Source organism: Erpetoichthys calabaricus, chromosome 14 (genome assembly GCF_900747795.2).
Source record: "Erpetoichthys calabaricus chromosome 14, fErpCal1.3, whole genome shotgun sequence".
Taxonomy (NCBI): domain Eukaryota; kingdom Metazoa; phylum Chordata; class Cladistia; order Polypteriformes; family Polypteridae; genus Erpetoichthys; species Erpetoichthys calabaricus.
The window spans coordinates 109,487,550-109,631,303 of NC_041407.2; the positions used below are offsets into that span (position 1 = coordinate 109,487,550).

Consider the following 143,754-nt stretch of genomic DNA (forward strand, 5'->3'; position numbering starts at 1 on the left):
CGGCCCCAGCACTGCTCCCTGCTGGTCACCACTCTTAACATCGGCCAGTTCTGATGAGGTTCCTCACACCATCACCCTCTGCTTCCTGTGTCTGAGCCAATTCTGCACCCATCTACACCCCTCACATTCAGAATTTCTGCTGTGTCCTCATATTAGGAACCTATTTTTTTAAAAGCCCAAAGAGCCCATCCAAGAATAACATGATTATTCGGTAAGCAAGGGTCCTCCGAGGAGCCATATAACCCAGTGAAGTGGCATTGCGGGACCATTGTAGGGGAACCATTGTGGGAAGGTTGCTAGAAAGAAATCCATAGGAGATGCTGCCAGTCTGAGAAATAGCTTAGCAATTTAGAGGTCCTCGACTTGGGACAATCACGATAGCATAAGGGCGGTGCTCACACACTTGAGGTCCTTCAGAACGGTGCCATAGGGAGTCCCAAAAGGACCATCACCATGAAGGATCCAGAAAGAACCTTCTATTATTTAGATTTAATCACACAGAGTAGGTTCAGGTTTTCTTGATCTGCTCTTATCCTGGTGGGTCTCTGACTACATATTAAAGATTTAGATAGATAGATAGATAGATAGATAGATAGATAGATAGATAGATAGATAGATAGATAGATAGATAGATAGATAGATAGATAGATAGATAGATAGATAGATAGATAGATAGATAGATAGATAGATAGATAGATAGATAGATAGATAGATAGATAGATAGATAGATAGATACTTTATTAATCCCAAGGGGAAATTCCAATTGAAGATTTCCAATTTGTCTTCATATCAGGAACCTTTTCAAGGCCCAAAGGAGCAATTTCACATGCAAGAAAAGACCCCTACCCAGATTCAAATGGTGCTTTGTCAAGCAATGGTGGAGCCATACAACCCAGAAGAGTGTGGGATCAGCAGAACTTCCAGCAGGATGGTCAGAAAAGACCTGGAACTCACTCACAGACCACAATCTGACTGGACATCCATGGGATTGGCTGGAATGTGCAGTTGTGGTCTATAGACTGAAGCACTGACCAATCACATGAGGTCAAGGGACTGTAGGGGGACAGTATGAGATGATTGACAATGAAGTCCCTAGAAAGATCTCATCTGCTTTCTACAGAACACCATCCAAGGGCTTTGGCATCCTGAGGTGCAGGTCACTTCAACAGGGGCACCGCAGAGGTCTCAATGTCTGGGGTTTCCATCAGCAGGAGTTGATGATGAGGAGCGGCCTGGGTGAGGATGACTGCAGTGTGGAGCCAGCATGCAACAAGGCAGGAGTCAGACCTCGTGGGACGATGATGGGATGGGATGATGATTTGATCGATTTTGATTCGATTGGACGATGACGGGATGATCGTGGAATGATGATTTTCAAAAAGATATCTTGAAGAGGTGGCTAGAAGTAGACAACTGAGGAAATGCCAAGCGGTTGTCCCACGAGGGCACGCAGAGGGGACAACATGAGGTGAGACCAGACTTGTCCTGGTTGTTCAGTGGCATGTCTGTTGTTGTGGGCGGAAATCCCAGTGGATCTTAACAGCAGAGAGGTTTCCATGGGTGTGATGGGCTTTAGTGACCGATGTGGTGATGTGAAACAACAGATACACTGGTCCTGTCGTTGCACTTTACTGGGTTGTGTGGTGACAAAGAGCCATTGATTTACATAGGCGATGGTTCTTTGGGCTTTGGCAAGGTGCCTAATATGTGCCGTGGACACCAGCGGGCACACCAGCCGCCCAACCCCGACACACACAGACTCTAGGCACAAGTCTTTGCAATGCACATATTTTACTTTTCCAGAGGAAACACTTGTCTTTCATTCCCTCTTCATCACAGTACCCTGAACAGCACTTTCTTTTCGTTTCTCGCTCTTCTTCCTCTCCTTTCTGCCTCCACTCTTCCACTGACAAGCTTTGTCCCTCTTCCTCTGGCTCTCCGTTTAGGCAGCTCCTGGGACTGCTCTGGGTGGCTTGTCACCATTCCCTGGGATCATCCAATATAGGGCCCTGCAGATCCCCCAAGGAACTCAACAGGGCTGTCCCGAACTCCAATTCCCATGAAGCAGTGCGGGAATCCGTGGAACCACATCAACCCGGTGCTGCCCTCTAGTGATCCTGAGGAAGGCAACATTCTGTGCACAGTCTACTCCTTCCAATATATAGGCCTCCTGGCCGGACAAGGTCCACAGCCATCCGTCACAGTGGACAAAACAAAAATGTGTCATGTCGAGTGGTCAACCAGCAAGGTATGAAAACCTGAACGTGGGCCGTGTTATCACGTGACGTGAGAGTCCTTTTCAAATCAGGAACCCATTGGGATCTCACAGATCTCATGTCATCTCTTCTTGGTTATGTATGGAGCCGATTCAAGGTCTTCATGTGGATGGTCCTTTTGGCATCCCAATAAGGATTCCCCGCTGCCATCTCCCTGAAGAACCACGTTGGCACCTTTTAGTTGTAAGAATCCACAGCCGGCTGTCTGAGAGCCCAAAGCCGCACGTCCTCCATCGTCTCCACTGTCCCCTCTTCTTTACAATGCAGTTTGGAGTGAAGAGCAACACACTGGAGTCCATGGACTGAAAATTTCATGGACGTTTATTAAGCGTTAAACCACAACAAGCAAATAAGTCCAGCATTTCAGAACGTTGTTGTACCTCAAAACCACAGGGAACCCATTGCTGCTATGGTGACAACTCACCAAGGCGCTCAACAGATTGTCATTGTGTGTGTCCGTGTTCTCCATGGGAACATCAAGGAGGAAGATGGTGGCAAAATCTCAGCCTGTGCTCTTTGCCATCTTCCATCCATTATCCAACCCGCTATATCCTAACAAGGGTCACGGGGGTCTGCTGGAGCTAATCCCAGCCAACACAGGGCACAAGACAGGGAACAAACCCTGGGCAGGGCACACACACCCACACACTAGGGACAATTTAGGATCGCCAATGCACCCAACCTGCATGTCTTTGGACTGTGGGAGGAAACTCTTTGCCATCTTATTTTGTAAAATTGCGTCCATCATTTTACAAGCACGCATGAGGACTGAAGTATGGACTACGTGAATCAAGTTCCAAGCTACTCCACAGGAACAATCTAATTGGTTCATAGAGTGGCACTCCTTGGTCCAGACCTGAAAGGGACACACTTTTCACGTAGCTGTGGACCACCTGAGGGGAGAAGCCAGCTGTAAAAGTAGTCCCATCAGAAGTGTTTGGGGGGGGGGGGCGCAGTGGGGGTCAAAAAAAAAAAAGGGGTCAATATAAGACAATACACAGAACAGAACATAAGTCATCCTCAATACAACAGAACAGTGTGATAGGAATATTACAAGTACGGAGCAGAAGAATTCAACAGGAGATGAGATCCCATAATAGGATTTGGATTTGTTCAGAGAGTCCTGGAGACCTCGGTTGGCGCTGGGCCAGCCAATCCGATGAAAGGACCCCTGGTGTGACACTAAGGCTGCTGGACCCCTTGACCACCTTCAGCAAAAGATCACCTCAGGCTATGCAGATCAGATAGCCTCACATCCCTGACATTTCTGTTACCCTCAAGGATGTGGGTCCTGAGAGGAGGGCAGTCTATCACCCCTGGGTCCGTATCCAAAAGAGACATAATCTTCAGTTGACCACCAACTGTGAGGGGGGGGGGGGTGCAGATACCTGGAGAAGCCAACTACAAAGCACCTCTTGGGGGCCACAGCACTTGGAGAGCACTTCGGGTTGTGTCCCCTGACTCTGATGCGTAGCTGCCAGTGAATCTCAGATTTGGACCCTGACCATGCGCTGGATCAAGGAGACGGGGGAAAGAAAGTTCAGCACACGAGTTGCCTCTGGAGGACCCGGACGGCATGTTTGAGCAGACAAAGGGGACATCTTAGCTATTAGCTGCACAAACAGGCTTGACGGACTGAGTGGTCGCCTCTCATTTGTTCTTTTACTTACCTTCTAAGGGACAAGCCTGCCTGTTGAAGACCTGAGTGGTGTGGTGGAAGCAGCTGCTAAAGAAGATGACGGTCCATTTTAGGTTCACGGACCACCAGTCTGTCATTAGAGGATAATCCCATTACTCCCTCTCTTGCAGCCTCCGTTGGGGGGGGGGGGGGGGGGGCGGCACTATAGATCTATAAAGTGGGTTGCTGAGGGTCACACAGAGAATCCATGTTGGAGACTGAACCCTTGAGTTCCTGCCTTACACACCACCACCCCCTGAATCATCAGGGTGCCACTCGTATGACTGCGCTCCATTGATTGGGCTCTGGAGTGTGTGAGCACACAATATTAATAAAGCAGACCATAATTACATCCCCCCCGAATCACATGCTGTACACTTGACCGCTAAAACAGCCCCATCCTAACTAAGCAGGCAGCAGCCTTCTCGTCATGAGCTGCAGGGGGACATTTTGGGGTGAAGCTCGTGTCCCGCTGGGCACTGCCCAGTGTCCCCTGGGAAATGCGAGCGAAACACAAAGAGAACAGTCGCAGCATCTCCATGTCGTTGTGAGAGTGGGAGGCTGGCTGGAGACCACCGCCACTCTCTTTGACGATCCCTTTTTTAGGGGGCTGGTCCATGAAATCTTGCGCCTCCTCTCTTCTTCCATATGACTCTCCTTCGCCTATAGTAAATGTGATTAAGCGGGGGGCCTGCGAGAGCGTCTGCTGGCTGAGTGGCACGGCGCGAGGGGGGTCGAGGGGGGCTCGTGCTGGCGATAGACGGCGAATTGCTTTGCATGTGGCACATCCCAGTCGCAGGCTCGCGCTCTCCGCTTCAACACGTTACCAAATTGTTCAGTCGGAGCCCGCCGAGGATTCTGGAGGATTGTGGAGGCTGGGCGTCGCAACAGCTGCGGACCGGAGGTAAGAAACGACGCCTTTCTGCGGCTACTGACGGCGGGGAGAGACAAAGGGGCTGTAGGTGCACCCGCATCAGCAGCAGGGCGAAAGCACACCGGGGATCGACGTGCGTGACATCCGCGCTCATTATTTGATATCGTTGCGGGCGGCTGTGCGCGCTGCCCCGGGCCGGGGGACCTCCCGCTGTAAGGCTGTCTCGTGAGGCGCCTTGCCTGCTGCCTGGTTCGGCGTGTCCACCATGCGGAGATGGAGGATATAAAGGCAGGGTGTGCGCCTGAGCTGAGGTGTAGGAGAATGACGTGTGTGGGGGTGCTCGTGAGTGTGCAAATGTACCCGGGCACGCGTGTGTGTGTGTGCGCGCCGACGGGGGTAGTGCGCATGCAATAGGACAGCGCTTGTGCACACGGAGGACGAGGAGTACGCGGTGCGTTTTAGCCAGCCGTGCGACACCCACATCCCGAAGACATGTGAATTATGAGGAGTCTAAATTAGCCAGGTAAGCGTGAATCGGGAAGGGATTCCTCCGAGATGGAATGGCGACCCGTCCAGGGTTGGATCCATGGCATCCTATCATTATCATGTAGAGTCGAGCCGTGTGCGGGTGCCCGAATCCGTGATGATTTTTTCTACTTATTTACGTGCACGAGTACTTTGCACCACACGAGCGAGTTAACGAAGAGCACGCGAGTGTGAGGATGTGTGTGTGTGTGTGTGCGTGTGTGCGCGTGCGCGCGATTCACCGCGGTATCGTTTCTGAGTGAATGAGGAGTGGATTCGGGAGTTTGTACGTGGATCTGTCATGACGCGAAAACGCGATTGCACAGGAAACTGAGTGTCCGTGTGTAGTTGTGCACCACATGAGAGCATGGTCCTCTCAAGAGTCCTTCAAAACCTAAAAAGACCCCCGCAGCGGTTGTTTATCCTCTGCGAATTTCACAAATGAAAGACCCCGCGCCGAGTACAGCGGGAAGGTCTTTAGAGTGACGGCGGTGGCACTGAAGGAGTTAAAAGTGATGGTCACAAGTTCACGTCTCACCTTTCCTCCTGTACCCCTGGCTAAATGTTCCATCCATCCATTATCCAGCCCGCTATATCCTTATTACAGGGTCACGGGGGTCTGCTGGAGCCAATCCCAGCCAGCACAGGGCGCAAGGCAGGAAACAAACCCCGGGCAGGGCGCCAGCCCACCGCAGTGGCTAAATGTTGTACTGTTTTTATTGGTTATGGTAGATGTGCTTATACACGCGGACCCGTGTGAGCTCCTGGCGCCTGTCTGCAGTGAAAGGCACTATATACACCTTTTAACAGAAGGGTGAAATGATGTGGCGCCACGTTTGTCACCCGTCGCATAGTGTCAGTCTTGTGCTGTTTCAGGTGTGGTGGAAGTAGCCTCGTTTTGGATTAACTGGCGTCCCGTCCAGCCCATTCCTGCCTAGGGGGTTGGCTGCGATCCCGAGACCATGAATTGAATTTAGCGCGTTTGAGAAGGCTCTGCATTGTAGACCCCCCTAATGCTAGTCAGCCCGTAATGAATCCAATAAGCCCCACGTCTCTCACTGGTCATGCACTCTTAGGTTCCTTAATGGCACTTTACTTTGTTGTGAACCCGTGCCCTTTGCCATCTTGGAGCTTGTATGAAGAACGGCAACCGAAAGCGCTTCACAGGTTGAGTCAAATTATCCTCTTTTTTTTAACAGCGGGGTCAGCTTTAACGGGGGGGGGGGGGGGGGGGGGTACGTTGAGACGATGATTTGTATATGGTAATGTAATGGCAATGTCATGAGCTATGTGTGGTTCCCCGCTTGACAAAGAACCATTTCATTCTGGGAAGCCTTCCTCGAACATGAAGTTGGGTCTTTGGGCTTTCAGAAGCTTCCTAAAACAGAAATATGTGCAGTAGGCGACCTATAAGACAATATGCCATGCAGACCAAGAAAATCTGAACTGAGCCTGTGCGAGTGCAAGCTGCCTGCAGGAAAATCGGGACCCCTTTGCTCTTTCACAAATCTATTCATGGTTATTATGCGTCTTCGGATTTGAATAAATCAATCAACAATAAATAAAGGTTTTTTTTCTGGAATCTTCATGCGGATGGTTCTTCTGCATGGGAACCCAAAATGGTTTCCCGTTTTGGCATCGCTCTGAAGGACCACCTGGGCACCTCCATTTTAAGAGCAGGAGTACCGCCTGCACGCTGCCACGCATGACTCACGTCGAGGACTTCCACATTTTGCCAAGTCATTTTCTCAGACTGGCATCGTAGACGCTGCTGGACTTCACATCGATCTGCAGACTCGGGACTTTTAGTTTAATTGCTGCTCGTGGTTCGCTTTCGTTTTTACATTGAATGAAATCTGCGAATCCTTACGCTTTGTCGAAACATGCCGAATAATTAAAAGTAGTCTGCTTATGAGGTACTTTGTTTATTTGCTTGTTTGTTTCCCCAAAGTTGTGCCCCCCTTATCTCTCTCTCTCTCTCTCTCTCTCTCTCTCTCTCTCTCTCTCTCTCTCTCTCTCTCTCTCTCTCTTTATATCTTAAACGAGCGCCACTTGTCTTCTTCCATTCCGCGCACAGTGCCAACCACCGCGGACTCATCGATGTTTTTATTTAACGAAGGAAGTTCGGAGCCCAAATCCTGCCAATCCACTCAAAGTCCTCCTGGAAGTGAAAGGCCTATCAGACTGTAAGATGAGGAGTTATCACTTTATTAGAAATTACATCTCAGAAATACACGGATCACTGGTCTCCTTGTCCCCGCTAGCGCTTGTCCCGCATTGTCATTCCACAAGCGAACCCACTCTGCGCCTCCCCGAATTCAAAATTCACCTGTTGGCCACATCTTCCTGTCTGTCTGCTCCTGCCGCCAGCCCACCTTATCATCTTTGCGTTTCAGAGGGGCTTAAGTGCGTATGCTTGTCTGCTTCTCTTTTCACGTACATACTCGCTTTTATTATTATTATTATTATTATTATTATTATTATTTATTATCCACCCATCCATCCATTATCCAACCCGCTGAATCCGAACACAGGGTCACGGGGGTCTGCCGGAGCCAATCCCAGCCAACACAGGGCACAAGGCAGGAACCAATCCCGGGCAGGGTGCCAACCCACCGCAGGACACACACAAACACCAAGCACACACTAGGGCCAATTTAGAATCGCCAATCCACCTAACCTGCATGTCTTTGGACTGTGGGAGGAAACCGGAGCGCCCGGTGGAAACCCACGCAGACACGGGGAGAACATGCAAACTCCACGCAGGGAGGACCCGAGAAGCGAACCCAGGTCCCCAGGTCTCCCAACTGCGAGGCAGCAGCGCTACCCACTGCGCCACCGTGCCACCTATTATTATTATTATTAGCCAGTCATTATCCAACCCGCTACTGTATATCCTAACACAGGGTCACGGGGGTCTGCTGGAGCCAATCCCAGCCAACAAGGCAGGAACAAGTCCAGCGCCAGCCCACCGCAGAGCACACACACACACACACACCAACACACCAAGCACACACTAGGGACAATTTAGAATCGCCAATGCACCAAACCAGCATGTCTTTGGACTGTGGGAGGAAACCAGAGCACCCGGTGGAGATCCATGCAGACACGGGGAGAACATGCAAACTCCACGCAGGGAGGACCCGGGAAGCGAACCCAGGCGCTACCACTGCGCCACCGTGCCGCCCATTATTATTATTATTATTATTATTTGTTAATTTATGTATTTATTTCTGCGGTGGGTTGGCACCCTGCCCGGGATTGGTTCCTGCCTTGTGCCCTGTGTTGGCTAGGCTTGGCTCCAGCAGACCCCCGTGACCCTGTGTTCGGATTCAGCGGGTTGGAAAATGGATGGATGGATGGATGGATGTATTTATTTTAACTTTATTCCAGTTATAGACTCCGTTCAGGTGTAAAGGATTATTTCTTCCATCTGGCCTTGGGATCCCACGGTAGGAGATGGCAGGTGTGAGTTGGGAGAGGGGGCATGTGGACCTCACTGCTCAGACTGTTGCCCCCACGACCACTTCTCGGATATGCGGTGGAAAATGAAATGAATAAATGAACGAATGAATGAGTTTTAGAGATTTCCTAATGTTCATTTTTATTTTCATGTGTTTAAACGATTTTGTACTGCACGTTGATGTCTTCTAGCTTTGTATCATTTGGATCTCCGAATGCATCAACAGTCGTGTAAATTAAAGCAGCTGAGCTGAACCCAAAGCAGATTATTGTTGTGTACATTATATTGTTAGTCTGGTGTCCTATAAATACACATAATCATTGATATGAATAACGCACTTGTATTTTGATTTCGTCTGACAGCAGCGGGGCTCCCGTTTTTTATTTTGTCAGGCTCCATGGACTCGCGTGTGTACTTTCATTGTCGGAGGCGGTTTTAAACCTTAGATTCATTGATTTCCTCCATCCTCACACTGTATCTTGTTTTTATATATTCGTAATACATTTTACAGAATTCATCGTTGGACTGCATAAAGCTCATAGAAAATAATAATAATAATAATAATACACGGACAAATTCAAATGACAGTCCACATTACGGCAATCTCTCAGCAGCTTGTCAGAGGCGGTGCTGAGCTTGCTGGCCGTTGTCTTGGCAACACGAACCCCACCGTCGCGCTCCCGCGTTGCCCCTCCCACTCCACATGTTCTGCCTCGCCTCCCTCAGGCGCCCCCGACAAGCGGGAGCGCGCTGGCCGGGCTTCTGTCCAATAGGCGCTCACCAGTTAACTGCTGCGTGGCTGACTTGGCCGCATAGTGTCGTCGACCTTGAACTGGCCAGGACACCCAGTTTGGGTTGGCGTTTGGGGGTCTGCTCTGTGCTTGAATTTGCTCCTTCGGACTCCATAGAGTTTACCTGCCTTGCAGTCCATTACGCTTAATATTATAGCGCGTCTGCGCATGCATTTGTGCGGCTCCCACGATGCTTTCCTTATAATGAACGTATGGCAGGCGGGGAAGTCGCCATGTCGCCAGCGTCCCCATTATTTTGAAATGTCAGTCGCAACAAACGACAGGAAGAAGCACCGAACCGAGCAAACTGCGAGAGCCCCGGGACCCCGCGGACACGCCGTTATTTAAGGAACGAAGCCTTTCGGGAATTTCGCTCCCTTTTATTCACCATCAGAGGGAGACCCCCAACTGGCCTTCATCTGAGTAACAAGAAGCTTCGCCCTACCGGAGGGTTGAAATGCTCACCAATTCCGACATTTATTTAAGTAATTGTTTGTTAATCCGCTGTAATTATATGCGCGCTCTTCCGATTGTTTATTCCACACTCGCTTTAATTACAGGATAATGGAGCTCTTCAGAATAATTACAGAAGAAGCAAAAAAGCTGTTATTATAATAATCACGCATACCCATCTCAATTCTGAGCCCCCTTATTCATTTTCAGGGTCACAGAGCTCATTCCAGCAGCAAGCAGAAGCGGACCCTGGACAGGAGGCTCGTCCATCAGCCAGCTAACCAAACTGTAGGTTTTCAGACTTTATGAATAAACAACATGAACACGGGGACGAGGTGGAAACCCACCCTGGGTGGCAGGCTAGTCCATCACTGACCACATGTATCAAAGCAGTTAACCGTGCGTCTTTGGGCCTCATGAGTAAGCCACATGAGTTTGGGGACACAGGAGACAGTCTGTCATCTTCTTGTGCTCCCTCTGGCCCTTCCAGGGTACGCACAGCTCATCCGTCTCTCCATATCACCTCATCCAATGTTGTCCTCCTCATCCCTGCCTTGCTTTTGTTATCCTTCATTCCCAAGTCCATCATGTTGTCCCTATAGCTGGACCCTTTTAACCGAGTCTCAAATGAAGTTCAGCTGCCATAATGAGGCCACCACATGCCAATTTGCAGTCCAGCATTATTAGGATTTCAGCTCAGATGTCCCTTCAACTTGGTGGACTCAACCTGAATTCTCAGGGCTGTTTTATCATATTAATTATCTGATGACCAGGACATTTCCTCTCTGGTCACTTGACCGGCTCTGGTCAATTGGGGTGTTGTGCTGTTGAACATTCAGCCACTTGTCAGCCACACTTGCCAGTTATGTGCCAGCATTTGGGTCCACTCAGAAATGTCATCCATCCACTTTTTTCTTTGTCAGCTTCTCCTCCTTTTTCCCAGTCCTTACAAGATTGGTCCTCAGATCTTGTGACCATCGCACTTTAGCTTGCTCCTCTTTACTATCATGAGGGGGTCTTCATAGTTACCTGCTTGTTCCTTATTGATGTAATGGATCTCAACATTGGGGACACGGATGAAGTACAAAATCCCCAGAACAGTTCTGTAGCATCTCCTGTCCAACGCTTGAACTTTCTGCTGCAGTTCTGTACTATCAAGGTCCAGGATCCACATGCATATAAAAAGACTGTAAGGATGAGGACACGCCACAGTCTCATGCTGGCATTGAGACTCGTCCATCTGTCACTCCAGATTGGCTTCAGTTTGGCCAGGGCTGCTGTTGTCTACACCTCTCTTGGTATGACTTCAGTTTTTGAGGGCTAAAGAACTCAGGTTCTTGGTTTGGCTTAACCATGAGCTGTGACCTTCATTGTGATTGGTTGTCCACTTTTGGTACATTTTAAAGGCGCTATATATTTTCAAAATTGGACTTACCTTGCATGGTCTGTAACACCAGGAGTCGTGCAGGGGGGCTTTGGCATCTCGTTAGGCTGCAGCCTGATGACTCGACACAATTCATTTTTTCCTTCTTCAATGATTTTTATATTTAAAAGGTCAAAATGCCACACTGGTAGACCTCAAAACAAATGTGAGTCACGCAGTAAATAAGGGACAAGTGCCACCCACAGCCAGTGTAACGTTGCCACCAGCAGTTCTCAGCCTTTTTTTTTTTTTTAATTGGCACTTACACTTAAAGGGCTGGTTGAGCCACTGCCTACTTAGGGGGATTTGGGCATGAGGCGACAATCTGCCCTGTAGGGGGCACCACTGTGCCACAGAGACACTTATTTGCACCAAGACAGGTTTACAATTCCATCCATCCATCCATTATCCAACCTGTTATATCCTAACTACAGGGTCACGGGGGTCTGCTGGAGCCAATCCCAGATAACACAGGATGCAAGGCAGGAAACAAACCCCAGGCAGGGTGCCAGCCCACAGCAGGGCGCACACACACACACACACACCAAGCACACACTAGGGACAACCTAGAATCACCAATGCACCTAACCTGCATGTCTTTGGACTGCGTGAGGAAACCCACGCAGACACAGGGAGAACATGCAAACTCCTCGCAGGGAGGACCCGGGAAGTGAACCCATGTCTCCTAACTGCGAGGCAGCAACGCTACCCACTGCACCACTGTGCCACCCCAATTCCATTTAGCAGAAATGAATTTCTTTACACTGTGTTATAAAGCCCCAGGAACACTGGGAGAACATGACAACTCCACTGAGACCACACCACAATCTGGAGTCGAATCAGTCATTGGGAGGGCAGCAGTGCACCTCATGTGTCCCTCCATTTTATAAACATGATTGTCCAGTTGTAACGTAGAGGACAGACATAAAACTGCCCTGTAGGAGTCACAGCTCTGCCACAAGACACACCGTGCCAGTTTAGAGTCCCCAATTAACATAAATGTAGGCCTTTGGAAATCGTAGTCTTTGGAGGGAACCTCACAGGAACACAAGGAGAACATGAAGACCCCAAACAATGGGACTAAACCCAAGTGTGAGAGCTATGAGGTGGCAATGCCACCTGGTGTGCCACCATGCCAACCTGCCCATTTATCCAAAATATAAATTACTAACTGACTGACTATCCATCCATCCATTTTCCAACCCGCTGAATCCGAACACAGGGTCACGGGGGTCTGCTGGAGCCAATCCCAGCCAACACAGGGCACAAGGCAGGAACCAATCCCAGGCAGGGTGCCAACCCACCGCAGGACACACACCCACACACCAAGCACACACTAGGGCCAATTTAGAATTGCCAATCCACCTAACCTGCATGTCTTTGGACTGTGGGAGGAAACCCACGCAGACACGGGGAGAACACTGACTGACTAACTAACTACTAAACTTCTTGCACCATTATATGTCAGGATGCCCGACAGCCCTGTGCCACACAGCCAGGGCACTGATGGCGATTGGTGCCCACAGTGATGACCCAGGTGGCACTGCACTTTGTCCCTTATATGGTCAATTGAGTGAGTGCCCATCAGCACCTGGACCTGGGGTGGGTTTGGGGGAGTGGATGGGGGGGATAACGGGCACCCAAAGCCCAAACACGAAACACTGGACTTTGTTATGATGGACACATTTCACCAGCTGCACATCAATGGCTGCCACTGCACTTCTGCCTTCAGAACAAAAGAAATACAAATTACAATTAATAGTAATTACAAAAAGCCCCCTGAAAAAAAGTGCTGACGTTCTGGGGGGGGGGATGGTCGCACTTTCTGTACAACCTCTGTTAACACCAAATAAGATAATGAAAGCGGGCAGGCGTCAGCTCAGGGTGGGCGCACGCCATGTGATTATCTCCCGTGTTGTGACACCAGTAGTTTGTGTGCCCCCCTCGCTCTTAATCCCTCCTTTGAAATGATGGCTGGTCAGAAGCCATCGCAAGTCCTGAGATTCAACGCGTGTCACTTTTGAAAATCTTTTGTGACTGTGTGGCAAAGTCATTGGCCGAGACCTCACCGTACCCACGGAATCTGGCACCGTGAAGACTGCTGGGATGTGTCACGGTCTCTGTGTTTTTACGGGGTGGGGGGCTACGTGTGGACCGGCTTGATTAGCTCCTGTCCCCATTGGACTGGGACCGATTTATAAGAATGTGCAGAGGAGAGATGCTGGGTATATTGGGAGAAGGGTGCTAAGGATAGGGCTGCCAGGGAAGAGGAGAAGAGGAAGGCCTGAGAGAAGGTTTATGGATGTGGTGAGAGAGGACATGCAGGTGATGGGGTGACAGAGGAAGATGACGAGAACAGGAAGATATGGACAAAGATGATCTGCTGTGACGACCCCTAATGGGAGCAGCCGAAAGAAGAAGAAGAAATATACTTTGTTATTAACTCTGCTGTTGCTTTTGCTCTCCTCATGAGATGTCCACCTTAGTTCTCCTAAGCTAAAGTAGACGCTGAGTGCATTTCTGCACAGTTACCTTTGCACACCGAAACTGCTGATCAGAGCGGCTGTTTATTTCACGCCATCAATGGACGACTCTATCCAGTGACCTGAGATGAAGACTGGACTCCTTCTGTGTCTCTTCTTGGGTCCTGCTGGTTTGACTTGGTGCTGTTCATGGAGTGCAGAATGAGGCCCATTACCTGCATTGTGAGGGGGCGTCAGTTATGGTACTACGGCCATGTGGCGCGATTACCCGAGGGTGATCCGGCTCAATGTTGAGGACCCGAGCATCTGGAATAGGCCAAGGGGTCGCCCACATAACACCTGGCTGTGGCAGATAGAGGGCCAATTCTGGAGGGTGGGACTGGACCACGTGTCTGCCTTCGTGTGGTGGGTCCAGAAACCTACTCCCCAACCTGTCCTGACTTGGCCTGACCTGTGAATACATTATTGTGTATGGCGTATGGACGCTCTTGTTTACGATATGCAGCTCCCATTTTGGACGATGCCACGTGTTATGTCATCGGCGCAATCCCTCAGATATCGGTGTGACGATTCATGCATGTCACGCGTGACTTGGGTGAGAAACTCAAACAAACGTCGTTCAGATCTCTCTCTGTGAACCTTTTTTGCTTTACCCTCTGACTTTGATAGGCTTTGGCGTAATACGTTTCGTCTTCTCGATGTCGACTTGTTTCAGCTTCTGGTCCTCTTCCAGGGTTCAGACAGAACAATGCTTTGTTTATTCATTACTTTTCAGTTTTGTTTCCAATGTATGGATTTATCTTAGGGTGGCACAGTGGGTAGCGCTGCTGCCTCGCAGTTTGGGGACCTGGGTTCGCTTCCTGGGTCCTCCCTGCGTGGAGTTTGCATGTTCTCCCCGTTTCTGCGTGGGTTTCCTCCGGGGGCTCCGGTTTCCTCCCACAGTCCAAAGACATGCAGGTTAGGTGGATTGGCAATTCTAAATTGGCCCTAGTGTGGGTGTGTGTGTCCTGTGGTGGGTTGGCACCCTGCCCGGGATTGGTTCCTGCCTTGTGCCCTGTGTTGGCTGGGATTGGCTCCAGCAGACCCCTATGACCCTGTGTTCGGATTCAGCGGGTTGGAAAATGGATGGATGGATGGATTCATCTTATTTGTCTTCTGCCCTGTCCACTTTATATTTCACCCAAAGGGCCGGGGCCACCTGCTGATGCACTCCTGTCGTGTTTCTTGTTGTCTTTGTTCATTTTTGTGCCGGTTATGTTTCTGTTTTATTTCTGTTTTGTTGCTAATGCCTGGGTTGATGTTCCTTGTGAGTTGTGGGGGCTTCTTCTAGAGACAGGACAACCTGCCATTCACTGCCCTATAAATATGGAGGTTCTCCCACAGGTCCTGGCGGGGTGGCCGAGTCACTCTCTCCAGCTGTGCCTTCTGCCTTTTTGAACCTGTGCTCTGTTTTAGATTTCCTGTTTTTTTAGATTCTGGATTGTTTGCCTTGGTCCTCCTTGTCTTCTCAGACAATTCCCTTTTGTGCTCCACGGAGCTTCTCATTCTGCAGAGCAAGTTTGTCCTAAACAGATGATATCGAGCCGAGGTTTCCCCCTCTAGTGGTCATTATTGAAACTGTTTGGGAATTCCGCGCTTTGGAAGTCCTAGTTCACGACAACGCCAGTGAGGGGTCCGGGAGAGAACTGTATTAATGAGCCCCTTCTCTGCCTCGGCATTACCACATATTACTGACAGGAGATTACCGGCGTGTAGCGGGTCGGTGTCTTTTTTACGTTTCAAGGTGCTAAAGCTTATCCGCTTGAGTTGTTCTCTCAGCACACTGACAGATAAACTTTTTGAACGCGACCAGAAGACGCATGTAGGAAAGCCGAAAGGGGTTTGGAGAGCAGAAGGAAACCGAAGCCAAAACGAGAGAACAACCAGAAGGTCAACACCAAAGGTAGCGAGCGAGACGTTTCCAACGAGGCTTTTTTCAGGAATTTTGGAAGGCGCAGATCGGGTAAGGAACTGACTTCCCAGCCATCATGTCGATTAAGCACAGGTCATGACCCTGGAGGCCACACCCCTAAAAACCATAGGGAAGTGGACCTAATGATGGGATTACAAAATGGCGGCAACGGAGGACCTAAAATGGCCTCCAACACAAAACACAACCTCTGAAACGTTACGAAATCCAAGGAAGTGATGACAAGTGCAGAATCTGTGACCTCAGTAACCCTCAGCACAACAACAACAGCAGCGTACTAAATAATCGGCGTCAAACCCGGTCGTGATACAAGTTTTGCAAACCACATTGAACAAGAGGCTTGGGGCAGCCACCCATACACTTGAATGGAGCTTTGGTAACACAGAAGTGTACGAGGTGAGTCCCAAACAGAAACTGAACAACAGTGGGAGGTGACTGGCTTTTTAAAGTGACATTCTTGGAGCCGGAAGTGACGTCATCGGGCCGGGACTGGAAGTGACGTCATCAGAATCGGGCAGAATTTCCCGTGTCTGGTCTGCAGAGATAGAAGAGAGAGGTTTACTGCACCCTGCCACCCCCTGGCCTGGCACGGAATTACCTTCTCTCGGTCCTTCTAGCTGCCTGCCATGCGCACAGTGTGTGACAATGTCCCTATGACAAGTGGAGTAAATGAGATGGGCCTCCCTTACCGCACTCATTTCTCCAGAATTCACCTCCAAGCTCTGGCGGCTGCAGCCCTTAAGGACATCTGGAATATCCGTTTGGACAATTTGGCTCACTCACTCTTTTCTCGGTGGCGCGCGACTGTGTCATTTCTCGAGAATTTCAGGCTCCCATCTTTAAAATGGACCACTCGGTCAGCCTTGGTGGAATAAATGAAATGTGGTCGAGGTGGGTTTGGGGGGCGGAGGGGCAAATTTTTGTCCTTGTGGTGGGAATGTGGACGCTAATGCAGAGAGCTGATTATAATGGGGTGACCGCCCACCTCGGTTCAGTAGCCCCACGGAGTCGTCACCACCGCTCCTGCTGATATTGTTACTGAAGTCATTGTGAATTTTTGCACTGAATGTCGTGGGTCCTCCACAAGCCCAGGGGCTCAGGACAAGTCAAATCGGGGCGCCCCCCCCCCCCCCCACCAAGCTTTATAAGAGGAGAAGCAGCAGTTTACATTTCAGCTTTTTCAACTCCTGATTTTGATTTTGTGACTCTCCTTCTGGCGGCACGGTGGCGCAGTGGGTAGCGCTGCTACCACACAGTAAGGAGACCTGAGGTTCGCTTCCCGGGTCCTCCCTGCATGGAGTTTGCATGTTCTCCCCGTGTCTGAGTGGATTTCCTCCCAAAGACGTACAGGTTAGGTGCATTGGTGATCCTAAATTGTGTGTGGGCTGGCGCCCTGCCTGTGGTTTTGTTTCCTGCCTTGTGCCTTGTGTTGGCTGGGATTGGCACCAGCAGACCCCTGTGACCCTGTAGTTAGGATACAGCGGGTTGGATAATGGATGGATGGACTCTCGATACCCCGGTTTTAGCCGCTGCTTTGAGTAGCGTTCAGTTTTTGGTTGGTGCGGATTTTTCCTGTTAGGCCAGCGGTTCAGCGGAAGTAACAAAAAAGGGGACGCGAATGTTGCCATATGTGGCGTAATTTTGCTATTCGTCGGGAAATTTTAAACTTGTAACGGTGTATCGGCAGCAAAAAATATAGGAATAAATTTTATTAGGGTTTCAAAAAATGTTAGGGGGGCGCAATTAAAACTTATGAAAACTCGGGTCGCAAATACTTCAAGGTTGAGAAATGCTGCTTTAGGCTAAACTTGTTTTTCCCTTTTAATTCTGCTTTGGCTTCACTTCTTTTTAGTAAATACTTTCAATTATTAAAGAAACTTTGCTTTGTTGTCCTGAGACCAGAGGTTTACGGTTTCCTCCCTCTTTCTGCACATTTTGAGTTATTGTTGTTTCTTTTTTTTGTTTTTGGGCCTATGGAGGAAGAAAGCCTGCCCTTTGAGTTTGGGGCTTGGCTGCTGAGGGTGAGCCCAATGTAGAGAGGTCAGACTTGTAGAGGAGGCTCGTCTCGCCTTTATTGAGGTCTGCTCTCATCTTTTGTGCTTTGCTTTAACAGTAATGGCTTTAAGGTTTCACAGTAGAAAGGAAAATGTTATGTTATACAATGACTTTAACGTCAGTCTGTCTCAGATTTTAAGTTACAGAGGTCTTGATTTCTCAAAGGCTATGTTATAATGTGTCTTTTAATCCATCACATGATATCTACTTACCTGCCATTATGTCTGTTATAGTGGGCTTTCATAATAGGTGCTGATGATAAATGGCTTACAAAACTGTGCGTCTAAGCATTTTTCACACAAGCTGTTATTGATTCACTCTGATGAGCATAAATGTGAAGAGGGCTGTGGGCCTAAATGCAAAGTGAAGTCTTTACTTGTAATTAGGGGCTGCCATGTTTAGGAGTTACCGACATGACAATGTGTGTGTGGGGGGGGGGGGGGGGTGTGGGAGGGAGTTTTGGGGGGGAAGCCTCCAAACAGACCATACAGGGTGGCCAACCAGTCAGCCGACCACCAACAGCAGGCTTCAGCCTTACTAGGCCCAAAAGTGGAGCTGCTGGGTGATGAAAGTTACATGTTCCAAAGTGCATCACAAGAGGGAGAACCCATGGAAAACCCTGGCAGCAGGAATCCTTTATTAAAAAAGAAGAAGAAGAAGAAATAATAAAAAGGTGCTAAAACGATCAGAAATCAGTTGGCAAAGGGCAGGCTTAAGATGAACAAATCCCAATAAACACAGAATCCAAAGACAGAAGCAAATGGATGACAGAGACCAGCAAAAGCAACAAAACAAAAGCAACACTTACTGTTTTGTCATGTTAGGGTCCCATTCTCCACCTTTACAGTCTTTATTAGACCTGAACACAACGTCCCCTTACTTCACTGTCAGGGCTCCCTGTTCTTGTGCTTCAGTGTGTCCTCCTTCTTCTCTGTCTGAGACTCCAGAGAATTAAATACCAGAGCAGCAGAACAGGCAGAAGACAAAGTTACATATCATACGCTGATTAACTTTGGATTTCAAAAATGTGAGCGGGACAATAACACCAACACGGCCGACCTGGCGAGACGCTTGTGACCAGCAGGCCCGCCGTCTGATGTTCTGGTCCAGCGGCTTCATCCAGCATGGCCTCTACATGGAGTGAATCAGGATACCTCGCCGTTCTCTCAGCCCTTAATTTAACTCCAGTCTTGTCATCCTTGAAACATCTCTGGGTCAGGCAGACTCGCCACCCATTGCAGTCCAGTTGTGGTCTCGTCATGTCCTGGCAATCGTATCCTTTCTGCCATTTGAAAATTAGATAGTTAGACAATAACAGTGATGCCTGTTTAAAAATGTATGGTACACTCACCCCAAGAATTTAACATAGATAGATAGATAGATAGAAAGTGAAAGGCACTATATAATAGATAGATCTATCTATCATATAGTGCCTTTCACTCTATCATATAGTGCCTTTCACTCTATCTATCTAATAGTGCCTTTCACTCTATCTATCTATCTATCTATCATATAGTGCCTTTCACTCTATTATATAGTGCCTTTCACTCTCTATCTATCTATCTATCTATCTATCTATCTATCTATCTATCTATTATTTAGTGCCTTTCTCTATCTATCTATCTATCTATCTATCTATCTATCTATCTATCTATCTATCTATCTATCTATCTATCTATTATTTAGTGCCTTTCACTCTCTATCTATCTATTATATAGTGCCTTTCACTCTCTATCTATCTATCTATTATATAGTGCCTTTCACTCTCTATCTATCTGTCTCTATCTATCTACCTATTATATAGTGCCTTTCACTCTCTATCTATCTGTCTATCTATCTATTATATAGTGCCTTTCACTCTCTATCTATCTATCTATTATATAGTGCCTTTCACTCTCTATCTATTATATAGTGCCTTTCACTCTCTATCTATTATATAGTGCCTTTCACTCTCTATCTATCTATGCATCTATCTATCTATGATATAGTGCTTTTCACTCTATCTATAATATAGTGCCTTTCACTCTCTATCTATCTATTTTATAGTACCTTTCACTCTTATCTATCTATCTATCTATCTATCTATCTATCTATCTATCTATCTATCTATCTATCTATCTATCTATCTATCTATCTATCTATCTATTATTTAGTGCCTTTCACTCTCTATCTATCTATCTATCTATCATATAGTGCCTTTCACTCTCTATCTATCTATCTATCTATCTATCTATCTATCTATCTATTATATAGTGCCTTTCACTCTTATCTATTATATAGTGCCTTTCACTCTCTATCTATCTATCTATCTATCTATTATATAGTGCCTTTCACTCTCTATCTATTATATAGTGCCTTTCACTCTCTATCTATCTATGCATCTATCTATCTATGATATAGTGCCTTTCACTCTATCTATTATATAGTGCCTTTCACTCTCTATCTATCTATTATATAGTACCTTTCACTCTTATCTATCTATCTATCTATCTATCTATCTATCTATCTATCTGTTCCACAGTGCTTTTCAAATCTATCTCTCCATGTATCTGGTATATGGCGCCATAGATAGACAGACAGATAGAACTTTAATTGCCATAAGGGCCTAATCTGAATCTAAATAAAAAATGAAAACATACATTTTATAAACAAACAAAGACTTGTTTGTTTCACTCCCGATAGGTGAAAAAACAAATCTGACCTGGCTGAAGATAGAAGGAGCAGTCCTGTATTTGGCCCTGTTCAGATCTGTGTGAGGAGTACTTGAAGTGGCCATCTTCTAATTTCAGCAGAGGCAGCCGGCACCTTTCTGTCAATCCCCACGGGGGACACCCGCTCTTTGTTCACCTGCCAGTGTTTTGCGACGGTCGAACACATACCCTTAGTGTATACCGGCGAGTACCAACTCACCTTTTGGAGAACCTGCACGGTGAGCACCCCCCCCCCCCCCCCCCCCAAACACACACCCACACTCTGATTGAAAGTCACTGCAGTGCCATAAAGAGTCCAATGTGCTTCCAAGAAACTGAAATTTTTTTTTCAGTGGGTGCACTTTCTTTTTCACACGACTGTTTTAAAACCATCGCTTAAAAGGCATTTGAAGTGACATTTTTATCAGTATATTAATTACAATGCACTTCCAACTGTGTTCTCTTTATATTTGCTACACATTTCTGGCTGATCTCAGCGCTGTCTTCTACATTTTGATTTGTCTTTTATTTCTTTTCTTCTTTTTTGACACTTAGAGCAGCAAACTGTGATAAGGTAGCAAAACAAGAACAGAATACCGAAAATAATCAAAAGTAACGCGTATAAAGCCGTATTACCGCATGCAAGGAAAAACGCAGCTGCAACCAGTCCGCCAAATTAGTTATTAAAATTAATTAAAACCCACTAATTTTTTTCAAATATCTAAATAATTAAAAACTGGAAAAGAAGCGGATTTGATTATTTAGCAGGAAGACAAAAGGGGGGCACTTAAATATTTAATTGCCAGTCCTAAGATCCACTGCTATAAAGAGACCACTGAGGTACCGTAAACACCGCGACGCGGGGTCAGTGCCTGTCGTACGCAGCGCCACCGGCGGGCAGGCAGCTCTTTAGACAGAGGAGGGCAGGGCAGGGCAGCGCGTCCCTCGTAATAAACCATCCACAGATTTACTCCCGATGTCAACCTCAGCCCCCTTGTTATCTGCGCTCGCTGTTAATTAGGTGAGCCGCGCGAGTCCCGTGGGAGACCCCCTGTGCCGCGCAGATATTTAATTCAAACGCCCACCGACTGCAGGCTCATTAACTCAGTCCGTTGTTCTCTTCTCCATTTTCTTTTTCTCACTTGTAACCCGCGCCCGTCCCGTTTTCCCTGACAGCCCCCCGCAGGTATTAAAGCACGTCGGTCTGATCCGATCATCACAACCATCGCGGCAGTGGGCTCGGGTTACTGGGCTCTGTGGCGGCTTCTCGAACCCAAAAACTGCATATGCCTCAGAGGTTGGGGTGGAATAAAAGACGGGCTGACTTAACTGGGGGCTACAAAGGGCGCTCCGTGGTCTGGAAATGAAATACAATACCACAACTCCTCTCGAGTCCCCCTGTCATGTGCTTTCTGCGGGTCCACAAAGACGCAATGCAACTCCTTCTGGCCTTCTCTGTTCTTCTCCATCAACATCCTTGGGGCAAACATGGCATCTGTGGTGCTCTTTCCTGGCATGAAACCATCCTGCTGTTCACTAATCATCACCTCACTTCTTAACTGAGCTTCCACTACTCCAGTGTTTCTCAAACTGTGGGGGGCACGAAGTAACAAAAAGGGGGGGGTGCGAAGATGTAAAAAAAAGAAAACAAGAATCGAAAATATGAAAAATCCATCTATTGGAACCAAAACAAATGAACTTAAACTACATTCTGATACTAGAAAAATAAATCTAGAGTTAGATAAATGTCGATAAAAGTTAAGTAGGTATAATAAAATATGCAACTATGATATATCATTAGGGCGGCCCGGTGGCGCAGTGGGTAGCACTGCTGCCTCGCAGTTGGGAGACCTGGAACCTGGGTTCGCTTCCCAGGTCCTCCCTGCGTGGAGTCCTGCGGTGGGTTGGCACCCTGCCCGGGATTGGTTCCTGCCTTGTGCCCTGTGTTGGCTGGGATTGGCTCCAGCAGACCTCCGTGACCCTGTATTAGGATATAGCGGGTTGGATAATGGATGGATGGATGGATGGATATATCATTAATTAAAAAAGAACAAATTGGTATTAGTGGGCTCCTTTCAAAAAAACATGGGGGGGGGGAGTTTAAAACTGTTATGAAAACTCGGGTCTCAAATACTTAAAGGTTGAGAAACGCTGCGTTACTCGTTCCCATAACTTCCTGCTGTGGCTCATCAGTATTATCAACTGTAGTTACAACAGTCGGGGCCTAAAGGTCTGAGAAGGTGTCCACCACGTCTGCTGCTTTGGTGTTTTTAGATCTTGGTGTCAGATGTTTCTATGGTCCACTGAAGTAGAATGACAAGCAGATCAGACGTTTCAAAGGCTTTGATTGACGATGACATGAAGTTTCTGTGGCACAGAGTCCATATCTGCAGTGTTGGCCCTTCATTCTTTGTCAAGACCTCTGCAATTCACCCTGGCAAGGCTGGCAATCAACATCTGGGCCCAATCCTGACTGATGGCTGCCACCCATTCTTGCAGAATTAGAATTGGTGGGTTTTTGTTTGTCCACCCGCCTTCTCAATGGTATTATGGTCTGGGGAGTTCCCTGGCCATGGACCCCAAATGTCAATGTTTTGTTCCCTGAGTCACTCAGTTCTCACATTTGACTTCGTCATATTGGTCACCAAACTGTTCTTGGATGGTTGACAGAAGTTTCTCTTGGTTGATGTTTTGGTCTCATTCTTTATTCAGGGCTGTGTTCTTATCCTGGTCTCAGGATGCTTTACTGTTGGCCTGACACAGGACTGATGGGAGCGCCGCTCACTTTTTCTTTTTTTCCAGCTGCCCTAAACAATCGGAAAGGGGATTCATCCGAGATGATGACTTGACCCCAGCAGTCCTCAGCAGTCCAATCCCAGAATATCAGTCTGTCTCTTTTTTTTTTCTTGGCTTCCTTGCTGCCCTTCTTGATGCCCACCAGGCCATCCTCCAAATGTCTTCACCTCACTCACACTTGCCTGCTTGCTGCCATCTCTGAGCAAGCTCTGCCCTGGTATTGCCCATACCATACCCCGCCAATACCCCCCCCCGACCCGGATCCCAAGCCATGAATAAAGAATGGGAGCAAAACATCTTAGATCAACTACTCCCAACCATCCAAGAACAGTTTGGAGACCAACATGACGGAGCACCGGGCCAGAAGGCAAAAGTGACAACTAAGTGGCTCTGGGAACAAAACATTGACATTTTGGGGTCCATGACCAGGAAACCCCCCCAGACCTTCATCCCATTGAGAACTTGTGGTCAAGAGGTGGGTGGACAAACAAAAACCCATCAATTCTGATTATACAAGAATGGGCTGCCATCAGTTAGGATTGGGCCCAGAAGTTGATTGCCAGCCTGCCAGGGTGAATTGCAGGGTTCTTGACAAAGAAAGAAGGGCCAACACTGCAGATATGGACTCTGTGCCACAGAAACTTCATGTCATCATCAATCAAAGCCTCTGAAACTTCTGAATTGCTTGTCATTCTACTTCAGTGGACCAGACAAACATCTGACACCAAGATCTAAAGACACTGAAGCAGCAGACGTGGTGACCACCAACACTCGGGTCCTTCTCTGACCTTCTGGCTGCCGCTCTGCACATCCCAGTTATTCTTAATGATCGGTACCAGTGCACTTCTTCTCCTTCAGATTCCATTAAACAATCAGGTTAACAACTCCACTGCCATCTCTCCTAAACACCTCCATGCTCCCACAGGTATGTCATCTGGACCAACGGCCTTCCCATTCTTCATCCTCTTCATCGCTCTCCTTTCTTCCTCCTAACTAATCCGTTGCGCTTCCTGCTTCACTATCTCCACATCACACACTCAAACATTCAAGGGAATGACAAAGCGAGCGGTTAACGTTGTGCTGAAATTTACCAATGGATGTGTCATAGGGGGTGCTGATTTACTGTGGGGGGGTCTTAATCTGGCCTTGCTGGAACTCAGCCTGTGTGACTTGTAAGCATTAAGAGTCCTTTGAAAATCAGGAATGCTTTGAGATTTCATAGATCTGAGATCATCTCTTCATGGAGGCTGTAAGAGATCTAAATAATTGAATGGTTCTTTCTGGAGCCTTCATTAGAACATTAGAACATTCTGGATGAGAGCAGCCCATTCTGCCCAACAGAGCTCGCCAGTCCTGCCCACTTCATTCTACTAAAGTAACATCAAGTCGAGTTTTGAAAATCCCTAAAGTCTTACTGTCTACCAGGGCCGTCTTAGCACATGGGCACACTGGGCAGTTGCCTGGGGATCCCCATGCCAATCTTTGTATGGTGTGACTTGCTGAGTGGTTGTGTAGGTAGGGGGCCTCAGTGCACTGCTTTCCACGGGGTGGCCTATAATGCTATTAACATGGCCCTGCTGTCCACCACACTACATGGTCATTTATTCCACGTGTCTGTAGTTCTCTGCATGAAGAAAAGCTTCCAAATGTTTGTATGAAATTTACCCTTAATGAGTTTCCAACGGTGTCTCCGTGTTCATATGGACCAAAAATGGTTGCCCTATGGCATTGCTCTGGCACCTTCATTTTGAAGCTTGATGAGATTTGTATTTGCCATCTGATTTTTTCGGAGCCCAATCTTCAGCTTCATCAACCGTCGTTTCACGTGTTGTATCAGAGGGGCTGTGACGCCCAATTACATCTCACGACTGGGCTGTCAGCTCAAAAGTTTCGGTCGGCCATCTTGTAGTGCCAGCGGTCACATGAGCCGACTTTCTGATGTCGCCATCCACTTTTCTGAATTTCATTGTGCGGTGACTGCAGTACATTGTACGTTGTGTCCTGCTCGTTTTTCACCTCGTCGACTTCCAGAAGCTAATCACCGTATAGCAACACGCACTAGGTGGCCAACGACAAGAATATCTTAGGACTGCAAGAACCCAAAATAAAACACACACAAAGGTAAATTCCATGAAGTGTGGACCTCTCGTTTTGTCTGTAAAACGGGCCGATTGTATTGCCTGCGCCTTCTCAAACATCTGTGTGTCCGACGTTTTCAGTTCTTTCAGACCCCAAATACAGAAAGAGTCAGCAATTCAGCTCAGTTCTTGGTTGACATTTTGTGAAGCCTTTCTGTTCTTCATAGACTTTGTTCTGAGGCGGCCAAAGAGCTTTATGGTGGAAACCAAAAACCCCAATGGACGTCTAGCACTGTGTCGTTAAAAATATCGTAACTGAATACATCCACGGTGTGGTTTGGTAATCTGGCTGGTCAGGATCACAAACTCCTCCAAAGGCCTGTCCATGCGGCTGACCTTCCACAGCTTCACACCATCAGATGGCCAACGAGAGCAGAATCCGGCGTCTCTGATGGCAGCCATCCAGCTCCTCGCCTCCCCTGTCTTCACTTCTGCCTTCTTTGAGGCCTCACCGCTCACTCCACTCACTTCATGCCGTAAGGAACCACCCGCCCTGCACTGTGCGCTGTACCCACCTGCTGGTTTACTTGGTACTGAACTGAATGTTACTTGCTGTATATTTATTTACTAGCTGTGTGTGGTCTTTGGGACAAAAAGCAACCCGAAGACCCCCTAGCAGCTCACTTTTGCAGAGGCGTCAGCTAAGTGGGCCGGGACAGGTCATATCTTGTCGGACATGTAGTCGAGTGCAGCCGTGGTTGAAGCAGACTGGCGCAGGCACCCTCAGCCCCAAAGATGGCACTCGGAGTCTCAGGACAGGCAGCAGAATTGAGCGTTTATTGTGTGGCGCACATACACACTCACTACAGATGGGAAATGAGTGAGCAGCCATTGACGTCTCTTACATTTATTAAAGTTCTTATCATACAAGCTGTTATCCATCCTCATCTGCCTCCTATCATTTCACTGCTCTAGTCCTGCCTCTCATTAATTTCTCAGCTGGGAGGGTGTCAGGCCCCTCCCTGTCCGTCATTTCTATTCTGACAAGGCCTCTCCTTACTCCCCATTAGCTCAGCACTCGCTCTTATTATTTACACCCAAAGGGTTCACATTCCCTGTCTAAGCGAGGGGTCCATCCTCTTCCAGCTCTCCTGCACATCTTAATGAACTATTGGTGGTTTCTACCTCATACAGAAAAATAAAAATATATGTAGGCCTACTGTAAGTCTTTTTAATCCTAACTCTTACATCTTAATGCTTAGTAAAATATAGTATTTACTCTTGCCATGTGCTCATAATACTTTTCTAATACGTAGAGATTACCAATTTCAAGAATACGTTTCTCTTATCAGCAGCCCTCACTGGACTTCTTCACAGCTCTATGGAGGGAATGGAAAAGGACCTGATTAGCACACGCGCCCCCTTTTGTCACAGAGTGGTATTACAGGTACCTCAGAGGAGCCAGGAGGATGGTCCACTGACGTGCATCTGTGACTATATATACTGTATGTAGCTAGAGAGCTACAAAGAGAGAAAAGGAGTCACATATCTTAAAATAGTTTTTAGTTTTCAGGGGCATCTGTTGGTCAAGAGAGATTCACTGATCTTGACTTTGCTGATGATGCTGTAATCTAGGCCTAAGTAGGCCTAAATCTTTTTAATCCTAACACTTACATCTTTTATTGTCTGTTTTTACCTACATTTTTATTACTCTTTAATTTAATATTTTTTTTTGTATCAGTATGCTGCTGCTGGAGTATGGGAATTTCCCCTTGGGATTAATAAAGTATCTATCTATCTATCTATCTATCTATCTATCTATCTATCTATCTATCTATCTATCTATCTATCTATCTATCTATCTATCTATCTATCTATCTATCTAATATAGTGCCTTTCATATCTACCAATCTATCTATCTATCTACCTATCTAATATAGTGCCTTTCATATCTACCTATCTATCTATCTACCTATCTAATATAGTGCCTTTCATATCTATCTATCTATCTATCTATCTATCTATCTATCTATCTATGTATCTATCTATCTATCTATCTATCTATCTATCTATCTATCTATCTATCTATCTATCTATCTATCTATCTATCTATCATATAGTGCCTTTCATATCTATCTATCTATCTATCTATCTATCTATCTATCTATCTATCTAAAATAGTGCCTTTCATATCTACCTATCTATCTATCTACCTATCTAATATAGTGCCTTTCATATCTATCTATCTATCTATCTATCTATCTATCTATCTATCTATCTATCTATCTATCTATCTATCATTCATATAGTGCCTTTCATATCTATCTATCTATCTATCTATCTATCTATCTATCTATCTATCTATCTATCTATCTAATATAGTGCCTTTCACATCTATCTATCTATCTATCTATCTATCTATCTATCTATCTATCTATCTATCTATCTATCTATCTATCTATCTATCATATAGTGCCTTTCATATCTATCTATCTATCTATCTATCTAATATAGTGCCTTTCATATCTACCTATCTATCTATCTACCTATCTAATATAGTGCCTTTCATATCTATCTATCTATCTATCTATCTATCTATCTATCTATCTATCTATCTATCTATCTATCTATCTATCTATCATTCATATAGTGCCTTTCATATCTATCTATCTATCTATCTATCTATCTATCTATCTATCTATCTATCTATCTATCTATCTATCTATCTAATATAGTGCCTTTCATATCTATCTATCTATCTATCTATCTATCTATCTATCTATCTATCTATCTATCTATCTATCTATCTAATATAGTGCCTTTCATATCTATCTATCTATCTATCTATCTATCTATCTATCTATCTATCTATCTATCTATCTATCTATCTATCTATCATATAGTGCCTTTCATATCTATCTATCTATCTATCTATCTATCTATCTATCTATCTATCTATCTATCTATCTATCTATCTATCTATCTAATGCTTAGTAAAATATAGAGTCAACTTTTCTCATGTGTTTATAAAACTTTTCTAATAAGTAGACATTACCAATTTTAAGAATACATTTTTCTATAAAAGCTGAGTTTGTCTGCTGGGGCTGAATGAAAAGGGGGTGCATGTAAGCACCGAAAAAATGTAAAAGTGCAGACATGCTCCATCTCACCAAGTGCAATTCACGCTTGTATAATCTTCTACATGTTCCAGAGAATTCACACCAACTCCCGTGGCTGTGGTTGAGTGTGAGCAGAGCGGACTGCGCCACACACACACAGGGACACACACACACACCTTTCATAGTGAGAACTGCAGAGCATGCAAGCTCCAAGCAAATGTAAAAGTGCATGTATGCGCCATCTAGTGGCTGTGGTTGAGCAGAGCGGACTGTGCCATACACACACAGGTGTTTTGTCTATATATGTCTAATTGATTTTCTTCTACTTTTATTTATTGAATGTATTTATTTTTTCACATATGTAATTTTTTTAAATGTATTTATTTACTTATCTTATGCTATTCTTATTTACTGAAATATTTTATATATCGCTGCATCTGTGTGCACAAGAATTTCACTGTGCTCTCGCAGCGTCTGTGACAATCATCCATCCATCCATCCATTTTCTAACCCGCTATATCCTAACTACAGGGTCACGGGGGTCTGCTGGAGCCAATCCCAGCCAACACAGGGCACAAGGCAGGAACCAATCCCGGGCAGGGTGCCAACCCACCGCAGGACACACACAAACACACCAAGCACACACACTAGGGCCAATGTAGAATCACCAATGTGACAATCATATATATATATATATATATATATATATATATATATATATACATATAAAATTGTCCAACGTCTGTCTGTCACCCTGTCTGTCTGTCTGTCCATTTTTCACGAGAGAACTACTTAACAGATTTAGATCGGGTTTTTCTTCTATAATTTACTTGAACATTCCGGTTGATTTTGCGACTTCTCTCAAAGCGCTATGAATCAGTGTTCGCGTGCAGGAGCGAGATATTCGTGCTAATCCGAGACAGAGGCTACGGGAGTGGGAAGCGTGACGTCAGGAGTAGGGAGCTTGGCCGGGAATGGGCCCTCCTCACTGTCCTGTTTCACTTATATATATGGTTGAAATAGTTTTACTGTCAAACAATGCAAAAAAGTACGCGACACGTGTTTCGCCCTAATTCTGGGCTTATCAGGCATACACATTCACTGCATCCTCTCTCGGGAATCGAACCTCGAAGCCAGAGGCGATGCCCCTAACGTTGCGCTACGGCGTGTGGTTCGTTTATTTGACAGTATGTAGATCGGGGTAATTACATTCATGGCATTCATAGTCTGAATCACAATCTGATTGTATGGGTGGTTACCTGCCAGGTAACGCATATATATAATATATATATATATATATATATATATATATATATATAATATTATAATATATAAAATTATAATATTTAATTTGAATGGGTAAAGCTTTATTTAAAACTGTCCATCAGGGCCAAGTTCACGTATAGTCTGAGCACCCACGTCATGTTATGTCAGTTGGACTGAACGTGCGCATATGGTTTGAGGACATCAAGGACTGGCGACTCTGTTGTCCCCAGTTTCTAAACATCGGCCAATGAACGCCCGGCATCACTAAGAAATGTCAAAGAGTGCAGAGTCGGTTCGTTGTGGCGAGTGCTGCTCGTCCTTCTGTGTCCCATCACTTCATCTTGGTAGCTGATCTCCTGCAGCTACGAAAAGACAGATTAGCTTGGACGTGTTGAATGTCACCAGCCGTGCATTAATTCCAGTTCCGTATGCCTGAGAGGTGTCATTCATTAACACACACTGCCCTTTTTCCACAAGTCGTGGATGATTCAGACGAGAGGGCTGATTAATGTTTGCTTCAACTAAGTGGTCATCTGTCGGAGGCGGTGTGCAGGGTCACCAGTGCAGGGACAACAGTTGTCATCGCCATCTGTCCAGGACTGCTCCAGAGCTGCTCCTGTCTCTCTCTCTCTCTGCTTTACCTTCATCATTCAGATTTTTAAGGCTTTTAACTTCCTCTCTTTATATATCCAGCCTTTTCACAGATATTCTGATTGATCATCCATCCATCCAGTTCTTTCTGAATGCGTGTTTTTCACTCCGCTCCCGACGTATACCCAAAGCGCGCACACACACACTCAGCGAGCACACACGCGCAGATGTAAACACGCGCGCGCACACGCGAAGAGGCATACAAACATACACGTGCGCGCGCGCGCGCGCTCCCAAACTTCAGTCATCGCTGCCACAAAGCAAAAGTGCCGGAGTTTTATTAACTCTTGCAGTGCTGCAGTAACCCTTAAACGTTGCGTTCGGTATTTTTCTAGTCGAATTGATTTCTTCACAATCACGGCACATATGAATTTGCCACATGAAACTGTCTTCTACAGTAAAGTGAAACTTATGTTTTACATTTTAAAAACCCGCTCTCGCGTTTTAGAATGGAGCTGTAAATTAAAGCGTTAACACGTCCCGAATATGTCCGTTTTTCAAGCCGAAATCTTATGGAGTTCTGAGACGACACGCACTATAAGAGCGCGTAACCACGAGGACCGAAAGCAAGTCGGTGAGAAGCAGCCATTTCAAAAGAAGAACTGAGAACAGAATTTCAGGTGGAGGGACAACGTCGATCTAAAAAACACGGAACTTCCTATTTAAAAAGCTAATAAATGAACACATTATTTAAATAAGCCGAGCACTGCGATGTAGTTCAACATGACACACGTCTATGGGGTCTGAAAGGCAACTGATGAACATGGAGGAGACCCCACTGACACACGAGAAGAACATGCGACTGCAGCCTGACAGAGCTAACCGCTGCACCACCAGCTGCCTGCAGAGCACACAGAAGGGTTACATTTTTTTTATTATAAATATTTTCAGTTCTTGCATTCAATAATAAATTTTTGTTGACACCCACAGAGGATGGTAACATTTTCATACCCAATTAATCCTGTTCAGACTCGTGGGGTTGGGGGTCTCGGAGTCTATCCTGAACACAAGGCCAGAACCAGTCCTAGTGTGGATGCCAGTCTGCTGGGTGATCAGCTCCCACACACTCGCAGGTGCCCAATTTGTACCAATCAGCCTACACAGCACATCTTTGGGGATATTGAAGGAAACTCTGAGTAGCAGAAGGAAAATGCCAATGGCACCCGGGTACAACGTGTGAACACCACACAGTCCACTGAGACTTGTGCCAAAGTCATTTTTCTGAACGACGCCATAAGGGAGTCATTTTTGGTTCCCAAAAGAACTCTTCTCAAGAAGGTTCCAGAAAGAACCTTTCATTCAGAGCTTTAACAGGTTCCATCAATGACAATTATGATGCTTAAATGGCAATGGCCTCCTGATTTTCAAAGGACTCTCTTTGCATGCCATCATGCAGGCTCAGTTCAGGTTTTTGTATTCTGCTAGGTCACCTACTAAGGTGACAGAACCAGGGTGCCAGTGAGCCCCAAACATGACCACACAATCTCAGTTACGGGTTCAAAGAAAGGTTTGTTTATTGTAGAAATAACTTGAAATACCTCCGACTCGCCTAGACATGGGGGGGGTGCAGTCCCTTTTATTGAGGACCCAGGAGTACTTCCGGTGCCAGGGCTGGTGCCCGTTGGAATTGCCTCCAGGTCATATGGAAGTCCGGTATTGTAGGGAGTGTGTCTCCCTTCAGCACCCTCTTGTGACACCCACTGTGCTGCTGGACTACAACTCCCAGCATTCCCTGCCTGTTCTTGAATGGGCACCAAATATGGAGCGTTGCTGCCATCTAGCACCAGGGGGGAATAAACTTCCCTCAGAGACAATCCTTCAGTGTCTTCATTTATCCCGACCCAGGAAGATATTATGCACATGTGAACCCCTTCTTTTGACACCCACTGCACGCCCAACCTACCTGGAAAGGGGTCTCTATGTGAACTGTCTGAGGTTTCTTCCATTTTTCCCTACAAGGTTTTTTTTTTGGGGGGGAGTTTTTCTTGTCCTCTTATTGAGTCAAGGCTGGGGGGCTGTCAAGAGGCAGGGCCTGTTAAAGAGCATTGCAGCACTTCTTGTGTGATGTTGGGCTACAAAAATAAATTGTATTGTATGTCTGGTCAAGACGCCTGCCCATTTATCTGGGGCTCCCCTCCTGGGTAAGGGACCTTCTCTTCTGCACGGGATGTCCATCCATCCATTAGGGCAGCCTTTTCCGGGTGCGACATCCTTCCCTCTTTTGGCCGGGATGCCTTTCTGTTCACTCCGGGCTTCCCATCCAGGTATGGGACCTTGTCAACTCCATGCCAGGGTGCCCATTCATCCCATGTGCCACCTACAACAGCAAAGATGTCTGTATTGTCCACAGAGTATTAAGCTTTATAAAACCCAATGACTCAACATTGTATGCAAAGAATCCTCCACAGAATGAAATAAGTGGTTCTGGGGACCACACAACCCAGTAAAGTGCCATTAAAGGACTGGTATTCACAACTTCACAACACCATAGACGTCACCCGACCCCTCAGACACCTTTTATAATCGATGTCTGCCCTGATCCACTTTGCCACCTCAGTTTGTTTGGTTTGCCTGGCACATTTTCACACCTTTCCTGGCACTAACCCCACTAAAACCTCACAATGTCTGTCGCTTTCTCTTTTCATGTCTTTCTGTGATTCTTGCCCGGGGGGCATACAGACCCTTCTATTATTGGGCCTCTCTACTCTCACTTCTCATCAGTAAATTGTTCCATCCTACCACTTTGGTGGATAATTTACTCCTCGACTCCAGAGCCTGTCACGTGTAACAGTTGCCGTTCCTTATTTTTTATTGTAATCCCCCGTGAATGTCATCAGCTGTGCTTCAACTCAGGCCATCAATGCCCACTTTGGCTGAGACCATTAGAGCCTGGTGCTTGGGGGGGGGGGGGGGGCCCCATGAAATTGCACTTTCTAGATGTCTAGCCTGCTCAGGAGCTGTGGTTGGTTTCCCATATATTAGTTACCTAGTGGTTTTGTTTTTCTCCCCTGGGGTCTTACTGGGGGGAATTGGGATGTGGGTGCCATTGGCTTACATAATTACTTTCTTAACTGGTTTGCCTTTAGGTTGTGTGTGTGTGTCTATTCTGTGTGTATACACGATGTTTAAATTAAAAAAAGAATCACAAAAAAGACCTGCCATTACGTGTGTGACAACAGCGCTAAGCACTGCGACACCAGCCACCCACTGTGCGCTCCCAAATAGCGGAAGCGGAGCCGCGTCATGTGCTAGCGCGCCCCGTGCAAGGCGACATGGAAACCGACAGAAAATGAAAACTCCTCCAGCGTGAACGTAAAACACGTGCATGCGTGGTGGAAAAGAGCCTTTAGAATTCACTTCAGACTTAAAGCGAATGCAAAACATGAGCGATTGTACCGTCTTTAATAACCCCTCCTGTTGTGAGGATCCAGTTGCAAAAGGCGCTATATAGAATGCGTGTAAAACAATGTATGTGACAGATTGCGAAAAGCAGAAATCCCGCAGCGAAGTTGCCGCTACAGAAAATCAGCCAGAGAGCGCTGGCTCAGGGGGCGTGACTAACGCATGCGCATTACGAAGTACCCGGACGTGAGCGCACAACGTAAATGTACAGTCGCTTCTTGTTTCGTTATTTATTTATTTATTTATTTCTCCTCTAATTCTAATCCCCCGAGTTCCTTTCGTAGCCCATAATTCCAATTCTCTTAAAGGAAACGTCCCCACTTTCCAACTCAGACACCACAGTGGCCAACCTCCCGGGTGGGGTTGGGGCTTTTTTTTTCCAAAAAAGTGCACTTTTTAAAATATAATTAGCTTATCATTTTTGTTCATTTTCAGCATATTTGATATATTCCCTGATCTAAGGGTTTCTTGTGAAAGGGTTCAAATAAACAAAGATCGACATATTGAAACGGTCGTGGTATGTCATTTCTAACCCGTTTTGTCGTGAACAGGTCAGCGTGTCTTTTTGGGGTTAAGGTGCTGGAGCCATCCCTGACAGCACAGGGCGCAAGGCAGCAGCAAACCCCGGGCAGGGCGCCAGTGCATTGCAGTAATGACACGTGACATTTACTACTCACTGCACAGCTTTGTTTCCTTCTAATTCTTACAACAGTATGCCGATTCATTTTTTGGCGAGGATGCGCAGTGATTTTAACGTACGTATTTAATACATTTGTGTATGGTTTGTATTTTTTTTAATAAAACGGATTTTATGAACACTACTTTTATTTGTTTGGATCGCTAGCAATTTGCGGTAGGTCCCGAAAAGGACACACCCCTGTCTTAAAGGTGATATTTTTTCTAAATTTAAACGTTTAACTAAAATTTAGTGCCGCTTTTACGGTGAATGAATCTGCAGTTCGTTGTTGTGATGAAGGCAGAATATGAAGCCCAAACCGCTACGTCTCATTTGCGGGATGGCGCTGTGGTGGCACAGACGTTAGCGCTGCTTTCTCGGCCCATCCATTTTCATAAGACGACCCCGTGTTCTCGTCATTCCCCCAAAGCCTGCAGCGTGGACTAGACCTTGACATGGACTAGCACTCCCACCCACCGACGGTTCAATTCAATAAGGGCGCGCAGAAAAAGGCGGGCTTCAAAAGGGCGACTTCAGTTGGGCGCGGCGAATAAAGGCAAATGCAACTATGTGCAATCCACGTAGATATTTTATTATTATCTATCTATTATTATCTAAATTATCTACGAACGCCTTTATTCGCCGCGCTCAATAAAGGTCGCCCTTTTGAAGCTCGCCATTTTGTGCGCGCCGTTATTGAAGGATACCCCCACGGGCAGCCCCTTGAGGTCCCCGATACTGCCTTGTCGAGACATCCATCGCAGTCACACAGTTTCAGCCATTGCCAATGCCGGCCGATGCCCATGTGGAGCCCTCTGGACTTTGACAAACGGCGCTCCTCTGTGTCTACAACGCACATTCAATATTAGGAGACTTGATGGACTGGGATGTGTGGCACTGGCCCCTCTCGGGTGTCCGAATCCTGTCGCCTTTTGAGTCACCGAAAAGGCGCCCCATGATGTTTTTATGACATGGGGTGGCACTGGGGGTTGACAGTGGATGAGATTTTAGTGCGCACACCGCTTGAATCTTATAAACGGTGTCCGTAACGCACGTTCGGTATTAGTGGACATTCCTCCTCGGTGTGTTTGGGGGTGACTGTAATCTCCCCAAAGTGTTTGTATTCCACACTTCTTACTGTCCAGAGCAGGGCTGGTTTGGGATCTCGCGAGTTTGTGTCCCTTAATTTTCATAAATGGATGACTAGGGCGGCCGTCTATGTCGCTTTAATGAATTAATCAGCTGTGATTATATAGCGACACCTGCACGGCAATCAGTTAGCCACTCCGTTGAACCAGGACCGTCTTACCAGCATTATAGCCCCCCCGGGCAAAGCAGTGTACTGAGTCCCCCTACCTATACAACCACTCAGCATGTCACAACATACACAGATTGGCATGGGGCCCCCACGGGCAACTACCCAGTGTGCCCATGAGTCAAGACGTCCCTGGTGGACAGTAAGACTGTAGGGATTTTCAAAGCTCGACTTGATGTTGGTGGGCGGCACGGTGGTGCAGTGGGTAGCGCTACTGCCTCGCAGTTGGGAGACCTGGGTTCGCTTCCCGGGTCCTCCCTGCGTGGAGTTTGTATGTTCTCCCCGTGTCTGCACTCCGGTTTCCTCCCACAGTCCAAAGACATGCAGGTTAGGTGGATTGGCGATTCTAAATTGTCTATGGTGTGTGCTTGGTGTGTGGGTGTGTTTGTGTGTGTGTCCTGCGGTGGGTTGGCACCCTGCCCGGGTTTGGTTCCTGCCTTGTGCCCTGTGTTGGCTGGAATTGGCTCCAGCAGACCCCCGTGACCCTGTGTTCGGATTCAGCGGGTTGGAAAATGGATGGATGGACTTGATGTTAGTGGGTGGCACGGTGGTGCAGTGGGTAGCGCTGCTGCCTCGCAGTAAGGAGACCCGGGTTCACTTTGTGGAGTTTCCATGTTCTCCCCGTGTCTGCGTGGGTTTCCTCCCACAGTCCAAAGACACACAGGTTAGGTGGATTGGCGATTCTAAATTGGGCTTGGTGTGTGTGTGTGTGTGTCCTGCGGTGGGTTGGCACCCTGCCCGGGATTGGTTCCTGCCTTGTGCCCTGTGTCAGCTGAGATTGGCGCCAGCAGACCCCCGTGACCCTGTGTTCGGATTCAGCGGGTTGGAAAATGGATGGATGGATGGACTTGATGTTACTTTAGTGCAGTGGTTCTCAATCTGTGGGGCAGGCCCGAATTAACAAAAAGGGGGGGCGTGAAGATATGAAAAAAAGAAAACAAGAATCCAAAATATGAAAAATCCATCTATTGAAACCAAAACAAATTAACTTAAACTTCATTCTGATACTAGAAAAATAAATATACAGCTAGATAAATGTCGATAAAAGTTAAGTAGGTCTAATAAAATATACATCAATGATATATCATTAATTTAAAAAGAACAAATTGGTATTAGTGGGCTCCTTTCAAAAAAATGTTAGGGGGATTGTGATTAAAACTGTTATGAAAACTCGGGTCGCAAATAGTTAAAGGTTGAGAAATGCTGCTTTAGTAGAATGAAGTGGGCAGGACTGGCGAGCTCTGTTGGGCAGAATGGGCTGCTCTCATCCGGAATGTTCTAATGTTCTAATGAAGGCTCCAGAAAGAACCATTCAATTATTTAGATCTCTTACAGCCTCCATGAAGAGATGATCTCAGATCTATGAAATCCCAAAGCGTTCCTGATTTTCAAAGGACTCTTAATGCTTACAAGTCACACAGACTGAGTTCCAGCAAGGCCAGATTAAGACCCCCCCACAGTAAATCAGCACCCCCCTATGACACATCCATTGGTAAATTTCAGCACAACGTTAACCGCTCGCTTTGACATTCCCCTTGAACGTTTGAGCGTGTGACGTGGAGATAGTGAAGCAGGAAGTGCAACGGATTAGTTAGGAGGAAGAAAGGAGAGCGATGAAGAGGATGAAGAATGGGAAGGCCGTTGGTTCAGATGACATACCTGTGGGAGCATGGAGGTGTTTAGGAGAGATGGCAGTGGAGTTTTTAACCTGATTGTTTAATGGAATCTGAAGAAGAAGAAGTGCACTAGTACCGATCATTAAGAATAACTGGGATGTGCAGAGTGGCGGTCAGAGAAGGACCAGAGTGTTGGTGGTCACCACGTCTGCTGCTTCAGTGTCTTTAGATCTTTGTGTCAGATGTTTCTCTGGTCCACTGAAGTAGAATGACAAGCAGTTCAGAAGTTTCCAAGGCTTTGATTGACAATGACATGAAGTTTATGTGGCACAGAGTCCGTATCTGCAGTGTTGGCCCTTCTTTCTTTGTCATGACCCCTGCAATTCACCCTGGCATGCTGGCTGGCAATCAACTTCTGGACCCAATCCTGACTGATGGCAGCTGCCCATTCTTGCAGAATCAGAATTGGTGGGTTTTTGTTTGTCCACCTGTCTCTTGACCACAAGATTAGCATCGAGCCCCTATGCTTGTGGGACCCCCGGGCAACTGCCCAGCGTGCCCATGCGATACGACGGCCCTGCGTTGATCCCAAGGCCTGGGCTTTGTCTTCCTTGACTGACTGATTTCAGATGACAGGAGTTCAGGTGTGACGTTACTGCACAGGTTCACCTGAGGCTCATCAGTCACTGCGGACTGTGACTTTTCTATTCACTTTTCATCTTCTTCTCCTTCTCCTTCTCCTTCTTCTTCTTTTTCTTCTTCCACTAGAAGCCCAAGCCCGGGCGTAGTGTTCCCGATAGGCGGCTGGGGGTCGAGGCAGATCGATGAAAGAAGCCATGCCGGTCCTGTCCGCAGGAACAGGTGAGAAGCTCGCCCGCTTTTTCGGTCAGCCCTTTTGAACCCTTGCAGAGTAAATTCACCGGACTTTTCCTGTGCTGTGCGCCCCCTGCAGGATTGCACGAGACGTTGGCTTTGCTCACCTCGCAGCTCCACCCCGATGCCAACCGGAAAGAAGACATGGGCTTCCTGAAAGACGTCTTCAGCGAAAAGAGCCTGAGCTACCTGATGAAGGTACGATACGTCGGGGGCCGAGAGAGCAAAATCCTATGAAGGGTCACTATGGTGGGGCGCCACAAGCTGTCTTGCAGTGGGTATTTTTTAGGTGCCACATATCGATTTGAAATCAGAGCGAGATCTGCAGTCCCGTGCGAGATGGTGAGGGGGGTTTGGGCGGTGGGGGTCCCCCTTGAAGACAGACGCTATCCTGTCTATATTTGTGAGACCCGCATCAGATGCCCCTGTGCAAGCCCCTGGTGACACTTGAACTAGCTGTATTGTTGGCTTTTGTTTTGTTGAAGTCATCCTGTGGGTTACTATGGCATAATTTGAAATAACGACATGAAAGCTGCAACTAATGCGCAAGGTGGGCCGGGGGTGGGGGGGGGCGTTAATAATGCAAGGCGCTATATGAACAGACGATCACAGTGAGAACACATTCAGCATCTGTGTGACGCGCCCCTACAGTAAAAAGAAAATCCGGTGAGGTCTGCGAGCGACTCGCTTCTCCAGTGCCGCAGGTGGCACATGCGTGTTACGTCGGCCTTTATCTCTGCTCTCTGTGTCCGTTTCAGATCCATGAAAAGCTGCGACAGTACGAGCGACAAAGCCCCACCCCGGTCCTGCACAGCGCCTCCTCTCTGGCAGACGATGTAAGTACAGCCGGGTAACCACACGCGTGTAGGTTTGATATCACCACTGCATTGCCAAACCTAAAAGGTGCCACCCGCTCTTAAAGCTCACCAGCCTGTTCTTTGTGTTATAAATGATAGCCTGCCAGGCACATTTAAAATCAGTTTGGCTATGCCATTGAAACTACCCAGGTATGCAATTCTGTACAAGAAAGCTGATGTGCTCTGCATGCTGTGGGCATCAGGAGCAGGTCTATGGCACTTCTGCTGCACTGTGCCAGCCGCCATACCACCTGTATTTCAAAACAGCAGAACCCGGCCGGTACTTGGATGGAAGACCATCTAGGAGAATTTTGGAAGAGGTGAAGGTGAGACCAGCAGGGGGCGTTTGCCCTGTGGTCTGTGTGGGGATGCCAATGTCCCAATGTGCAGTGACAGGGACGCTGGGGTGTATAAATGGAGCCATCTTTCCAATGAGACATAAAACAGACGTCCTGACTCTCTGTGGTCATAAACGATCCCTGGGTTAGAGTGTACCCCCATCTCCTGGCTAAAGTGCCCACCATGCCCTTGTCCATTCTAGTCTCCTAAAATCAGTCACCCATGTAGCAGCTAAGAAATAATGTGTGGTGTGCATGCTGGTGCAAAATGGCTGCTGTCATGTCATCCAGGTGGGTGCTGGACATTGGTGGTCTATTTTATGTAAAGCACTAAATACATTTCATTAATTAGTGATAGCCCCCCCCCCTTTAAAAACGACATTGAAACTACCCAGGTGTGCAACGCCATAGGAGAAAGCTGATGTGCTCTGACTGCTGTGGGCATCAAGAGGGCACCTGGTACAAAACTTCACCATGCCAGTCTGATGCCTGTCTTTATAATTGGCATTTACTTTCTGCCCCAGTCTTTACAAAAATGTCCATGAAAGAAAGTTAGTGAGAGTCGGCAGAAGTGAAGCTGTGGACGAAGATCAAAATGGCGAGTGCCCATTAAATGAAGCCTTAAAGATGGAGAGAGCGCGACGACTCCCACACTAAGGGTGGCTTTAGCGCTGGCCATTCTGCTGAGTGTTTGGTGCTCATTTTTGGATTGCGTGCCCACCCTGCCCAGTTGCTTTGCCCCTCATGTCCTCCACTTTCCTCGTCCAGCACATTTGTTTTTCTGCTCTTGGCGTTTTTCAGCCCGCGAGACTCAAAGTGTTGTGCTGTGAAGCCGAGTCGGCGGTTTTGCTCATTTCTTTTCATTTTATTTTTTTCTGTTCCGACACCCTGAGGCCTTTCTGAGAATCCAAGAGGAGGAAAACCCGCTGACCTCAGGAGCTCACTAAAACGCAAAATCATCCAATGTGTCCATTTTGATTTCACCAAAGTCTTCACACGTGTTGTTTCATTTTGCTTTGCCCGCCTTCTTCGAGCAGCCCTTCTGCCCTCACACAGTGCCAGTTATGGCCACTGATCCAAAATGGGGAGACTGGGGACAGAGGACGAGCCAGCGGCCATTTCAAGACAACTGGCTGTTTACCGTTATAGCCGTCTGCAGGGGGTGCTGGAGCCAATCCTAGCAGCAGAGGGGTACATTCATGCACACTCCCACTCCTGGCCAAGTTCAGGGGGGTCCAGCTGCAGACCTCCAAATCAAGAGCTTCACTGAACAGCCAATCAGATGTCATGTTTATGTCACATAGAGAATCTGCCTTAGGACTCCAGCACTACATGACAGTGTCGCCACCTGAGAGACCCAGCCAGCTATGTGGCACGCCCACTGCAAGCCACACCCACTTCCTAGTCGTCATGACTCCGCCCACGTGCTATGAGAATACAAGGCAAGGCGCATCGTGCGATGGACGTGTGGAGGCGTGTCGAGTGACATCACTCCCGTGTAATGCCAAGTCCGTAGCGTGTGTGCAGTTTGATTGGCTCCTCAATGGGGCGGAGCTCTGGGGGCCTGCTGCTAGTCTCTTTTGGCCATGTTGGACTTGAGGAGGATGTGGAGAGAGAACACAGGCAGGGAGCTGAACCCGAGTTCTGAACCCGGTGAGCACGGCACCATTCACTGCATCATTTTATTCATTCATCCATTTTTCAAAGTCTCCAATTTCTATTCAGGGTCACTGGCACCACTGGGCACAAGGCAGAAGCAAACCTTGGATGAAATTCAATTGCAGGGCACGCTGATTCATAACGGGCCACATCTGCATGAGCCCTCAAAGAAAAGCTGACATGAACACTGGGAGAGCGGGCAAACTCCACACTGCCAGCATGCAGGCTTGGCATTGAACCCAAGTACATGGAGTGGCATGGCAGTGATGTGAAGCACAGTTCAATGATCCCTGTATTGGTTCTCCCAGGTGCACTTAGTTCTTTGTCCAGGAGTTGGGGGGGGTCTGAGGTTTACCCTGGCAGCCCAGTAGTTGGACCCTCACACCCAGTCTCACTATGGCTGGACCAGTTTGGAGTTGGCCATTGTTATAACCCACATGTGAGGGGCTCAGGGCGTAGGTACAAACTCCCACTAACTCAGGAAACTTACAGTGAGAGACATTTGAACCCGTGTCTCTGAAGCTGGGGCACAGCCTGCCTTGCCACCACCCCGCTCCTCATCAAACATTTCAGTGCTGGCTTTGTAATTTAAAGCATCTCTCATTGGCTTCTGTTCTTGATTTATTTTGTTCCATTGAGATGCAGCAACGTCATTGGCCTTCATCAGCCTCCAAGTTGCTGGCACAGTAGCACATTGGCATATTCCCCATTTCCATCCATCCATCCATTTTCCAACCCGCTGAATCCGAACACAGGGTCACGGGGTTCTGCTGGAGCCAATCCCAGCCAACACAGGACACAAGGCAGGAACCAATCCACCGCAGGACACACACAAACACTCCCACACACCAAGCACACACTAGGGCCAATTTAGAATCGCCAATCCACCTAACCTGCATGTCTTTGCACTGTGGGAGGAAACCCACGCAGACACGGGGAGAACATGCAGACTCCACGCAGGGAGGACCCAGGAAGCAAACCCAGGTCCCCAGGTCTCCCAACTGCGAGGCAGCAGCGCTACCCACTGCGCCACCGTGCTGCCTATTCCCCATTTGCTTGTGCTTAATCCACAAAGAGAAATGGTGCCAGTGTTAATGCCCTGCCCGGTAACGTGCCCGGGCAGCTCTCTCAATTGACGTAACTGATGCCAGCTGTCCAAATGCCAAATTGCTGGCTGCATTGGACTGCCTATTGAGTTACACAGGATGGGCATCCACCAAGGGGTGATGGTGAGGCATTTCCTAGCGTGCCAACCCATCTGTCTATTTTCTAAATCCACTTATCTAGAGCAGTGGCATGGGAGAGTTGGAGCCCACCATAGCAGGCACAGAGCACAAAGTAGGAACAACACCTGGATGTGGTGCCAGTCCATCACACACACACACACACCAGCTGCCAATTCACCAAACCTGCAACGGGCTGAAATGCACAGAAGGCTGAGGATGAACGGGAGTGACGGAAACTCCTGCTTTCCATGCCTCCCAGTCCTTCCCATCAGCGAGTCAGTAGCGGGCGCTCTTCATTCTTCCTATTTCCTAGTATGGAGTGCCATTTCCTGGAGCTGGTAGTGACTTCATGTGCCCAGTCTAGTTCAACCAGGTTTATTTCATGTGGGCTTCATGCTGCCTAGTGCCCATGCCAGTGAATCAGAAGCTTGCGATCCAGTTTAGTGGCACCATTGCCAACATGTCTTCTGTTTCCAGGTGGCAGAAGAGCTCCAGAGTGGGCCCATGAGCGTCGATGAGAAGGAGCTTCTCCAGCTATTGACGGGTCCACATCTCAAGGTCTGTGCGCCTCCATTGCCAATAACTTGTTGACTACTGGGGGTCACTACAGTAGAAAGTGGGCAGAATTGGGAAACTGGACAAGAATAGCTTAAAGGAGTAAAGTGGTGGACACCATGGACCAGGCTACCCATCACATGCTGGCACCACGGGCTGCACCACATGGGCTGACGTCTATGCTCAGCTCTCAACTTTTTAAACAGAGGCCTGGATCATCTCGCCAGGTGGTGCCCCGTTAGTGCCACCCGCCACTTTTCCATTTAATTGTCTCCTCCTTCTTTCACAGGCGGTCCTCACCGTCCATGACACAGTCGCACAGAAGAACTTTGATCCGGTGCTCCCGCCGCTCCCAGACGACTTTGAGGACGAACTCGAAGAGGAGTCTGTGAAGATCGTGCGGCTGGTCAAGAACAAAGAGCCTCTGGTGAGTGCCAGTCAACAAGAAAAAAAAAGTATGGGGGTCCATCGGCTCCTTACAGAGGTCAGAAAACATCTGCTGCAGTGCCCAGGTGGCTGCTGGGGTTTTTAGTGATGTTAGGCGTGAAACCCTGATTTGTCACCAAACATAACTCATTATTAAAAATGTATATAAAGGGCGTAAAACATTCAGGAGTCCATGGTCTGTCTCAAAGTGGCAAGTTCTCAGCAGCAGTATGGTGCCCTTAAATAGTGGGCACCAGGAAACAGTCAGACTGTGCCTTTAGATTCAGCATTCACCATAGGCACGTTATGTACAGCTATGTGTATAATGCTGTGTTGTAGTAGGGTATGGAGAGGTGTCTGTGTTATCTCTGTGTCTGTCCGGTTGTTATGTCTGTAATATGACATTTGGTATGGAATTTGTAAAAGCTGTGCTAATGTTTGTGATGCACCGTCTGTTGGAGTGACAAATGCAATGCATTTTATTACTACAAATGTTTATTATATGCCATCTATTGGAATGACAAATGCAATGCTCATCTCTCTTATATGCCATTTGGTATGGGATTAGTAAAAGCAGTGCTAATGTTTGTGGTGCACCATCTGTTGGAGTGACATATGCAATGCACATCTCTCTTATATGCCATTTCGTATGGGATTAGTAAAAGCACTACTAATGTTTGTGGTGCACCATCTGTTGGAGTGACTAATGCAATGTGCATCTCTCTTATATACCATTTGGTATGGGATTAGTAAAAGCAGTGCTAATGTTTGTGGTGCACCATCTGTTGGTGTAACAAATGCAATGCACATCTCTCTTATATGCCATTTGGTATGGGATTAGTAAAAGCACTACTAATGTTTGTGGTGCACCATCTGATGGATTCAGACATGCAATGCATTTTACTGCCACAAATGTTTCTGATGCACCATTTGTTGGAATGCCAAATGCAATGCACATCTCTCTAAAATGCAATGCATTTTATTACTACACTTGTTTGTGATGCACCATCCATTGGATTGACAAATGCAGTGCATTTAATTGCCACAAATGTTTGTGACGAATTTACATTTACATTTATTTTCTAAGCAGATGCTTTTATCTAATGCAACTTACAAAAGAGCCATCTGTTGGATTGACACATGCAGTGCATTTCATTGCCAGAAATGTTTCTGATGCACCATCTGTTGGAATGAAAAATGCAATGCACATCTCTCTTATATGCTGTATGCATTTTATTGCTATAAATATTTGTGATGCACCATCTGTTGGAGTGACAAATGAAGTGCATGTCTCTCTCATATGCCATTTATGTATGAGATTAGTAAAAGCACTGCTAATGCTTGTGATGTGCAATCTTGTTGGTGTGACAAATGCAATGCATTTTATTCCCACAAATATTTGTGATGTGTCATCTGTTGGAATGACAAATGCAATGTTTTTAATTACTACTTGCATTACAAAATACGTCCTGCGGTGGGTTGGCACCCTGCCTGGGATTGGTTCCTGCCTTGTGCCCTGTGTTGGCTGGGATTGGCTCCAGCAGACCCCTGTGACCCTGTGTTTAGATTCAGCGGGTTGGAAAATGGATGGATGGATTACAAAATACATTCCAACAGATGGTGCACTGAAAACATTAACACTGATGTCTGCATTGATTACCTAGATTTCAACCCATCTTAGATGGGTAGCACAGCTAGTAAATATAGAATATACAGGTAGGCAGAATTTATGTACAGTGGATTCAGAAAGTATTGAGACCCCCTTCACTTTCTGTACACCTTGTGTTAAATTTGCAACTTTTGCCCACTAATATGCAGTCAATAACCCGTAATAACAAACAGATCACATGTTTTCATAAAGGCTTTCAGATGTTTTAGAAATCAAAAGCTGAAATCTCTCATTCCTAGAAGTTCTCTGACCCTTTGCCATGGCACTCCACGTTGCACTCGGGTGCCTCCTGTCTGCTTTAATTCTCCTTGAGATGTTTCTAGAAGTCCACCTGTGGTAAACTGAATCGATTGGACATCATTGAGAAAGACAAGTGGACCTGTGTGTAGAGAATGTCCCACAATTCACACTGCATGTCACCACAAAACCCAAGCCATGAGGCCCAAGGAGCTCTCTGTAGTCCTCCACCAATCATATTGTGGTGAGACTTTGATCAGGCCAAGGGGATCAAAACATTTGTAAAGCTTTGAGTGTCCTCAGGAACTGTGAATCAGAAGTTTTGGAGCCACCAGGGCTCTTCGTAGGGTTGGTCATCTGTCCAAATTGAGTAACTGGGCAAGAAGGGTCTTAGTCTGGGAGGTGACCCCAAACTCAATTTCACTCTAACAGAGGGTTCTTTGGTCAGAATGGAAGGAAGGATGAATGCTGCCAAATCCAGGGGGGTCATTGATGAAGACCTACTGGAGAGAGAGCAAGCCACCTCACTGAAAGAAAGGGAAATGGCAGGCTGTTACATTAACAAAGATGTATTTACTTTCTATTACATGTATTGTGTATGTTCCACTTTTGAACATAACTCGATCGTGTTTAATTTATTGAATCTTGTGGGATGTACAATATACTCATTTCAGCCATTTAGGTAGAAGTCAGAATAGTTGGATTTAGTCCTCGCCGTAAATTAATAAGAGCGCCAAGCGGATTCACCGTCAGAGGAGTCTGGGTAACTGGGCGGTGAAGTCACGTGACTGTCGAAGACGCAGCAGGTGGTGGGTTTGAGTTCTTGTCGCCGGTTATATTCAGATATTCATTTAAACACTTCATCACGCAGACTAACGTCACTCCGTTTGGTGTTTTCATTATATTCTCTTTTAATGTTTTATCAAACTATACTCACGAACTGCCGTCACAAGTCAGTAAATGTCCTATTAAGGTGTTTCGATTTACTCGCTTAGCACAGGTGCGTTAACGTACTTAAAAAAATAAAAAGTTCTGACTTTCATTACGGGTCAACTACATTCAGCACTGCTGTTCATTAGTATCACCGTATCAACCAGATAAATACTAATTATTAATACAGCCAAATCAATAATACACCCGAATACAAGACAGTGCTTACCAATCATACACGAGCGCCAAGATGAGTGGGCGGAGCCATGGCGGGCGGCTCTTGCGATGTGCCGGGTGATTTTTTTTTTTGCCGGTGGGCTTCTTCTGACTCGAGACCCTCTGCTCGTATTGATTTTTGTCTTTTTTATTTTAACCAGGGAGCAACAATCCGACGGGATGAGAGCACAGGCGCCATCGTGGTGGCCAGGATCATGCGAGGAGGAGCTGCTGACCGCAGTGGTGAGTCTATGGACGGGTGCTTAACTTTGGAGTCTCTGAGGCCAAAGTGACGAGTCTCGTCTGCCCACCCGTTCACACACAGATAATTTGTGGACATCTCCACATTGGGCCCCCTCATAAATCTGAATCCATCTTACGCAGAGCCCCCACCCGTACACCTTCATGCATTTGGGCATTGACTGTAGTATAGAGGGTGCTCATTTCACCCACCACCACAAGAGGGCACTGCTGCACACTCAGTGGGTATTGGAGTCAAAAAGTGTCTGTAGGGGGCCACAGTGAGCTAATGCCGCCATTTGAAGACGACGCCTCCCATAGCACAGCACCCCTTCTGGCTGCACCAGGGCATTGCACCCTCTGCTGGTTTAGTGGCAGCGTTTCTGAAATGTCTGCCTCCCAAGTGCCAGTCATTTGAAGTTGAGCGTTATTTAGCCAGTCGATAATCAGAAGGTGACCCGAGCAAATGAGAGGTGTTATATATGAAAGGCGCTATAGTCCACAAATTATTACAACACTGCCCACTATTAAACTTGGCCACATAAAGCTCAGTATTCATTTTTTATGGAAGGTCTAAAGGACAATGGACTGATGCGTGTGAAAGGAGCTATATAGAGTAGGGAGGGAGTCACGCTGTGTCTTGTGACAAAGCAAACTATAAAAGGCGCTATATAAAATACCAGGTTTTTGAAAAAAGTTGTTTCCTTTTATGAAAGATGCGATATAAAAGTTTCAAGGATGAGTCCTGCCATGCCAGCCTGTCACCCCAGTTGGCATCATGGAGCATCGTCCTCTCTAGCACTCTGAGGCCACGCTTATGATGGATGGCCGGTGCCCAACAGTGAGTTCCAGATGACCTTAAAGTGAATGAAGCCACCTGGCATGTGAGTGGCAAGTCCCTGGTTTGAACATCTTTTGCACAGTGTGGGCATTTTTTTCCCAACTTTTATGACAAGTCTGAACTTTGAGGTGTGAATGGGCATCTTTTAGGTCCTTACCTTTTATTTGTAGTGACACTGATATTATGGAGGTCCAATGGATACCAAGATGGAGTGTCAGGTGGGCAGAATGAAATCTAGAATTGGAGAACAGCCAAGTCATAATGGCAGTGCCAGTTCTCCATTTGGTTTTCTCAAGCACCTACTGATGAGGTTGGTGGCATTAGGTAAGTGGCACCATTGTAGCTAACTGTCCATCTGGAGGTGTCACCCCATCCAAATAAATAAATGGCCCCCTCTGACCTTTCTCCACATTGAAAGGCTGAAGAACAAGCCCCCAGTATGGTGCTCTATGAAAGGCGCTATATGAGGCAGCCCTGCCCAACACAGTGGCACTCTGGGAGTCCCAGATGCCCTCAGCTTGCCACCTTTAAGTCCAATTTTAGGTCTCACTGGATGTCACACAGTTGTTGTATAGTGCCTTTAGTCACACTGGTGTCTTATGGCTTGGTTGGGGGTGTTTGGGTTTATAACTTATCTTTTTTTTTGTTTTCAGGCCTCGTCCATGTTGGTGATGAGTTGAGGGAAGTCAATGGCGTCTCCATCGTGCAGAAGCGGCCAGACGAGATCAGTCAGATCCTGGTATGTGGTGCCCCCCCTGCCCCTCCATGTCCACCAAATTCCACCCACCCCAAATAAATGTCAGACCCCTGACACGACTCTCTCTATGGCCCAGGCCCAGTCTCAGGGGTCCATCACACTGAAGATCATCCCGGCAATAAAAGAGGAAGACCGGCTGAAGGAAAGCAAGGTGAGCAAGAGAGCTGAGGGGACAGGCGGTGACATTTGTGACATCTGTGGGGCTCTGAGGGCAGGAAGGTGAGGAGGACCTGAGGGGTAAGTGGGGACGCTTCAAATCGCCTTGAGGTGATGGAAACTGGATGCTACAGCAGTGAAGGTTAGGGTGGCAGTGACTGGCATTAGCCATGGCCACCGAGGGGCAGGAGATGTGCCTCACCTGTCCTTCTCCCCCTCATACCCAGCTCTCCCCACACAGGTGTTCATGAGGGCCTTGTTTGACTACATCCCCTCGGAAGACAAAGCCACTCCCTGCCAGGAGGCCGGCCTGCCCTTCAAGAAAGGGGACATCCTGCAGGTGGTGAGTCAAGATGACCAGACCTGGTGGCAGGCCAAGAGAGTGGGAGACCATAACCTGCGAGCCGGTCTCATCCCCTCCAAGCAGTTTCAGGAACGGTAAGAGTTTTGTCCAGGTGGGCACACGGTCAGCGGTGTGGTCAGTTGAGAGCCACAGTCGAAGGGTATCAGCAGCCCCCCCTTCCCCATTTCATTTATGTGATCCTCAATCTGAACTGGGCACAGCGACTCCTGGTGGTCAGCCCTGTGGTCAGCAATTTGGTCCGCGAGTCTCCAGGCAGTTCAGATTCATCAAATACTCCTGATGCGCCAATGCTGCCCTCTAGTGCTCATTGTGTGCTACTGCACTTCTCATTCTTTTTTCATTGCTCAGTTGGAATGAAAAGCTACAGCTGAGTGGCAGACCTGAAGCCCCCTTGTGTACACCAAACCCACCGTGCAGCTCTTCATGTCTTCCTGTCTTCTTGTTTTTTTAGACGACTTGCCTACAGGATAAAAATGGGCACCTTGCAGACCCCCTGCTCCCCCAGACGGCCGCTGTGTAAGTCTTTGTCACTCTGCTTCTCGGCTTTTTGTGTTGTGTTTATTGAGGAGTCAATGACCCGATATGGGGGGGGTATGATTGTCATTGCAAACTGAATTTTAAAAAGGTGTCAATATGGAGCTCCTCGCTTCTCTAATCGAGTGGACCACACTTGCCCAGCAACTTGTCACACTTCTTCCTCCCAGCTGCCCGGTGCCAACCCAATACCAGTTTTGAATTAATACCTAATTAATACCTTAGAAAATACTTTTGTTGACAGAGTTCACCACTGGGTGTGTGTGTGGGGGGGGGGGGGGGGGGGGGGCATTTGAAGCTCTGGGGGAACTTGACAATCGCCTTAATTAAATGCTGGAACCTCCTGTATCACGGTGCCCCCTGTCGTTGTACTACTAAGGCTTGGCAGTGACATGTCCTGCTATAAGGGGCTTGGTGCCCTCTGCTGGTCCACTTGCAGCATTTCGTCATTTTTCCCTTGCGATTTTTCTCCCAGGTGCTAGTCACTTGAAGTTGATAATCAGAAATCATAAGGTGACCTGAGCAAATGAGGGGTGTTATATATGAAAGGCGCTATATTCCACAAATTATTAATACACTGCCCACTATTAAATTTGGCGTAATAAAGCTCAGTATTCATTTTTTATGGAAGGTGCTAAAAGAAAATGGACTGATGTGTGTGAAAGGAGCTATATAGAGTAGGGAGGGAGTCACGCTGTTTCTTGTGACAAAGCAAACTATAAAAGGCGCAATATAAAATACTAGGTTTTTGAGAAAAGTTGTTTCCTTTTATGAAAAATGCTATATAAACATTTCAAGGATGTGTCCTGGCCTGTCACTCCAGCTGGCATCATGGAGCATCGTCCTCTCTAGCACTTTGAGGCCACACTTATGATGGATGGCCGGTGCCCGACATTGAGTTCCAGATGACCTTAAAGTGAATGAAGCCACCTGGCATGTGAGTGGCAAGTCCCAGGTTTGAACATCCTTTGCATAGTGTGGGCATTTTTTTCCCAGATTTCATGACAAGTCTGAACTGTGAGGTGTGAATGGGCATCTTTTAGGGCCTTGCCTTTTATTTGTAGTGACACTGATATTATGGAGGCCCAATGGATGCCAAGAGATTTAGCTCAAGCTGTGAGGGGGCAGAGCTGAACACTCATCTCATGCCAACCCATCTGATATCATCAAATGTGAACTATGAGAGGCAGCACATCTGCAAGGCGCTATATTGCAGAAGACATTATAGCAGTGCCCACTATGAGGGGCACTGCATAAAGCTCCGGTATTGCAGATGGACTAAAAGGTGCTATATGGAGTGCTGAGGGAGTTTGGTGACAAGCTTTGAAAGGCGCTATATGAATGTAGAATCCTCTAATCAAATATCCAGATAGATTTATCTGTAAAGTTATTTGCGGCAGCGCTTAGTATGAAAGGTGCTATAAAAATAAAGCAAATCGGACCTTGGGGGCTTCTTGTGGGAATACAATGACCCCCCAGAGAGTTTCTGGGTTCTAGACCGTTTAGTTTTGTTTTTTTGGGGAGGGGGGTCTAAGTGGGGGTATTGGATACAACTGTGAAAAGATGAATTGTGCGACTTGCCATAGAAGGGGGGTTTGGGGTGTCACTCCCCTATGACAAATGTAGTGTGCAAGGCACTATACACAGTGAGCTGGGTAACTACAGTAATGTGGTGCCTGCCATTCATTTATAACGACCTCAGATTATCAGGATTATTGGGTTCTTCTTTTTTCTTTCTTCTGCTATCCACTCAGATGACCAGGCCTGTGATAAAGGTGAGTGACCGTGATGGTGGGCTTAGGGGCCCGAGGGTCTTTTGATTCTAGTCTTCTGCGCCACTCTTTGACACTGACCGCTTTCAGCCAGCTCAGGTATGCTGGACGCTCTCTTCACATCATTGCCATCTGCTGGTGTTCAATGGTACTGCACATGATGGAATCCTCCGTCTCATCACACTTTAAAGCTGACAGAAACTCCAAACCTTAGCTGAATAGCGCCACTCTGCACAGCGCCACCTGCTGCTTTTCATTTTAGTGCAAGTGATTAATGGCGTCTGTAGTTTTGAACCCGTTTGGGGGGTGTTCTGGTTTACGCCCCTTTACAGCTTATGCTCATCTACAGCAAAAGCAAAGGGACCTTAAAGCCCCCATTTCAAACAAACGTTAGCGGTACTGGTGGTAAAGGCGCTTGACACCTCAGACGTCCTCACCAGTCCGTGTCATGTGGCAAATTAGAACACACAAGAAGAATTTCACCGAGATCCGCACAAACACGTGACAAGTCCAGAAACCTCACACAGGCACATTGACGCCATCTGCTGGTTTACTGTGGTATTGCATTTGATTTAACTCTGGGGAGCTCTTCACAGAAAGGTTTAAATTCAAATTAATGTTTTCACGGTAGAAAAACAGAGAAGGTCCTTGTGCTGATGTGACAAGGGATGAGGCAGATTTAGATATGAATGGGGTGAGATGTCAGACGGTTACCAAATAAAATAACTGAAATTGAAATGAAATTAAAAATCAGTAATATACTTAAATACTTAATCAAATAATCAATAAGGTAAAAAGGATGCGGGGTCTACGCATCCAGCATCACTCCATCTGTATACGGTGAGGATCTGAGACCTGACTCCACCACATCTAACCATATCTACACCTGACTCCACCCATATCTGGCCACACCCACAGATGTCACCACAGCTACACTTGACTCCACCCACATCTGAGTGCCTCTACACCTAACCTCCCACCTGACCCCCCCCCCTCATATCTGACCTCACCCTGTCCCTCACTGCACCACTGAGTAACCATTCATAGACGTCAGTGGCCTCACAATACACCCCGTAAAAATCTCCACCTTTTGTTTTTTATGAAACGACTGAATTGATCTTATTAACAAATAAAGGCAACATTAACATGAAACATAAATGAAAGAAGAGAAATCTTATGAATAACATTTGCATATTTTTGAATACCTAAATATATACAGCATGAGCATATTGTGCATCAGTAATACAGACATGTGATATCAGTGCCATCTGCTGGTGGGCACTGGTAGTACAGCTAATTTTTGTCTATTTCCGTTTTCTTCTTCTGTCAGCCATAGCCAGTGCCACGTCCACAATCCCACAGGACAGCAGCACTTCCTCCCCTTTATTCTCCCATGGTGGCCCAAACTGTCTCCTCAGATTCATCAACCCCTCCCCTCCACACACACACACACCATCGTCCCTTTGCCACCTCTTTATTCTAAAAGTTGCTCCTCCACCGTTGTCCCCTCTGGGGGTTTAGTTCCTCAAATGTGTATTTGTCCCCAACTCCTGTCCCCAGGTTTGCTCTGTCATCGTGGGCAGTCAGTCCAAGGCCAGGCTGTTGAAGGAGCTCTCGGTTATTTTCTTATCGACATGGCGTGCAGTTTTCCCAAAATGACAACACGTGCCCAGTGTGGATTTTGCACATAGCGCATGTGACTGAGTGCCCACTCAGATGACCAGCACGATTTGTGTCACGGCAGGCCCTGTGCTTAATGTTCTCTGTTGTTGGGATTTCAGGGGGACCTTCACCGAATTCATTCCTGGTGATGGGGGGTGGGATTGGGGGGTGTGTGTCCTCCCCTCTTGAACACAATCCTAACGCCCCTCTTTTTTTTGCTGCTCTTTCCAGAGGACTGCGACTGTGAAGGATACTTCAATGGACAGTACATAGGTGAGCACCGGCTGCACAGCGGACCGCCCATGGGTCCTCCTCCAGTTAATAATTCACTGTTATGGCCAATCCCAAGCCACCCTGTAACAAGTGCTGGTGCGGCCACCTCCTTCTGTCTGTAAACTGGCCGTCCGCTGTGGTGGTCCTGTTACTGATGTATGTTACTGGGATGATGCTCCAGAGCAGTATGGGGCACACTTGCAGGCTCAGACCCCTGCAAGTGACGGGTCTGCTGTCCTCCTTCATATCTTCTCCCTGTCTCTTGGAGCTTCCCAGTTGTAACCATTGCCTCGTGTGTCTTTCTCCCTTCAGCGGGACTGCGCCGGAGTTTTCGCCTCAGCAGAAAGGAGAGGCAGGCGGCACAAAACGAAGCCAAACAGACGGAGCCCATTGAGCCGGAGATCCTGAGCTATGAGGAGGTCACGCAGTACCAGATGCACCCCAGCGAGCGACCTCGGCTGGTCATTCTCATCGGTATGTGGGTGGGCGGGTGGGCAATATAATACTCCATATCCAGTCCCAAAAGGGGGGACACTTTGTGCATGTGTGGGTCAGGAGCAAAGGGAGAGAGGAGGCTGACAGAATGCCTTGGAGTCAGTGGGACATTCGAGAGGCCCAAGCATGGCCAGCGTCTTCAGACTTCTGATGGACGGTGTGACCAAGGGGTCTGTGGGCAGGTCAGGACTAAATGAGATGTCACCTTGGTGTGGGAGGATGGGACGGGGCTTGCGTTGGCCAGATAGGCACATCCTGCATAGTGAGAACTTCCAGATATGCAGTCTTGAGTTGACTGAAGTGGCAGGAAGAACTCCAGCCTGGCCACCAAGTATTAAGACACCTGCCAACAAATGGAGACCCCCTGCCCTTAACCTCCCTCACCTTTGTCATTACAGGATCTCTGGGGGCGCGGATCAATGAGCTCAAGCAGAAGGTGATTGCCGAGGACCCCCAGCACTATGGAGTGGCCGTCCCTCGTAAGTCACCAATTTGGGGAGCGGGTTGAAGTCAGTGATGTGGATTTAGCTGAAGTTAAGCAGACCGGCCAGCAGTTCCGGCGGGCACATGAATGGCACAAGGAGCGGGTGCCAACGGAAATCAACATTTTGATGCATTTCATGACTGTTGAACGCCCCCTGTGGGGTCAGTATGTGTGTGTGAGTGTGCAGCCCCCCAGAAGACATCCCAGATTAGGGGTCTGTAGCCATTTTGGAAAGTGAGAATATAACGAAACTTGCGGTTTCAACGGAATTCTGATATGAGCGAATTAAAATCTGATAAAGAAAATGGACGTCAATGTCGTGAATCCATGTTGTGACTTCCCTGGGCTCTTTATGGCAGTTTATAGACTTTAATGTTATGCCAATGACCTCATCTCGATGCCAGGTGGCATTCTGTTTTTGTGACTATTTGTGACTCCTCTTTGCAGGCCTATAAAAGATGGCGCTTCACAGATTTCGGTATCCTAATGTTGGGTCTTCCTCAAAATCAAATGTTAACTCATGGCGTTAGTGAGGGGCTGCTGTCATTGAGTTAGTAGGAGGTGCTCATTTGACTAGGCGTCTTGAGCATGGGAAAGGCGCTATATAAATAAAATGTATTATTATTATTAATTATTATTTGGGTCTCGGTTCAAACGTCTTACTGCCGCTCTGATCATCTGCCCATTTCTTGGTTGTTTTCTTGGACTCCCAACATCACACTGGACACCCGCCATTCTCAAGGTGGTCTTAACACTTCTGACCATTTCCAAACGGGAAGGTCAAAAATCCCCAAAACCCGCTGATGACATCACTGGCATAACAATAACATTCAATATACATTGTGGCCGGGTGCAGGAATGACAGTTCACGACAGTCAAGAAAATTTCGGGGCGCCAACCGGGTCATCTCTTTGATTCGCCCGAGGACGAGAAAATAATAAAGAAAAGAACGTAAATAAAACTCATAGGCGTGTGGCCCTGCAGCGTGGATTTGAAGAATAATCAAGGTGTCGGCCAATAGCGGAGCTCCGTCTCCCTAAAGGTGACGTCCCCGGGGTTTGATGTTGGTGGGACTAGGAGGGGCGTTGCAAATTCCCTTCAACTGGGAGGAGAAAGGAGGAAAAGACCACGTTAACGGCAGCAACCTCGGTGGGTTATTCCATCCCTCGACTGAGACTGCGAGGAGGTCCCCCCACGTGCATGCATGACAACATCTAAAAATCGTAATATTCTTGTGTGTAAAAACGATGCAGAGAATCAAGAAGTACGAGAGTCACATCTGACCCACACCTCAATGCAACGTGAGCTTGTGATTGGCTCATCTGTGGTACATGTTAAAGAAATGCAAGCCTGTGATTGGCTGCTGTGGACCTTGACGCCCCGTAATGTGTACATGTGATTGGCTGATCTGCAGTAGCAGCCTTTCTCTCATTCCTTCTTTTTGACCCCCCCAACACTCTTAGCCCTCACATCTTCTCTCTTTTCAGACACCACAAGGCCCAAGAAAAGCCAAGAGAAGGAAGGGGTGGAATATCACTTTGTGTCCAAGCAGACGTTTGAAGGGGACGTCCAGAATAACAAGTGAGTCTCGAGCGGCGAGCTCGGGCATTGAGTCCAAGAAGGCGCTTTGAGGTTTCTAAGGATCCGAGTGGCTTTGAAGGACAGCGAGGTGGATGTGGCATAAAGTAATCATCTCACCTTCACTGGGGAGAACAAACTATAGGGGGCAGTGCAGGACAAAGGGACCACCACAAAATGAGGAAAGACCTGTGAGCTCTTATAATGAAAGAAAAGGAGGCTAATTGTCCTTCCCAAGGAGAAGGTGAGATGACTTCAGGGGTATGGGGGGGGCAGCAACAGTCCAGAGAACAGTAGCGACCATCTAGGGGGGGTAGCAAAGCAAAGGGAACAATCAAAGTAGGGGAGCCAGTGGGGGACAACTAATAGAAGAAGCTCTCCACATTATAGCAGGGGACTCTCTGCCCTGTTAGGTGGGAATTAAGAATCAGGTCAGCAGGAATGCCTCAAGGTGGTCAAGGAGGCCGACTCCAAGGCTGACCCCTGAAGTGACTCCAGGTGAGTCGGCTCAAGTTAACCCAAGGATTTTGGGGTACCTAGGAAACCACCCCATTGGCAAGGTTTAGAGAGGTGGCAGAATGGTTTCATGCCAGGAAAGACCACCACAGATGAGATGTTTGCTCTGAGGGTGTTGATGGAGAAGTTTAGAGAGGAGGCCAGAAGGAGTTGCATTGTGTCTTTGTGGACCTGAAGAAAGCAAATGACAGGGTGACTGAGAGGAGCTGTGGTGTTGTATGAGGAAGTCGGGAGTGGCAGAGAAGTATGGAAGAGTGGCACAGGACATGTACGAGGGGAGTGTGACAGTGGTGAGGTCTGAGGTGGGAGCGATGGAGGTGGGATTACATCAGGGATCGGCTCTGTGCCCTTTCTTATCTCCAATGGTGATGGACAGTGGACTGTGATGTTTGCTGATGACATTGTGATCTGTAGGGAGAGTAGGGAGCAGGTTGAGGAGATCGTGGAGAGCAATGAAGGTCAGTAGGACCAGCAAGACAGAATACGTGTGTGCGAATGAGAGGGAGGTCAGTGGAATGGTGAGGATGAGGGAGTAGAGTTGGTGAAGGTGGATGAGTTTAAATACTTGGGATCAACAGCACAGAGTAATGGGGATTGTGGAAGAGAAGTGAAGAAGAGAGTGCAGGCAGAGTGGAGAAGAGTGTCAGGAGTGATTGGTGACAGACGGGTATCAGCAGGAGTGACAGGGAAGGTCTACAGGACGGCAGTGAGACCAGCTGTGTTATATGGGCTGGAGACGGTGGCACAGGAGACAGAGCTGGAGGTGGCAGAGTTAAAGATGCTAAGATTGGCATTGGGTGTGACGAGGATGGACAGGATTAGAAATGAGGACATTAGAGGGTCAGCTTAAGTTGGACGGTTGGGAGACAAAGTCAGAGAGGCGAGATGGCGTTGGTTTAGACATGTGCAGAGAAGAGATACTGGGTATACTGGAAGAGGGGTGCTAAGGATAGAGCTGCCAAACAAGAGGAGAAGAGGAAGGCCTAAGAGGAGGTTTATGGATGTGGCGAGAGAGGACATGCAGGTGATGGGTGTGACAGAGCAAGATGACAAGGACAGGAAGAGTTGGAAACAGATGATCTGCTGTGGCAACCACTAGAAGAAGAAGAAGAAGAAGAAGAAAGGTGGCAGATGTTTGTTATTTTCCCTTCGGTTTGCTTTATCTGCGGTGGGTTGGCACCCTGCCCAGGATTGGTTCCTGCCTTGTGCCCTGTGTTGGCTGGGATTGGCTCCAGCAGACCCCCGTGACCCTGTGTTTGGATTCAGCGGGTTGGAAAATGGATGGATGGATGGTTTGCTTTATATTGCATTTGTTTCCTATGATCATCCCTGCTTTTTTTAGTAAGGATTTTTTGTATTTATTTATTTTGGACTCATCTGCACTGTTTATGACTTGACAGCGCCCCCTATCTTTCACAGACTGCAGAACCGATGTAGCTTTGTAAATAAAGAAGTACTGGGGGTCTAACCAGGATATTCCCATTTAATGTGATCTTAATGAACGCTTGCTTCAAAATACAGTCTCTTGGGGTTTGGCGCCCTCTGGTGGAGACAGAAGGAATAGCAGGAACATCCATCCAGCTCCTGCTCTTTGTTCTCTATCCTAGATAACTGGAATGGCGGAGCTGGAAAAGGAAGTGACGACTGGTTTCTTTCAGGTGTTGTTCCTCCACTCTAAAGAGGGAATCGGAGACTGCATGAACTAATGTCCCAATCCCCTTTAACACCCCAGGCGTACCCTTACAACAATCTGTACTGTATATACCTGAGTGTGTGGCACTGCCAAACTGACCACACTGAATTGCAGATCTCCGGAGGTCTGCAGCCAGACCCTTCTCACTCTGTGGCTTTACATCTCCATCTATAAGCTGGGTTCGGCCGTTCCTATCAAGCTGTGTCGTCTGCCCTCTTGTGCCTTGGAGGACCTTTGGACATTCTGCACCTCCAAGTCTCGGCTGCCCGTGTCTACTGATTGTTCTTCAGGGGCATTCTGTAGAGTGGCAGTGTTTACCACCCACTGGCTTTGCCTTTTCTTCTGCATTGGCGTGATGACATGCTGGCCTCTCTCTCTCCCTCTCTCTCTTTCTCAGGGACTCTCTTTGCTCTGCCCTTACTGTACGTGTGCCCCCCCCTTCTCTGCTCACACTACCCTCGTTGCCTCCAATGCCCCCCAAGGTTGGCGAGCTCTGTTGCCCTGAATGCCCTCATCCCGTCAAACGTGTTCCTAATGTTCTGATCATCAAGTACACAACTGCAGCCCAATTCTGCAGTGCCATGGGTGACGGCCTTCTGTCTAGAAAGGCGCTATATAGAATGCCATTTCTGTAGTCTGAAGATGAATTCTGTTCCCTTTGGCCTTCCCTGTCTTCCATTTCTTTTGGCTGCTGTCAGGTGTCTCCACCAATCAGAGCTCAGCTGAGCTGGCCAGCCCCACCCCCCATGCAGTTTGTCTATTTTGCCCTTCGGTGCTTCATACCCACCGTTGATATTCAAACTCCTAAGTTCAATGCTCCAAAGACCCCCACAGGACTTTTCCTGGGCTCTGCATGCCATTATGGCCACTTGATCACATGGTCTGCCTTCTCATGTCTGCGTCTTTGTAGATTTGTCGAACACGGAGAGTACAAGGACAACCTGTACGGCACGAGCCTGGAGGCCATTCGCAGCGTCCTTACCAGAAACAAGCTGTGCCTGGTGGACGTCCAGCCAGAGGTAAGTGGAGAAATCATCATCTGGGCGCCATTAAAGGGGTTGTGGTGGGGGGTCTTCTAGAGTGTGTGTATTACAAACAGTCCATCTCTATATAGCGCCTTTGGGAGTCAATCGAGTGATGATGTGCTAAGGTGGAAAAACAAAAAAGGATCAGTAGAGGAGATGAGGTCAAAGGGCAAGCAAGGGGTGTCACCGGGACCACCAAAACCATCAGATGTGAACTGAAAATGAAAGTCAAAAAAGTCATCCCCAAAGTACAAACAAAGTGACACTTTTTGAACCTCAAGGTGACATCCACAATCTGGGGACAGGGATGTGACCAAACTGGCCAGCAGTCATCCTGTCACCTCCAGGATATCATGGGCTGCACACCTGAGTCGCTACCCAGGTAACCCGTAAACAAAATGGCGACAAAGTGCTAAATATAAAAATCCCAAACACATGACAGAGGGTCAAATCCAAAAAAATAAGATAAGCGGTAAAACCTAAGAAGGGTGTGAAAGCCCCCGGAATAATCGCAAAAATCTGAAACCGCAAAGAGCGCTGCAGTTAGAGGGGCGAACTGAAGGGGGCGCCCTGACAGCATTTCATCAGGGAGGCCAAACATCCAAAATTAGGGGGAGCAGGGAACACAAGATAAAATGGAGTGCGGAAACAGGACTGTGTCACCCCCACCACCCGTCACCTCCTGCCACTCTGTCCTTGTCCACACTCGTCCCCCACAACCCCTCATGTGCTTTTCAAGTCAGAGTCAAGAGCTAATTATTTGTATTCATCACCTCAGAGCTCCCTCTGCTGGCCCCACCAGGCACTGCAGCACCCCGAGCCCCAAATTCACCATTACTGGGTCAGGTGCCATCCATGACAGGCAGCGGGGGTCCCACATGTTTCCTCGAGGAACCATTTGCTGCCACCAACTGGTCAAAGGGAGCGGGGCTTCTAAATATCTGCCATACTACCAGACAATTACCCCTTGGCCAGAGTTCACTGAATGTGTCGCACCCCCAGTGGAGCCCGTCCACACACAAGGCATGATTCTGATACCCACGCCTGCTTCCTTCTTGTTTTTGGGGGCTTCTGGTGCCCTATTCTGCCCCTCCTGCACCTTCCTTTACAAGCAAATTTAACAAAGGACACAGTAAAAGTGTTTGATTTAATGGCAATGAAAGTTTTAGTCTCCATAGTGCTCACCACAGAGGGCGTTACATGGTGTCGTCTTCATTGTATGTGTCTGTCACGCCAACATCAGCACACATTAGAGCAGGTAAGAAAAAGTGATGGAGAACTTCACTGAGCCACAGACAGGGGGCACCACAGAGCTGCAGTCATAGAAGAGGCGAAGAACAGTAAGAGGAGTCACCGTCAGGGGGCTGCGCAGTCACACACTCCACGTCTGCCATTTGCCCAGGCACTTTTTCCTCTTCTCTTTCAGGGATTTTGTTAACATGAGGTGCCAGTGCCAGGCTGTGCTACCATCAGACTTGCCCAGCTCTATGTGCCAATCTAATCACCTGTCCTCTCTGACTTGTCTAAGCCTTTCAGATCCTCTCTTGCTGTGTCTCTGCAGGCCCTGAAAATCCTGCGGACAGAGGAGTTTAAACCTTACGTGATCTTTGTGAAGCCGCGTCTGCATGAGGGGCGCCGGAGACGCAGCGCTGGTACAGGAGAGCAGGTGGGCACATGTGGGGGTACACGAGAGCTCAAGTGGATGAGAGACTGGACTGGGTGGGCAAAAAGATCCAGTGATACTCAGCACCTTATGTGTGTGACAAGCTAATGGGAGGCGGGGGGTCCATAATGTCCCATGTACTGTGCTACAGTGAGGATATGGTCTGTCTGTCTGTCATATAGTGCCTTTCATATCTATCTATCTATCTATCTATCTATCTATCTATCTATCTATCATGCCTTTCATATCTATCTATCTATCTATTATATAGTGCCTTTCATATCTATCTATCTATCTCTCTATCTCTCTATCTATTATATAGTGCCTTTCATTTCTATCTATCTATCTATCTATCTATCTATCTATCTATCTATCTATCTATCTATCTATCAATCATGCCTTTCATATCTATCTATCTATTATATAGTGCCTTTCACTTCTATCTATCTATCTCTATCTATTTATCTATTATATAGTGCCTTTCATTTCTATCTATCATGCCTTTCATATCTATCTATCTATCTATTATATAGTGCCTTTCATATCTATCTATCTATCTATCTATCTATCTATCTATCTATCTATTATATAGTGCCTTTCATTTCTATCTATCTATCTATCTATCTATCTATCTATCTATCTATCTATCATTATATAGTGCCTTTCATATCTATCAATCTATTATATAGTGCCTTTCATTTCTATCTATCTATCTATCTATCTATCTATCTATCTATCTATCTATCTATCTATCTATCTATCTATCTATCCCCTTCTTGTCCTTTCATTTGGCAGGAAGAGGAGCAGCAGGAAATGCGCCAGTCGGCCATCTTCATCGAGGAGCAGTACGGTCACCAGGTAGACAAGGTGCTGGTGAAGGACGACCTGCAGAGCGCCTGCTTGGAGCTCAAGGGCATCCTTGAGAGGCTGGAGAGGGAGCCCCTCTGGGTGCCGGTTAGCTGGGTTCGGCCCTGAAGACCACCAGGTATCTACACTGTTATGAGTCGGGTTACGTGATTCATTTTTTGTCCCTAATATATTGTTTTTTTCCCCCCGTTACACATAGTAAAACACACAGCAGGAGTGGACATGGGGTCTGACTATGTAGTGGGGGGCTGCAGGTTTAGAGGGAGACCCCCATGAGCTGGTGTGTTTTTCAGGTTTGACAAGCATTGCCTTTGTTTCCATTTGTTTAGTCTTTAATGTCATTGGTGGTGACTTCAGTTGCTTGCCGCCATTGCAACGACCCTGTTGTTAGTCACGTGACTTGTGGTGTGTGATGTCACCATCTGGCCCCTAATAGACGGAGGTGCACGTGACAAGGGGGTCTGCGTTTTAGGATTCTGTCTCCTTGCGATGTGCGGGGTGTTGTTGGGCTCGTGGAGCGCTCGGCCATTTTAGATGTTTGGCCTAATTTGGGGATGTGAGGATACAAAAACCGTTTAGCGGGAGTTTCTTTTATTCTCAGTTTTAGAGTTGCCTACTTTTGGTTTCCCATTCATTGAGCAGCCCACCAGAGTACCAGGCTGCAGGACGTGCAGAAATTCAACGTCAAAGTAGAAACCAGAAACTCTAGAAAGCTGGCACTAGAAATAAAGCTGATGATCGATAAGAAGTGTGCGTACGTGTCAAAAATAAACTAATTAGGCCATGAAAATGGCTCAACGCCGCAGCCTCCTTGGGCTTCTCCTGGCGTTGCTGTTTGTATTTGGACTTTGGGATTTGCCAGTCGGAATTCTAGCGTCTCTTTTCCACCCTCAGAGAGGCTGCAGGCGGGTGCGACAGCGCGTGTCCTCCGCTCACAAACCCAAAGACATCAGCAGGAATCGAGCAGCTTTACCTTCATTTTGTTTTGTTTTTTGTTCTTACATTAAAATCACCACAATGTGCCGAACTGGAAATCCCGGGCTGGTTTGAAATGTCTCTCCAGTAACAGTAAAGGATTTCCACGTCGCCAATCACAACGTGTCGCCTTTCTGTTTGTATTGCAGCTCACCGCCCCCGGAGGTCCCGTCTCTGTCCAGATGTCCTGCCCGGGTCGAGGGGACACTCGCCGACTCTGCACACCTGTCTTTATGTCTTCATGATCTCGCTGAACACACAAGCAATATTTCATTTGATGAAAGCTTTCAGCACTGGGACACAAATAAAAACCTTTTTATGCAGAGGCGTTGTGTGGAGTTCTGTTCTCTCGTGTCGCTCCTCCGGTTTCTGTTTCAATGTCGTGACAATGTTAGGAATTCCGTGTGCCGCGGATATCGTGCTCCTCTGATCCGAGTGCGGTCACCGCCCTTGTGTGTCCCCCGCCGTGTGACGTCACACTGAAGCGACCATTTAGAGTCTGTGTGTCTGTCTGTCTGTGTGTGTGTGTGTGTGTCTCTGTGTGTTTGCATGTCTGTCTGTGTCTGTCTATCCATGTCTGTGTGTGCGTTTGTGTGTGTGACTGTGTGTGTTTGAATGTCCTCACAGGTGGCACAGTGGTAGTGCTGCTGCTTTGCAGTAAGGAGACTGTGGAAGATTGTGGGTCCGCTTCTCGGTTCATCCCTGTGTGGATAGCGCTTTGAGTACTGAGAAAAGCGCGATATAAATGTAATGAATTATTATTATTATTATTATTAATGTCTGTGTGTGTGTTTGTGTGTGTGTACATCTGTGTGTTTGTCCATGTTCTTGACTATGTGTGTCTGTCTGTGTGTGTGTTTGTATGTCTGTCTGTCTCTGTCAGTCTGTGTTCGTGTCTGTGTGTGTGTTTGAATGTCTGCCTGTGTCTGTGTGTGTGTGTGCATGTGCGGGCACGTCTGTCTGTCTGTCTGTCTGTCTATCCATGTGTGTGTGTGTGTGTTTGAATGTCTGCCTGTGTCTGTCTATCCATGTGTCTGTGTGTGTGTTTGAATGTCTGTCTCTGCCTATCCGTGTGTGTGTCAGTCTGTGTCTGTGTGTGTGTGTGTATGTGTACATCTGTGTGTCTGTCCATGTTCATGACTGTGTGTGTGTGTGTGTGTTTGTATGTCTGTCTGTGTCTGTCTATCCATGTGTGTGTGTGTGTGTGTGTGTGTGTGTGTCTGTGTGTGTTTGTATGTCTGTCTGTATCAGTCTGTCTGTGTGTGTGCGTGGGCGCGTCTGTCTGTCTCTGTCAGTCTGTGTTCGTGTCTGTGTGTCTGTCCATGTTCATGACTGTGTGTGTGTGTGTGTGTTTGTATGTCTGTCTGTGTCTGTCTATCCATGTGTGTGTGTGTGTGTGTGTGTCTGTGTGTGTGTTTGCTGTCTGTGTGTGTGACTGTGTGTGTGTTTGAATGTCTGTCTGTCTGTCCGTCCGTCCGTGTTCGTGACTGTGTGTGTGTGTTTGAATGTCTGTCTCTGCCTATCCGTGTGTGTGTCTCTGTGTGTCTGTCCATGTTCATGACTGTGTGTGTGTGTCTGTGTGTATCTGTCTGTGTCTCTGTGTGTGTGTGTGTGTGTGTGAGTGTTTGAATGTCTGTCTGTCTCTGTTTGTCTGTCCGTGTGTGTGTGTGTCTGTCTATCCATGTGTGTGTGTGTGTGTGTCTGTCTGTATCAGTCTGTGTCTGTGTGTGCGCGGGCGCGTCTGTCTGTCTCTGTCTGTCTGTCTGTCCGTCCGTCCGTCCGTGTTCGTGACTGTGTGTGTGTGTGTTTGAATGTCTGTCTCTGCCTATCCGTGTGTGTGTACATCTGTGTGTCTGTCCATGTTCATGACTGTGTGTGTGTGTCTGTGTGTGTCTCTGTGTGTGTGTGTGTGTGTGTTTGGTTATTTACAGATCGCTGATAAGGCAGCTGGCCCTTACGGTTTGAATTTCTGGTTTACGATTCCGCGTTTGACTCTCAGCTCCCTTCACTTCTGCCAAGTAATGGAGAAAGGCTCCAGGCCTCAAGGGTCTCCATGTAAGAGTCACTTCCAAAAAGCCAAAGTGGACACAAAGCCAAGCGGCTCCAAGTGACGTGCCCGTGGACTGCCCAGTCCAAGTCTGAAGTTCAGTTTTGTCCATCGAAGAGCACACGGTGACACACGGTGGCGGTGACCTGCTGCTCAGAACAGAGGGAGCTGTCGGTGACGATTCTCCCCTACAAAGGGGGCGCCCGGTCAGTCCAAATCTCGATGGCTGCGAACACACGGTGTCTTTAACAAGAGGTGGTCTGCATCAGACAGCACAGAGCTCGGACCTTCTGGGGTGACCTGGACAGACAGGACTCAGGGAGGTGACAGAAGTACTACTGGGCTGAGTGGAGCGAGGTGGTGGGAAGAAAGAGCCACCAGTTTCAGAGGCAAAGGGTGGGCAGACCACTTTGGGGTGGATGGAGTGTTGACTGTTTACTGCTCATAATTTTTATTTTTGTATTTAGAGACTTTTCATTCATTTTTAAAGAAACTTTCCTTTACAGATTGCTTGATATGCGCCTAATTAGTAATATAGCGCCTTTCACGTCTATCCATCTATCATCCAGTGCCTCGTCTGTCTGTGGTAATGAGGACACGATGGTCACCTGCTGCCCAAAACCTAGCTGAAAATCCCAATCCTGTGTGCTCTCTCCGTGTTCTCCCAGTGTTCTTGTTGCTTTTCTCCATGTACTCACATTTCCCACCTCATTCCACAGACGGCCGTGCCAGTTTGACTGCCAACACAACATAAGCAAGCGTGGGGGTGCGAGTGAGTACCCTGGGATGTTGGCATTTGAGGACCTTGAACTTCTCCACCGGAGGCAGATTTGTCCTCTTCTCAATGCAGGGGGCGCTCTTCAGCTATTGATTTTATAGTGCCTTTCCTATCTTTCTCCTTTATATGTTGCCATTCATATACATCACTCAATCAAATGTATGGCCTTTCACATATGTCAATGATATAGCGCCTTTCCTATCTACCTCATACACAGAAAAGCACTCTGTTATAGTGTGTCTTTTAATTCTCGCCGTGTCTTATACAGTGCCTTTCACATATTTTAATCTAGCATATAGTGCCTTTCAGACCTAGCTCTCTTATACAGGGAAAAAGAGATCCTACTCTGCTGGGCCCTTGAGCAAGACTCTTAACCTGGAATTGCTCCAGGGGTGCTGTACAATGGCTGACCCCGCGCTCTGACCCCAAGGGGTATGCGAAAACTAACAACTTCCTAATACAAGAAATTGCATAAGGCAAAAATAAAGAACAAAAAATTTCACATATATCAATATTCACTCTGACCGTCTCTTGTAAAGTGCCTTACACACACAAAAAAAATCAATTGATTACCTAGTGCCTTTCAAATCACTGCCTCTTATATAGCGCCTTTCACCTCTGCCACTCTCTTACTGCATATATCTACCCGTCCTGTACAGAGCGTTTCACACGTCTCAAACTATTATGTAGCAACTTTGCTATCTATGAATGTAACTGTATCTTATATAGCGCCTTTTCTCTGTGTCTCTAATGTAGTTCCTTTAACAAAAATGATGTAATGCCTTTTAAATGTGTCCTTTATACAAGCATTTCACATGAATCAATTATGGAGTGACTGTGTCATCCATATACTGTGTAAAGTGTACAGTATATATGATGTCATCCCATATATCAATCTATTATATGGTGCCTTTTGAGTTGATCTGCCTCATTATATAGTGCCTTTCATATCTATGTATTATAGATCACCTATCCTATCTATATATCTGAACCTTATATAGTGCCTTTCCCACACACCTGCCTATTATATAGTGCCTTTAAAACGGTTGTGTTTCCTATATAGCGCCTTCTCTCTCTCTTGTATAGCACTTTTCCTATCTAGCTGTCTTACACAAAGCATTTCACATGTCAGTTATGTAGCACCTTACATACATAGATAGGGAGTGGTGTCTTATATAGCGCCTTTTCTGTATATCAACCCCTAATCTTGTTCCTCTCACCAAAAGAAAAAATCCATTTATCATGTACAGTAATGCCTTTTTGGTGTTTCCTTGTATATGGTGCCTTTCACATATTTCAGCTCTTATCTCTACACCTGTCCCTTACAGTTGTGCTGGAAAGTTTGTGAACCCTTTAGAATTTTCTATATTTCCGCATAAATAGGACCTAAAACATCATCAGATTTTCTCTCAAATCCTAAAAGTAGATAAAGAGAAACCAGTTAAACAAATGAGACAAAAATATTATACTTGGTCATTTATTTAGTAAGGAAAATGATATGAATATTACATATTAGTGAGTGGCAAACGTATGTGAACCTTTGCTTTCAGTATCTGGTGTGACCCCCTAAACGTTTCCGGTAACTGTTGATCAGTCCTGAATTTTCGCCCATTCCTCCGTCCAGAACAGCTTCAGCTCTGGGATGTTGGTGGGTTTCCTCACATTAGCTGCTCACTTCAGGTCCTTCCTCAACATTTCGATTGGATGAAGGTCAGGACTTTGACTTGGCCATTCCAAAACATGAACTTTATTCTTCTTTAACCATTCTTTGGTAGAATGACTTGTGTGCTTAGGGTTGTCATCTTGGTGCATGACCCACCTTCTCTTGAGATTCAGACCATGGACAGATGTCCTGACATTTTCCTTTAGAATTCTCTGATATAATTCAGAATTCATTGTTCCATCAATGAAGGCAAGCCGTCCTGGCCCAGATGCAGCAAAACAGGCCCAAACCATGATACTACCACCACCATGTTTCACAGATGGGATGATAAGGTTCTTATGCTGGAATGCAGTGTTTTCCTTTCTCCAAACATAAAGCTTTTCATTTAAACCAAAAAGTTTTATTTTGGTCTCATCCGTCCACAAAACATTCTTCTGATAGCCTTCTGGTTTGTCTACGTGATCTTCAGCAAACTGCAGACGAGCAGCAATGTTTTTTTTGGAGAGCAGTGGCTTTCTCCTTGCAGCCCTGCCATGCACATCATTGTTGTTGAGTGTTCTCCTGATGGTGGACTCATGAACATGAACATTAGCCAATGTGAGAGGGGCCTTCAGTTGTTTAGAAGTCACCCTGGGGTCCTTTGTGACCTCGCCGACTATTACACGCCTTGCTCTTGGAGTGATCTTTGTTGGTCGACCACTCCTGGGGAGGGTAACAATGGTCTTGAATTTCCTCCATTTGTACACAATCTGTCTGACTGTGGATTAGTGGAGTCCAAACTCTTCAGAGATGGTTTTGTAACCTTTTCCAGCCTGATGAGCATCAACAACTCTTTTTGTGAGGTCCTCAGAAATCTCCTTTGTTCGTGCCATGATACATTTCCACAGACACGTGTTGTGAAGAGCAGACTTTGATAGATCCTGTTCTTTAAATAACACGGGGTGCCCACTCACACCTGATTGTCATCCCATTGACTCGAAATTCACCTTCAAACTAACTGCTAATCCTAGAGCTCCACATACTTTTGCCACTCACAAATATGGAATATTCGATTATTTTCCTCAATAAATAAATGACCAAGTATAATATTTTTGTCTCATTTGTTTAACTGGTTTCTCTTTATCTACTTTTAGGATTTGAGTGAAAATCTGATGATGATTTACGTCATATTTATGCAGAAATATAGAAAATTCTAAAGGGTTCACAAACTTTCCAGCACAACAGTATATGGCACTTTTAACATTATATAGCGCCTTTCCTATCCATAAGTGCCTTCCACATCTCCTATATGGCACCTTTCCGATCTGTCAATGTAAGCCTCTCCTAAATCAAACGCTGACGTGTCTCGGTTGTCCAGGTCGGCTCACGCCACTTCCCATTTTCTTTTCTTCCATCTGCCCCTCCTTCAGTGCCTCTCTTTAACCACAGGAGGGTCCCCTGTCCAGAGCCGATTAGCCCCCCCATACCATCGATAACCCAGAACCGCCCTGAAGCCTTTCACTGAGCAGGAGACACGAGAATGTGTGACGAGTTTTTATTGTAGGCCCTCACTTAAACCCGTGAGCACTTCACACGCGTGTGTGTCACCGTTTCCTCCAACTGTCATGACAAAAGTTCGGGCGGCCGATGGATGAAACTGATGGGCATTCCAACTGACACTTGATGGTGCGCTGGTCACTTGGCAGGCTGGGATGGCACAGGAAGGACATCCCCAAGGTGGGCCGTGGCCTTGGACCGCCCTGTGCTTCTTACCTTCTGTCCATTACAAAGCACGTGTCTGGTGTGGCCCTCCGCCTACTTCTGGAGCAGAAGAACACAAAACGCCAGGCCTGATGCCGACTCTGGCTGAGCCCGCCTGGTTTGTTCTCGGGCCGACTGCTGGCGCTAAGGCCTCGTGAGCGGATGGGCCATGAGGTGCCACCTCTTCTTATCCATCATGTCCAAGACATTTGTGCTGATTGGCTCAGAAGAGCAGCTGTGGCCGTCACTGGTGCAAGTAGGCACACTGCTGGCAGCACGAGGCGTAGACAGACGGGAACTTGGGAGAGGTGATTGGCACCTGGAAAAAGACACAAAAACAAAGCAAAACATACAAAAAAAAAAGGCGTTTGCCAGTGCGACCCCATGGCTGCCTGCTGTCAGCGTGTTCAAGAAGTTCCCAACTACGTCCCTCACCTTCACTCTTACCTTTGTGCTACCAAATTCCTGAGGGGCCTTCACTTTTGTGACTTTGGTCCTGCACAGCCACTGGGTGCAAGTCTCCGCAGTCCCCCCTGCTGGTGCTAAACTAACATAACTGGCAGCTCGCTTCAAAAACGGACCCTTCGATAAGACCACTTCGACCAGATGGGCAGTGAGAGCAGCAGGAGGACTATGGCTGGGGTCAGGAGGGCAGTGGAGTGATGAATGACCAGCCACAGGACCTTAAAGCCCTGGGCAGGGCCGGCTGAGTGGGTTGGGGGGGGGGGGGGGGGGGCTCAAAGCCATGACATTAAAAGAAATCCTGACTTCTTTGAAGTTTTATGAGGTATTTACAAATGCTTACAATTAAATGTAATTTGTATGTAAAAGAGCCACTAAAACGTCCAGAACTTGCAGTCTAACTCGGTGGTCCTCAATGTGAGGGCAACGATATGGAAAGTCTAGGGGGTGCTTGAAGTGGCCTGGCTCTTCTGTGAAAGTGTGTGAGTATCGGGATGTGAGTCATTCGAGAGCTCATATGGAGCTCGTGAGGGGGACGCGCGCGCCCCTCAAATTACCAAAATGGCGCCCCCCCCCCCATCCACAGTGAGGTTATAACAAAAAGGTATGGAGTGCGGTATGGATTCTTTCGAGGTCAGAATGAATTGTTACCCAAGAATGAGGGCACAATTCAAATCCATCTGACTGGCAAACAGAATTATTACTCGAGAACGAATTGCACGATTCTCATTCAGTGGCTTACAGAACTGAAACATTACCCAAGAACGAGTCACATTATTATTCTTTAATTGATTCGCAAACTGAAACATTACCCAAGAGCGAGCTCTCACATGAATCTCATTCAATTGACATGAGTACTGAAAGATTACCTGAGAACAAGTCACAGTACTTTCGTTCATTTGATTTGCAAACTGACCCAACAACGAGCCACATGCTTCACACTCAATTAATTTGTGAAGTGACTCGTTACCTGAGATACATGATTCTAATTCATTTGACTGACAAACTGAATCATTAACTGGGAAAAAATTGCATGATTCTCATTCAATTGTTTAGACTGAAACATTACCCAAGAACGAGTCACATTCTTATTCTTCAATTCATTCACAAACTATAATATTACCCAAGAACGAGGTCTCACATGATTCTCATTCAATTGCTAAGACTGAAACATTACCCAAGACTAAGTCACATTGTTCTTCTTCAATTCATTCGCAAAATGTAACATTACCCAAGAATGAGATCTCACATGATTCTCATTCAATTCTTAAAACTGAAAAATTACCCAAGAACGAGTCACATTGTTCTTCCTTTCATTCACAAAATGTAACATTACCCAAGAACGAGGTCTCACATGATTCTCATTCAATTCTTAAAACTGAAAAATTACCCAAGAACGAGTCACATTGTTCTTCCTTTCATTCACAAAATGTAACATTACCCAAGAACGAGGTCTCACATGATTCTCATTTAATTGCTAAGACTGAAACATTACCCAAGAATAAGTCACATTGTTCTTCTTCAATTCATTCGCAAACTGTAACATTACCCAAGAATGAGATCTCACATGATTCTCATTCAATTCTTAAAACTGAAAAATTACCCAAGAACGAGTCACATTGTTCTTCCTTTCATTCACAAAATGTAACATTACCCAAGAACGAGGTCTCACATGATTCTCATTCAATTCTTAAAACTGAAAAATTACCCAAGAACGAGTCACATTGTTCTTCCTTTCATTCACAAAATGTAACATTACCCAAGAACGAGGTTTCACATGATTCTCATTCAATTGCTAAGACTGAAACATTACCCAAGAATAAGTCACATTGTTCTTCTTCAATTCATTCGCAAAATGTAACATTACCCAAGAATGAGATCTCACATGATTCTCATTCAATTCTTAAAACTGAAAAATTACCCAAGAACGAGTCACATTGTTCTTCCTTTCATTCACAAAATGTAACATTACCCAAGAACGAGGTCTCACATGATTCTCATTTAATTGCTAAGACTGAAACATTACCCAAGAATAAGTCACATTGTTCTTCTTCAATTCATTCGCAAACTGTAACATTACCCAAGAATGAGATCTCACATGATTCTCATTCAATTCTTAAAACTGAAAAATTACCCAAGAACGAGTCACATTGTTCTTCCTTTCATTCACAAAATGTAACATTACCCAAGAACGAGGTCTCACATGATTCTCATTCAATTCTTAAAACTGAAAAATTACCCAAGAACGAGTCACATTGTTCTTCCTTTCATTCACAAAATGTAACATTACCCAAGAACGAGGTTTCACATGATTCTCATTCAATTGCTAAGACTGAAACATTACCCAAGAATAAGTCACATTGTTCTTCTTCAATTCATTCGCAAAATGTAACATTACCCAAGAATGAGATCTCACATGATTCTCATTCAATTCTTAAAACTGAAAAATTACCCAAGAACGAGTCACATTGTTCTTCCTTTCATTCACAAAATGTAACATTACCCAAGAACGAGGTCTCACATGATTCTCATTCAATTGATACGAGTACTGAAAGATTACCTGAGAACAAGGCACAGCACTTTCGTGCATTTGATTTGCAAACTGACTCATTACCCAACAATGAATCACAAGATTTTCATTCAATTAATTTGTGAAGTGACTGACTGATATGGGATTCTAATCCATTTGGCTAAGAAATTGAATCATTGCCCGAGTTCAAGATGCAGATTCTCATTCATTTGATTTCCAAACTGAATAGTTACCCAGGAGCGTATTTCATGATTCTCATTCAGTTGCTTACAGAACTAACACATTACCCAAGAACGAGTCACATGATTCTTCTTTATTTTATTCGCAAAACTGAAACACTACCCAACAACAAGGCCTCACATTTCATGAATCACTACATGAGAACGACACGCATGATTCTCATTCATATGACTTGAGAACTCCTTTTCCTACCATTTACATTTACATTTACATCATTTAGCAGACGCTCTTATCCAGAGCGACTTACAACAGTGCTTAGTAGTCTACGACTGTTCTTCAGTCTTTAAGGCTAGGATTAAATCTACTGTCATTAAACAAGTTACCGCTGACCAAGTTGTACACACAACCCTGCTAGAAGAAAATAGTAAGTTAGTACAAAATTTTTTTTTTTGAAAAAAAAAGGGTAGAAAAAAAAGTATGGGGACTTTAGTCCAAGTGCTGTTGAAAGAAGTGCGTCTTCAGGCGACGTTTGAAGACAGTGAGGGTCTCCGCTGTTCGTACAGCAAGAGGAAGTTCGTTCCACCACTGAGGAGCCAACACTGCAAAGAGTCTTGATGCATGTCGTCCTCTTCTTTTAAGTAAGGGTGGTTCGAGACAAGCAGTGCTTGATGTTCTGAGACAGCGAGAAGTGACACGCTGCTTGACCAGTGCTGATATGTAAGGTGGTGCAGCTCCAGTTTTGGCCTTAAAGGCAAGTGTTAGGGTTTTGAACCTGATGCGGGCAGCCACAGGGAGCCAGTGCAGGTTCCGCAGCAGAGGTGTAGTGTGCGAGAATTTGGGAATATCAAAAACGAGTCTTGCAGCTGCATTCTGGATCAGTTGAAGTGGTCGTGTTGCCTTTAGTGAAAGTCCAGACATCAGAGAGTTGCAGTAGTCCAGCTTAGAGATGACCAAGGTCTGGACGAGCAGCTGAGTAGCCTCTGTAGTGAGAAAGGGGCGGATTCTCCTAATGTTGTAAAGGAGATATCTGCAGGACCTGGAGAGGTTGCTGATGTGTGGAGAGAAAGACAATTCTTCGTCTAGAGTGACACCAAGACTTCTTGCCGTTTTTGAGGGGACGATAACCGAGTTGTCAAGAGAGATTGCAAGGTCAAGATTCGGAGATGAGTTGCCTCTGATATACAAGAGTTCAGTCTTGCTGGGATTCAACTTGAGGTGGTGGGAAGTCATCCAAGAGGAGATATCAGCAAGGCAGTTTGAGATGCGGGTTGAGACCTGCTGGTCATCGGGTGGAAAGGAGAGAATGAGTTGAGTGTCATCCGCATAGCAGTGGTAAGAGAATCCATGTCCAGCTATTACCTTCCCAAGAGAACCTGTGTATAAGGAGAAGAGAAGGGGTCCTAGGACAGAGCCCTGAGGAACACCAGTGGTCAGTCTTCGTGGAGCTGACTGGGAGCCTTGCCAGGCAACCTGGAATGTCCGGTCAGCAAGGTAAGAAGCAAACCATTGCCAGACAATGCTTGAGATCCCAAGACTAGTGAGAGTTTCCAGAAGTATCTGATGGTTGACCGTGTCAAAGGCTGCAGATAGGTCCAGAAGTATGAGGACTGAGGACAGGTTGGTAGATCTGGCTGTGTGAAGGGTTTCAGAGACAGCAAGAAGTGCAGTCTCGGTAGAATGAGCTGCTTTGAATCCAGACTGGTGAGGGTCAAGAAGGGCGTTATTAGATAAAAACAAGTTAAGTTGGTTATACACTGCTCGTTCCAGTACTTTAGAAAGAAAAGAGAGCAGGGATACTGGTCTGTAGTGGTTAATATCTGAGCACCCCAGAACAAGTCACACAATTTTCATTCCTATGATTTATAAACTCATTACCCAACAACAAGTCACTCGTTACCCGAGATACGTGATTCTAACTCATTTGACTGACAAATGGCATCATTAGCCAAGAACAAATTGCATGATTCTCATTCAGTTGTTTAGACTGTAACATTACCCAAGAGCGAGTCACATTATTCTTCTTCATTTCATTCTCAAACTATAACATTACCCAAGAACGAGGTCTCGCATGATTCTCATTCAATTGATTTGGGAATTGAAAGATTACCTGAGAATGACTCGAATGATTCTTGTTCATTTTATTTGTAAACGGAATCATAACCCAAGAACAGGACTCATGATTCATGGTCCGAGAGCTGAATCATTACCCGAGAACAAGTCCCACCTTTTTCGTTCATCTGATTTGCATACTGACTCATTACCCAACAATAAGTCACACGCTTTTGATTCAAGTAATTTGCGAAGTCGCACATTACCCGAGAACGAGGTGCGTGATTCTTATTTATTCGATTCACAAACGGACTCATTACCCAAGAATGAGTCACACAATTCTAATTCGTTAAATTTACAAACTGATTTACTAAACGAGAATGAGGTGCACGATTCTAATTCATCTGACTGGCAAACTGAATGCCTCATTACCCGAGAACGAGTCACACGATTTGTTGTTTGTTTCATTTGTGAAGTGACGCGTCACCGGAGAATGAGGTGCACAATTCTCTTTCAATGGATTCCTCTTCATTTGATTATGCATTTCAAGTATGCTGTCCTGCCTTGTGCTTTTACACAGGACAGTATCATCCTGCATGAATGACAGCATCTTATCTGATTAGATTTCATTTACTACTACCAGCCATGGATCGTACTGATGAATAAAACAAATCAAATTGATGGAATTGATTTAATTAATTGGGTAGCTTGAAAGAATGGAGTCAGTAAAGTGAATCGCAATGCCCACCACTAGTAATAAAATGTCGGCTGAATTATGCCATAGAAATCGTACCATATGAAGGTCTATCAAGATATTGTGCTACAGAACATTTACATTTACATCATTTAGCAGACGCTCTTATCCAGAGCGACTTACAACAGTGTTCGTTAGTTTTTTCGCAAACCCCTTGGGGTCAGAGCGCAGGGTCAGCCATTGTACAGCGCCCCCTGGAGCAATTACAGGTTAAGGGCCTTGCTCAAGGGCCCAGCAGAGTAGGATCTCTTTTGGCAGTGACAGGGATTCGAACCGGCAACCTTCGGGATACCAGCGCAGATCCTTAGCCTCAGAGCCACCACTCCGCCTAACATCCCCGAAACGACAGTATTAAAAGATATCTTAACATCAACATCAAATACGCAACACCCAAGGTGGAATTTTCATAAATTTCCAAATTTTTGTTCTTACTGATAAAAATTGTATTACGGATGAGTAATCCATGTGATGCATGATTAGGATGAAGCCTCCTCCAACATATCAAGTTCACACATGCGTCACTAAAAAAATCGACTATGATGCCCCATTCAAACCCCACGGCGGAAGTGAAAAGTTGAGGTGGGCGTGTGACCAACTGAGCAAAGGTTTGGAGGGTCCGAGGGTCTGAAAGAGGTTAGGGGCGTCAGACAAGAAGAACGTGTCACCTCATCTAAATAGAAAGATTGGAGAACTGGAGAGGAACTGCCGTACGAGGACGATGTTGAGTCGGCGAGAAGTGAACAACATGACAGTTTACTCCAATTTTGCACAATGTCGCCACCTGCTGGCAGCACCTCCCGGTCCACAATGCTGTCGGCTTCAGCTTTTGGATGTTTCCGTGACTCATTTATGCCCTTGGATGAATAACGTTAAAGGGAGATCTTGATTGTGCGTGTCGTTTTGAGGCCACTGGTGTTGCTAATGACGAGGTGGTATCAGACAGTTGCGGCTCCACGCTGGGCTGCTGTTTTCCATTACGAGTTCTCATAGTTAGGATAACCCACCTAATTTTTTCGACCCAACATTTCCACAGGACGCCTCCGATTACTAAAAACGTGTCAGCATATCGCCTAACACAGCAAGCCCCTCCCACCATCCTGACCCACCAATCAGCACAGGTCAGGGTGTAAGCCCCACCCACTGGGGGGGCACCTTCACATAACCCATTAAACAAATCTGACACACTGGATCCGCATGAACGCAGGCAGAAGAAAAAAAAGAGAGAAAAAAGCAAGACCTCTCCTAAGGGGGACCGAGGCCAAGTGCCACACAACCAGAATCCGAGCCACTCAAATCATCTGACCGCTCCCCTGCTTCACTGGGGCATCGGGTGGCCCTGTGGCGCTGAATGGGTCCGCAGCCGGCCGGGTGTGATTGTGCTCGCCTCGGGGGGAAGCCTCTTGCCTGGCAAGTATCGCAAAACCTGAAGGGAAGATGATCACGCACTTGCTTATCTTTGTATGTTTACACAGCATCTTTTAGGGGGTCCCGAGCTGAGCAATGACAGCATAGGTGGTTTGGCTCACCCCAGCCCACTTATGGTGGGACGACTGAATAATTAAGAATACAGACAGCAACCGAAGGGAAATCAGCTGCCCACTAGGTGCCTGTTCATAGATTAAGGGGCTTAAATTAGGGAGTGGGACACATTGGTTGAGGACCCCACTTACCTCATACTGATGAATGGTCAGGCCGGGGTGTTTAGTGATGCGCGCAATGTGTTCTCTTGTCACCTGGGGTGGGGGGGAGACAAAAAAAAAAGAATAGAGTGCCACACATGGGACAAGATAGAAATGGCCTGCTGCCAGCCTGTTTGAGTCCCTAAGTGGCCCTCCAACCCATCACAGGACACATGGCTCACCTATGCCAGGCAGTGGCCCTTCTTCAGGATCAGGTACAATTCAAAAGGGCATTGCGCTTGGACAAACGTAAAGGTGAGCGGAAGGGTTTGTGCACCGCCTGGCACTTCAGGAGACATGAGGAGAGGTGTCTGCACTTCACTCAACGTGTGGATGACGGACGCCATCTGCCACTGTGCCACTTGTGTATGTCTAAGGAACTGGGCAAGATGTGGGCATCAAGTGGGAAGCACAGAGGTGTAAGGCAACCCCTGGGAACACCGGAAATGGAGAGGCATGTGAGGAACGGTTAAAATAGCCCAGTAGGGACAAGGGGGTCTGCACAAAAAGACACACTCACCTGGTGGGCTTATGTTTATGAAAATGTACCCCACTGACTGTGCAAGTGCTGCACATGAGAGGCACACGGAGAAGCACACATGGCCGTCTCTGAAGGGCACCAGTTGTTTCATAAAATGACCTCCTCTACAGGTGCTGGGGGCATAGAGTAGCGGGCATCTTGTCCCAGCAGGGATGCCATAAGAGGACAGAAGAATTAATACGACAGGAGGACAGTAAGGGAACGCAGAGCAGACATTACATGTGCCCCACCCGCGTAACTAGGAGACGGCCACCCAGGTTTGGGTCCCTTGGCCGGTGAAGCAGAGGGTCCAGCTGTTGTAGGAATTAAAGTCCTAAGGAGACCCCCAACTCTTTGTGTTTGAGGACCCTCAGAGTGAGTGCACTGATGGGTCAATGAGGGGTCATGGAGCCCCCAGATTAAGGAGCGGGTGCAATGCAGGTGGTCCCCTTACCCGAAAGCCCTTCTCAAACTTGTCCCGGTTGTAGCAGGTCCTCTGGGCCTCGACGCGCTTCATCATGGCCTCGTTCTCATGGATGATTTTCTCCAGCTCTTTGACCCTCTTCCGATAGTTCAGACTGCAAGAAGAGAGTTTAGTCGGTCAGCGGCGGAATGGGCAGATGGATTAGACCATCAGGGGGTCCTGGGCTGGGGGCCCGCAGTGGCTGCAGGTTTTCGCTTCACCCAACTTCTTAATTAGAGCCTATTGATACTTCATTGGGGCGGCACGGTGGCACAGTGGGTAGTGCTGCTGCCTCGCAGTTAGGAGACCTGGGGTTCGCTTCCCGGGTCCTCCCTGTGTGGAGTCTGCATGTTCTCCCCGTGTCTGCGTGGGTTTCCTCCCACAGTCCAAAGACGTGCCAGTTAGGTGCACTGGCGATTCTAAATTGTCCCTAGTGTGTGCTTGGTGTGTGCTTGGTGTGTGTGCGCCCTGCGGTGGGCTGGTGCCCTGCCCAGGGTTTGTTTCCTGCCTTGCGCCCTGTGTTGGCTCCAGCAGACCCCCGTGACCCTGTAGTTAGGATATAGCAGGTTGGATAATGGCTGGATGGATGATACTTCATTGGACTTCATCTTAATTACAACAATCCTCACGTTGGCTTTAAGCAGCTGCATTCGAGTTGCAATTCTTGCGTATTTTTGTAAACAGCCACCGTGCAAATGACAAAGGAAGCCACATCTGCCCAACTAGCCGGGTCCACGTCTAACATCTGTATGTGCATCATGGAGCATCTTCATCAGTAAAATTTTTGGAAATGAATTACGAGAAAACAGAAGGACCAAGAAGTGGTCCATCAAATAGATCAGGGGTCCCCAACTCCGGTCCTGGAGGGCCGCAGTGGCTGCAGGTTTTCATTCTAACCCTTTTCTGTTTTTGTGGCTAACTAACTCCTTTTCCTTTCATTTTATATGACTTGTTTATTAAGATTTGTTCCTCTGAATTTCTTCACCTCTTTCCTTAATTGGCACCCAAACAGAAATGAAACGTGAAGTGAGTGAGCCAACCGAAGACCACCGAAGTCAAGGCCGCAAACTCCAATCAATTTCACTCCAACCAGCTGCTTAATGAGGCGCAGATTCTTCTTGTTAATTAAACTTGTTCTTTAATTCCTTGGCTTGTCGCTGCTCTCATTGTGCAACAGCAGACACGTCCGACATTGCGGATTTTCATTTTAATAAAAGCACTGGGGACCTGAGCAGATCAACATTCCCAAGACCCTCACCTTTCTTTATTTTCAGATATTGTATGACGGACACTAGTTGTTTTGGCTCATTTTCAAATCTCATTATTGTTTGGCTGCTAATTAAGGAGAAAGAAACAATTAGGGGGTCCGAGTCTTCAAGAACAAGTCGATTAAAATGAATTTGAAAGAAGTTAATTAGCAGCAAAAACGGGACACTAATTAAGAAAAGGGTTAGAATGAAAACCTGTAGCCACTGGGACCCTCCAGGACCGGACGTGGGGACCCCTGAAATAGATTGATGGCATTCTGAGAAAAGAAAATCCAACGATGTGACAGAAAGAAAGTACGAGTAAGCCAAAGAATGAAACAGCAGGCTTTAGCAGCAGCAAGGACCGTCTGAAATGAAAACCAGCAGCTAACACGGTCCTCCAGTCCTGAGACTGAGGACCCCCAGGATTAGACCACTGCCACGATGTGTGGGGTCCTGAGTGAGCATGTGGGACTTCTCATGTTTTCTATCACTCTTGCTAAGGCAGAAAATTCTTCAGATCTCTTATGTGGGGACCAAGAAAAAACAAATCAAGAGTGGTGGTCTGGGATAGCAGCTGAGGTGGTGGGCAATATGTGCAAAGAGCTGAAACGAACTGGGAAAAGATGTCAGCCAACTCTACGAAATCCAACGGCAGGCTGACTGAGCACCAAGAGACAAGAGGGGTAAATCCAGCCAGGGGTGCGGGACGGGGTGGGGTCTTGTCTGGGCTAAGTGATCCTCTGGGGGTTTACCTGCGGGGTCTGTAATTGTTCCAGTTGTCCACTGAATACTTGGTGGTGTCCAGTTTGTTCTGCAGTATTCGGTTCTCTCGCTCAATCTGAGCTGACTTTTCGTGTTCCCTCTGCAAAGACACAGAAGACCAGTGAGACGGCGAGGACCACCGTGTGGTTATCAGATGACTATTAGAAACTGCTCTCTAGTGCCAAGGTGAAAAGATGGCAAACAAAGACCAGGAGATGGGCAGACAGGACTGACGTCAAGGAATTGGCCTGTCTTGGTTTGGCTATTTCTAGTATTTTCTGGTTTTGTCCTCTGAAGACCCCGTTTCTCACTTTTGTTTAATGTTGTTCATCACGACTGACATCGTTGAGCGACTCTACTTGCTCTGCATGGCAGAGGTTGCTTGTAACGATAGAATCAGGAGGAAGAGCAAAGTCATGGAAAGCAAGCTGACGATGTAAAGAGGTGAGTGAGACTTTAATAAACTAATCACACAAAGATGAAGGATGGAGGCGAGAAGATGCAAAGCCACAGTAACGTCCTGCAACTCGGCCGAAACGCGAGACCTGAGCCTCTCAAAACAAATGAATAGAACGCTGTTTAAGTGGACCACCAGAAAAGTTCAAGGAGCTGAACTGTATACCCCCCTTGTAAGTGCCATATGGGATTGTCTGGCATCCCGTCTAGGAGGAAAGGCAGCCCCCTTGCCAGGAAGGGAGGTCACAGTGGAAGGAGAGCAAATTATGGAAGGGCCGGGAGAGTCAGCCTGTCCGGAGTATACGTTCAGTACAGGCCTCAGTTCAAAAAATCAGGCCCATGTGGGGGGCTACTGTTGGGGGCATGGCACCTGGTAGGCCTCATTTCATCTTGGATGACCCCACTCATGAACATGGTATTCATCTGAATGGTTCTCACTTATGACAACAATACACATACTGTACATGACAGTTCTGGGCCTTGGGAGCCTGTGCCAGCTGGGCCAAACCCTGGACAGGGGGGGTGCCAGTCCAGAACTGGGCTTCCTTCATGCATAGGACCAGTTTAGGATGGACAAATAACCAACCACATGCAACTCTGGAAATGCTGGAGGAAGCCCACAGAGACCCCCTGGGGAACCATCAGTGCACGGAACTTGAGCCGAACTATTAAACGTGGCACCACTGAGAAATGCGGGCAGGTGACTGGGCATCTTGTGATGGGTCGAGCTACGCACTTACCTGCAACTTCTTCAGATCCACTTGGGAGTGGATGTACTTCCTTGGCGGCTGGGTGTCAATCATGGGTTTGGCTGTTGGGAGACAAAGAAGACGGAGAAGGAGAAGCGTTAGTCAGTAGGAGAAGTGCAGCTGCAAAGCGCCCTGAAGGCCGCGTGGCCTCCTAAACGTCACTACGTGTCACACCAACGCAGACCCCACGGCTCTGATTGGCCAGTTGAGTAATTGCGCATTTCCTGAAATGTCATGTTTGTCGTTGACGACCCGTCAACGAAATTGGAAGACGGACGCACTGATATGATACCTCAGCACAACACTACCAAGACAATCAGACGGCGGCCGATTTGCGGCGTGAAATATCAGCTAACATCGGTTTGGGGGGGTCGGTGAATGTAAAAATGTGAGGGAGAAATACATTTGCCTATGGAAGAAAATGTGTAGCGATCCTGGAGGGACAAAAACTGCCTCCATTTTCATGGATTATTCACTTATCCCCGCCGCCTAAAATTCAGGCAGGTCACGTGACACTGAAGTGCAAATCAGCCTTTAGCCTCAACTGATGTGGAACTCCAACTGCTGAAGACCTCCGAGAGCAAAGTACGGCCGTAGTCACGGGCCCCCTGCGGCTGCCATCCGATGTTGTAAGCTGAAAGCTCTGCCCTGCTAACAGTCTGACAAGCAGACAAGAGGATCCCACCGCTGACACCAGCGTAATGGAGATCTCATTCATTGGGCTAACCACGACTCGCTTGGCGAGCAAAATGTGAATTTCCCATTGGGATTAATAAAGTATCTATCTATCTATCTATCTATCTATCTATCTATCTATCTATCTATCTATCTATCTATCTATCTATCTATCTAAAATAAACATGGGGGAAAAAAGCCCCCTAATATGTATATATATATGTATATATAAGCGGAAGGTCCAAGCCTTTCTTGGGTTAGCGGGGTACTACTGCCAATTTGTGCCCCGGTTCTCGGAGAGAGTGGCACCCTTGACTGATTGACAAAGAAGAGGGCCCCAAACATTGTGGGATGGATAGAAAAGACAGGCGCTGCATTTAGTGACTTGAAGCAGGCCCTCACGTCCACACCTATTTTGAAAGCACCTAACTTTGCTTTACCTTTCATTCTCCAGACGGACGCTTCGGACACAGCCAAAATGTCAATGGTGTGGTACACCCCATCATGTTCCTGAGCCGGAAACTGTTGGACCGGGAGACCAGGTATGCGGTGGTGGAGAGGGAGGCTTTGGCGATTAAATGGCCGATTACTCAGCTGAGGTACTACTACCTGTTGGGCCGGGAATTCACCCTCGTCACGGACCACGTGCCTTTACAGTGGATGGCCCTGCACAAGGAGTCGAATCCGTGGGTCACCCGGTGGTTTCTTGACCTCCAGCCATATAAGTTTTCGCTCGTTCATCGTCGGGGCTCTCTTCACGCCAACGCCGATGCTCTTTTCTCAGGTTCACGACCTCTCGGTCAGGATCGGGGGGAGGGTCTTGTCACGCACATGCGCATGGGAGGCAGCTAAAGGGCTTGAGTGAGGGCAGTTCTGAGTCAGACCAGGATGTGGCAGAGGGCACGGACTCTTTTCTCCCTTTCCTGCAGACCATTCAGGGGAAATCCCACCTGGCCCTCTTGACGTCACTTCTGGGACCGAGCCTATGGAAGGAGACCTTCATGAGCCCGGCCCCTGTGATGTCACATTCAGGCTCGAACCAATGGCTGAAGACCTTCATGAGCCCGGCCCCTGTGATGTCACATCCAGGCTCAAACCAATGGCTGAAGACCTTCATGAGCCCGGCCCCTGTGATGTCACATCCAGGCTCGAACCAATGGCTGAAGACCTTCATGAGCCCGGCCCCTGTGATGTCACATCCAGGCTCGAACCAATGGCTGAAGACCTTCATGAGCCCGGCCCCTGTGATGTCACATCCAGGTTCGAACCAATGGCTGAAGACCTTCATGAGCCCGGCCCCTGTGATGTCACATCCAGGCTCGAACCAATGGCTGAAGACCTGCATGAGCCCGGCCCCTGTGATGTCACATCCAGGCTCGAACCAATGGCTGAAGACCTTCATGAGCCCGGCCCCTGTGATGTCACATCCAGGCTCGAACCAATGGCTGAAGACCTTCATGAGCCCGGCCCCTGTGATGTCACATCCAGGCTCGAACCAATGGCTGAAGACCTTCATGAGCCCGGCCCCTTTGATGTCACTTCCTGTCTTCCCCTTTAAAAGCCTCCACCATTTCCCTATTCCCTCAGTTCTGTTTTGTGCACATCAGTGCTGTAATAATAATAAATAATAATAACTGTACCTCATTTATACAACTTTGCAGCCAGGAAACCAATTATACGGGTGGCTGCCGCAAACCTTTCTATGACTCTGAGTCAAGTTTGCGACTATATATATATATACATACATACAGAGAGAGAGAGAGAGAGAATATATCCACATCTGTATCTATTATCTATAGAACACTAAAAGCAGTGGTTCTCAATCTGTGGTAACAAAAAAGGGGGCGCAAATGTTCCCATATGTGGCATAATTTCGCTATTCATAGGACAATTTTAAACTTATAGCAGTGTATCGGCAGCAAAAAGTATAGGAATAAATTTTATTAGGGTTTCAAAAAAATGTTAGGGGGGCGCAATTAAAACCGTTATGAAAACTCGGGTCACAAATACTTAAAGGTTGAGAAACGCTGGCTAAAAGCATAAAGTTTACCCCTGAGAGACAAGAAACGCAGTTTACAGGATTCCACCAGTACACACCCAGCACTACACATGAGACAAGCATCTAAAAGACTCGCCACACATGTACAGGGAGACTGCAATGCCATCAGAAGGAAAGACCCAGCGTCTCTGATTTACACACATACAAGTTCCAGCGGACAAACGTTTAACTGGGACAGTAAAATTAGAGAGCCAGAGACAGCTGCCATTAACAGACACTGGGACTTGATCCAGCATATGCAGGCTTAAAATGAAGAACATCCAAATAATACAAAAGACTTTATGACCAACACTTTCTGAATCCCACCTTATCAATCGCCCCCCCCCCCCCCCCCTTTACATACCACCCTTCACCTGCTATATATTGCACTTTGATTCCTGTATGTCTAATCATTTTCCTCTGATAATGACACCTGGTAGGTTGTTGAAAGTTTAAGAATCCATCCATCCATTTTTGAACCCGCTGAATCCGAACACAGGCTCACGGGGGTCTGCTGGAGCCAATCCCAGCCAACACAGGGCACAAGGCAGGAACCAATCCCGGGCAGAAGTTTAAGAATAAAAAACTTATTTTAAGATTTGGGACTCATTTCCTCCTTTTGTGGATCTCTACCTACAAATACATATTTATTTGTTCTTTATTCCACCTTATATGATTTCTTGTATTTGGAGTTTGTTAAGTTTTTGCATACCCCTTGGGGTCAGAGCACAGGGTCAGCCATTGTACAGCGCCCCCTGGAGTGAGTGCAGGTTAAGGGCCTTGCTCAAGGGCCAGCAGAGTAGGATCCCCTTTGGCAGTAATGGGGATTTGAACTGGCAACCTTTCAGATACCAGTGGAGATCCTTAGCCTCAGAGCCACCACTCTGCCCTATATATATATATATATATATGTGATTCAGACTACGGATGCCATGAATGTAATTACCCCGATCTACATGCTGTCAAATGAACGAACCACACACCGTGGCGCAATGTTAGGGGCTTCGCCTCTAGCGCTGACGTCCGAGGTTCGATTCCTGAGTGGGAGTGCAGTGAGTGTGTACGCCTGATGAGCCCAGAATTTGGGCGAAACACGTGTCACGTACTCTTTGCATCATTTGACAGTAAAACTATTTTCAACCATTCTATGATCTGCTTCTCGCAACTGAAAGAGGGCACCGTGGCGGATGTTACCCAACTTGCTGACCAACCACAAGCGTTACCTGGTAGGTAACCACCCATACAATCAGATTGTGTTTCAGACTTCAAATGCCATGAATATATATATGTCTATGCCAGTGGTTCTCAAACTGTGCGGCATGGCCCCCTAGGGTGGCACGAAATAACAAAAAGGGGGACGCGAAGATGTGAAAAAAAGAAAACAAGAATCGAAAAATATGAAAAATCCATCTATTGAAACCAAAACAAATGAATTTGAACTACATTCTGATACTAGAAAAATAAATATAGAGTTAGATAAATGTCAATGAAAGTTAAGTAGGTATAATAAAATCTGCATCTATGATATATCATTAATTAAAAAAGAACAAATTGGTATTAGTGGGCTCCTTTCAAAAAAAACTTAGGGGGACGCGATTAAAACTGTTATGAAAACTCGGGTCGCAAATACTTAAAGGTTGAGAAACTCTGGGCTATGCGTAGAAGTGTGGCTGTCTGTCCAGCCCGGAAGTGAGAGGTGGAGTCGGGGTAAGGGCTCCGCCTCCAAGGTAACAGACACCTCGCTTAGCCAGTAATAACACAAGCGAGGCCAGCACGTCAGCAGAAGGAAACCTCCGAAGAAAGAGAAACTCGCTTAACCACTAACATCAGCAAAACGGTATCCCTTTTACTTTTCCTCCCACCACTAATACACGAGCACATCGGCAAAACGAATCCTCCTTGGAGAGAGACGCCCAGAGTCGTTCCTTTCAATTACCAGATATCTCTATATTTCCATTTTTTTCTGACGATTTCAACAGTTTCTATGACCCTGGGCTTTTTACAGTGCGGACTTACACAGCTAGTATATATATATATACCAATAGCTGCGCACTTACAACACACTTGACTTGAGCATTCCTAGTTTTCATCCTATCTCTGTACGTTTATCATTTGTTTGCTCTGACGTTGATGCGCTTGCTGGTTCCTGAGCAGCTCTTCTTATCTCCACCCTAGCGGTCCGCTTCTTCTCTTCTTTCGTCGGTATCTTTTCGCATTAAAACTGATTAAGTCAGTGTTTGTGTTGCAATTACGTAATATGTTTTCCTTAACTTTTCACTTAAACTGGCACTTAAGTCTTCAATCTGCATCAAGAATGATTTAAGATATGAAAAGGCAGGGATGAGAACGGCGCTCGTACGCATGCGCAGCTACGGCCGCCATACAGCGCGCTGCCGAGAGTTGATCCATCCATCCATTTTCCAACCCGCTGAATCCGAATACAGGGTCACGGGGGTCTGCTGGAGCCAATCCCAGCCAACACAGGGCACAAGGCAGGAACCAATCCCGGGCAGGGTGCCAACCCACCGCAGGACACACACAAACACACTCACACACCAAGCACACACTAGGGCCAATTTAGAATCGCCAATACACCTAACCTGCATGTCTTTGGACTGTGGGAGGAAACCCACGCAGACACGGGGAGAACATGCAAACTCCACGCAGGGAGGGCCCGGGAATCGAACCCAGGTCCCCAGGTGTCCCAACTGCGAGGCAGCAGCGCTACCCACTGCGCCACCGTGCCGCCCGAGAGTTGATTCTACAAGAAAATAAAAATAAAAATAAAAAAGAGGAACAACCTTGGCGGTAAATCATCACCCCGAAAGCGGATAGTAGACGTCACGTAGTATATGTGTACCAAATTTCAGGTCAATACGTCAAATGGTTTGCGAGCTACAGGTGACTTAAAATCCAGGACAGACAAACGAACGGCCACGGTAGCGTAATATATATACGCTACCATGGCCGCTACGCTATATAATGTATAGCGCTATATATATATTTATTTATTATTATTATTAAGTTTATCTCAAATTCAAATAATAAAACCTACTCTTTGATCCCACAGATGCGGGGCGCGCCTCCTAGTCCTACCAAACCCCGCGAGGTGACGCGCTCACCCAGCCGGACTGTACTTGACCCGCCTAAGAGGCGCGCGCACGGCTTGGACCAGCACGGCTTCCGTACTTGCGCGCGTGTTCCCACTCACCTTTCCTGACTGAGTCTCTGTGCGCTTCGTAGTACTTGGTGTCCCATCTCTCACTGAGCGAGCGGTACTGGCCGGGGGCGGCGAGGACCCCGGGGTACGCCAGGTAGTTGGGGTTGTTCATCGTGGTGCAGGACAATGAAGGATAAAAGCAGACGCTCACAAAGCGGGTTGACTGAGCGGCCGGGATTTCTACGCAGATTGGCTGCGACGCTGTTGATGCTGGAAGAAGCCGCCGGTGGGGTCTGTGAAACGCGAGAAACACAACCAAGAGAAACAGAGTCAGGGGTCGCGTTGTGTTGTTACTGCGAAAAGAAAAGTAAAAAAAAAAGTAAATAAGGACTGAAAACTATCAGAAAATGTCTGCGCGACACGCGGAGTTACTGCAGGGGGTCGTTGAAACTCAACAAAGCCATTTGGGGGAATCTGTTATTAATGGGTAAAAACTACTGGATATGTTAGATTTGTGCAGAAGCTTTGCTAATATGGGAAAATCTATGGCGTTGTGGTCAAAGGAACAGCGTAGAGCAAATTATTGTTGTTTCCTAAAAGGCCCGTCCACAAGAAGGTTCCAGAAAGAACTTCTTTATTTATTTATACCCTAAGAGGCTCCACGAATAGATGGTAAGAGATCTGTGAAATGCCAGTGGGTCCTGATTTTAAAAGGATCCTCGCTGCATACAGTCACACAGGCTAAGGGTCTCGGTTTTCTTAATCTGTTATGCCCCAAACCCCTTAGGGTAGTCTAATATACAGTAAAAATTTCAGGTTTTTTTCTACATACTAGGAAGTTTTTCAAAACCCAAACAATCAACGTCATATATAAGAAACCCATCCCAGAATGAAGTCTTGCATGGAACCACACGACCCAATAAAGAACTGTAAAGTGCCAGGGGTTTTAAGAATGTGGGGTCCCACTGTGGCCGCAGGCTTTCATCCCATTCATTTTCCCGAATCGGGGGGTCACTCTCACGTCTCATCGCTCGGCTCATCTTTTTTCTTTTCTTATTCTGCATTCAGAGATTGTGCCCCGGTGTGATGTTTGCATTCTGCACCACCTGCCACCTACTTCTGAATGCAAAAAAATAAAAGGAGAAAGAGAAATTGACCAATAAGAACATCTACAAGTAAGGCTGAGCCATTGATTTATTTGTGAAACTGCTTGGAATGAACGCCTGCTACCTCAGTAGGACCCCTGGACTGAACTTGGGACCCCATGGTCAATGGGACTGAACTGTAACCCTTTTGGGATGCGTGTCCAGTGCCTGCTGCCAAATGTTCCAGTCTTAAAACGTGAGGTCATTTCTCCTGCCGTTTAATGTTGGCATTGTCTATGTGTGGGGTTAATGTACCCCGCCGGGTGGCTTTAAGACCTCAAAAGTTGCAGATTTAGCTCTAACCTCGGATGCCCGCAGTCGTGTGCCCCACACGTTGGTTAAAATGACACATTTTTTACTTCTTCAGAAAGTTTACCAAGTGCCCCCGACCCTTTCATTTATTTGTAAATTGTAAGTTACCAAGCTTCACTCTCTGGACCCTAAGCCTCAATAAAACGAAAAAGGCACCCAGGTGGACCACTTAAAACAAATTCAGGGCAGCGAACAGAAGGCACCACCACCGTGAATTGTTACGGACAGAAGAAAGAAAAAAAAAAATCAGCTGACAGTCTGGGGACCACGATGGGAGTGTGACATGCTGGGCCCTAAAGTGGCTTGTATAGGACACCGGACTGAACTATGACAAGAAATGGCCCGGGGGGGAGGGGGTTCCTGGCCTGGCACTTCTCTGCATTCGGACCCTGCTGTGTTTCCGAGGTAAGGTGGTCTCTGTGTGGGGTTTGCGTGTTCCCCCCTCTCAGAAACTCCGACTCTGTACACGTGACAGTCGTGAATGTGTTAGGCGGCCACGTGAACCACAAGATGGACCCTCTCAGTTCAGATGGCAGTGCACCTCATCTTACTACCACCTACTGGCTGGTAATCCATGGCACCAAGTCTTTTATGTGTTTCTGTTGTTTATTGTTATATCATATTTTGGTGCTCCTTTAAAGAATTAATTTCCTTTTTTTTGGGGGGGGGGGGGGGGGGGGCTCATACAGTGGGGGAAATAATCATTTGGCCCCCTGCTGAATTTGTAAGTTTGCTCACTTACAATGGAACGAAGAATCTTTGAGGTTTATGGTACTTTGATTTTAATGGAGGGAGTCAGAATATCAACCAAAAATCCAGAAAAGAACACAACACATCAAAGGTAGAAATGGAGTGAAGTGAACCCTTCCGGCCCTGGATTGTCTGTTTTTATGGGAAACATTATTTTGAGAGATATTCTACCTTTGGGGTGTCTAGGAAGCTCAAAAATGAAAAGAAAACAAAAAAATAATGATCACTATAATTATACAATAGGGTAGCATGGTGGCGCAGTGGGTAGTACGGAGACCTGGGTTCACTTCTCTGCATGGAGTTTGCATGTTCTCCCCGTGTCTGCGTGGGTTTCCTCCCACAGTCCAAAGACATGCAGGTCAGGTGCATTGGTGATCCTAAATTGTCTTTGGTGTGTGGGCTGGTACCCTGCCCGGGGTTTGTTTCCTGCGTTGTGCCCTGTGCTGGCTGGGATTGGCTCCAGCAGACCCCCATGACCCTGTAGTTAGGATATAGCGGGTTGGATAATGCAAGGATGGATAAATACAGAAGCAGTCCACAGAAAGATTCCATAAATGGCAGCCCAGACTCTCCGTCCATTCATGAACTGCTGAGTTCTGGCCAAGTGGCAATGGAGGAGAGGAAACCAAAAATTCAGTCAACAGCATCGGTGGGGAGAATAAACCACCAGGGGTGGCCCACAGGCAGTTGGAAGAGAAGATCAAAGACAAACGTGTGGCAGAAGTGACTCCCCGTGGTCGGGGGGGGGGGGGTGCTCAGTGGTGCTGGGAAACGGGAGCAGACCCAGTGACTGCCTGGTGGCACCCGAGGATGGTGAGGACATTTTTTCACGAGCACCGAGATGAAAAGCCCGAGACGCACACCGAGTGCCCCGCAATTCACCATAGGACTTCTAGCAGGTGGTGGCACAGTGGTGACACTGCAAGGAGACCAGCGTACACATCCTTTGCATGTTCTCTCCTTGTCTGCGTGGCTTTCCTCCCACAGTCCAAAGTCAAGCAGGTCAGGTGATTTGGCGTTTTCTAAATTGGTCCGTGCTTGTGTGTGTGTGTGTTCGTGTTCGCCCTGCGATGGACTGGCGTCCTGTCTGGGTTTTGTTCCTGCCTTGCACCCTTTGCTAACTGGGATGGGCTCTAGCAGGACCCTCTTCAGGACTAAGTGGGTTACACAATGACTGACTTCTAGCCTTCTCTGTTATTAAAGCCCTGTGACACGACCCATAAAAATGACTGTCACTTCCACTAGATGGGCTGTCCCACCCTCTGTGTGCCTTTCTGTCCTGTCCCCCATTTATTTATAGTAGAACTAGCTGTCCCCCGTAGATCCGACCACATAGTAGTGAAATAAAACAAACTTTAAAAATCAATAAACAGACAGGTATCACTTGCTAAGCGGAGGAAAGGTGCGCTCCAACATGTGGCGCAAGGTAGACCGACTCCCCACTCCTGATGTCACGCTTACCCCTCCCCTCTGCCTCGGTGCATATATCGCTCCTGCAAGTGAACTCTGATACTTTCCGCGATGAGAGAAGCCGCAAAATTAACCAGAATGTTCAAGCAAATTCTAGAAAAAAAAAACCCAATCTGAATCCGTTAAGCAGTTCTCTCGTTCGCTAGCGAAGCAGCTGTAAGATACGCCCCGTGGGTGGAGCGTCAGTGAGGAGGCCACGCCCCTCCCCTCACTCTGCTGCGTCTCTCTCGGTAGCAAACTCTGATACATAGCGCGATGAGAAAAGTCGCAGAATCAACCGGAATGTTCAAGTAAATTCTAGAGAAAAAAAAGATCAAAGTCCGTGAAGTTGTTCTCTCGTGAAAAGCAGACAGACAGACAGACGCTGGATTTTATAAACAGAGAGAGGAGAGTCGAGCAGCAGACGGAGGAGATGTGCAGGGTGACTGCCAACCGGACAGAAACCAAAGCCCACCCTCTGTCCCCTGCGTTAACGTGCGTCATGCTTGGGGGGCTTCACTTGAGCACATTTAACAGCCGGCTGTAAGCGACGCATCACGCAGACCACGTCGGGAGTTGGCCATTGACTGACGGCAATCGCATCCAACACGAGCGCACATGCAGACGCCTTCCTCTCCACGTGGGGTGGTGGCAGCCATCAGGTAAGGTGGGGGAGAAGAAACCAGATTGGGAAAAAGTCGAGCGGCCGTCAAACTTCACGAATCTGACATGGTGATGAAAGGCGCTATAGAGTAGAGAATAACACTGAATAGGAAAAGGCGCTATATAATCCAAGAAACAAGGAGCTAAGCTGTAATAGTAGACCCCCAACAGTGGGGCACACCCTGAGGAGGCGGCCAGGCAGCAGAACCTCCGACTAAATATGAGGAGGACAAAAGAGGGGCTCGTGGACTTCAGGGAGGATGCTGAACCCATGCAATCGGTGGTCCGCCGTGGAGCACAAGTGGAGAGGGCAGGTAGCTTTAGGTAGGTGAGAGCCACGTGGGTGGGACAGGAGCTGAAACTCCACACAGCAGAGGAGATGAAGAAGGCTGAAGAAAAGGAACATCTCAACCAGCATCTGATGGAACTTCAATGACGTGTCACAATGAGAGAGCGCATGGACTTGGGGGGGGGGTCTGTCTGTGACTGATAAAGAATAAAGAATCCAATGGGGGGGGGGGTCCGCTCTCAGTGGTACAATCACAATGAGGGAGGGTGGCACTTGGCATGCTCACAGCCCCCTGGCCCTCCCTGCATGGAGTCCGCATGTCCTCCCCGTGCAGGTTGGGTGGGTTGGCAGTACCAAGTGTGTGTGTGTGTACCCTGCAATGGACTGGCACCCTGTCCAGGGTTTGGTCCTGCCTTGTGCCCTGTGCCTGCTGGGACGGGCTCCCCAGTGGACCCCCCATTCAGGACTAAGAGGGTTAGACGATGACAGACAGACATGCGGCTCATCTCCAAATGTGACCTCCGTGGAGGCGACACGTGCTGCCAACATTTAAAAACAAATACAAGTGGAAAACGTTTTACACCTAAATAGGGCGCACTCCATTGTGTTGAGATAAGTCACTACTGTTATGCATTTAATGACATATGTGACAAACTTGTGTTGGATTGCATTGCCTTGTATGTGGGAATTGCTCTGCGTCAAAGCAAACGTGGACGGTAAAGGTCAGCTAACTAACTAACTAACGGGTATATCATGTTAAAGGCACTATATAACAGAAAGAACTATAAAGGAAACAATTAGAAAACGGCCCAATATTTTAGATTAGACTCCTAACACCGTTTACATCTGACCAGAAGTGCAAAGAGAAGCTAATTACAAGAAATCCGATAAACGTGAATCGACAGAGCGGTGGGCATTTGTGTGGCCATGAGGATCTACAGAAGGACTGGGGAGAGTTAAAAACGAGAGTGTGGATATACAGAGTCTAAGGGTGTGCATGAAGAAGAGAAGAAGAAGACATTAACACTTAGATAGCACTTTTGTCACTACTCAATGCCCTTCACATACCGGGGGCACTTCAGGCACCACCAATGTGCAGCACCCACCAGGCAGCCATCTTGCACCAGTGTACTCACCACACATTAGCTATTGGCTGGTGAAGAGATGAGAGACAGGGGATCATTAGGCAGCCAGAATGACCAGGTCGTGTTGGGCTCTCCAAGAAGGGTGTCCAGGGGTCCTTAATGACCACAGAGAGTCAGGAGGTCACTTTTAGGTCTCATCCGAAGGACGCCGCCATTTTTACAGCCCACAATCCCCGTCACTACACTTCTGGGGCAATGCGATCCACACACAGACCACGGGTAAGCGCCCCCTGCTGGCCACGCCAATCCAAGCTTTGACCAAGATGGTCTCCCATCCAACTACTGGCCAGGTGTAGCTTCAGGTGAGTGACCTGATCTGAAATGCGGGTGCTGTGACTGTCAGGTGAGGCAGGAATGGTGGCAGTGAACTCAAACTTGGATTTGGAGTTCAGCAGGGTGACAGCGACAGGACAGAAGCTGCTCCTGAGCCTGCTGATGTGGGCACTTTTATATAAGAAAAGACAGAAAGAACGCAACTATAATAACACTTAATATAAAAAGGCAGCATATGAAAGAAAGAAAGAATCAACATGAAAGGCGCTATAAAAATAAAGAAAATATAGCGCCTTTCATGTTGAGCCACACCTACTGTAAATCAAATAAGACGCATTTGAAGAAAGAAGGAGAGGGGTAAAACATGAAAGGCGCTACAAAAAGAAAGAATATGTAGTGCAATTCATGTTGAGTTGTGCCTAAAGTAAATAACGAGCATTTAAAGAAATGTTATATAGCGCCTTTCATGTTGAGCCACACTTACTGTAAATCAAATAAGAAGCATTTGAAGAAAGAAGGAGAGGGGTAAAACATGAAAGGCGCTACAAAAAGAAAGAATATGTAGTGCAATTCATGTTGAGTTGTGCCTAATGTAAATAACGAGCATTTAAAGAAATGTTATATAGCGCCTTTCATGTTGATCACACCTAATGTAAATCAAATAAGAAGCATTTGAAGAAAGAAAGGATAAAACATGAAAGGCGCTATAAAAAGAACGAATATGTAGTGTAATTCATGTTGAGTTGTGCCTAAAGTAAATAACGAGCATTTAAAGAAATGTTATATAGCGCCTTTCATGTTGAGCCACACTTACTGTAAATCAAATAAGAAGCATTTGAAGAAAGAAGGAGAGGGGTAAAACATGAAAGGCGCTACAAAAAGAAAGAATATGTAGTGCAATTCATGTTGAGTTGTGCCTAATGTAAATAACGAGCATTTAAAGAAATGTTATATAGCGCCTTTCATGTTGATCACACCTAATGTAAATCAAATAAGAAGCATTTGAAGAAAGAAAGGATAAAACATGAAAGGCGCTATAAAAAGAACGAATATGTAGTGTAATTCATGTTGAGTTGTGCCTAAAGTAAATAACGAGCATTTAAAGAAATGTTATATAGCGCCTTTCATGTTGAGCCACACTTACTGTAAATCAAATAAGCATTTGAAGAAAGAATGAAAGGGATAAAACATGAAAGGCGCTATAAAAAGAACGAATATGTAGTGCAATTCATGTTGAGTTGTGCCTAAAGTAAATAACGAGCATTTAAAGAAATGTTATATAGCGCCTTTCAAGTTGAGCCACACCTACTGTAAATCAAATAAGAAGCATTTGAAAAAAGAAGGAAAGGGATAAAACATGAAAGGCACTATAAAAAGAAAGAAAATAAATATAGTGCCTTTCATGCTGAGCCATGCCTAAGATAAATAAGAAGCGTTTTAAAGGTGGCATTATAAAAAGAAAAATCCTCGAAAAGGAAACCGGGGGAGGGTCTTATATTGACAGTCATCATCTTCAGCCAATCAGCTTTTTAACTCGAAGACCTCATGACGAAGGTCTCTTATGCTCAAAGGCCCCCGATATCAAATACCTAAATAACAGTTTTTAAAAACTGATTCCTTACGAATTTAAATAATAATCGTATTTTTTGAAAAGCCAGTCTAGACCAAGATTTACGTTGTTTGTGAATTTACAAACGGAGGGTCAGCTTTCTCCTGTTTTCTCATTCCGATGGTATGATTTGTTTTGTTTTGGTTTTATTTTTTGGTGTGTGTACTTCCTGGGTTATGATGTCAGAGGCGGAGTTTAAAGCTGATTGGCTGAAGGCTCTAGAACAACGGAAACGCGACGACGCAGTTTAGATTGTCCGAAAAGGGGCGGACCCGAGGAAGTCTCCATGGTTTCTGGGATGGACGGGCACATATGAAAGGCACCGTATAAATAAAACTCGTAAACTCAGACCGCACTATTGACTCACATTGTCACGATTGTAAGCCGGCATGTCATGTGAGTTCGGGTCGCCGGGGTTGTAAACCAGTGGCAGTAAGCATTGCACTGCGCTGCCTCAAGCGCACCAAGCCCCAGACGACGGGATATGAAGGGCACTATACAGGCTAACACTTTTAAATTCAGTCCGCAGCATTGAATTACAGGTTGCGCCTGCGCCAATCTCTATAAGATATGAAGGTAAACATCGCTTCTTGAAGACCCCCTCTAAAGTTTGCAGCTCATTTTCGTCTCCCACTTTCATTCTTTTCATAAGCAGCCCCCTTGTTGTTGTTTTTTTGACTTGTACGCAGTGGGGCGCCCCTTGCCGCCACCTGCTCTTCCCTTTCAACTCCTCCACATTTTCTTCCTGTCGTGTGAGCCCCCGCACTGTCTGTGCCTGTCAGCACTTCACTTACTTTCCCCTCTCCGGCTGTTTTCGTCCCCAGTCAAGTGTTTTCTTTCCCATCCCAGTCCCCCCAGTGAGCGCTTCACAAAGTCGCACTACAGGATAATTGCAATGTAAGACAAATCGCCCCCTCCGTCCGCCCCCATCCCGAGTGCCAAGTCTCTTTCTATGACACTTCACCCCCCCCAATTTCTCTCTGTTTTCTCGAGCTCCATCTTCTTCTTATTTCATTATTTTATTTGCTGTGCGCAGTGGCTGTTCCTTCTCCTGTTGTGTTTCACACCTCCCCGCTTCTTCTGTCATTGATATTATCGCCCCCCTCCTTTTTTTTCTGCTACTATTTCAGCGACCACCCCCAGAACCCCCAGTCCCCCCCCCCCCGCCTCGTCTCCACGTCGCTCACAGCTCTCTTTCTGTCTCCTTCGCTCCGCAGACTCGGCACAGCTAAGCGACAGCAGCGGCAGCTGGCCGAAGACGATCGAGCGCTCCGGCGACGGTGGCGGTGGCGGTGGCGGCGGGCGGAGATGCGGCGGCGCCCCGACAGCCACCTGACCCGAGTGCGCCCCCTCCGGAGGCAGTCCTTAATGAAGAGGAGCCTCAGTTCGACCGAAGCACCTGCTGGAGCCGTCATGTCCGACTTCCAGATCTCGGTCCAGGAGCTCAACGAGCTGCTCTCCAACGGCAGCGGCTTTTACAGCCTGCCGAGCCAGCACTGCAACGAGGTGTACCCGCGGATCTACGTGGGCAACGCGTGAGTGGCTTCTCTTCTCCTTTTTTATTTTCCTTCCTTTGATTTTGAACGTCTCCAGCTTCCCTCCGAGCCGCCGCCCTTCCTGACAGCCGGCTGGCCGAGCGCCTGTCCCCGTCCGTCACGCGCGGGCACTCGCGTAGGGTCGCCGCCTGCTCGTTCGCGTCCGTCTCACTTGGTGTCACGTGCGGGGCTGCCACTGTCGTGCTGCCTCGTCATGTCGGCTCCTCGATGCTCATCTGCGACGAAAACGCGGATGTCGATCGACCTACTTTGCCGGCTTCCCGCGTCCGAGTGCGTGTGAACGGCGCTATATGCGCAGTCGGCCTGCGAGCCCCGGGGTTTGCTGGGACGCTGACAGACACGCGCAGGTCGCCTTTGTCCGCGATGTCCGCGCGTGCAGTTGCGGGGTCTCCGTGTTACGTGAAGGTCAACTGAGGACGCTGGGGTGTTCGGTGAAGGCTTTCAGGGCGTGTGCTTCTCGCCGCCACTGGAGGGCGCACTTCACGTCGAGCACAGGGTTTGTGGAACCCCCCAGGCTTACAGGGAGCTCATGTAAACTCAACGGGTGGGCTGCTTTTTGTCTACTGGCACAGCTCTGCCACCCACTGAACCTGACTAAGAGCATGGCATGGCAGTGCCATCACGGCCTCTTCTTACCCAAAAGTGGCCTTCTGCTTGCTCGTGCAGGTGCCTGTGCTGCTTGCCAGTTTTATCTTCCATTTTGCCAATGGCACCTGTGAACTGAAAACAAGCTGCTTGGGTGAGGAGAAGGATGGAGGAGTGGGAACTGGGGAAGCTGCTGTGCCACTACAGCCTTAGCTCAACAGTGTGGGTGACATTTCATGTGCCCACTTAGCCCCTCACGGACTGTCACGCAGTCGCTAGCCAGTAGAGGGCGTCAAGACATCCATGAGCCGTGGGCGACAGCGCCCCCTCGCTGACAGAGTGAGAACCCACCCATTTGTCCATCCTGGGATCCAGTCTGGGGTCAGGGGAGCCCATCTGTGCAGCACAAGGCCTCAGAGAGGTTCACCTCTATATAGTGCCTTGTATATGTTACCCTGAGGTGCCAGTTTGGCCATTTTAAGCAAGGCACTGGTGTGCGTGTGGCCCTCAGTGTTGGTTGATGGGCATCCCAGAATTGTGTTTGGATTGAAGTCCCCACTCTGTCTGCTCACAGCTGCAGATCCCTCTTATGGAAAGGGCATCGTGAAAGGCGCTATATAGCAAGCTGTACGTTTTGAAAAGTAATGGGAGGCAATCATCTCCTCGCTCTCTTCATTCCTAAATAGATACTGGGCTGGGGAGGAAGGGAGAGGCGGCGTCATCCCAGTCCAGTCTCCATTTAGACTCCTAAGGGCTGGAAGCATCAGTGGGACCAGCGGCTGGCACACATGGCATCTGCTTGGCATGGACCAGGAATGCTTTACATGCCAAGTCAGCAGGGCCGCACCATCTCTCCCTTTATGTATTCCTGAACACCACATGGGTCAATCCCAGCAGGCCGGGACGGTCTCTGCTCCCAACATGGGAACCCTTATGTCACCCAGAGGTGGGAAAAGGAGAGATGACCCCAATTCAGGATCTCCTAACCCAACTCCCCGCGGCTCCCGTGACCTCAGGAGGTGGCTGAGACGAGGACGGAGATGGGCAGCGAGACCCCTCGGTGCTCCGATATGACCAGCAGCAAGTGGCAGATGCTGGCCGTGTGAGAGACGATTTATTTTGGGAGCACAAGCTCTGCTGCCTGGGCACTCCTGGGCTAGTGCCAGCCTCTTGGCATTATGGGAAATGGCGCACACACCGAGGACAGAAAACCGTTGAGACTGCGTGTGTGTGTGTCTGGGTTGTCACATGGAGTCAAGTGTGACCTGCAATGACAGGGAGCAGATGGCACAGTGTCACACAGCCGAGGCCACAGTGGGTGAAGGTGCCACCCCAGCAGCCACCTCACCCTTCACATCTTAAAGATGAGCGTCAGGGCTGGGGGTATAATGGAGGTGTGTTGGTGGTGGAGCGGGGGGGGGGGGGCAGACCTTGGTAGGACCCTGATTGACAGGAGGCATGTAGCAGGTGTGCCGGGTTTTATTTCCCAGTTTGTCCAGAGGGGCTTAACTGGGATGCAGAGTCTGATTCTTAATTTGGCTGTGAACACCTGGAGGGGACAGACCTTGGTTTGGCGTGTCACCCTAGTGGGGGGGGGGGGTGTCGGGTGATGGGGTGGGGGCAGGAGTTGTTACCCAGTTGTTACCCAGTTTGGCCAGCAGGGTGTAATTGGGGGACGGGGAGCCTGAGGTGCAACTTGGGGCGTAACTGAGAGTCACACCTTTGCTCATCACTGGTGTAACTGGGAGCAGACCACATTTTCCCAATTGACAAAGTCTGGTAACTGCTGGGGGGGGGGGGTTCAGGGTGGGGTCTTGTTACCCAGTTTGGCCAGAGGGGGTTAACTTGGTTCCTCATTTGATTGAGGGTGTCATGGCTGGGGTGGTGGTCCGTGAGTCCTTGTCTGATTTGGGGGTGGGGGCTAAATTGAGGGGCTAGACATTGGTCGGGGGGGTGTTTATACCTTTGGCCTTAGGATGTGAAGGCCCAACTGGATGGGGGTGTTGGAGGGGTTTAGGTAAGTGGGGTGGGGGGGTAGTCATATTATGTAGTTTGGCCAGAAAGGCTTAATTGGGAGTACTGGTTGAGGGTGTCATGACTGGGGTGGTGGTCTGCCAGTCCTTGTTTGATATGGGGGGGGGATAACTTAAAGGGGTTTTTCTCCTGCTTGGGGTCAGGTCTTGACTTCCTGTATTTCTTGTAACCCAGTTTGGCCAGAGGGGCTTAACTGGGTGGCACAGTTTACAAGTTAGGCCTTAGGATGTGAAGGGGGTGAGGGTGGTCCTTGGTTGGAGGTGTCACCTTAGAGGAGAGGGGGCAGTACTTGCTGCCATGTCTGCCTGGCATGGGGTAATTAGGAGTTTAGGTTCTGTAAATGGGATTGGGGGGGGGGTAGTCGTATTATTCAGTTAGGCCAGTAAGGCTTAATTGGGGGGACTGGTTGAGGGTGTCATGGCTGGGGAGGTGGCCCATGAGTCCTAGTCAGCCTGGGCTGGGGTGTAACTTGGGAACGCACCTTGGGGGGGGCTCTTATGGCCCAGTTTGAGTGTAACTGGGGGGCCGTTTCCGTCCAGTTCCTGTCTGGCTGGCTGAGATGCTCACTTTTGTTTGTCATTAGGACCCTCTTTGTAACGAGGTGGTAGGCCTGGTCACCTCGTATTGGCCCATGGGGGCCTGATCTGTTGCCCCATTTCACGCTGTCTGCTTTTGTCCCCCTCGTCTCCACGCAGGTTTGTTGCCCAGAACGTGATGAGGCTCCAGCGTCTCGGCGTCACTCACATCCTGAATGCGGCGGAAGGCAACTCCTTCATGCACGTCAACACCAATGCCGACTTCTACGCGGGCACGGGCATCTGCTACCACGGCATCAAGGCCAACGACACGGAGCACTTCGATCTCAGCGCCTTCTTTGAGGAGGCCGCAGACTTCATTGACAAGGCCCTGGCCCACAAGGAAGGTGAGACCTGAAGGGGCATCTCTGGGGTCCTTTGGTCAGCCCGCTTTTTTAACACCCACTTTCACTCAAATGTCCAGATGTCACTATAAGACGGGATTAGTGACAGGTGGGCTATGTGACACGAGTAGTCTGAGCCTATTTTTTTGGGGGGAGGGGGGTCTTCCTTCAGTCCTGACTGCCCGCCTACCCCTTAAGCCTCTTGGCCGCCTTCTTCTGATGCTCTGGTGGGTTTCCTTTTCCTTTTGGGCAGAAGAACTCACCCACTCAGCTCCTGCCAAGGAGCCCCTCACTGTTTAGCCCCTGAAGAAGAACCTTCCAGATACTATTGAGGGGCTGCACTGGACTCTCTGGTAGCTTTTGAGTAGAGGCTGGGGTGACCTCCTGTCCCCCAAGAGTGACACAGCACTTGTCTAGGTTCAGAGGGAGCAATGGTGGTTTGCAGGTGGTCTGTTTATCGTACCCAAATAATTAAAATAAAGAAGGCAGACGGTCATAACAGTGCTGCCCACTTGTAGAACGTTCTGCCCACTAAGCGTGGCGCTGGAGAGTGCCAACATGGGGCATGATGATGATGAGCATGTGCAAGTGAGAATTCTACTGGACTCTGTGCACAGGACAGTAGGGGCCATAGAAACCTCTCTAGCCCCTCCCACTCAGCTGTCACTCAAACTTCTTATCCCGCCCAGCTGCCTGTCCTTCAAGTGTCTAGTGTCCCTCAAGCAACTCCCCACCTCACCCCCCCACTCCAACATCTCATTGCGTCCAGTGGGCTGTCACTCAAATATCTCACCCTGCCCAGTTGGCTGCCCCTCAGGGATCAAAACCCACCCAAGTCATCTGCCACTCAAACATCTTGTCCTAATCAGCTGGCTGCCCCCCAAGCTTCGAGCCCCACTCATTTGCATGTCACTTAAACATCTTGACTCCCCCCACCGGATGCCTGTCCCTGAAGTGTCTTGTCTGCCCAGTTGGGGGTCCCTCAACCACAACATCCCACCCATTCAGCTGCCACTCAGACATCTCATCATGTCCAGTATGTTGCCAGTCAAACTTCTCATGCCACTCAGCTGCTTGTCCTTCAAGTCAAGCACCCAACCCCTGCCACTCAAACATCTCGCTCTGCCCAGCTGGGTGTCCCTCAGGGATCTACACCCACCCTTTCATCTGCCACTCAAACATCTTATCCTAATTAGCTAGCTGTCCCCAAATTAGCGAGCGCCACTCACTTGCATGCCACTTAAATATCTTAAACATGCCTATCCTTCAATCATGTAGCCACCGCCCAGCGTTCTGCCAGTATCTCACTCACTCTGCCCAGCTGACAGTCCCTCAAGCGTCTTGTCTGCCCAGCTGGGGGTCCGTCAAGCATCTCACCCCCCCCAGTCTGCTGCCACTCAGTCATCTCAGGGGACTGTCACTCAAATGTCTCATCTTACCCAGTTGGCTGCCCCTCAGGGATCTAAAGCCACCCAGTTATCTGCCACTCAAACATCTTGTCCTAATTAGCTGGCTGTCCCCAAAGTGTCGAGCCCCACTCATTTGCATGCCACTTAAATATATTTTATCCCCCCCCCCCCCCATACTTGTCCTTCAATCATTTAGCCCAGCCCAGCTGACTGCCAGTATCTCACTCACCCTGCCCGGCTGGCAGTCCCTCAAGCGTCTAACCCGCCCATTTGTCTGCCACTCTAACATCTGGTGCCAGTCCTCTCTGCCCACCTTCTCCTCCTCCTCCTCCTCACCTGTGCTTTGTGTTCCATGTGCTGCTTGTGCTGAACGTGTCCTGAACTTTTTCAGGTAAGGCAGACAGAAGTTCTGAGGTCACATAGTTCTGCCCACTAACCTTGGCACCACAGAGTGGCGACTTGTGGCATGTTGATGAGCACATGTGAGTAAGAACTCCACTGGGCACTGTGCACAGGACCCTAAAGACCCTATAAACTTGTAGGGTGCTCTTTGTTGGTTGATCTCTTTTCACAGATTAACAAACGGTGCCCATCATCTCGTTACCAGGAGCCGCCTGGCGATACGCTGGCCTGGCAGGGACTTTTCTTCATTTAAACAAGTTGTGCTTTTTTCTTTCTTAATTTAGATAAACTGCACACATTTATATTTTAAGAACCCCCCCCCCCCGAAAATGGCAGCATATAAATAATAAATCAATATAAGGCCACACGTTAAGAAATACCGAGTCGCAGGAGTGGAAGGTGAGGCCGGTGACAAAGAAAAAGAAGAATGGCACCCTGAGGTTAAAAAAACGGTGGCCGTGGGGGTCCCCAGGACCGAACCCGAGTGTGCAGCGAGGTGAAGTGGCGGTGCCCACAGGTCTGACCCTCCTATCCCCGGGACTGCAGAGCTCTCGCCCATCAGCGTCGTTCATTACACCGCCCTCGCCCTCGCTCTGCTTTTCCCTTCCATTTTACAAACTCCCCGGGCACGCCACCTGCTCGCTCATTGCTGGACTGAGGTGCCACTCCTGAGCTGTGGCAGTGATGACGGTGGTCTTTCTTTCTTGCCGCCTCAGACCCGGGTGTTACCCTCACAGCCTGTGCTGTTGCAATTGCAAGCTTGCCAAGGCTTTACACTGTTTGTGAGTGGCACTCGTAGCCCGTCCCGCTGCTCTTGCGGGGGCACCACAGCCTGTACCATTGCAGTGGCAGGGGGGGCTTTTCTGATGTTTTCAAGGGGCAGTGCTGGAGTTTCTTAGACGATGTGTGGGTCACCAAGGTGTCTGTGGTGGTCTCCACCTGACTTCAAATTAGCTCAGCTTGTCCAAGTGCCAATCATGTGGCAAGTGACATTGTGCCCTCCTATTTATTGTCCCTTCCTACAGCCCATAAACAACAGGGGGCTTTCATTTCTGTGTTGCAAAACTCGCCATATTCTCCGTCAATGACAGCCAATCGACCAAATTCACCCGCATCTCATACTTGGTCTCTCTTGCCTTCCGTGGACCCTCAGCGTTCCTCTGATGCCCTTCTGGGGTATCCTTGCGTGTCTCAGCCCCCCCTCTCGATTGCTCCTCAGAGTCTGTCATTGTAAGACGCGTTGCTCGCATCCCGTCCCCCTTTTTGACCCCCATTACCCGCTGTGTAAACCCCATGCGTACTCGTGTGAATACGTCCTGTCTTTGAGGCCGACTCTCAGCGTTCCTCCTATTCATGTGTCTCAGCCACAGCGAAACCCACCAATCGGACCAAAGCCAAACCGACCAATCAGATTGCTTGGAGGGGCCGGGCACACCCCGACAGACATTAGCGTTTTATGGCACTGATAGCCATTTTTTTTTTGTTCCACTCTCCTCTTTTACTAATCGAACATGTGAGGCGCCCACTTAAATGGAAGCCACAAACGTGTCACATTTGGTATGCGGCCCTCGTTATTTGTCACTTGAAGACCTCCAGATCCTTCTTCAAGCTTCTCGAGGGTCCCGTGTCATTCACCTCCACGTCTCGGCCATCAGTTTCAGATTCTTGAGTTAAAGAAGTCCATCCTGGCTTCATGGCACACCACCTGCACTCCACAGCATGTCAGCCACCTGAAGCTAAGGAAGCACTTGGATGGGAGACCACCTAGGAGAAGCTGCTGGAAGAGGCCAGCAGGAGGCACCTACCCTGTGGTCTGTGTGTGGATCCCAAAGCAGTGACGGGGACACTGGGCTCTAAAAATGGATGCCATCTTTTTGGTGACGTATAAAAACAGGGTCCTGACTCTGTGGTCATAAAAGATATCTGGGTATCCTTCATAAAGAGTAGGGGGCATCCCTGATGTCCTGGCAAAATGTCCCACCCCGGCCTTGTCCATTCTAACCCCCTAATCATCCACTGTCACACCACCTCACCAACAACAGCTCATGTGTGGTGTGTGAACTGGCACAAAATGGCTGCTGTCACATCATTTATGGGGGGGTACTACACATTGGCCCCCCTTGGTCTATTTAAAGTGCTTTGAGGATTGAGAAAAATGCTATAGACATCGAGCATATTATTATTATTATTATTATTATTATTATTGAGAGCTAAATGCACTTCCCTTAATTTCCACTAGGTGTCCTTGAGTACGTGATTTATCGTTAATGACAGTTCACAGACGTTTCATACTTGGTATCTCGTAAGAACTGTGCCAATTCTCCTCTCTCAATGCCTTTGAGGACTTCGAGGTCCCCACGCTGTCCCCTCTGCTCGACACCAAACAGGTCAAGTTCCCTGAGTCTGTCCCAGTAGGATGTGTCCTCAAGTCCTGGGACGCCCCGGGTGGCTTCACATGTCGCTCTTGTCTTTCTTGCAGTGTGGTGACCAGGACTCCAGAGGTGGTCTCACTAGTGCCCCCTACAGTCTGAGCATGACATCCCTTGATTTCTATTCACCATCTAACCCTCTATTTGCTTTGCCATTTTGGTCGCTTCACTTCTCGGCCTTACTGTGTCCACATAAACCCCTCCATTCTTTTCAGAGGTCTCTTCCTGTAGCTCAGTGTCCCCCATCTTGGATTTAGACTTGCCGTTCCTGTTGCCCCCCTTTGCACTTTTCTACTTCATTTTCCAGGTGTTATGATCTCCTTTCTGAAGCTTCTCCAGGTCTCCCTGAATTGTTTTTGCCGCCTCCTCCATGTCTGCCATTCCTCCAATCCGAGTGCCATCTTCAAATGTCACAAGTTCACTAACTACACAATGCCATTAATGTCAATTGGAAAAAAGTAACTGAGGGTCCGAGGACGGACCCCTGAGGGACCCCACCGATGAGCTCACTCCACATGCATCACTGAGCAGTACTATGGTAATAATCCTCATCTTGGGTGCCACTATGGTGACAAGTCTCTTATTTAGGAGCCCCTGCTCTTGAGGACCTGCACTGGCACTGTCATTGACACCTATGGTATCCTCGAGGGCCAGCACCGGTCACTTCCAGAGTGGCACTGTCATTGACCCCTGTGGTGTCCTCGAGGGCCAGCATCGGTCACTTCCAGAGTGGCACTGTCATCAAACCCCATGGTGTCCTCGAGGACCAGCACTGGTCATTTCCAAAGTGGCACTGTCATTGACCCCTATGGTGTCCTTGAGGGCCAGCACCGGTCACTTCCAGAGTGGCACTGTCATTGACCCCCATGGTGTCCTTGAGGGCCAGCACCGGTCACTTCCAGAGTGGCACTGTCATTGACACCCATGGTGTCCTCGAGGGCCAGCACTGGTCTGTCCCCGTCACTCTCGAGGAGCACAGTCCTGATCTTCAGAGAACACCCGGGCGCCTGCCCATTTTGTAGTGTCGGAGCGCCAGAGCAGACATAAAATCCATGCCAATAAATCTCGAGCCGCCGTGGCAGCCTTGTCTCATTAAGGGAATTACACGCCGCCAGCACCTGCCTGGGTGTGAGAGGCGGCCCTCGTGCCGGATTAGTAATGATCGCTGCCGGCTTGGGATGTGTGCCCAAAGATTGACCTTTGACCCCAATGCCCCGCACTTGGGAAGTTAAGGTTTAGGCTGCCAGAGGGGCAACTGGGACTTGAGTAAGCCTCGACTTGGCAGGCTGTCCTGGGGTGTGGCTGGCACAAAATGCAGTTTAAAGCGCCTAACTGGTGTTCTGTCCTCTGCCCCCCACAGGCCGGGTGTACGTCCACTGCCGAGAAGGGTACAGCCGATCTCCGACACTCGTCATCGCCTACCTCATGCTGCGCCACAAGATGGACGTGAAGACGGCCCTCGCCACGGTCCGCCACAAGCGGGAGATTGGACCGAATGATGGCTTCCTGAGGCAGCTGTGCCAGCTTAACGAGAGACTGGCAAAGGAGGGTAAAATCAAGACAAAATAGTGCGGTGGAGATGGAGACGGACGGAATGGCAGGCAGGTGGGCGGATGGGCAGGCGTGGCAGCCGCATTTCGTTATACCTCAGAAGCGGAGTCTGCGTGTGTGTGGCGTGCGTGTGGGGGGGCATTGGTGTCTTCTGGGTGAAATGCTTGGCCGGTGTCTGCGCTCCGTTGGTGAAGCAGGGCGCCTAGTCTTCCACAAGGCCTCATAGGGGCTAACATTGTAGACCCAATAAAGGTGGCATCCTGACCATCTGGAGCTGCTGTGGGGACGTAATGCTGTGCAGGCCTTGATTGGCCACACTGGCGCAGCAGGGAGGTGGGCATCAGGCTGCATCAGTGTCTCTTAATAGACAGGGTGGGCACTCAGATGACTGACCCTATTCTGCCAGTCTCATTTTTGGGATTAGCAGAAGCAGGTGTTGCCCTGGGATGACCGCCACACAGCGACCCGCTCGTCACACAGGAGTTGCTGATGAATTTGTCACCACGCCGCAGACTCAGAAGAAATCTCTCTCTTATTTATAGTGCCTTTACACACAAAGTCACCGAAAGCGGGCATTTTGGCCTGCAGGGTGTGCCTCTCTGCCCCTAACACTATTTGGGCACCTTTGTAGGCTGCCAGAGAGGTGCAGGATAACTCTCAATGTGCCCCCTTGTGGCTGCTTTGGGAATTGCGGCTTGCCTAAATGCAGTGCCAGTTTGAAAACCAGAGGAAGCGCCCTCTGTTCTGAAGGTGGCAGGACCTCCGTCTTCCATAAATCAAGTGGACCAAGCTTGATGGGTCTGTGGTGTTGGTCCAGAGAGAGACTGGCAGACACGCTGGACAGCTTAGGTGAATCATTGATCGGTGTTGTTTTTATATAGTGCCTTTGGTGGGTAGTGCCCAGGAGGCTGTGGCGCTGTACTTACCCAATCACAACGTTGCAGACGCATAGTAGTAGACGTTCTGATGGCATCAAGGGCTCTGATGCCATTTGGGGTCTCAATGTGTCCGTTTTTATTGATTTTTCTGGACTGTGTAGTGTAGTGCAGTGTGCCACGCAGCTCTGCATGCCAAACCTGCCCCCTTGTGGATGATTAGATTTAGTCATGTAAGTCTTTTTGTATTTTAAATTAGGAATTCTCTTTATTTGAAAGGTGCCTTGTAATGGGGGCCTCAGTGAAAGGCACTATATAAGTTTAAGGTGAGGGGCACAGCAGGTTTGCTGCTGGCTCTGGGCCAGCCTACACATGCGCCCTTAGCTTGGTACGCCATGGCTGCCAGTCTGCCCCATCTGCCACACTTGCCCACGGGTCTGCACCTTCTGTCAATGTCTTCCTGCCAGGAGCGATCGGCCTCTTCTGCGCGCCCACGCCGGCCCGTGCCGCCCTGCCCGCTCCTCTACCCCGTTATCTGTTCACATTCCTGGATGCTGCCCAGTCACCATTGGAGATGCCTGACCTGAAACCCACAGGAGTTAAAGTGTCGGCCCCCTCTAGCCGAGCCAGCCTTGGGCAGCCCTGCTCCTGAATACATTCCCGGGAAGAAGAAGCCCAGAGCCCAGACTGCACTGCCCGCTCTTGGTGAAGTGACCAATCCCCTGGCACCGTCCAGGAGGAGAAGAACTCGAGTGCTCCTCCGGAGTGCCCCAGTGACCCCCCCCCCCCCATATCACCTGGAAGACCCTCTCAAAGGTTACCATTGGCTGAGACCCCTCCCCCCACCATCCCCATGCAGCTGTCACTACTTGAGCCAGCATCCCTCTGCTGGAATGATGTGGCCTGCTGAGGTGACAACGTCACACTGAATGATGTCTGCTAGTGCCCCCTAGTGGTCTGGCAGTCTGACTGCATTTAGAAGGTTTGAGTGGGGTGACCTGAGGCCTGCTGGGTAGTCGGCCCTCTTAGCGTTTGTCTCCTGGGGGATGAGCGGCGATTGATGTGACAGTATTTTAAAAATATAGAAATATATCTCAATGTATGTGTGTATTCTGTCGAGTGTTTTTGTCACCAATGTTTACAGTTTTTTTAAAGTATTTATTAGCACGAGGGCCGTGTGCCAGTTCAGGAGAGGAGGATCTGCCCGACGTCAAGGACAAAAGTCAAACCCGCCTTATGAATTTGTCTATTTTTGAATTTTGTTCACTTGCCCGGTCAAGGACGGACACAGAGGGCGCGCCAGCGAGGAGGGTGCCACCCAGTAAGCGTGGTGGACGCCCACCCACAAATCGAGTCTGGACGCCAGCACCCCTGCAGGCCCTAGGAGGCTCTCAGGGAGGGAGGTGAAGTAGGATGTGTCTAGGATATATAGCGCCTTACACGGAGATGAGCTGGCGGACGGACCGATGGACAAACTCTGAGGCCGTGATGAAGACAAAGCGAGTAGTGGACGCACTGCAGCGGTGGCCGGGAATGGCCGGGGTCGGGCAGCACCCACCTTGTGCGTGACATGAACTTGCCACTCGTGACTCTCAGACGCCAGGGCAGGCGCAGGTCAAAGTGCACTTGATTTTGTGTGGTAGCCATTAGTCTGCTTGTGTAACAGTAAGTGTGAACAATAAAAGAAATGCAAAAAAACGCGCCAGTGTCCGCTGCCTTGTTGCTGTTTTATCACTCAGGCCTTAAGTGCTGCGCTGTGAAAAAGTATTTGCCCCCTTCCTGATACCCTCCCTTTGTCACCTTGGGACAAAATAAACCGGAGGAGACCTAAACCCCCATGTACTTAATATATTTTAAGTCATAAAGTTATCCACCACCTGTACTGTGAAAAGGTAATTGCCCCCTTAGCTACTCCCTCCAACTGCCAACCAAAGTTCATCAACAGCTGAATCTCAACCTCCCCGTCTCTTCACCCCCACCATGACGGTATGACAGTGAAGTCGTCACCTCAAGGTGGCCTTGATCAAAAGACATTTGAGAATCTTTCCAATCAGGACATGGTGACAAAGCCATTTCTAAGGCCTGCAGCACAGTGAGTGCCATTAGCTCACCATTCAACTCTGCCCCCAAGGGCACACTGATGGCTCCTTGAAATCACAGAAGAGCCCTGAAGAACATCTGAAGACCTCAGCTAAGGTCAGTGCTCAGGACCTCATGATAAGATGGAGGAAAAGGGGGACGAAGAGCGTCGTGGAGACCTGAGTCATCCAAGAGAACCACCGGGGATGATCCACAAGTCTTTCACAATAACGTGCCACGGGCGGACAAGTCAAGTGGGCAACACGGAGTCCCACTGTGTCTGGCACTGACCAGTAAGAACATAACACTCACAATACAACATGGCAGTGTGAGGGTGAGGGTGTGCAGATGATTTAGGAGACCACCATTACTGAATGGATCCTGACTTGTGCACCTGAGCAGAATATCCTTATGGAGAACATCCTGCTGAAGCTGAAGCCCCATTGGGTTACGTAAACTGATGTGTGTGTGTCTTCACCCCACCATAGGTGGCCACCCTGCCTTGTGCCCAATGCCTGTTTAGATGGACCCCCAGATTTCCCCCAGACCCCCAACAAGCCAGAAACACAACAGCAATTCTGGAACTGAGTGGCCCAGTCCGAGTCCTGACTTGAACCCACCAGACGTGTGTCCACTCGCTGACCCACTGAAGAGCAGGTGAACGTTCCTCAGCATTGATGTGAAAGCTCGAATAACACGAAGCACTGAGATGTGATTATTGTTGCTTAAGGTGTCGCAAGTATGCAGTGGGGGGGGGGGGGGGCAAGGGGGACATCTGTCCCCAGGCGCACCATCCAAGGGGCACCAAATTGATGTTAAATTCCCTTCCCCATTGCATTTTGCCAAACAGGAGGGGGGCGCAAAATCTTCAGTTGTCCCCGGGCGCTGAACAAGTATGGAAACAATGGGGGCAAAGACCTTTTCAAGTGTTTTATAACGTGATCTCTTAAATAAAGAAATCTCAAAAACAAGTTGCACTGTGTGTTCCCTCGGGCCACCTTTCTTGTATCTGAGGGGCTGAGTCCATTCATTGTGTAGAACGTGCAAAAATGAAAAAATAAATAAAGGTTGGGGGGGCAAAAACTTTTTCACAGCACTGTGAGGTTCCCCTAAACTGTGCCCACCAGTCAAAAAACAAACACAAATGGTGCCACACAGATGCAGAGTTAAAAATCAGGCGGCCGTCAAGGACGAGCCCCTGTGGCAGCAATTCCAGCTTTGCAACTTCGTAGGTTAAATCTCGACAAGCTTGGCACACCTGGGTTTGTGAATTCATATTTAAATATAAGGCAATTGACGGTCCAAAGGTCATTGTCATGGCCAAACAGTACAGTGCCATTCTTTCTTGCGTGCCAACCCAGTCAAGGACAATTTAACCGTTGGCATTCAAGAGAATGGCCATGTGACAGGGAACATCAACAAAGCTGGCAGCTTCCGATTCCCTGGACTGAACCCGAGAGAGATGTCTGAGGGGCAAAAGCCATCTGGAGCAGTCAAATATAAGTCAGGGGCAGAGCGGCGTGGCGCACAAGGCTGGAAAGCAGTTCAGAGGGTCTCCTCCGGAGTTTAAACGACTTCAGCCCCTGTGTGTGGCCACCAGAAAGTCTCGGGAACAATCCTGGTTTGGATTGGCCGATGAAGATAGGAACGAGGGTAGCTGGCGGTGCTGCCATAGACCCCGGCGTGAATGAGCGTTGGCACTGTGACGGACTGCCACCACATCCTGGGCGCTTTCCTAACTTGTGCCTGATGCTGCTGGTTTGGGTCCCCTGTGCCACTAAATGTGCCATGTCTAGATGAAAATTAACCCTCTGTTTACCAAATCCTGCTTATTTCCCTCTTGTCATATGGAGCAGGAACAAACCCCAGACGGGACGGCAATGCATCATAAGACATACACTCATTCACATACCCAGGGACAATCTAAAGTCGCCCATTCTCCTAATTTCTAAAGTGTTGAGACCCCCTCGCCTTCTACACTATTGTGCTGTAGATTTCATTTGGACTGAATACATTTGCTACTTCTGCCTGTCAGTCATACTGACAAAGTGAAATCATGGGAACCAGAATGGAAAACTCAACTGAAATCTCTCACTTTACAAGCGCCGACTCATAGCTGTGCAGTTCCCGATAAGCCCTGTAGGTGCCGCTCTGTCACCACCAAACCCCGTCTCGGGCTCTATGACAATTAGCGGGCGGCACTGCGCGGCGACTGACAAGCGTGCAAAAAACACGAATGGTGACCAGTCAGGGGGCGCATTTGGGACTTCGCAAAGGGACTCGGGAGATCCAACAGACACCCTGAGCGTAAAACGGTGAACTCGAGTAGCCAAACGTTCGGGGGGGTTCAGCTCGTTAGTTCTGCGGGGCTCTGCCGAATTCAGAATGTGTGTTAAGGGCAAAAATAAAATCTCGCAAAACAAATAAATTAATAACGAAAAAAAATGTAAAGGACATAACCTGGGCGATGAAATTAAAAATATATATAAAAAAAAAATAAATATTGGGGCCGTTTACAGCCGGCTGTTTAAGGTGCGCATCCCACAAGTAACAGCTGTGAGGACGGGCGGCAGCGAAGCGCTGAAAGGGGCAGAATGTGTGCGAGTGAGTGTGCGCGTGGAGTTGTGTGTGTCCGTGAAACTACGCGAGTGAGTGTGGGAGTGTGACTGGCTGGGACGGACGTGTTACAGGGGTGTGCACGGGTGTGTGCGCGTTGTGCGTTACAGCCATTTGTATGCATGCGCGTGCCTGTATACTCAATGATGTCAGGGTGGGTGGGTGAGTCTATGTGAGTGTGCGCGAGTGTATCACTGCGAGGACAGATGTGTATATGGGTGTGTGTGCAAGTGTGTGTTGGTGTGTACGTAAACTATAGGCGATTTGTGGGTATGCGCGTGCCCGAGTGTGATGTGTGTTAGTGTATGAGCCAATGGAAGCGAGCGACATGCGTGAGTGTGGGTATGTGACTGCCCAGACAGATGTGTGTGTGTGTATGAGTTTGTGTGGGGGCCTGTATAGGTTAGATAGATAGATAGATAGATAGATAGATAGATAGATAGATAGATAGATAGATAGATAGATAGATAGATAGATAGAAGTGAAAGGCACTATATGATAGATAGATAGATAGATAGATAGATAGATAGATAGATAGATAGAGAGATAGATAGATAGATAGATAGATAGATAGATAGAAGTGAAAGGGCACTATATGATAGATAGATAGATAGATAGATAGATAGATAGATAGATAGATAGATAGATAGATAGAAGTGAAAGGCACTATATGATAGATAGATAGATAGATAGATAGATAGATAGATAGATAGATAGATAGATAGATAGATAGATAGATAGATAGATAGATAGATAGAAGTGAAAGGCACTATATGATAGATAGATAGATAGATAGATAGATAGATAGATAGATAGATAGATAGATAGATAGATAGATAGATACTTTATTAATCCCAGGGGGAAATTCACAGGTTAGTGTGTGTGTGTATGGGTGAGTGAGCATGAGTGTGAGTGTATGACTGCAAAGTCACGTGTGTGTGTGTTACAGGCTATTTGTGTGGATGTGCTCCTTACATTTTCCCATAAAGTTCCTTTGGTCAACTACTGGACTTCATAACCGATCAGATGAACCAGCCCAGAGTTAAATTCTGGTATTCTGGTTCTGTAACGCGATGCCGTTTAAAGCCCACTTGGAGCCCAAGGTGCGGGTGACTGGCGCCGGTCCTCGTTGTCCATAGCGGGTAGATTGCATTATTAGACTTGGAAGACCTCTCTGTGTGTATGTGTGTGTGTGTTACTGGCTATTTGTGTGTGTGCTCCTTACAATTCCCCATAAAGTTCCTTTTTTTTTAACTGTGCCCGGACCGCTCGTCATTAGGTATTGCCCTCCCGCCCGCAACTCCTGTTGCCCGGTATTTGTAGAAGAATTCGTGCAGTTCATCGTCCGAGATAAAAAAAAAGAAGGCCGCCCCCCCCACGATTATTCCCTGGTTCAACGGAAATCCCATACCCAGAAGCTAAATAGTACCGGGAACTACAGCTGGCCAGAGTTCCTGCGCTGGGAATGCTACAAACGTTCTACCAAGTCCTCGGTGCCTGAGAGACGGTCCTGCAGTAGGAAAGCGCCTCATGGGAGAATGAAGGTTTACGGGAACACAGACACACAGACACACACGCACTCCCGACGACCCACCCAGGATCTTCTAGCGCTTCTGGCTTGGGGTGATCATTAGCTCATTAGTAGCCGCCCAGGGCGAGTGTGTTGCGTCACCACGCGAGGACGCGACTCCATTGTGTCTTTGGGGCACATGTGGAATCTGCTTTTATATGAACTTGTTTTATGATTTTTTTTTTTGAACGGTTTGATGGAAATCAGAAACACATGGTGTCGTTCTAATTGTTTTACTCCTTGAAAACAGCAAACAAAACAGCGCACATCTGTGCCGCAGCGCTAATTATTTCGAATATCTCGGAGAAAAGCTGCGCGATGTTCTGCTCAGATCGTCGTCCAGAGAACTCGGTGCCGTAGTGGAATGGCTGGCGAGGTGCGGGACGGGGGTCCATTTAATGTAATAGCTGACTCAGAATGTACAGAGCCGTGTCCCGTTATTTCGTGTCCAATCGCACGTTTGTACAGCACCTTCAGGGGGTCTTCAGACCCTTTCACTTTGATCAGATTTTGTTTTGTTGAAGCCTTCTGCTAAAATCGTTTCGATTCATTTGTTCCCTCAACACCCCACACCCCAGAATGACAAAGCGGAGGAATGTTTGCAAATGTAAAAAAATAAAAGCAGAACTCTCATGTTGACCCAAGACCCCTTACTTAGTTTTTCATTGTGGCAGCGATTCCAGCCCGGGAGGGGGGTCTTCTGGGTTTGAGACCACAACTGTCACCCACCTGGAGTCAAGGATTTTTCTGTCTTCCTTCTCTCCAGATTGTCTCGAGCTCTGTCAGGTGGGCAGGAGACCACCAGTGGACAGCTATCATCAGGTCTCTCCAGAGATGTTCTATCAGGTCCACTTCAGCACATTCCCAGAGTTGACCCAAAGCCACTCGCTCCTGAGTCATCTATACTTCGTGCTTGGGGTCTTTGTACTGTTGGAAGGTGACCCTCCAGCCCAGTCTGAGGTCCAAGGGGCCATCTTAACAGCATTATAGGCCCCCCGAAGGCGAAGCAGTGCACTGAGGCCCCTACTTACACAAGCACTCAGCAAAGTCACAACATACATAGATTAGCATGGGGCCCACTATGCTCATGGGGAACTGCCCAACATGCCCATGCATTAAGATGGCCCTGGCTCTGAGCAGGTCTTCATTAAGGAGGTCCAGACCACACTTTGCTCCATTCAGCTTTCCTTTAGTGCCCAGTAGTCACCCAGTACCTGCTGTTGCCACCTCAAGCTGCTGGAATGGCATTGCACGGGTGATGAGCAGGTGACATTTAAAATGAAGGCCAAACACTTCCAGCTTGGTTCCTGCAGACCAGACAATCCACCAACTGAGTGATCTTCAGGTGCCCTTTTTGTAAACTCCAAGCGGACTTCCGTGTTTAAGGAGCGGCTCCTGTCTGGCCAGTGGAATGCTGGGTGGTGGTCATCCTTCTGGAAGTTTCTCCCATTTCCATGCCAGTTCTGTGGAGCTCCGCCAGAATGAACATCAGGTTCTTGGTCACCTCTCTTGCCCAGGCTGTCGGCTCCTGAGGAGGAGTCATGATTGCCACAAACGTCTTCCATTTTTACAATTCTGGAGGCCAGTGAGCTCAGATCTGCACCCCTAAACGCTCTCCTGTCTCTGAGATCTGTAGGCAGTTCCTTGGACTTTCTGCACACCTGGTGGACCTCCTGCAGACAGGTGTATGCCTTTCCTATAATCAGGCCCAATCAAGTGAATTGACCACAGGTGGACCCCCAAGTCTCAGTGATGGTAAAGAGAGCCCCATTTCAGGTGTCACGGAGGGTCATTTTGTACAAATCCCCTTTTCGCTTTGTCATTCTGGGGTGATGAGTGTTGCTTGACGAAGAAGGAGGACGTGAATTGAAACAAGTTTAGCAGAAGGCCATGACGGACCAAAATGTGTACAAAGTGAAGGGTCCGGGGGGCTCTATGATGTGCCGATTTGGTCTGGCAGTAAAAGTTACACGATTGGGCACACGAGAAACCCACCCGGGTATGCATGGGATTGTGGCCCGCCCCAGACCACCGCTTCACCCGGGGCTGCTTTCTGTCAGACGCTCCCGGACGGACGCGTCTTTTTACGCAGCGGCAGTGCAAGCGCAGAGTCCTCAGTGACCCCAACCGCCTCGCCACCGAAAAGAGCGATGATGGAAAGTGGCAGAGTAATTACAGCCTGAGCGCTAATTACAAAGCAGCAGCGCGCCCGGCGATTCGTGGGAGGCGTTGATGGAGACCCACCAATAAGACGATGGCTAAATAATTACAGCTTGACATTCCGAGTGGGAGTTCTGCGGAAGGCTCGTCTCTGTGTGGTATTTGAAGCCAACGCGAGCGGCGCGGCTCGGATCTCAACGACACGCAGTAAGAGCACAAACACGAAGGCACTCATCTTCATTATAAGGGGGGGGGGGCACCCCCACCTGCGCTTGGGGGCCTTCTCCGCTACGATGAGCTGCTGCATCTCATCCACTGTTTTGCCCCAGCGTTGTGCGGAATTTCCATATTTGACATGCAGGAGTTAACAAATGCCCCCCCCCCCCCCAGCCTAAAAACTCTACGCTGGAGGGATTGTTAGGGGGGGGTCCCCCTCCTGGAAGTCCAGCCCTGGTAGGAGCTCATGGTCCATTCAGTTCAGACTCAGAGCTCCATAACACAGGAACACAAAGACACTGATTAGTTGACTGCATGGGGGGACATTTTGGAATCGACGCACAACAGGAGCAGCAGGGCTTTGGAAGGAGAGCGGGACCACCATAGGAAGGAGTAGAACATGCAGACCCCAAACTCACAACAACCGTGCTACCGTCAGCCACCTCTGGGTGGGATGGCAAGGGTCCTTTATACCAATCCCCCTCCCCACTCGATTACCGTTAATGACCAAGGGGCCAGAGGGGGCGAGTTCTCACATAAAAATGGAAGTAAAACAAAACAAAACCCACCACGTGGCGTCAACTGTTTACTGGGATTTGGTCTTTCAAGGGGGCAGTGCAAATGCCATATTGGATGGGCAGGCATGCATCCCAGCCGGGTACCGTTCTCAAGTAGGAGGCCATAATGGAAGGAGAGAGGAAGACTGCTTCCCGAGGCCATGTATTTCCCCCTATGCACAAGGTGGCAGGAGCTCCTATTTGAACACCCGCAGTGCATCTTGGGAGATGTAGTCTTGCAGAACAGCCCTGTTGGAGCAGCCAGGGGAAACTGCAGGGGAATGACATCCTACAATCTGGGAGCTTCTGCTTGGCACAGAAGTGCCACCTCCTTGACATCGGGCCATAGGGAGTCAGAAATGGGAGAAGGGTCAGGCGAAGCCCACCTGGGAAGAGTGGAGGGGGAGGAGGAAAAGAGAATTCTACTACAGGTATGGCCTGTAGGGGGCACTCTCCTGACATGCAGTGCTGTGGCACCACAGGTACTCCCGGGTCTAGAGGCCACCTCATCTTCATCTAAGAGAATCGGGAGGAAGAGGAGTGAAAGGAGAAGGAAAGGCATTTGATGTATTAGATGATTCCATGTGGACTAACCTAAGGGCCTGTCAGGATATTCTTGTAAAATAAAACTTGGACCTGTCATGTTTGGTGTTAGGGGCTCACTGAGGTGGCAGCATCCTTCCGGTGGAGCTCCTATCTGAACACCCACAGTGCATCTTGGGAGTTGTAGTCCTGCAGAACAGCCCTGTTGGAGCAGCCAGGGGGAACTGCAGGGGAATGACATCCTACAATCTGAGAGCTTCAGCTTGGCCCAGAAGTGCCTCATCTTTGACATTTGGGCCATAGAGAGTCAGAAATGGGAGAGGGGTCAGGCGAAGCCCACCTGGGAAGAGTGGAGGAGGAGGAGGAGGAGGAAGAGGAGGAGGAAAAGAGAATTCTACTATAGGTATGGCCTGTAGGGGGCACACTCCCGACATGCAGTGCTGTGGCACCACAGGTACTCCCGGGTCTGGAGGCCACCTCATCTTCATCTAGGAGAGTTGGGAGGAAGAGGAGTGAAAGGAGAAGGAAAGGCATTTGATGACTTAGATGATTCCGTGTGGACTGACCTAAGGGCCTGTCAGGATATTCTTATAAAATACAGCTTGGATCTGTCGTGTTTGGTGTTAGGGGCTCCCTGGTGTCCTCCAGAGCCCACAGCAGGACGACTCACAATATGAGAGGTCTAAACTATTTTACAATGCGTGTGTAACCACAAGAAGCGGATCAGAACCCGACAACTAGGCTTGAAAAACTGACATATTTGGTAAGTTTTGACATTTTTTCCTCCAATGCAAGGAGCCAGTGCAGACAAAATATATATATATATTTAATTTATAGGAAACACTTAAGTTTGGAGTGCAATTTCATGCGACAAATGTATACACGTGTCCCGCATGCGCATCGGAGGATCTCCCTGTCGGCTCATTCTGGGTGTGTACTTCCACTTTGGGCCAGCAGGGGGGGCGCCGTCACTAACGGTATTGTGTCATTGTGCCGAGAAGACACCCAATGAAGACAACTCACTCCGCCCCTTCTGGGGGGAGCCCTATAAGAGTGGGCCGACTCCAGAAGATGGGGGACCCCCTCTCCTGATCACTTTTTCAACGGCAGCTCTGCCCGTCATTGTGTTTTGTTGTGTTTTGCGCCATCGCGCGTTTGCTTCTTTTCTGTACCCAACACGCTGGCACCTCAGAATTTATTTAGGACTTTCCATGTCTTTCCTCGACCACGTGTGCCACTGACTTGACAAATACCGGATTTAGTGGATTTGAGAATATTATGGGCTAGCACCCTGTCCTGGTGCTGTTCCTGCTTTGCACTCCGGAATTGCTGGGATAGGCTGCATGATAAACGGGTCAGGAAAATGAATGGATATCCTGAACGGGGTGGGACGGCGGCACAGTGCTCAAGTGCCCCCTTACCTGTCATGGTCTCGTGTGCAGTTTGCGTTTTCTTACCGTGTGTAAACTTTTAATTTTTTTTCCTCTACTATTACATTACATGTTGGCTTAACTGTTGAGTTCAAACTGCTTCTGTGTGAATGTACACATAGATAGATGGATGGGTGGGCCTTGAATCCCACCCGGGGTCACTTCTTGACTTTTTTTGACCAGGGATACTCTCTGCATTCCGGTTTGCAAATGTTGTCTAATTAACTGATTAGAAAAAATAGAAAAGAAATGAAGTCATCAATGAGGTGCCTGGCAAACCAAGTCAAGATCCCCTCAACAGTGTCACCACTTTAGAGTTAATGGACCGCCAGCCTACTCTTAAGGCCCACTTATAGACTAACTAACGTCCAGCCACCTAAAAGTAAGAAAGGACATCATGGGAGGACGGCCGTACTGCTGGTGGGTCAGCCTGCCAACTGCTCAGAACGCTGCACTGCCACCAGAATGAACGTCGGGACGAGGACGGGCCATTCAGCCCACCTGAGCCGACCAGTCCTGAGCACTTCACTCCTCCGGACCAACATCAAGTGGAGCGATGAAGACCCCTAAAGTCCTACTGTCTAGCACACTGCTCAGTATCTTACAGGACCCTCCACCATGTTTGGGACAAGGACACCATTTCTCCTTCATTTTTGACCCCTCCGCTCCACAAAACAACTCAGACGTCACAATTCAAGTGCACATCGCAGACTTTTCCGTCTCAGTCGGGATGCCAATCAGTCCGTTCAAGCATTTACAACATCGTGGAATGAGACGTCTCAACTCACAACCGCAATACTTTGCAAACGTAGGGGCGACTTGATGAAGATGGCGCGATGGTGGGCAGAGTGGCCTAGCAGGTTGGATAAACACAGCTTAGTGTCATCAGCACTGGAGTGAAACGTAATGTGTCAGCTAAAGGACGGCGGTGTGGTAAACGTGTCCTGCCATTTTATAGGACAGAAAGCCTGTGATTTCAAGGTCAGGTTGCTATGCTCACTGATCAAGGTGCCAGGCAGCCATGGTGGTCCACGCGTGCAGGTAAGCATTCCAGCGCACTCTGGATGGGAGACAGGGAGGACGCCAGAAACCTATTTTATATAGCGCCTTTCACATCTCGGTCTCTCTATTCTATAACCCCCTTCATGTCCTTCAGCTGGCAGAGAGTGGGGAGGCATTGCATGCTTCAGACTTCAGACGTTGTGACTCAAGTGCACATTGTGGGCTTTCATTTAAGGGTCTTTGCAGACATTTTGGTCACACAACGGTTCTTCTACACGCCAATTTTAGGGCACCATCATGTGTGGGACAATTGGCGTCCCAGGTGTTTGTGATCCCCCAGGTGGGTTTCATTGCTTGGTAAGATACCTTAGCTTGCTTCTACCCCTTAGGGTCTGTAGCTGCCATTGTTGAACATGAGGACAAGAGATGTGACAGTGAAAGTCAAAGAACCCACCGTGAGGCTGAAAAACGAGAATAAAACCATCAGAGACATCGGGAAATACCTCAAGATGACCAAAATCAACTGCCTGGAATATCATGAAGAAGAAAGAACACACTGGAGAGCTCAGGAATCACAAAGGGACTGGTGGGCTAAGGAAGACCACCACTGCTGGTGACAGAAGAATCCTCACTATGGTCAAGAAAAAGCCCCCAACACCTGTCTGATAGATCAGGGGGCCGATGTGTGAGTCACAGACGACTATCAGCAGAAGACGTCGTGAACGGAAACACAAAGGACACACTGCGAGATATAAAGAGAGATAGGCGCGTTGCATTTGTCATTCCAACAGATGGCGCATCACAAACATGAACTCAGCTTTAAAGAACCCCATACCAAATTGCATATACGAGAGACATGTGCACTGAATGGCGCACTGCAGACGTTTACGCTGAGGTCTATGTTAAGATTTCCACCCGTCTTAGTCGAGTCGCACAGCTTGTAATTCTATGAAACGCTGGACGTCAAAGCTTGGATGTCCTTAACTGTCCTGAATCTGACTGTGGAGAAAACTGCCATCCAGTTATTTGATCCTGTTGACGCTCTGAGCCACGGCCTCCTGGCTCCAGAAGCGATTTGTGATTCTTGGCGCTGTTTTTAAATTTGCTAAGCAAATCAATTCTGCACGCATCCAGTAAGAATTCTGAGAACAGTTGTGCCGTTTTGATCTTTTCCCGACGTTGAGAGAGAAATCCACACTTTGGCATCACCTCGACTGGACTGCTGCTGTTCGCTCTGCGCAGGAGTTGGTCGGGCGACTCTCCCCCCCACATACAGAAGGCCCACTGAGGGACAGGCAGACGCAGGTCTGATCACACGACACCAGTGCTGGCCTCTCTCCACTGGCTTCCAGGTAAGTTTAGAGCGGACCACCAGCTCGTCTTATTGGACTCCAAATCCGTCACGAGCTTAGCACCACCGTACCTGATGGATCTTTTACACGTCATCACGATCACTTAGACCTCCCAGGCCAGTTTTCTTCTCTCTGGTTGTGCCACTTGGGGGGTTTTGGGGGGGGAACCGTCCTTTTACAGTGGTCACCCCCCAAGACGTTGGAATTGCCAGCCCCTTCATGTCAGATTGGCCTCAACTTTGGGGAATTTTACATGCAAACAGAGACATGCGCATTGCATTTGTCATTCCAACAGATGGCGCATCACAAACATTAACACAGCTTTTCAGAATCCCATACCAAACTGCACATCAGAGAGACACGTGCATTGAATTGTGCACTGCGGATGTTAACGCTGAGGTCTACGTTGCGATCTCAGCCCATCTTGGATGAGTCACACAGCTGGTGATTCCATCATCAAAGCTTGGATGTTCTTAAGTTTCCTGAATCTGACTGTGGAGAAAACTGAAATCCGGGTGTTTGGTCCTGTTGACACTCTGGGCCAGCATACAGTTTGTGAAGAAGGACTGGGAAATTCTGGGAAAAAAATAAGAAGATGAATCTGCTGCATCAGAATGATGGTGAGAACGACTTGTGGAGTCCAAAAGGAGACCACCTCATCTGGGGGTGTCACGGCTTGGGCATGTATGGCGGGCGCAGGTCCTGGCACACTTCTTGTCTTTGATGATGAACCTGCTGACAGTGGTGGCATAATGAAGTCTAAGGTGTGCAGAAACATCTGATCTGCTCAAGTTCCAGTAAAACCCCCCCAAACTCACTGGGGGGCACTTCATCCTACAGTGAGTTAATGACCCCCCCCCCCCCCCCCAAAGATAAAGAATTCTTGAATGGCACCCGATTTCAGTCCAACTGAGCAGGCCCTCCGTATGCTGAAGAGAAAACTGAAGGGGACAAGCCGCCCCCCCCCCCCCCCCCCGAAATAAGCAGGAGCTGAAGATGGCTGCATGAGGGGCTTGGCAGAGAGAAGACCCTCAGCACCTGCTGATGTCCGCAAATCACATATGACGGATATGTGACAAAGTCCTAAATGTGACCTGCCATTGCTGTGTCCCAAACATGATGGTGCCCTGAAATGGTTGGGGTGGGGGGGGGGGGCATATAGTGTGAGCGAAATGTCTGACCCTTAAATGAAAGTCTGCAACGCGCTCTTTATTCACGGCATCTGAATTGTCAGATTTGTGATTTTAAACTGTGGGGCACAGGGGTGAAGTCAAGGAAAAATGGGGTCTTTGTCCCAAACGTTATGGGGGGCACTGTACTCCATGTCTCTGTATGAAGAGGAACTGCCAAACATTTGTGCAAAATTTGAGAGGTTTCCAGCGGTGCCCCCCGTGTTCCTGCGGAGGTGAGGCCAGCGCAGTGCCATTTCTTGCGCCTGTGGATGGCGCTGTTGCTCTGAAGCGTCGTTGTTTTGTTTTGTTTTTTATTAAATTGCCATCTTTAATATTTTATGAGCGCCTTTCTCCTCGATGGCAGTTCAGCGGGAGTTGAAAGCGCAGCTCTGCAGTGAACACTCGATCTTCTCACTTGACGTGGCCTTAATAAAGACCCTCGACGTATCCGGCGCGTCTAAAAGCCCATTTTCCAGCTCCTTTTTATTTTTCCAGGTTAGCCAGACCTCGTTTGAGTTAAAAGCCTCATTTTCATTGTTTTCTTCATCCAGAAAATGTGGCAGACTGAATGATGCCATCTTTACCCGCGCAGCGAGGAAGGCCATCTTTCTAACATTTAAGAAAAGCCAAAGTCTCATTTTCTCCTCTAAAATTGTTTCCTGTTTTGCCGGACAGCCTCGGGTGATTAACGCCCACTGGCGGCCGCTCAGACTTCTCTGCGCTGCCTCATCAGGCACTTGGCACTTGTGCCAGGCGAGCGGTGAAGTTCCTTTTCCTGGTGCCCAGTGGCCGGCCAGGCGGGTGTGGGAGACTCTCAAGGACGTCCAGACCAAGAAGGACTCCACTGACTGTTCTGTCAGGATTCTCGAATGCCACCTCGGGGTGGCACTGAAGGCACCCCCCACCGTCTTACATGAGCTCCTGCAGGGTCCTGTCACTTGTATTCTGTACCCAGAAGGAAGCAGGCTGGGTGACTCTTTACAATTTCTACTGTCGGTTGGTCACTTGGTGTTTGCGGTCACCAAACACGTGTGACGGGCCACACCCTGGCACTGAGGGGTATGGAGAGGGAACTCTAATGACAGTCGGTGCCAGACCCTCTCCTGTTCACATGCCTTCAGTGTTGGGGGCGGGGGGATGACAAGGGCTCTTAGTGACCCTGACTGTATATAATCAGCTATAGTGGGCACCACCATAGAGGGCATTAGCCCACCTGATCAAATATCTTCAATAAGACCTCCTCTGTCTGTGTGTCGGCTCCAGGTTTATTTTGACACCTGTCACTGATATTTTGTCACCAGAAGGAAACAGGCTGGACGACTCTATACTGGTCCCCAAACACATGTGACGACCCACACCCTGGCACTGAGGGGTATGAAGGGGTTAACACTATTGAGAGTCGGTGACAAACTCATGGCTCTTCTAAAGGGGGCCATCAGGTGACACAAAACAAATGTTATATGCAGGGGCACCTGTAGTATGAATTGTCCTCTGGAGTGCCAACCTGTGGGGAGACCCAGGGTGATGTGTTGGCAATGCAGAAGCAGGGTAAATGTCCCAGAGCCACAAAACAGTCCTGGTTACACTTCAGAGATTTAAAGAGTGGCGTTGGTCTTTAAGATTACCTGGGCATGCCTGTGCCTTCAAAGTGACTATAGGGTGGCACCTTGGTAATGCAGAATAAGAGCAAACACTCCAAAATCACCACCAGGTAGCGTTGGAATGTTCTGCAAATATTCTGGCCAGCTCACGCGGGAGGATGATGTTCAAGCCTGGTACTTCAGAGGTGCACTGCCACCCTGAACAGACACTTGTGCCGTGTCCCCCAATGGAGGAGGCTGTTCATGTCAGATGGCACTTGGCGTTTTAGCAAACGGGCATCTCACTGGTGGGTTAGGGCTCTGAAATTGCTCTCTTGTCAGATTACGAATCCGGCCATGCAGACAAAGCGATCCCATCTGTCTATCCTGGCACCTGCCTGTCCACTGCTTGTCTGGCGCTGTGTGTGTGGGTGTGTGCCCCCCCCCCCCCCTTTTAATTTGTGTAATGCCAGCACCGTGTTGCAACTCATCCGCTCATTTTTGACCAACTGTAAACACGACGTATTGCTACACAGATGTGTTTCCCATTAGTTTGACTTTCCCGAGCCCCTCGTGCCAGTCGCAGGCACAAATTTACAGTCCAGAGAGCCCCACATCTTTAAACAATGAGTGCTAAAGGCGTTAAATTGCCATTCTTTCATGGTCTGTTTAAAAAGCTCTTCACTGGAGACTCTTTTATTTTGTTTGGAACCAGAGATGGGCGCCCCTCTGAAGAACTACAATCGTGACCTGTTTTATGAGGTGCCAGGCAGACAATGAGGAGGTGGAGAGTGCCAGTGTTTGCCGTGTGTGTGTGTGTGCGCGCGTTTTCAAGTGACAAAGGGAACTAAACATCCTTCTGTATACCACAGTGTCACCTCTCGGGGAAGGGCCTAGCAGCAGAGCGCGGGCACTTGGCTTCAGGGCCTGGCAACAGAGCACGGGCACTTGGCTTCAGGGCCTGGCAGCAGAGCGCGGGCATTGGGCTTCAGGGCCTGGCAGCACAGCGCGGGTACTTGGCTTCAGGGCCTGGCAGCAGAGCACGGGCACTTGGCTTCAGGGCCTGGTAGCAGAGTGCGGGCACTTGGCTTCAGGGCCTGGCAGCAGAGCACAGGCACTTGGCTTCAGGGCCTGGCAGCAGAGTGTGGGTACTTGGCTTCAGGGCCTGTCAGCAGAGTGTGGGTACTTGGCTTCAGGGCCTGGCAGCAGAGCGCGGGCACTTGGCTTCAGGGCCTGGCAGCAGAGCGCGGGCACTTGGCTTCAGGGCCTGGCAGCAGAGCACGGGCACTTGGCTTCAGGGCTTGGCAGCAGAGCACGGGCACTTGGCTTCAGGACCTGGCAGCAGAGTGCGGGCACTTGGCTTCAGGGCCTGGCAGCAGAGCACGGGCACTTGGCTTCCCCCGTTGGACCATGAAACTCCTGGAGACTGTCACTGAGCGAGCAGACGTCACCGAATGGAGGTAGTGAACTCCACTCAGGTGGCACATTGCTAGGCAGCACAGGATGGATGGGCAGTCCCTTCTGAATGGTGACACTCGACACAGCACAGCATGCCAGGGTTTAGTAAACATGGCTGGCTTATGTGTGCGCCTGAACGTGGCATCAGAGGAAATGTAGGAAATAAACAAAGAGCAACTAACGGTGTGATAAAAAGAAGTCGAGATGCAGACCCCTTCAAGTAGTCGACCAGGAGTGCGCTGACCTCAGGACTGTCACAGAACCAGCCGTCCATCTCCAGGCTTTGTTAACAACACTGATGTCGGGGTGCCGTGCAAAACAACTGAGGACGGCCAGCTTGGGAATATTCAGCACGTCCTTGATGATGGCACCCACTGGGGCACTTGGGGGTTCGCCATGAAACGGATTTGCACGACAGCATTCACCACAAAGGCCGCGACATGACGGTGTTACCATGAAAGGAGTCTCGTGAAAAACAACGGACCTAAAAGTCACTAGATTGTAGTGTCTGGGGTCCGGACCTGAGGACGGTCAGAAGGGGCAGCACGACCTCTTGACAGCAGGGTGGCACATTGACCAGCATCTTAAACGTGTCTCCCTGCTACTGATCTCCATTGGTCTGCGGTGACCTACAGAACCAGGTTGGGGGGGGGGGGGGGGGGGGGGGGGGGGGGGGGGGGGGTGTGTGGAATGGAGCAGACAAGTAACTTCTGTCCCTGGCTTGGTGGGGTGTATGTGCAGGTGGGAGCAGCAAAGGTCCAGAGTGGCATTGCTGATGATTCAGCCAACCAGGCAGTGCCATTCTTACCAGCATCATAGGCCCCCTGAGCAAAGTAGTGCCCTGAGACCCCTGTTTTGATAGCAAAGCAAAAACATACATAGGCATCTGAAACAATGTGGGCCCCTATGTTTCTGGGACCCCCGGCTGGTGCCCATACATTAAGATGCCCCTGCCACCAGAGCTGGGGCTCAGTAATTTCTTTATGTTCGTTTATTGTCCGTATGTTAAAGAATCTTCAGTTGTATTTGGTGGGTGGTTCCCCCAAGAGGCGGGGCCACCTGCCTATCACTGTAAGGGACCGCCCTCAGCTTTATAAAGGCAGACAGCAAGGCCACAGTCCCCTGCGGTTCATTTTTGATTATTTGTGAGTCACTGGCTCTGATTTTAATTTATGACATTTTGGATTTTTTTGCCCTGCTGTGCCTTTTGTTCTCTTCAGGGCTTCACTTTCTTCAGAGTATTTTTCTGTACAAATAAATCTTTTTATTTATAAAGACTCTTCATTGCCATTTTTCTGGATAGCTGGGGTTTGATTCCCTCCTCCACAAGGTTTGATAGATACCCCCCACCCGACACACTTCTAGTGGGCATTTTTGATATTTTTTGGGGGAGCTTTGTCCTTAGGACCCACCTAACCCCCCCTGCTTCATAACAGTGGCGGGTCCAACCTCAGAAGCGGTCCTCATCTGGGCAAACTGCCTCCAGCTTTGTATGGTGGGCCGTGTCCATCCCTCCGTCACTCGCAGCGTTCTTACAATTTATATACACTGAAGGTGACACCCTGAGGAGACATGCAAGTGACAAATCCCTTCCACTAGGTGCATGTGACAATAAACGTGACTTGCGCATCACTAGACAGAAGTCTGTGAGATATAAAAATATTTTTTTATCCCGTTTGTAATATATTGCATTTTAAAGGGAGGGGGGCGTGGTCTTTAAAACGTTATTGTTCATTTTTAGGTGCATTTGCATACACCCAGTGCCGCTTTCCTGCATGTCTGTCTGTCTATCTGTCCTCATGAAATAACATGCGCCCCCAACCCCCAAAAAAATTCTGTCGAAATTTACCATAATTATTTTTCAAGGCAATTTGTCAAGAAACGTCCGCTCATATTGAGGTTTCTCAAACGGACTCCGTTTGTAATCCTCCTTTGGAGTGACGTCACTTTACTCGTTCAGATTCGCGTTGGGCAGGTCGCGCGCTGCCACTCGTAGGTTTTGTATATCGTCCACCTTTACTCCTCGTGGTTTACACGGCCAAACGTCCGCAGGCGCCAGCGGCGGCTTCTGTCTGACGGCTACAAAGCGCGAGCCTCCGTCACACCGGCTGGCGTCTCATGAGGTCTAAAATCATATTAGGTAAGTCATGTGACCTTTGTGGCCGTCGACGCAAAAAACGCCAGCAACTTCACTTATCCTGCAATGAATGGAGGAGGAGATGAGCCTCGGGGTCCCGATATGCGAACGGGGACTAAACGGCTACTCGGTGATTTAGTTTTATATTAAAAAATAAAAACAACGTCACGGCCCCGTTAGCTGCTGATCCTGGCGATTTCCTCTTTCTCTGGCGTCGTCATCACTCGTCACCAGAGCGCCACATTCACCTGCTACCTGTCAGGGTCAGTTATAGGGAGACTTCATTTGGGGTACTTCTTTGGAAAACGTTCTGATTAATAAATCTGAAGTATAAATAGACACAGACCCCCACAAGCAACCACTAAGAACAACAACAGAAAATCTGAAGGGGAATCAGTGCTGTCAGTGAAGGCCGCGTGAGACCCCCACAGGCCTCCATTACTAACTGCAAAGTCCCGTTAGTGTCACCAGTAACTTCGCAATTGTCAAACACAAGACTCGTTAAAAAGTGTTCTGGGGGGATTAAGTCATTTTGAGGTAGAAATCAAGGAGCATTGCTCCCTAATGACCCGTTTACACCTTGGGGATCTACCAAGGTGGTCTTTTCTGTAGCTGGATGACGGAGGTAACTCGTCCCATCGGTAAAGTCAGTTCTGCTTTATGGCTCTCGTTCACATCACCGCCGAGTTTTAAAAACGTCACGTGCTGCGTGCGTTCAGGTGAAGACGCAAAAAAAAAACGCACAGCGTGGCAAACTGGAGCCACTGGCCCGGTCCTGTCGCTTGACTGCTGCACACGTCATCTTTCTTTCTTTCTTTAATATGTTATTTTCATAATAGTCATTATTATACTATAATTATAGGAACATTATTATCATGTTAATTTCTTTTTCCATTGTTGTTTCGTTTATAGAGTGCCTTTCATTATGGATGGAACTAAACATTTATAATAACTCTTTCTGTCTTTAATATGGTGTTTTCATAATTGTCATTATTAAACTATGAATATTATTATCGTGTTCATTACTTTCTCTATTGTGGTTTGTTTTATATAGTGCCTTTCATTATGGGCAGTATTAAGCACTTTATAATAGCTATTTCTTTTTTCTTTCTCTTTTTCTTTCTTTCTTTCATAATATTCACTATTATACTATTATTATATGAACATTATTATCATGTTCATTTCTTTCTCTGTTGTTGTTTCGTTTATATAGTGCCTTTCATTATGGACAATGTTAAGCACTTTAGCAATCTCTTTCTTTCTTTCTTTCTTTCTTTCTGTCTATGGTATTTTCATAATGGTTGTTATTGCACGATTATTATATGAACATTATTATCAAGTTCTTTTCTTTCTCTATCGTTGTTTGTTTTATATAGTGCCTTTCACTGTGGATGGAACTAAACATTTATATTAACTTTCTTTCTTTCTTTCATTCTTTCTTACTTTAATATGGTGTTTTCATAATAGTCATTATTAAACTATGAATATTATTATCGTGTTAATTTCTTTCTCTATTATGGTTTGTTTTATATAGTGCCTTTCATTATGGACAATACTAAGCACTTTAGCTATCTCTTTCTTTCTTTCTTTCTTTCTTTCTTTCTTTCTTTCTTTCTTTCTATGGTATTTTCATAATGGTTGATATTGCACAATTACTATATGAACATTATTATCAAGTTCTTTTCTTTCTCTATCGTTGTTTGTTTTATATAGTGCCTTTCACTGTGGATGGAGCTAAACATTTATAATAACTTTTTCTTTCTTTTTTCTTTCTTTCAATTGCAGATCAAAGTGTGGTACGATGAACAAGTCAGAATACATTGTTGGGGTCTTCTTGGGAATTTCCTGGAAGCTCAGGGGGCGGCTCATCAGCGTAGCCCGCTGTGCTGTTTGCAGCCTCATTTTCGTTCCACGCATTTGTTCATTTAATCTTCTTTCAAGAGAAAGCACCCGATGGCGTGCGTCTGTGTAATCGTTACGTTGGCACTGCCTGGCACAGCAATAATTATTGGACAGAGAAGATACTCAAGTTAATGGAGAACTTTACTCCATGTATGTTATTTGATATGTCATCTTTATACTTGATTACTTCATTGAGCGAGACTTCGGCTCCGGGTTTGACAAGCAGAGTCTGAAATGATTTTAAGGCGTCCGCTCCTCACATCACGTGATGTGTTTATTCAGATAACTGGGTTGTTAGTTTCGAGAATCAGCATCACTAAGACCCACAATAACCAAGGTGTGGATTGCTGAAGGTCAGATGATGGCTGGAAATGACGAGACACGCACACATGTGCGGACTTTGCAGTTGGGGTCTCTGTGTTTGTGTGACAATAAAGACAACTAAAGAAATAAAAGTGTCTGTGATTTCTTGTATGTAGTGTCACACCCGTGAGATTAGGAGACACTTCATGCATTTGCCCGCCGGACCAGGGGTGGGCACTGTCCTCCAACTCTTTCTCCTATCAACAACAGAAGGACCCCCAGACAAACCATCACTTCCAGTCCCGGTCCACCAGATCCCGCCTCCTCCTGATGTCATTTCCTCCCGCCGACCTTATACGGTATGCCGCCTCCTTTGTGTTATAATCAGTTCTGTTTCGGACCCCAGTCTGGAGAGACGTCACTTATTCACGTGACACCTGCAGCATACGGGGGGATCCCCCAAACCTTTGACGCTGCCTTTGTGTTTAATGTACGCTGCATACTTTCTTACTGAACCCCCAACACATGATACATAAGCCACAATACAATACCAAACAACATTAATAATCAAACAAATCTCATACTGAAGGAAAAGCCAGAGAATAAAAATAAGTTTTAAGCCGAAATGTAAAATTCCCCAAAGCTGAAGCCAATCTGACATGAAGGGGCCGGTAATTCCAAAGTCTTGGGGGGTGACCACTGTAAAAGGATGGTTTCCCCCCAAAACCCCCAAGTGGCACAACCAGAGAGAAGAAAATTGGCCTGGGGGGTCTAAGTGATCGTGAGACGGGCTGAGATTGCAACGTAGACCTCAGCGTTAACATCCGCAGTGCACAATTCAATGCACGTGTCTCTCTGATGTGCAGTTTGGTATGGGATTCTGAAAAGCTGCGTTAATGTTTGTGATGCACCATCTGTTGGAATGACAAATGCAATGTGCATGTCTCTGTTTGCATGTACAATTCCCCAAAGTTGAGGCCAATCTGACATGAAGGGGCTGGCAATTCCAACGTCTTGGGGGGTGACCACTGTTAAAGGACAGCTCCCCCTCAAAACTCCCCAAGTGGCAAAACCAGAGAGAAGAGAACTGGCCTGGGGGGTCTAAGTGATCGTGATGACGTGTAAAAGATCCATCAGGTACGGTGGTGCTAAGCTTGTGACAGATTTGGAGTCCAATAACACGAGCTGGTGGTCCGCTCTAAACTTACCTGGAAGCCAGTGGAGAGAGGCCAGCGCTGGTGTCGTGTGATCAAACCTGCGTCTGCCTGTCCCCCGATGGGCCTTCTGAACGCGGGGGGAAGAGTCGCCCGACCAACTCCTGCGCAGAGCGAACAGCAGCAGTCCAGTCGAGATGATGCCAAAGCGTGGATTACTCCCTCAACGTTGGGAAAAGATCAAAACGGCACAACTGTTCTCAGAATTCTTACTGGATGAGTGCAGAATTGATTTGCTTAGCAAATTTAAAAACAGCGTCAAGAATCACAAATCGCTTCTGGAGCCAGGAGGCCGTGGCTCAGAGCGTCAACAGGATCAAATAACCGGATGGCAGTTTTCTCCACAGTCAGATTCAGGACAGTTAAGGACATCCAAGCTTTGACGTCCAGCGTTTCATAGAATTACGAGCTGTGCGACTCGACTACGACGGGTGGAAATCTTAACGTAGACCTCAGCGTAAACGTCTGCAGTGCGCCATTCAGTGCACGTGTCTCTCGTATATGCAATTTGGTATGGGGTTTTTTAAAGCTGAGTTAATGTTTGTGATGCACCATCTGTTGGAATGACAAATGCAACGCGCTTGTCTCTCTTTGTATCTCGCAGTGTGTCCTCTGTGTTTCTGGTCATGACGTCTTCTGCTGATAGTCGTCTGTGACTCACACACATCGGCCCCCTGATCTATCAGACAGGGGTTGGGGGCTTTTTCCTTGACCATAGTGAGGATTCTTCTGTCACCAGTAGCGGGGGTCTTCCTCAGCCCACCAGTCCCTTTGTGATTCCTGAGCTCTCCAGTGTGTTCTTTCTTCTTCATGATATTCCAGACAGCTGATTTCGGTCATCCTAAGGTTGTATCGATGTCTCTGAAGGTTTTATTCTCGTTTTTCAGCCTCACGATGGCTTCTTTGACTTTCACTGTCACATCTCTTGTCCTTATGTTCAACAATGGCAGCCACAGACCCTAAGGGGTAGAAGCAGGGCTGAAATCTCAACGTAGACCTCAGGATTAACGTCTGCAGCACACCATTCAATACACGTGTCTCTCGTATATGCAATTTGGTATGGGGTTCTTTAAAGCTGAGTTAATGTTTGTGATGCGCCATCTGTTGGAATGACAAGTGAATGCACTTGTCTCTTTTTGTATCTCGCAGTGTGTCCTCTGTGTTTCTGTTCATGACATCTTCTGCTGATAATCGTCTGTGACACACACATCGGCCCCCTAATCTGTCGAGCAGGCGTTGGGGGCTTTTTCTTGACCATAGTGAGGATTCTTCTGTCACCAGCAGTGGGGGTCTTCCTCAGCCCACCAGTTCCTTTGTGATTCTTAAGCTCACCGGTGTGTTCTTTCTTCTTCTTGATATTCCAGACAGTTGGTTTTGGTCATCTTGAGATCTTCCCAATGTCCCTGATGGCTTCATTCTTGTTATTCAGCCTCACGGTGGCTGCTTTGACTTTCATTGTCACAGCTGTTGTCCTCATGGTGACTACAGACCCCAAGGGGTAAAAGCATGCCGAGGTATCTAATGAAACCATGAGACCCACCTGAAGAATCACAGACACCTGGGACGCCAATTGTCCCAAACAGGATGGTGCCCTGAAATGGGGGGAGGGCGTGTAGAAAAAGTGTGCAAAGACCCTTAAATGAAAGCCCACAATGTGCACTTGAGTCACAACGCCTGAAGTCTGAAGCATGCAACGCCTCCCCACTCTCTGCCAGCTGAAGGACATGAAGGGGGTTATAGAATAGAGAGACCGAGACGTGAAAGGCGCTATAAAATAGGCTTCTGGCGTCCTCCCTGTCTCCCATCCAGAGTGCGCTGGAGTGTTTACCTGCACGCGTGGACCACCATGGCTCCCTGGCACCTTGATCAGCAATCATAGCAACCTGACCTTGAAATCTCAGGCTTTCTGTCCTGTGAAATGGCAGGACACATTTACCACACCGCCGTCCTTTAGCTGACACATTACGTTTCACTCCAGTGCTGACGACACTAAGCTGTGTTTATCCAACCTGCTAGGCCGCTCTGCCCACCATTGCGCCATCTTCATCGAGTCGCCCCTACGTTTGCAAAGTTTTGCAGTTGTGAGTTGAGACGTCTCATTCCACGATGTTGTAAATGCTTGAATGGACTGATTGGCATCCCGACTGAGACAGAAAAGTAAACCTTGCCCAGCCAGGAGGCCATAGTGGGTGGAGTACATAAGTGGAGGTGCAGCCCACCCAGGATAACTCTAGGGTCCTCTCCCAGACATGACAATCATATAATGGATGGACGGTGAGAGACGGGCTATCAGGGACAGGTGTCGTGCCACCAGGGTGAAAGGTGGCACCATTACTTTGGCACAGCCAAAGGTGTCATAGGACCTGTAGTTCTGGAGGGCACCCCTGTCAGATCCCTAGGTGCCACCAGAGGGCGCTACTGGGAGAAGGTCGTCCCACTCAGAAGTGCTTCTGTCACTCTATGTCATGACATAGGAAATACTCTCGGGTCCAGCATAAAAGGTGCCATCTCATCTCACTTCGAGGAGTCAGAGTCGGGAGGACAGATGGGACGAAGCCCACCAGAGAAGGAAAGAAGAAGGAGGAAACGTTACTGAAGGGTGGAGATGACACTTTACAGGTAAAGGTGGCGTATGAATAAATAACGTTGATTTGGACTCCTGGCTGTGTGGCGTGTAATTGTGTCGAGGGGCTCAGTGGCGCCCCCTTGTGGTCACAATGGTTATAGACGTCTGACTTTAAAAATGGACCATTAAGGGTTATGAAACAAGCAGCAGATGCCATCCATCCATCCATTATGCTACCCACTATATTCTAACTACAAGGTCACGGGGGTCTGCTGGAGCCAATCCCGGCCAACAACACAGGACAAAGGGCAGGAAACAAACCCTGGGCAGGGTGCCAGCCCACCACAGGGCACACACACACACACTCCAAGCACACACTAGGGACAATTTTGGATCGCCAGTGCACCTAACCTGCATGTCTTTGGACTGTGGGAGGAAACCCACGCAGACACGGGGAGAACATGCAAACTCCACGCAGGGAGGACCTGGGAAGCGAACCCAGACGGGTCTCCTTACTGCGAGGCAGCAGCGCTACCACTGCGCCACCGTGCCGCCCGCAGCAGATGCATGAATTATAAATAATAATTCAGTTTCATTAGACTAGAAATCATTCATCACAGTTTTGCAATTCACCTCCATTCTGATGTTTTTATAAAACAAACTCATTTCATCCTAAAGCACTTAAGGCAACAACTGCATGTGCAAATAATACAAACACAGCCCCTTAATGGCCAGTTTAAAGCCGTGTTCCTGTCTTTGTCCTTCTGTAGGACTTTTGTTATTCTTGCAATTATAGAGAAACAAAATAACAGCTAAAAAGCAATCGTCACGCCAAGGGCAGCTCTGTGTCTATGCAAAATATCTCACGTTGCCACAGCACAAAACCTCATAAACACCTCAAAATGTAACCAAGCGTTAAAATACCAATCACCAAAAAAATAATAAAAAGAAATCTTAGGATAACAAATTGGGAAGAAACAAAAGGTTATTACCTGTTCGGGTCACTTAAGGTCAAGTGATGTTAAAAACTGGGTGGGCACCGGGGATTATGTGGTGAGGTGGCACCTCTGGGGGTCCATTTGCTGCCTGGGTGCACTTTGCAGGTTGCATACCTGAATCTTCTTCAGCTTCCTGAAACACAAGCAGGTAAAGCTGACTGGCATTTAGTAAATGTGTACACCAGTGCAGGGCATGGACTGGTGCCCAGTTCAGAGTTTGGCTTCTGACTGTCCTGCCAATACGGGAGCAACATGCGGGCACCAAAAAAAAAAAAAAGAGTTCGCTCCACCTACAGAAACTAATTGGAATGGCAGGGTCTGGAAAACGAGTAAATAAACGGAGTCCTTATTTGTAACTCGAGCCCAATGGTTTGAATTCGTCGTATTATAGGTATAAGTGAGATCTGACGAAAATCAAGAGAATATATAACTGAAAAATTAAAAACCTGACTAACATACAATTGTATATTTGATTGACTCTTATCCAGTTTAGAAACACAACAACAATGTGGCGCTCCAGTTTCCTCCCACAGTCCAAAGACATGCTGGTTAGGTGCATTGGCGATCCTAAATTGTCGCTTGGTGTGTGGGCTGGCGCCATGCCCGTGGTTTGTTCCTGCCTTGCGCCCTGTGCCGGCTGGGATTGGCTCCAGCAGACCCCCATGACCCCGTTAGGCTATAGCGTGTTGGGTAATAACTGACTGACTAACCACGTTTCTCAGTATACCCCCAAAATCACACAAGGAATGCCTCAATGGCCTCTAACACACACCATTTATCGAGAGCCCCCCCCTTTGAAAAAAAAAACAAAAACTTGTAGGCTAAAAAATGGAAGAAGTCCTGGGAAAGGCAATTTAGAGAGAGACCCACTTTCAGGTTGAGGTCGGGCGTGCAGTGGGTGTCAGAAAGAAAAGTTCTTTCCAACAAGTGGTGCAGTGAGACGTTTTAAAATTGTACATATAACGTGTTTGCTTTGATTTCTACAGAACAGGATGGAGAGCTGGATATGAGTCACATTGGGTTAGGGTCTGGTTTTCAAAACCCTGAGGTTGTTGGCTCAGTTGCCACTACTGACACTGTGTGACCCTGAGCACGTCACTTCACCCACCTAATAATAAAAAAGAGGTGCAACTCAACTAATGTCGTGAGTCGCTGCGGATAATGATAATAATAATAATAATAATAATAATAATAATAATAATAATAATAATAATAGGCAGTTGGTCAGACCTCTTCACTCAAGCCTGCTTTGTTTGAGAGCAGCACTCATTTGAGACACCGCTGTGTACGTTCGCAGTGATCCCCGAGCGCTCAAATCCGCACTGGCTAAGCTCGACAGATTGGCTCTCCGTTTCTGCAGCCGCGGTTCCCGTCTGCGACACCTTTTGAAAGACAAAGTGCAAAGCCGTTGCCTTAGCGTGGAGGGTCCGTAGTCGCCGCCGCCGCCGCCGCTCCCACCCAACATTCAAAAGAAAAGAAAGGAAAAGAAAAGAAGAAGAAAAAAAAGGTCTGGTGACGTCAGAATGAAGTTGCCCGCCCGCATCTCCGTCTGGCAGCGCCCAAGTGCGGAGCGCGCGCCTGTTGGTGAGGACTCGGCCCCTCCCCTCGGTGTCAGCAAGTCTCGCCGGGGGATTTAAATAGGTGGGAGCCGGAGAAGCGCAGCATGTTTGTGGACCGATCGTCTTGTCTGCACCATGCACGTGTGCCTGAGCCTCCTGTGCGTGGGTCCGGCCCTGCTCGTCCCGGTCCTGCTGAGCGCTGCTCACGGATGGAAGGTGTTGACCAACGACGCGACGGAAAACGTACCCGAGTACCAGGGGGGCAGACCGCGACAGGCGGATGCGGCAGAGTCCTCCAACAACAGCACAATAAACCGAGCGAAACACGGAGGACGGGCCGAGGCGCCCAACACCGAGACTTACGGTAAGACGTGGAATCTGAAAACGGTGTGTTAGGACTGTCAATGCTCACCCCTCGACCTTCTGAACTTGTCGCATGTCGAATGTCTCCGTGCGGGGGGTCCGCTTGAGGCTGTTAGCTTACAAACTCCCGGGGCGTGCGGGTAACGAGCAGCTGAGGTGTCGTTGTTCGGTTGTGAGCAGGTGACCGAATCTGTGATCCTTTAATTACACGCAGCCGTAACCATGCGGTGTTCGATACGCGCACACTTTGTGTGTTATGTAAAGTTAATTTTAATATATGATGATCAGCAGAGACCCCAGTAAAGGCGCTATAGACCTCGTCTGCACAAACAGCCAGCCCTGGGTGCGTAGAGTTGGCCATCGGGTGGACTGGCGCCGCTTTTGGGGTTACAGCGGCTGCATTGGTGCCCACCCTGAGCTGTCTGAGCGGGTTACGAAGTTGATGAATGGATGGGTGGCATCATCGGCAGTTCTATGAACTGAACAGACCTTCCCGAAGATGGCGTGAGACGAGCTCAGCTAAAAGGATCAAAAAGTTGTAGCCTGTCCACTTGTACTGGGTCACGAACGCTCACTCACACATACGCCCAGCCGTCAACATTTCAAACGCTGCCTTGCGGGGGTGTCGCCTCGTTTTATTATTTAGAGTGACGTGGACGTGACAAGTCTCTACAGCCACACTAAAACTCAGCAGTTTTGCGAAGTTCATGTCTAACACATATAGGCAGGCGCATTGAAAAACGACCGCAGGTAAGTCTCGATTACTCCGCAAAATTAAATGGCGTTCGGTTAGTCTGCCGCTGTCCGGTTAAGCGGCACTAATACGCGAATGGGGACGAATGTCATTAGGCGGCTGCAGGGCGTGTGAGAATAATCGTACCTCAGTAAATGATGCGAGTGTGTAACGGGCACACCCGAGATCACACCTGAGCGGACCGCACTCTGCACATTATACGGCTTCTTTAATGGCATTTTATTGGGTTGTGTCGTGTGACAAAAAAAAATCGTTTCATTCTGGGGGTCTTTGTACCTGGAATTGGACCCCTGGGTTTTGATAAGGTTCTGAATATGCGGATAAAACAGAAATCTGGTCGTGTAAAGTAAGCGACGGAGCAGATACAAACAGATCGAGGAATCCTGAACTGAGCTCGCGCCTTTTTATGCAATGAGGGTTCTTTAAAAAGCAGGACCCCCCTGGCATTTCAGAAATCTGTTATCATCCATTCATTGTTATTCCTTTTACGGGTCTAAATAAATTAAGGTTCTTTCTGGAACATTTATGTGAATGGAGTCAGAACTTGTCCCTCTATGGCACCTTTTATTGTAAGAGCGAAGCCCTGAACTGAGTGCCAGTACCTGGCAGGACCGACCGACGCACTCCGTCACTTTCGTGGGGCCCCTTAATAATAATTCTTTGCATTTATATAGCGCTTTTCTCACTACTCAAAGTGCTCAGCAATTGCAGGTTAAGGGACTTAAGGGCCCAACAGAGCAGTCCCATTGGCATTTACGGGATTCGAACCGGCAACCTTCCGAATGCCAGTATAATACGTACACTATATAGTTCCGTAAGCGCCTCCGAAGAATTTTATTTATTTGATTATTATCTTAAACGAGCGGCGGCAGCCAGAAGCGAGCGCGATTTAGGAAGCATGTCACCCGTGGCATGGCTGCACTTGGATCTCAATCCTGGTGGTAAGTCGTGTGGTGGGTGCCGCAACGCGCTGCTGTTGTTGTTGTCGCTCCCACCACACGACGAACCAACTGGACTGGGACCCGAGTACAGCGGTGACACCTGAGCGCACCACTGGGACACTGTGAGACTTTTTAGGGTGGCCAGAGTGCCAATCCTGCCACCAAACCCCCAGGATTTCTCTGTAAATTGCAGGGCTGGGTGCAACAACATTTATTTCTATAGCACATTTTCATACAAATAATGTAGCTCAAAGTGCTTTACATGATGAAAAAAGACAAAGTAAGAATTGAAATATGACAACACTAAGATGCAGTGCAGATTGACGTCATACTCAGGACAGGGCAATGGCAGGATAAGAGCCCGACGGAATGGAGTCACTTCTGGCGTTTACGGGGTTCGAACCGGCAAGGGAGCGCCCACGATACCAGGACACGCACGCGCTTTGATATGGGCTCAGATTATATGACAAGTCATTTTTCGCATAACCCGATTTACTGTACAAAGTGAATCTTGGAGTCCGAGTACAGGGTTAGCACACTTTTGTGTAGGGATTCGAACCGTCAGCCTTCAGTTACCAGCACAGGTCCTTTAGCCAGAAAGCCACCACTAACTCTGCCCTTTCTTTCTTTCTTTCTTTCTTTCTTTCTTTCTTTCTTTCTTTCTTTCCGCCTGGAAACGCAGCATTCAGTTGGTGCGCCACTGGTGACGATTTTCAGTTCTTTTCTCTGCGCAATTTAAGACCGAGACCAGTACAAAACCAGTACACGGCAGGTTGGCGTTGGAGGAGCCCATTTAATGCTCAGGGAATCTACCAGCAGGTGAAGCCGAAGCGTGACACCTGGCAAACTCGCGCAGCTTTGCACTTGAACGAGAAATCGCGACCCAAATCCAGCTCACCCACCCCTGGGCACGTGTCCTACACACTTACAGTCAAGGGGCCAGAGTGGTTCTTCATGCAGAGTAATGCTTCGAGCATGGGAAAGGCGCTATATAAATACAAATTATTTATTTGTATTTATATATTTATATACAAATTATTTATTTGTATTTATTATTATTATTACTGGGGAACCATTTTTGGTTCCTTAAAGGCGTAGAGACATGAAAGCTCCAGAACGGACCTAACTGGCGCCATACTACGCAGGAATAGACGGTAACAGATTTCTGTAACACCGACGGCTCGCGATATTAAAAGGACTCTCGTTGCGTACCCTCATTAACGCATCAGGCTAAGGGTCTTAATTTTTTTTTTTATCTGTTGAAGCCCACGATTCATTAAAGAGTTGTTGTTTTTACATACTTGGAAGTTTTCCAAATCAAAGCACCAAAGAACCAGCTTCATATGCTATAGGGGTCCTTCCCAGAATTAAACGGCGTGTAGTCAAGCGGTGGGTTTTACCTGCAACCGCAGGACCCAGTGATTTATTAAACAAGTAAGCCACTGAAGTCGCCGTTGCTTCAGCTGATGTCACCTTCTGTTCCTGATTCACAATCCGGCAGCTCTACATACACAACCGTATTAGTGAATAAAGCATGAACATTAATGAAACGATGAATTCATTAAAAGACGAATACCAAAGATAAGGCACGTTGACTTTTTAACCGTGCGCCGAGAACGACAACGAAAGCTTTAAGAGAAATCCCAACACACTCCGGCTGCAGGGCGCCACTCCATTGTCGCTTTATGTCACACGTCAGTGATAACGCCTGGTTACACTGAGGTTAAGACTGCGGTTATCGGACTCAAGTCAAGTACACCATGTGACAAAAACCTGCAATCCAATTGGCCGTCCAGTGGTGCTACTGAGGCAGAGCAGCTGCGGGGGTCTGCAGCTGGGGCGACTCTCCTCCTCCTGGCGCCCAGCCCGCGCCTTCTACCACCGGGCTTGAGGGACGAGTCTGCCACTCCCGAGGTTGCTGCTCCTCTCACGGACTCTCCACATTTTCAGCTACAATTGCTTTCTTGGGCAGAGCCCAAACCTTACTGATGATGGAAGGGCGTGAGACATTTTCTTGCTGCATTCCTAATCGACGTTATTGGACTCTTTCATTCCCCCTTTTTTTTATCCTAAAACAAACACCCCGCGCACTTGTAATCAACCACAAAAATGCCTTTAGCGTCATTACTGCGCGTATTTAAGAAAGCGAACGACGTTCACTTTGCACGGCGGCTCAAATGCCATCATCCAGGCAGACTTCATTTAAGCGTCTCCCGGGACAGCGACGAATTCCTGCATAATGAAAACGTCGGCCGACACCCAGCGTGGAGCACTCTCAGAAAGTGGAGCGGAACGGGGGACGTCAGCAGCGCCGCCTGCCTATGAAGCGCCTTTTATATGGGGGATGACATGAGGCCAAACCGCCGAAGCGTCTCATCAGGTGACAGTGGCGGTGGCCCTCTGCCTGGGGCTGGTAGGGTTCAGCGTGCCTGAAAGGGGGCAGACAGGACATCATTGAGTTCCTCAGAGGTCCATCGACCACGCACCTCACCCTTCCATAACATGCATGTTCTCTTCGTGCGTCTTTCAGCCCGAATACGACTCCACCTTCAAAGTTATTTGACAGTTTGGGTGCCATCACTATCACCTTGTGAAGGGCAGTGGCGTATAGCTAGGGGCGGCATTATTGGCCAAACGGCTCAGTGCAATTCGTGTGTAATTAGCAGGGTTCGGAAAAATATCAATAATTAATGATAAAAACTCAGATTAACTTATTTTTATCTAGAAATGCTTGTAAAATCTGTCCTTCTGTGACGGCATCAGACACAGCAGTTGAAATTTATGAGGCAATAAGAAAAATAAACAGCAACATTACACTGATTAAAGAATTTCTAGAAAGATCCATCTATCTATCCAACCCGCTATATCCTAACTACTGGGTCACGGGGGTCTGCTGGAGCCAACACGGGGCAGGAAACAAACTCTGGGCATGGCGCCAGCCCACCGCAGGGCACACACACCAAGGACAATTTAGAATCGCCAATGCACCTGACCTGCATGGACTGTGGGAGGAAACCCACGCAGACACGGGGAGAACATGCAAACTCCACGCAGGGAGGACCCGGGAAGCGAACCTCAGGTCTCCTAACTGCGAGGCAGCAGTGCCACCCACTGTGCCATCCTTCTAGGAAGATAAACAACTGATTTACAATTTATAATTTCGTTTCGTTATCAATCCGAATGCGTTCTTGCTCATCCCCACCTATCACTTGTACACTACACGGGTTCTGGTTTTCGTAGCGTAATTATATCCATCCATCCATCAATTACCAGCCCGCTATATCCTAACTACAGGGTCACGGGGGTCTGCAGCTGGAGCCAATCCCAGCAATACAGGGCACAAGGCAGGAAACAAACCCCGGGCAGGGCGCCCGCCCACCACAGGAGTGTAATTATATTAAACTAATAATTGGAACATGGCTTATCAGTGCAGCGTCTATACTATATTCTTGTCGATGCTTATAAATAATTATATGTGAAAAATTATTGCTGTTTCTCTATATATGCAAAATGCATCTTAATTTTTCTCTATACGTCATTTTAATCCATCCAGCCATCCATTATCCTAACTACAGGGTCACGGGGGGTCTGCTGGTGCCAATCCCAGACAACACATGATGCAAGGCAGGAAACAGACACTGGGCACAGCGCCAGCCCACCGCAGGGCACACACCCACATACCAAGGACTTTTTAGGATCACCAATGCACCTCACCTGTGTGTCTTTGGACTGTGGGAGGAAACCCACGCAGACACGGGGAGTCTGTCATTAATTTCAAGGCGCCCTTCTCACCTCCTGACCGGATTTATGTGTGCCAATCTTTGCTGGAAGACCCTCTTAGTGTGCACCTTTCCTCCTCCTCCTCCTCGTGCATCTCGCTCTCACACTCCACCCCCAAAGATACGAGTCCCAGGTTCAATTAAAATGCTGATTTGATCAAATAAGTTACAAAAGGGCCCCTCAACACGATGCACATGCTCACAGCTCTCTTCTCTTCTCTCTTTCTTCTCCATTCCACACTCAACTCCAGTGGCCTGGGTGCAGGGTCTCCAGCCCACCTAATGGCACCGAGGGCCAGCCCAATGAGTGATGCTGTTTGGGCTGTAGATGCCCAGGTTGGGTCCCCTTGGACTTTTGCTGTTTGGGTGACCACACACAACCTTTAAAAACAGCACAAATATCCACATGCTGCCAGATTAAAATTTCAACCGCACCACACTTCCTGCACATCTGGCAACCCTGACTGGGTGAGGCAGAGCAGCTCCTGGGATTACTTCTGGTGCCAAGGCATGGAAGTGTCAAGAGGAAGCCTCACAACGTAGGGGTAACAGCACTCACGGAACTCGACAGGGTTTGCTACATGGGACTACCGTTCCCAGCATGCTTTGCAGATGTCCGCCCAGGGATGCTGCCACCTAGCGTGTCAGGGGAGCATGTAGCCCTGACAGACTGCCACCCCTTGTCCTTCCATCACACTTCCTCAGTCTGGGACTTCTGCACTGGCATCTTCTGCCAACCCTGCCACTCTTCCTTATCCATTTGCCACCTGGACCTTTGTATCCACCAGGGGGGCGCACACTCCCTGGGAATGGGTTCATTATGATTGCAGCATGTTACTTAACCAGAGCCTCACAAAGTAGGGACCATTAATCCCAGCAGCTCCCCCTGGTGGCCCCCGTAGAACCCAACAGGGCTGCCCCACGGGACTACAGGTCCCAGTACGACCTGCGGGTGTCTGTGTGAGGATCCTGACCCAGGGGTGCTGCCACCTGTAGTCCTGACCGATTATTCCCCCCTCCCCCACAATGGCCTTGTTGCAGTGTGTTACTTAAACAGAATCTACACAGATATAAAAATAAAAGTCTTCATCCCTCCCCAGTGATACGGCAGTGATGTTCTGCTGCAGAACCCAAAGAATCATGGCAGAGAAACACTTAGCTTTTGTTTAATGTTGGCCTACACTGCAAATAATAACTCAAAGGAAGCTCTTGACAAAACCCGAAACTGGAGTGGGGGTCCCAGGATGTGGGTTTGGTGGGAGGAAGGCATTGTAGGCACAGGTGGCGACGTTGCCCGTCCGTCTGTTGCTGAGCTTCCATGATTAGGGCAAATGTCTGAGCTTTTATTCGTTCTCGGTGGTTCCTGAAACGCGAGCGTGCAATCTCCAGACACGGGTGCCCTTTTACTTTGTGGGCATAGCATGAATAGAAAACGGCACACGGTTACCTCAAGCCATAAAGCGACCACTGGGCCCACCGCCTCTCCTTCACTCGCCAGCCCGAGTTGTTCCCACTCATCTCTTTTTCTCTGCTTTGTCAGGTTTGCTTGCCTGGCAATACCCTGGCTGGTGGCTGGCATATTCTGGGCAGTTTCTGCGGGGCTTTTAGATTGAGTAAAATAAAATCAACTTCACACATCACAGTGCCATGTTTCAAATCATTGACTACAGACACCGGGCCAGGGAAGGGAGCCCATCCTGGCAGGGGTGCCAGTCCCAGCATGCCATGCATTACACCGTCGAGTGAAGTGGTTACTGTAAGGGGTCCACGGACGTAACTTTAGGTAAGACCCTCTCCTGGGTGGGCTGGTCCGAGTACCCGGACCAACGTGCATCAATAGCATGGCACACATGGCGTCTCTCACATTACACCTGCATGCATCTTCCTAATCTAAGCAGAGGTGGAGGTGGAAATGACCCAACTGGTCATAACTGGTAAACTCAAGTGGATTTCAGGGATCGGTACATTTGGGGGTCACATGCTCACAGCTACCCACACTGCCCTGCTTGATGGAATGGTGGCCCTAATGGTGTCCGTTCCTGCCTCGTCTCCATAAGTTTTAATACTCTGTGAACTTGCACTGAAACAGCCAGCCAGTGTTTGGGGGTCTTAGGGGTAACATAAGACAAGACGCGTGATGAGACGGATACAGTGCAGTCCTGAATGGTGACGCAGTTTGGCCACCATTTCCAGTGTCATCGGGTGCTGCCACGTCTTGACTTCACTGTAGCTCACAATATGAATGAGCCAGAGGTTGGCATGTGTGTGCCACCTTAACAGTGTCTTCAAGTAAATGTTAATGTCCTGGCTCTCAAAGCGGGCCTTGTCCATAACCAACTGCCGCTTCACCGTCTCCTCTTTCTGCCCACCCACAGGTACGTCCAACTCGAGCTGCCAAGAGCTTCGTTCGACGCGCTACATCATCGACGGGCCGTGCCGCAGCAGCAAGCCTCTCAAGGAGCTGATCTGCTCCGGCCAGTGCCTTCCACCCCACCTGATGCCCAACTCCATCCTGCGAGGGAAGTGGTGGCGACAGCAGGCTTCGGACTACAGGTGTGTCCCCGCTCACTCCCGCACGCAGCGCTTCCACCTCCTGTGTCCCAACGAAGAGGTGCGGACTTATAAAATGCGAGTGGTGACATCGTGCAAGTGCAAGCGCTACACCAGGCACCACAACCAATCCGAGTTCAAGGAAATGGACAAGACGCCCACCAAGCGCCGGAGAAGCAAGGCCTCCCAGGCTGTACGGGCCAGAAGCCGAGGGCATCGGCCCGAGTCCCAGAACGCCTATTAAGGGGCAGCAGTTTATTTGGAGGGTTGCTGATAAAAGAGCAAAAATAAATAAATAAAAACGGGGCAACCACAACAAGAAAACTGCACCACGTGAAGTGAAACTGCGTGCCAACCCGGCTCAAGGGAACAGACTGACTCCTCGCCATTACGCATAACTTCTTACTTTTGGATACGCGGCTGCAGCTTTTAGTCTTTTGCACGACAGCCTGAGGGTGACGGCCACTGGGCAATGGAAGAGGGGCGGACGTGTCTGGAATCTTCTGCTGGGGGCGCTGCTCCACCATCTTCACCCTTCACCGGACATGTGGAGACGTTCAGGAGGGGCTATCTGGACATACCGGAGACCCCTATTGTTGAGTGGGAGGGAGGGTGGGCGCATTATAATTGCTATTGTGTGAGGCTGGCGCTACGGGCAGCAAATGGACTGCAATGACACTTGTACCATCCCAGTGTTTGGGCCTGGCTGGGGTGTCTTCTGTGGGAGCCCCCCCTGTGTTCTTGTGGGCAAACACCTGCGGCCATTTTGTTTTTTTGATTCTAATGAAGAATTGGTGAGCAGTATGGGGTGACCTTTTATAGAGGAGGGTTCCATTGAGGGTCGGTTTTATTGCCAGTAACAATGCCATGGAAAAAGCGGGCGGTGGGTTTAGAAAACATATGGATGGACATTATGGAACATACAAGAAAGGCATCGATAATAACATCTTCAGTCCTGGGCAACCCAACGATATTCACACCGTTCCTCTAAAAAAGGGGGGACGCCTTCAATGAGCATAATTAGGGTATCATGGCTCGGCAGGATGCATGTGCTCTTGTCTTGGGGGCACACAGAGCGTCTCCCCCGAGCCGGCATTCCGTGTCTGCCCACAGTCCGCAGTGC

At 48.1% G+C, this 143,754-nt stretch overlaps 4 protein-coding genes and 1 long non-coding RNA gene across 7 annotated transcripts in view; 3 read left to right on the forward strand and 2 right to left on the reverse strand.

The window, feature by feature from the left end:
• The first annotated feature begins 4,689 nt into the window (after positions 1-4,689).
• mpp3a (MAGUK p55 scaffold protein 3a) lies at positions 4,690-62,805 on the forward strand. Of its 2 annotated transcripts, none has more exons than XM_028819603.2 (20): positions 4,690-4,858; positions 38,368-38,460; positions 38,552-38,670; positions 39,231-39,308; positions 43,030-43,110; positions 43,397-43,534; positions 46,747-46,828; positions 48,320-48,405; positions 48,500-48,574; positions 48,821-49,017; positions 49,395-49,459; positions 51,232-51,252; positions 53,143-53,184; positions 53,497-53,658; positions 54,078-54,158; positions 55,651-55,744; positions 58,861-58,969; positions 60,537-60,641; positions 61,434-61,623; positions 62,630-62,805. In XM_028819603.2, exons 2-19 carry the CDS (start codon positions 38,424-38,426, stop codon positions 61,611-61,613), a joined length of 1,752 nt encoding a protein of 583 aa, XP_028675436.1. In that variant the 5' UTR covers positions 4,690-4,858; positions 38,368-38,423; the 3' UTR covers positions 61,614-61,623; positions 62,630-62,805. The 2 variants fall into 2 exon arrangements, with proteins under 2 accessions (XP_028675436.1, XP_051774871.1); XM_051918911.1 differs by lacking the exon at positions 4,690-4,858 and adding an exon at positions 5,261-5,351.
• A 5,663-nt stretch (positions 62,806-68,468) lies between these two features.
• LOC127525866 (sperm axonemal maintenance protein CFAP97D1-like) lies at positions 68,469-86,807 on the reverse strand. 2 transcript variants are annotated; one of them, XM_051918925.1, is made up of 6 exons: positions 86,487-86,807; positions 80,554-80,624; positions 79,348-79,457; positions 77,337-77,460; positions 76,354-76,416; positions 68,469-69,027 (listed from the first exon to the last, which is right to left on the reverse strand). In XM_051918925.1, the coding sequence occupies exons 1-6, from the start codon at positions 86,605-86,607 to the stop codon at positions 68,953-68,955; spliced, it is 564 nt and encodes a 187-aa protein (XP_051774885.1). In that variant the 5' UTR covers positions 86,608-86,807; the 3' UTR covers positions 68,469-68,952. The 2 variants fall into 2 exon arrangements, with proteins under 2 accessions (XP_051774885.1, XP_051774884.1); XM_051918924.1 differs by lacking the exon at positions 68,469-69,027 and having other exon boundaries at positions 75,978-76,416.
• A 7,943-nt stretch (positions 86,808-94,750) lies between these two features.
• dusp3a (dual specificity phosphatase 3a) lies at positions 94,751-106,928 on the forward strand. Its single transcript, XM_028819128.2, has 3 exons — positions 94,751-95,605; positions 98,941-99,167; positions 104,765-106,928. The coding sequence occupies exons 1-3, from the start codon at positions 95,379-95,381 to the stop codon at positions 104,971-104,973; spliced, it is 663 nt and encodes a 220-aa protein (XP_028674961.1). The 5' UTR covers positions 94,751-95,378; the 3' UTR covers positions 104,974-106,928.
• On the reverse strand, positions 103,643-104,758 carry LOC127525868 (uncharacterized). Its single transcript, XR_007933445.1, has 3 exons — positions 104,327-104,758; positions 104,152-104,210; positions 103,643-104,094 (listed from the first exon to the last, which is right to left on the reverse strand). It is a non-coding gene; the product is annotated as an uncharacterized LOC127525868 (long non-coding RNA).
• Positions 106,929-134,256: 27,328 nt separating the features above from the next.
• sost (sclerostin) overlaps positions 134,257-143,754 on the forward strand; it is a 10,338-nt gene continuing 840 nt past the window's right edge. The window contains exons 1-2 of the mRNA XM_028819501.2: positions 134,257-134,608; positions 142,457-143,754. The exon at positions 142,457-143,754 is cut by the window's right edge and continues 840 nt beyond it. Coding sequence (XP_028675334.2) covers positions 134,380-134,608; positions 142,457-142,875 — 648 coding nt within the window. The 5' untranslated portion in view covers positions 134,257-134,379 and the 3' untranslated portion in view covers positions 142,876-143,754. The remainder of the gene's footprint in view (positions 134,609-142,456) is intronic.

Bases quoted from the DNA above. Each gene is read 5' to 3' on its own strand.
- mpp3a (XM_028819603.2), top strand. From the start codon at position 38,424: ATGAAAGAAGCCATGCCGGTCCTGTCCGCAGGAACAG. The intron at 46,829-48,319 runs GTGAGTCTATGG...TTTTGTTTTCAG, and splicing joins AGGAGCTGCTGACCGCAGTG to GCCTCGTCCATGTTGGTGAT. The intron at 60,642-61,433 runs GTGGGCACATGT...TTCATTTGGCAG, and splicing joins GCGCTGGTACAGGAGAGCAG to GAAGAGGAGCAGCAGGAAAT.
- LOC127525866 (XM_051918924.1), bottom strand. From the start codon at position 86,607: ATGAACAACCCCAACTACCTGGCGTACCCCGGGGTCCTCGCCGCCCCC. The intron at 80,625-86,486 runs GTGAGTGGGAAC...GTCTCCCAACAG, and splicing joins CAGAGACTCAGTCAGGAAAG to CCAAACCCATGATTGACACC. The intron at 76,417-77,336 runs GTAAGGGGACCA...CCCCCACCCCAG, and splicing joins AGTTTGAGAAGGGCTTTCGG to GTGACAAGAGAACACATTGC.
- dusp3a (XM_028819128.2), top strand. From the start codon at position 95,379: ATGCGGCGGCGCCCCGACAGCCACCTGACCCGAGTGCGCCCCCTCCGG. The intron at 95,606-98,940 runs GTGAGTGGCTTC...GTCTCCACGCAG, and splicing joins CGGATCTACGTGGGCAACGC to GTTTGTTGCCCAGAACGTGA. The intron at 99,168-104,764 runs GTGAGACCTGAA...TGCCCCCCACAG, and splicing joins GGCCCTGGCCCACAAGGAAG to GCCGGGTGTACGTCCACTGC.